At 36.6% G+C, this 141,520-nt stretch overlaps 2 protein-coding genes and 1 non-coding gene across 5 annotated transcripts; 1 reads left to right on the top strand and 2 right to left on the bottom strand.

Moving 5' to 3' along the window:
- Positions 1-563: 563 nt before the first annotated feature.
- On the top strand, positions 564-22,681 carry LOC138692585 (ankyrin-1-like). Its single transcript, XM_069815586.1, has 9 exons — positions 564-721; positions 6,151-6,603; positions 10,035-10,097; positions 11,804-11,866; positions 13,075-13,137; positions 16,137-16,199; positions 16,290-16,343; positions 18,949-20,340; positions 22,183-22,681. The coding sequence occupies exons 2-8, from the start codon at positions 6,151-6,153 to the stop codon at positions 20,335-20,337; spliced, it is 2,148 nt and encodes a 715-aa protein (XP_069671687.1). The 5' UTR covers positions 564-721; the 3' UTR covers positions 20,338-20,340; positions 22,183-22,681.
- A 7,696-nt stretch (positions 22,682-30,377) lies between these two features.
- Positions 30,378-69,790, bottom strand: cd (cardinal). 3 transcript variants are annotated; one of them, XM_069815584.1, is made up of 14 exons: positions 69,663-69,790; positions 65,193-65,322; positions 63,026-63,168; positions 60,034-60,271; positions 56,465-56,685; positions 54,859-55,029; positions 50,219-50,374; positions 48,970-49,191; positions 47,278-47,475; positions 44,275-44,411; positions 43,369-43,530; positions 40,537-40,760; positions 39,327-39,496; positions 30,378-34,971 (listed from the first exon to the last, which is right to left on the bottom strand). In XM_069815584.1, exons 2-14 carry the CDS (start codon positions 65,318-65,320, stop codon positions 33,539-33,541), a joined length of 3,603 nt encoding a protein of 1,200 aa, XP_069671685.1. In that variant the 5' UTR covers positions 65,321-65,322; positions 69,663-69,790; the 3' UTR covers positions 30,378-33,538. The 3 variants fall into 3 exon arrangements, with proteins under 3 accessions (XP_069671685.1, XP_069671686.1, XP_069671684.1); XM_069815585.1 differs by lacking the exon at positions 69,663-69,790 and adding an exon at positions 67,937-68,006; XM_069815583.1 differs by lacking the exon at positions 69,663-69,790 and adding an exon at positions 67,781-67,930.
- A 15,401-nt stretch (positions 69,791-85,191) lies between these two features.
- Positions 85,192-85,308, bottom strand: TRNAL-CAA (transfer RNA leucine (anticodon CAA)). The gene is made up of 2 exons: positions 85,271-85,308; positions 85,192-85,236 (listed from the first exon to the last, which is right to left on the bottom strand). It is a non-coding gene; the product is annotated as a tRNA-Leu (tRNA).
- Between the last annotated feature and the right edge of the window lie 56,212 nt (positions 85,309-141,520).

Genomic DNA, 141,520 nt, shown 5'->3' on the forward strand with positions numbered 1-141,520 from the left:
TGACGGAGATTCTGGCAACGGCGACTCTTGACGACGATTCTGACAGCGGCGACTCTTGACGACAATTCTGACAGAGGCGACTTTTGACGATTCTGGCAACGTCGACTCTTGACGAGATTCTGACAGCGGCGACTCTTGACGATTCTGGTAGCGGCGACTCTTGACAATTCTGACAGAGGCGACTCTTGACGATTCTGGCAGCGTCGATCTTGATTTTGACTGCGGCGACTCTTGAAAACGATTGCAGCGATGAGAGTGGCATTGGTGACCAGAGGTGGACTTGAAAAAGAGAACGAAGACGGCAAATAATGTTCTTTCCAGCACGATTGTTGATGGAAGAGACTATTAGAATTATTGCATTATTAAATTTGTTAAATGGCTTTATTAACAAGAAAAGATGAGTTATTTACTCATGTTTGTGAATCTAGAGGAAAGTATTAACTCGCAGATTAACTTTGAACGTCGCGTCGTTACATATTAAAAAAATATCAGGATGATCTGATTTTCCTCGTTCTATATTTACATCGCCTTAGCCTCTGACCTCTGAAAGACGGTTCATCCCAGACTTTCATGTATAAATACTGCCAGTGCTATAAACATTAGGTATATTGTGTCACATTCATACTCGCGGGAAGTCTAGACTAACAGTCACAATCTGCACAACAGTATTAAAGTTTTTGTAATTCTCTGATATTACCGGATTATAAGAGGGACTGTGGAGGTAAGTCTGATATAATCTCCAATAGCCGTTGTAGTGGCAATTTTAAGATGTATCACAAAATAGTCATTTTATTGATTTTCCAGTTTCCTTTCTGCTCTTAATATAATGTTGGTAACATTTAAATACATATTCCCACACGCGCGTTATTGTACCTGTTCCTTGATTTTGTCTTGTTTTTCGGAAACATAAAATAAGCTGTCATTTTTACTATTTCCTCAGAGTTTTTTTTTTTTTTTTGCGGCGTGTTTCCGTATTTCAGTAATATTGCTACCCTGTCTCCAAAAATAATTATATTTGATTATATTTGTCATATTCGATTGGTTACTTATACCTTGGGTTTCTTTTTTATTTATTAATCGTTGATACTAGTAGAATCTTATTTTTTTTCCGTTGACACTACTATGTATTTATGGCGATGAGTTACTGTTACTACACACTACTTGGCGTTGGCAGAACTATGCATTCCAAACTTTTCCTTTTCTGAAACAAATGATGGACTTGTCTTAGCCCTCGCAAATTAGCTGCTCTAGAATTTCATATTATATATCTGGGATCTTTTTGACCCCAAGAATATTTGTTGTTAATAATTAGGATATTTTACAGCTTAATGCATTTTTATATACTGCATAAGCAAATTGAAAGTTTTTATTGCACCTATAATTATTCACTATATGTTTAAACAATTAATGAATGAATTCATTAATTAAATTAGTTTAATGGCAAAATATTTATTCTGTATCTGTGCTTTTTTTTAAGTTATCATAGAACACATTCACTTTCCTTGAAATATAACAAAAAATGGAAATTGTTATTGCATCAAGTGTTAATTATTATGTTGATACAATTGATTAATTAATTTAGTCTCATCACCTGCTACAATAGAAAGAACACGAAGCTAATTTTACAAATACAAATAATTACTCTTGAACCTACAACATATTTTTACTCGTAGCCTACATGACAGTTTATATTATATATTTTTTATTTGTTCACTTTGTTTACAACAAAACACTATCACTGCAAAATAATTCTAACTATAAATGAAGACGTGTTCCATACCTGGGATAATCCAAAAACCTAAGCAATGAACATGAAAAAATAATCAAAATATAATTATGAAATAATAATTTTAATTGTAAAACAAACTAAAGTAATCAAACCTAAGCAATAAATATGAAAAAAATAATATATAATTATGAAATAATAATTTTAATTGCAAAACAAACCAAAGTAATCAAACCTAAGCAATAAATATGAAAAAAAAATATATATATATAATTATGAACTAATAATTTTAACTGTAAAACAAACTAAAGTAATCAAACCTAAGCAATAAATATGAAAAAAAATATATATAATTATGAAATAATAATTTTAATTGTAAATCAAACTAGAGCAATCAAACCTAAGCAATAAATATGAAAAAAATAATATATAATTATGAAATAATAATTTTAATTGTAAAACAAACAAAAGTAATCAAACCTAAGCAATAAATATGAAAAAATAATATATAATTATGAAATAATAATTTTAATTGTATAACAAACAAAAGTAATCAAACCTAAGCAATAAATATGAAAAAAATAATATATAATTATGAAATAATAATTTTAATTGTGAAACAAACAAAAGTAATCAAACCTAAGCAATAAATATGAAAAAAAATAATATATAATTATGAAATAATAATTTTAATTGTAAAACAAACTGAAGTAATCAAACCTAAGCAATAAATATGAAAAAAATAATATATAATTATGAAATAATAATTTCAATTGTAAAACAAACAAAAGTAATCAAACCTAAGCAATAAATATGAAAAAAATAATATATAATTATGAAATAATAATTTTAATTGTAAAACAAACAAAAGTAATCAAACCTAAGCAATAAATATGAAAAAATATATATATAATTATGAAATAATAATTTTAATTGTAAAACAAACTAAAGTAATCAAACCTAAGCAATAAATATGAAAAAAATAATATATAATTATGAAATAATAATTTTAATTATAAAACAAAATAAAGTAATCAAACCTAAGCAATAAATATGAAAAAAAATAATATATAATTATGAAATAATAATTTTAATTGTAAAACAAACTGAAGTAATCAAACCTAAGCAATAAATATGAAAAAAAATAATATATAATTATGAAATAATAATTTTAATTTTAAAACAAACTAAAGTAACCAAGGATAGCATAACTGAGTTACTGGAACGTTTCGGAGTATATGGATGTAGATATTAACAATAAAATATGGTGTGGGGTCAGAAAAGACCGCAAGTAAGTGTCGAGGGTTGAAGTAAATTTGTACATCTGGAACGATTTTCTCTCGTCTCCAGTCACATTTTTTTTACGTTTTATTTTCTTAGCCGTATCTTTAAATAAATAAATAAAATACGTCACTGATTCAAAGATATGGCGTATCCTTACGCATCGTACAAATATGCAATCTCAGTAAGACAAGGGGTGCACTAGCAACTTTTTCTGAGCAACTGAACAATTGACACACCGGTCCAGATGACAGCGCATACCGGCAACCTTAAAATCGCCGCAATTAAAAAGTTACCACATTCTCTATTTTCAAGGAAACGGAATTGTTGCCCGCCTGAATATAACATGTACGAGTATGTTAAAATTTATCATGATGCACTAGTAACAATTACTTACTTTCTTCTCATCCTCTCTCTCTTATCACTATTATCGTACTCCTTTTGGGCCGTATTCATAGACATTTTTAGCGCGGGTTTCCGGTGGATGATCAGCGTTTTTCGTATTCATAAACCAGTGTTAGCGATAGGATATGATTTGAATTCTGTACAAGTAACCAGTAGATAGCCGGGGCTAGCTTAGTACGCTCGTAGCGCGTGCTGCGAAATGTCTATGAATAGCATGAATGAATATTTTAAACTGCGCGTGGATAGTTGCGTTGAATAAACGGATAAACAACATGCCTCTCCATTGCTAGATGCATAAAATATTTGATCACTTTTATAAATCAAATCGAATTATTAAAAAAAAAAAAAATACGAGCAGTTTATTTTATTGGTATAATTTAATTTCTGTCAAAAATTTTATTTGATATCAGCATTTATTTTTAATGGTAGATGCTACTGTTATGTGCTCATGACTGGGAACGAAGTTTGGACACAAAAACATTGCCTAGAGGCAGCTACAGGTTTAAGGAACATGGCTATAGGGTGACTTTACTGATGTACCTTCAGATTCGTATACAAAATGAAACACGTCGCGTGAAGGGAGCTCTGTTCATTCGAAGTTTAATGGAACTTTCGACTCGCTGCCTAGCAGTGGTCTATGATTTATCTGATCATTAGCTCTGTATGGAGTGATAAGGTGTTGCCGAGTCCCAGCCGCGCTATCATTCAGAACCCCATCGATATTCATTTCAGAGTCAAACATAAAAGAGCATGCCGCAAGAGTATTATAAATTAGCGACCGAAAGTGCCGACAGTGCCGTTGTTATTTTTAACAATTATTTAGTTCACACCTGATTGAAAAGTACATATAAATATTAATTTAATTTTATGGACTTCCTTTACTAGGAGACTGCAAGACTGAAAAAGTGTACTAGGCTAAATATTTATGAACGTGTATAGATATAAATAAGAAACACACAATTTAAAAAAAATAAAAGAGAAAGTAGAGAAACCTATTTCATAAAATACATTAAACAAGTACAATAGAGTAAAAATACAGAAAATGAATATATAAATAAATTTCAAACGTTGTTACTATACTGGTGATTTTGTAAAATCCGAATTGACCTCTTTACTGTAGTAATGCTATTTTTCTCATAACATGCATGTTTTGGCAAAGCAGGAGGTTGTGATTCCCTTTGCTCCGACCCATCACACTGACAATGTCGATATTTGAAAGGTGGTAGTTTTCTTTATAATAATGGATTGTCGGCTCGTATAAGTTTATTTTTTCAGCATCCACCTCGGCCGGTTGTTCGGCATAGCCTACGTTTCGAATCTGATAGTGGGGTCAAGAATGAAAGCCGAGTATTTTTATAGTAATAATGTCGATATGTCTAACACTGCCTTGTGTGGCTAATCCTTGCACTTACCTCTTGGTATATGGTGAACCTTGTTCTTCAGCAAGCATACAGCGAATTGTGTGGTGTATATTGCGGAGGGCCTCATCGGAGGGGCAGAAACCGAGAATATGAGGGAGGGTTTCGATCTTGCTGAGACAGCGCCTACAGCTGTTATTATCTCGATTCCTGCCCGGGACGCTCGGACCGCAGAAACATAACCCACCATTACAGTTAATACCAAATTAAAACTATCCGGAACGGACAATAGCCATTTCTTAGAGATGAAACGGAAAAGTTCCTGAAATTCAGTAATCACAGTTCGTTTCTTTCTATTTCGAGCCCTGCGTGGAGTTGTTGACTAGTCTTTTTCCTTTGCTAATGAATAAGGAATTCATAATTTCCATTATTGGATCTACATTTGTTTTCAGATGAAGAAATAGTGTGAGAATGTATTCATCTCGTTGGGGTCGTTAGAAACAGTCAAATCTCTATCAAGCAGATTCAGCTGTTTATAATGACTCAAACGAGTACTGTAGGATACCGTTCTCACCATTTTTTTTTTTATTTGACGATTAAAGTAGAGCCAGTCCTCGAAACGTGAATTCATCAACAGCAAAAGTAAAATCCAATCTATAACTTTTCCTAAGAAATCTTTAAATTGTGTTCTGATTGTTACTTCTTTAAACTCTAGAGCATTAATATTCATTCAAAAAAATATATATCACTGTATGTTTTTTTTTTGTTCAAAATTGGACGTAGTTATGAAAAAGAGATCCAACCCTCAGAAACTAGGAACTGAGAATTTTAAGTTCAAAGTTTTCTTTTTGTTTCAAAATTAATTTGCCAAAATTTTGAAACAGATCTTTTCTACAGCGGTATCTTTTTTTATTTTATTGGGTTATTTTACGATGCTGTATCAACATCTAGGTTATTTAGCGTCTGAATGAAATGAAATGCCGGTGAAATGAGTCCGGGGTCCAGCACCGAAAGTTACCCAGCATTTGCTCGTATTGGGTTGAGGGAAAACCCCGGAAAAAACCTCAACCAGGTAACTTGCCCCGACCGGGATTCAAACCCGGGCCACCTGGTTTCGTACAGCTGTATCAGGAGATGGATTGTGTCATTTTTGTAATGTTTAATATCCTTCCCCTGCTTCCTAATAACATGTAAAAAATCACGATTTTGTGGGTTGGTTCCCTTTTGCATAACTACATCCAGTTAATATAATTCTTTGGGAGAGCTGCGTTCCAATGTTCTGTTTAAAAGGGCGTATTTCATTATTAATTCCAGAATGATTTTTATATATAATAAACCAAAACTGAACAATAACTGGAGAAATGGTATGTTTTTCTGCAGATGGACGCAAATTTCGTGCAGCACTCTGCGGTGGGACAGCCCTTCCACCTGCTGGTTTTGCAGCTGCTCAATCTGACGGCACTTGGCGCAGGATCCATTCCCCTGCACGCTCAAAATCAGGCTAAAGCTATAGAAGAACTGTACAACAAACAGGAAGAAGTAATCTCGAACCTTGAGAGGGAGCTGAAACGCAGCCAGGAGAAGAGAGACATGCTTTCAGACGTAAACAAGGAGATGCAGGAGAAGTTGATGAATTTGTTCATGATGCACAGCTCCATGACGACCAAGAATCAGGAAGTGCAGCGACAGTGCCTTGAGAAGCTCAGCAACCTCACGAGTCAGAATCACCAGCTGAAAGATCAGCTGCTGCAAGTGCACCGCAGTTCAGACAGCCAGATCTTGGAGCAAGTGGAGAAGATGGTGCGCCTCGAGGAGGAGAGGGACAAGTGTCAGGTGAGGTTTACCATCTGCATACTAGAGCTCTGTGGGCCGGGTTCGGATTACAATTTTTATGTGATGTGCTACTGAATTTTGTAATTTCTAATTTTCATTGGTCCGCCGAGTTAGCTCTGTGGTAGCGCGTCTGCCTCCAGACTAGCCGACCCGGGTTCCATCCCCGGCGAGGTCAAAGATTTTCGTGTAACATTTCTACCTCGGGACTAGGAGAGATGGCGGTGCACAACTTATCACTAGATTGTGCACCAATATGCCTGGATTAAATCCTAAATCTCTCTGCAGTGCAAAAAAAGAAGACATAGTCACTGTTGATAGTGATTCGACCGTCGGACGGGGACGTTAAGCCTGGCGGCCTCCTTGGTGCTATTCGACAGGAGTAGGTTGCGTGCCGGCACCAAGTTTCTCCTTTTCCCTTCATCATCATCATCATCCTCATCCTCATCCTCATCCTCATCCTCACCCATCCCCTACACTACACTTACACGAACACTTACACATACACTCACGCTAGCACACGACATAACTCTCCACAGATACACATCATGCACAGCGTGACCTGCCGAAGTCGTGTGCAATTTGAAATAGGTAACAGTCCTGCCATTTATCCGCAATATACGGAAGCCGAATCACGCAAGTGAAGTGGGTAAGTATTGTACACACACTATTTTCGTTGTATCTTTTGAAATTTTTACATCAATTAGATATTCCTAAAATGCATGTGCACATTTTTTCTTAATTTTTTTGTTGAAAAATGTGCCCAGAATCTTTATATATATATTTCATTTAAAATAATTTTTACTTTTAGTAAACATTTATCTGAGTCTCACATGAAAGTAATTCCCTAAAAGTTTAAATTGAAGCTAAGAGCTAAGACTCTCTATAATGAAATGGTGCATTGGTTTTTGTATTTAGTAAAAAAAAAAAAAAAAAAAAAAAATCGAACATTTGATTTTTTTTAACTTCAAAATTCGACTTTCTTATCAGTAATTACGGGTATACTTATATGTGTATATGAATGCAGCATTTTTCATGCATAGACATGCACATGTGTTCAAAGTTTCATTATTCTATAGTGCGTTCAGAGATTTAAAAATATCATTGAGGATATAAATACTGTAGGCGTCTTCTTAGAGGACTTTCCCCACTTTTTGTAATGTAACTCTAATAAGTTATTTACGTATTTGCTAACGTATGTAAAGTAATGGAAGTGAATCAATTGCATTTATTCGGTTACTGGAAATACAACAGACTTTATAGGCTCTTAATATTTGTAAATTTCCGAGACTGCACGGAGCCACCGTATGAATCGTTGACTGAATCAAAGTTGTATAACTATTACTGAATATCAGTGGCGTAGCGTCAATGTAAGCTAAAAAGCTTAGCTTCCCCAGTTAATAATAATTTCATAATAAACCTGCATTTTATGAAGAAAATTATTTATTAATTTTAATAGAATTTATATTTACGCGTTAAATATTGTGATGCGGCAGCTCAGGATGATTTGTGATGCAGCAGTAAACAAGAAGCCTGCACACACCAGCTTCCAAGCAGACTGGTTTCTTCTGTGTAATCCACCCCGCAGATTTTCCATTCCTTTCTAACTAAACTACCCTAGTCGCAAGGCTTTCAAGAAGCTAGCTTTAACATTTAAAATAAGTACCGTAGTTTCCAAGTTATCCCTTTTCGTCAGTTGTGTTCAGTTGAAGTGTTAGTGTGCATTGTGGCTGATATAATAAATAATGAGCGAAATAACAGTTCCTGACACTAATTTACTTGAATTTTTTAGGATAATTGTATTATCAAGACTAACTTATGAACAAAAGTGTGATTTAAAAAACAAATAACCGACTCCCTTGCTGTCAATGAAGGAAACAACCAAAAGACAGACGCATACTTACGTAATGATACTAATATTGTGATTTCTCGAAGTATGGCAGGGAGTGAGCTAATGTTATACGTATACGTGTCTACTTGTTAAGAGATATGTGTAAACCGTGAAATCATATTTTACTACGTATCATTTGAGGTCATGCCTTATTGGTGTTACTTACGATGTTCCAACCAATCTTCGACTGCTGACTTGAAATTTACTACTATTTATTTTAAGACTGTATTTTTGTAATACGTTTCTCATATTGCATGAAAGACAACTTGAGTTAGCTTCCCCTGCTCAAAATTTCATGCTACGCCACTGCTGAATATTTCTTTGTATTAGACATAAAACCACAATTTCCGTATAAGAAGGAAATTTTCCCCGTTTTGAAATCGTAATTTGCAGCCTACATTTTATTAGTGTTGTGGGATTTACTCGATTAATCGATCAATTTTTATTGTAAGATTAATCGATCAAATTATTTAGTCGACTAATCGAGTCGATTAAAATTAATCGGTTGTACTTGATATTAATTATTATTTTATTAATGCAAACTCAGAGTAAAAGTTTCGACAATATTCGTCTCTCAGAAATCGCTTATTCTAAACAGATAATACCGTTATTTTGTAACTGCAAAGCAGGTAGCAGGTATACCATAGGGCAAATCTTCCCACAAACACTTCAGAAAGAGATTAAGATATGAGGACAGTGACCTGGGCTAGCCCTTTTGAAAGTTGAAACACAATGCGAAACCTTATTAAATTTGTCAACTTGTCTTCCTAGCATATGACATACATACTTTTCTGGAATTCGCCCTCCCTCCCACATCCCTTAGCCATGGCTGCACTGTGTGCAAGTGAGAGAGTAACTATCTTTTTATCTTTCTAAAATTTTGTAACCCGATTACAATAGGGCCTAGTCTGCTGTTCTGTTGCTAGATGAAGCTTGTCTGTTTAGTTTGCTAAAGAAAAAAATCAGATTTCTGTGGTCTGTGAAAAAAAGTGAAAACTCCATTATGTCATAGACCTATGAGAATTTGAAAAGTAAACTCGGTGAAACATTTAAATTTAAATTGAACGATCGTGGAGAAGTGCTTGACAGAAAAAAAAATTGTGTTTAGTGATACAGGAAACGTAGAGCAGCACTTAATTCGGAACATGTGAATGCACTCACATGTTTAAAATCATGTTTTAACTAGGTGAGTCTTCATACTTTTTTTATTTGTGTTTGTCTCAAAAATCTCCGGAGAATTGACACAATAAATTATAAGCCTACATAATAAATATGTTAGTAAATAACTAAATAGTATTGTTTTGTAATACAACGATACATTACTACATTTTACACTTATGCCTATCACCAAACACAAATTAAGTTTAACAATAATTGTATACTACAATATATTAAAACTTTTTTTAGATCGATCAAAGCTCGATTAACCGATTAAATTCAAATCGTTAATCGATTAAATATTTTGATCGATCGAGAGCACTACATTTTATGGAGATAATATATCTACTGTCAAACTCAAATAGTGCTCCGGTTTCATTTTCAGTCTGCTCTGGAAGCTGCTGTTCGACAAGTGGAAAGTCTAAAGGACAAAGTAAACGAGAAAGATGTAAGTATCAGTTTGATAAACCATGTAGAGGTTATAGAAATAAACGTATTTTATACGAGTACATAAAGGGCGAAGGAAATTCAGCGGGCAAGCGCTCTATTGTGCGATTTTTGTTTTTGCGAAACTCGAAAACGTCTCTATTTACTTGAATAAATGAAGTTGACGCCGAAATGTACCATGAGATCCAATAATAATTATTTATTATTATTATTATTATTATTATTATTATTATTATTATTATTATTAGCCGTACCCGTGCGCTCCGCTGCACCTGTTAGAAATAAATATAAAGTAATTACATAATTAAAATAGGACGTTTGATTCAGGGAACATTCGTGTTTGATGAAATGAATGTGCACATAAACATTATTTTAAGAAATACAGGAAACGAATATACAGAATAGCCTATCAAGTTTTCTGTGCAAAAGACGCTATTTTTAATCTTACCTGTCCTCGATTCACTCAGAAGTTACTGTAATAACATTATAGCATTATGTCCGTCTAGAGAAACTACACTTTCCAATGGTGAAATGATAATTAATTATAAAAATCGGTTAATTTAGCTTCCGATATTACTTCATACAAACACAGAAACATTCTCTGTAGACTATGTTTCATAGCTCGATTGTTGTTGTCCAAGACCCCTTATAGACGAAGTCATTTGTTTTTTCATTTCATTACACCGCCTTAGATGGCATTGTATTTTAATTTTAAAACTCATTTATCTCATTAAATATCAGTCCTATCAAAATTTTGCAAAGAATAAAACTCATCGGAAATCATTTTCAAAGAAACTTTTGTTATGTAACACATTTCACAAAAATCAATAATAAGCGAGATATTTCGATTTATTTAATTCAGGCCCCCTTATAACCCCCCTTTTAAATAATGTATTTTGAATTTCATATAGCCTAAAATCTAAGTTATAACGAACTTAATTTATATTCCAATTTTCATCGAAATCCATTTAGCCATTATTGCGTGAAAAGGTAACAAACATCCAGACAGACAGACAGACAGACATAAAACAAAAATTTCAAAATAGCGATTTTCGGTTTCAGGATGATTAATTATACATGTTAACACCAATTATTTTTGGAAAATCGAAAATTACCAGAAAAATTTTGGCTACAGATTTATTATTATTATTATTATTATTATTATTATTATTATTATTATTATTATTATTATTAAATCAAGAGAAATGTAAATATTTCTGAGTTCAGTTTTGCTTAGTTTTATGTGATACATACTTAGATCTAATTAATTAACTGAAAATTAAACAAAAACTAAATATTTCATAAAAAAAAAAAAGAAAATATTTTAGAACCTGGATTAAAAAAAAAACTTCGTGTGATTGAAACCTAGATTATGTCCTTACAAACCAAAACACTTAATTGTTCCCTCAAACAGAATTGTTTCAGTGTTACATTTCTGGAAGAAGCATCACTAAAGAATATTAGGCCTACAGTGTTGCTATACTCCAACTTCAATACATATTTATGAGAAAAATACACAGAGTTGGTAATTTATGTAAATTGAGCCGCGTCTTCATTTTCGCTGAGTACTTGTCTGTCAATTTTTTTTTCACCCTGCATATAAAGTACACAAAATGTTTACCTTGTAACTGTGGTCTCCTAGCTAAGACAGATATTTCATATTCACCGTACCTAATCGGATTTAATTAATATGGTTTTCAATTCTAGGCTGAGTTAGACAGGACTGGAAGTGAACTGGACAACGCGACCATGGAACTAAAAGCAGCAAGAGTAAGTCCTTCATAATGCAGTTAATCTGATTGTGTTAAATATCGTACAATAAACTATGATCTGTTAGGTATCTGAAATGTCTATGTTTCTCTTCTCCTATACTTCCATTTTTGTTTCCCTTTCTTTCTTTCTTTCTTTCTTTCTTTCTTTCTTTCTTTCTTTCTTTCTTTCTTTCTTTCTTTCTTTCTTTCTTTCTTTACTTTTCTCCTCTGCTTTCCTTTCCTCCTTTCTGTCTTTCTTTTGTTTCGCTTTCCTTCTATTTCCTATGATTTCTTTTCCTTTTGTTTGCCCTCCTTCCTTTCCCTTTGCTTTTCTTTGCTCTGCTTGCCTTGCTTTCCTTAGCTTATCTTTCTTTTTTGCTTTGTTTTCCTTTCTTTTATTTTACTTTCTTTCCCGTTTATTGTCTTCCTTTCCTCTATTTTATCTTTCTTTCCTCTACTTTGTATTCTTTTTCTCTATTTTCCTTCATTTCCTCTATTTTATTTTCCTTTCCTCTTTTTGCATTTCTTTCCTTTATTTTCCCTTTTTATTACTTTATTCTGTTTTGATATTCTTTATTCTGCATCACTTTCCTTTTACCTTCTTTGCTTTCCTTTACTCTGCCTTGCTTTTCTTTGCTCTGACTTTCTTTCCTTCACTCTGTATAGCTTTCCGTCAACTCTACTTCTCTTTCCTTTCATTTCCTTTCTTTCCTTTTGTCTTCATTTCCTCTGGACTGAAACCATCCATCGTATAGGCGTACATTAATTTTAGATAGATAATTTTTTTATAATTTAATAGATTTATGAATTTATTGATGTCCATTAACAAGTAGACACATTCAAGTCACCATTTTCTTTTCTTAAGGAGATTGGAATAAGCTTTATAATGTAAAATAGATTAAAATAAAAAAATAATTATATTGAGAAATGTAATCTAATAACTCCCCTCCTTTGAATTGAGGGGCTATTGTTATGTAACTGGAAACCATATACGAGTACATTTTTTTTGGTTACTTCATTTATCATTATTTAATAATTTTATAAATTTATATTTCTTAAATAAGTGCATTTTTCATGTTTTTTAGTATGTCAGATGAAAACATAGTTTTCGTATTCCCTTATGGTTGGAATTGAACATTCGATGATTGAAATGGCATCTTTTTATTACTTCATTTGAATGTGATGTTTGCTCTGTATTTACTTGCTTATGTACTGTATTTATTTCAGTCTGAATTATTTGCTTCCAAATCTCAACTGGATCTGAGCGTAGAGCAAGAAATTGTTCTACAGGTGAGAATAATTTTTATTATTATTATTATTATTATTATTATTATTATTATTATTATTATTATTATTACAAAAGTCGTGCTACATAAATGGAAATATAAATAAAGTTAAATGGGGGTATCTAAAGATAAAAAAACACATGTTTGATCAATAATACAGTGTTCATTGATTTGATAATAGTACATTATGCAACGAGCCTATAATGATAGTAATTAAGAAGCGAGTATGGATGTTTATGAAGCGAGTTTCATAATTTTCATACGAGCTTCTGAATTACCATTATAGGCGAGTTTCATACTACTTTTTATGATCGACCATATTTCTAACTTGAAATTATTCAGATGTATACATTTTATTTGTATCTGACAAGGTCGAAAGTGACCTCGTTCTAGGTCGTGAATTGTGAGATGTGCGAAGACGCGAAAGTATTGATTTTTTCCGAGGAACAATAATGTCATTGACCTTGATGTAATCCCGTTAAACTTGATATAACCTTGATTATTGAATTCGACATTGAAAAACGAGATGACAAATTGAATTTATTTGAATATTATTTACAATTAACGCTAATTATTATAGTAACAGAACATAACCTTCTGCGACAGTATTGGATTTCCAGCCTCCGTGACTTTTCGCTAATTCTCTTTCGATTGCATATCCGAGAATAATCGATACTTGCGATTTTATGACGATACAAAGCTGACTTGCCATTGGCTGAACACTGTAAGCTGAGTTGTCATTGGCTGAACACCTGTACTTTAATGAGTAGGTGTACTTTACTGACATGCATTAAAGGACTGCTACCAGGTGTATAATTACTACATTTCGGCATGGTCGAGCATAAAATACATTAAAGGTGATACGCTTTTTTATCTTTAAATATGAAAAAAGCTAGTGAAGAAAAACTGGTTAATTTTTACTACGACGTGCGTCTTAAAATAGAACTTTTAAATAAAAAAATTTGGTTTAATAAAACTTGCTTAAAGGAAGGCTTGAAACCCAAATTCTCGAGGTTCTAGACATATTGTTAAACAATGTACAAAAATTTGGATCCAAAATGAGATTAAAACTATTCACATGCAGAAAGATAAACTTAACTTCAAATTGTCATTTAAATATAATCAACTTTGTACATCCTGTAAAATGGGAACTTCTTCAAAAAGAGATTTTTCAACGTATAAGTAAGAAAGTAAGATTTCGATTTCTCAAATTAAAAAAGAAAATCCAAAATTTACGTTCAACTCAAAAACTAAAAAAAAAAGAAAAAGCTAATAAAAGTTCTTTGACACATCACACCTTTCACGAAAGAATTATTAATTTGTCAAATACTGTCTTTAACGATAATGAAACGAATTTGTTAAAGAAGGGACAGTCCACACCTGTGGAGTAACGGTCAGCGCGTCTGGCTGCGAAACCAGGTGGCCCGGGTTCGATTCCCGGTCGGGGCAAGTTACCTGGTTGAGGTTTTTTCCGGGGTTTTCCCTCAACCCAGTATGAGCAAATGCTGGGTAACTTTCGGTGTTGGATCCCGGATTCATTTCACCGGCATTATCACTTTCATCTCATTCAGACGCTAAATAACCTTAGATGTTGATAAAGCGTCGTAAAATAACCTACTAAAGAAAAAGAATGGACAGAAGTACAATTTGGATGACGACAACAAAGTCAAATCAGCTCAACAACTTACAAAAAAAATTAGTGTTCATACAACTGAAACATATCACCTTTAATGTATTTTATTAAATGGGGGTAATATTCAGTGGCGTAGCATGAAATTTTGTGCAGGGGAAGCTAACTCAAGTTGTCTTTCATGCAATATGAGAAAATGCATTACAAAAATACAGTCTTAAAATAAATAGTAGTCAATTTCAAGTCAGCAGTCGAAGATTGGTTGGAACATCGTAAGTAACACCAATAAGGCATGTCCTCAAATGAGACGTAATAAATTCGATTTCACGGTTTACACATATCTCTTAACAAATAGACACGTATACGTATAACATTAGCTCACTCCCTGTCATACTTGGAGAAATCACAATATTAGTATCATTACGTAAGTATGCGTCTGTCTTTTGGTTGTGTCCTTCATTGACAGCAAGGGAGTCGGTCATTTGTTCGTAAGTCAGTCTTGATAATACAATTGTCCTAAAAAATTCAAGTAAATTAGTGTCAGGAACTGTTATTTCACTCATTATTTATTATATCAGCCACAATGCACACTAACACTTCACCTGAACACAACTGACGAAAAGGGATAACTCGGAAACTACTTATTTTAAATGTTAAAGCTAGCTTCTTTTCGAGCCTTGCGACTAGGGTAGTTTAAAAGGGATGGAAAATCTGCGGGGTGGATTACACAGAAGAAACCGGTCTGCTTGGAAGCTGGTGTGTGCAGGCTTCTTGTTTGCTGCTGCATCACATATAATCCTGAGCTGCCGCATCACAATATTTAACGCGTAAATATAAATTCTATTAAAATTAATAAATAGTTTTCTCCATAAACTGCAGGTTTATTATGAAATTATTATTAACTGGGGAAGCTAAGCTTTTTAGCTTACATTGACGCTACGCCACTGGTAATATTTTGTTACAGTATGACAAATAATGTACCACACGTTAGGGGTAATTTTCTTTGTCTACATGGGTGATTCAAATTTCCATTATGTGACGTATTTCACAGAAATTAAGCATGCTATTATATAGTATTATATTCGCTGTTTATGTATACAGTGTATCAATATTCGATATTCAGATATTTATACCGTCACAAAAACAGTTGAAATTCCTTCTCGAAGACACTTCTTGTCCATAAAACATGGTGGACAGCTGCATCTACTCGTATTTCATGCACGTTTTGGTGGAAATTAGGACGTCATAAACAAATACCTTCATCTTGGATGGGATATGAAGCCATAATTTTGACTTTAACATACCGTAAAGGCTACGCTTTAAATGTGACATTTTAATTGTGTGTGACAATATTGCTGTTTTTTGTTCACCAGACCACCGAGGCTCCTACCACTCAGAGACCCGAAAAGGAACAGCGAAGTTCCATCGTAAGACAGGTGGGTTATGGAATAACTATTACCTGAGAGAAGTACCTTATTGCTTTCGTGTTGAGTTTATACTTACTTAAATATTCTTTTTCATTTCAGGATACAGCTTCAAATAGCAGGCAAAGAATTACAGAAATTGAAAGCATTAAGAGAGTAAGTATATTAATTATGTATGACTAATATTAACGTTAGTTTTATTTCTTAAAATAGTTTGTTAAAAAATGCGCTTGGAGTAGTTTATTTTACTAATTTTCATGGGGATCTATGGGTAGATGGGCAAAATCTTACTAAAGTTTAGGGGCCCGATTTTTTGGTAAAATAAAACCCCTAATTTTGGAGCTACATCGACGTAGCCCAGGCGGTAACGCGTTTGCCTGCCGATCCGGAGTTGCCCTCGGACGTGGATTCGATTCCCGCTTGGACTGATTGCCTGGTTGAGTTTTTCCGAGCTTTTCCCCAACCGTAAGGCGAATGTCAGGTAATCTATGGCGAATCCTCGGCCTATCTCGCCAAATACCATCTCGCTATCATAATTCCATCGACGTTAAATAACCAAATAGTTGATACAGCGTCAGTTTTATGCATATTCCTCATTATTTTAATTACAGGCTATTAATGATGCTTATTTGCTTAAAATTTTATACGCATAATAAACACAGTACAACGTTCTCAGCATTCATATACATTCCCAAAACACACACCTAGCATAGTTTCAACATTATCTACACGAAAGGTTGTGCGATTGTCTGTAAGTAGTTTGATGTGTGCAGGTTGTAAAATGACAATGCCAAATATAGAGAACTTAGATAAGATATGAACGCTACCAAGCGGCAGAATAATTAACTATCATAATAGCCCGCAACATAACAAACACTTCTGAATGGAAATTAAAAAAAAAAAAAAAAAAAAAACATCTTGGGGGAGATAGAAACAGAAACAGAGACTAGAACCCTACTAAATCTCCTTTTCTAGGTAGGCTTATATTTCGTAATTTTAGTGATAAAAGTCTTATATCGCGACAACCGATATATTTCGAACAAACTGACACATTTCGCAACTTCATTTAGCTTAATTAGAAAATATTTAAATGTCTAAAAGACGGAATATCGCTAAAAATGATATTTGGAATGTTTCCGTGTTTTACGTTTTTACTAAAACGAGGCCCCTACTAATGTAAAAAATGTACAGTTTTCTGGAATCTTTGTTTCTCTGAGGTAGTTTTGCTCCCTGTAGTGTCTGTCGATGCATGTACCGGTAATAGTTTACACAACGTTATCTTTCTCCAAATATTTGTAGATAAAGTTATCAGACAGTCTGTTTTTATTTTCTGATTGACTATGAATCTTTAATAAAGCTCTTATAGTGTATACAGTATACGTCACTTAAAATCATAAACGAAGCATAATTAATAACAATTTAACTTAGGAATTAAAACACCAAAGAAAAACTGCAGTAATATAAATTAAATTCGCACGATATAAACAGTAAAATTATATCGCATAAATAATCACGAACAAAAAGATGTAGGCATACGTACTATAGGTATAAGTATAAGTTTTCTACTTCCAAGTACTAAATCTCTGCTCGAGAGGATGACAGAACTGGAAGTAACAAGTTCGCCTTTTCAACAGTGGACACTTTATTTTGAAATACCTTCGTATCAAGCCATAATATATTATTGAGTATCGGGGTATTATTTCAGTTTTTGCTTTGGGGGCAAGATATTTTAGGAAAGACCTCATAAGATTTATATCGTACTCCTTTCTAATTTCCTCTAAAATGAACTATTTCCCATGCCGTAAACTGAAGTAATCTAGTCCATAAACATTTAAATCATGATATCAGATATACGGAACATATTTTTGTAGTCCATTATTGTATCTGTATTTCTTAAGTAGGCCATTAATGATACAAAGGAGGAGAGTTCGGCCGGCACTGTGAATCGGGATTCGGCATAGCTCAGATGGTAAGAGCGCTCAGCGTGCAAAGCTGAGGGGTTCTGGGTTCGATTCTCGGTGCCGGAACGAATTTTTCTCCAATAATAGATATCTTCATGTATGACTACTTATAGTCATTGATTATTCAATGAAGACGGCGAGGTTCTTATATATGAATATAAAGTAGGCTATGTAATTTTTATTATTTTAAGTCACAAAGAGCTGATATCATGGTTTTTATAGTCAAGTTTAACCCACTTTACAGTACATTTCCAGTTTCCACACATAGGCCTAGTCTTAAACTTCTTATCCTTCTTATACGTTACGTAATTTACATGCACTTGTTAATATTACGTAAATGCAGACAAATAAACAAGTTTATCGATAAAGAAATTTTAATTCCATGTAAGAAAGAAAATTCCACTTTTATATAGGCATACAATAGGTAACAACCACTAATGTAGCATCATTGATTCATTTGAGCAAACTCGTTAAATAGGTCGTCTTTTATTTCTTAAGCGCTTGTAAAAATGGAATATTTTAATATTGAAAGTGCATTTCTCACATGTTTTGTTTAGTAGTACTACTAAATTATTGTTTTTATGATCTTAAACTTGGGGGGGGGGGAGGGGATTGCCCCCACCTCCACCCTAAATGGCGCCTATATTGAGTATCAAGCCCTTGAATGTTTGTACTATCACGGAACTACTTACAAAAATTCAGATTTGAGCTGGCTGTCACTTAAATGTGGATATTGTAATCGAATGCCATCTTATTTTGGAAGGTAAACGCAGTGTAACAAATAATTTTCTCTTCCACAGGAATTTTTAGGTAACGCCAGTAAAGAATGGGAAGCTGCTCTAATGGATGCTGCAAAAAAAGGAAGTCTCTCGCTCATTTACGCACTAATACAGCTCGGCACAAACATCTCAATAGTCGATGAAGACCTTAACACTCCACTCCACTGGGCAGTGACAAACGGACATCTTGATGTGGCAAAGGCACTGGTAGAAGCTGGGAGTAACTTGGAAGCAATGGACGAAGATGGAGACACTCCTCTGCACATGGCCGCGTGGAAGGGACACGTGGATATAGCGAAGATGTTAATTGATGCTGGCAGTAACCTCGAATCCAGGGACAAAAACCGCTTCACACCGCTTATCCGAGCTGCTTCAAGGAATCACGTCGAAGTGGCGAAGTTGCTTGTGGACTCCGGCAGCGACTTGGAAGCCAAGCAAATTAATAACATGACCCCATTGTTCATAGCATCTTTCTTTGGACACGTGGACGTGATTAAGTTCTTGATTGGCGCTGGAAGTAACATAGAGGCTCAACATGTTGACCGCTTTACACCCATTCACGCAAGCGCTTTCAACGGTCACGTAGAAGCCACACGCCTGTTGGCGCAGTCTGGCAGTAATCTTGAGGCCAGATCCATCAACCAGTCCACCCCTCTCCATGGTGCGGCCCAGAACAGCCACATGGAAGTAGCACGAGTGTTGCTACAAGCCGGAGCGAACTTGGAAGCGGTGGATAAGGATCGTTTCACTCCGTTAATCTATGCGGTGGTTAAAGATAATGTGGACGTTGCAAAGTTCCTGATCGAATCCGGAAGCAATTTGGAAGCGACTCAAGTTAATAATCTCACTCCTCTTCACTTAGCTGCGTTGCATGGATTTGAAGACATGGTGCGATTGTTGGTGAAGTCTGGCAGCAATCTGGAAGCGAAGGGCATCTTGTCTTTCACTCCCCTCCTTATTGCCGCCAACAAAGGACGCGTAGGGGCAGCTCGAGTGTTGATAAACGCGGGAAGCAACATTGAAGCTCGCAGCGTCAACCAGTCTACCCCACTCCACGAGGCTGCAACAGATGGGAATGTAGAGTTGGTACGCCTGTTGGTTGATGCTGGCGGCCGTCTGGAAGCGAAGGACTCCGTACAGGACACGCCGCTTCACAGGGCGGGTATGAAAGGTAACGAGGGCGTGTGCGAATACTTGCTGGATAAGGGCGCTTATGTGAACGCCCGCCGATATCAGGATGACACCGTATTGCATCTGGCTGCGTGGTCTGGCCATCTTCCTGTGGTGAAACTCCTCGTGAATCGCGGCGCTGACCTCCATGCGAGAAACTCCTGGGGACGCACACCGCAGCAGGACGCCGCTGTCAATGGGAAGAAGGAGGTCTCAGACTGGCTGGCTGCTCGGGGATAGAAGGTGGGTATACCGAATAGAAAGTGAGATTCTACGTCACCATCATACTTGGTTAGATGGCTTGAGATATTTCAGACAGAAAAGTTTAATACAATTTTGCTCGGTTTTTGATAATGTTTCGAGAAAAAAAAATGTTTTAAAGGAAACATTTAGTATTTCATGAAAACTGTTAACTAAATTCCCAATTTCCTCAATCGGTTATTTAAGAGTAATGCATTATGATAAATTATTCAACGAATTTTTAGTTTTGTTCCATACATGCAGAAATTTAATCCGAACAATACAAATGTTAGTTCCTCTGAGCAATTTTAAATTGTACGGAATCGTGACAACGCTGTAAAAGGTTATTGCCTGGAGTCAAAAGATATGTACAGCTCGCTTATATGTTTCGTTTTTCTTATGCACGATACAGAAGAAAAAAAGCACTTTTAATGTATGAGCATGTAGGGTCATTACGGCCCAGATTAGACAACTCACACTCAGCCGAACTCCACAATAATAATAATTGAACAATCCGATTTACCTACTTCTGTTTATCTACAGTAATCTCACTAGAGGTTTTGATTTATCTAGAGAAAATCAAAACTCGAGTGGGATTTAATTCACTATTACACGAGTCACGATTAGAAGAAATTATATAAAGATTTGAAGAAATAAAGTACTCTAATACAATAAAATATTAATTAATTGACTTACAAAACTACCTTGAAAATGTATGCATTATTGTACCATCTCATCATTACAAATATTCCGCTAGATGATAGTAGTGTGTTATGATGAACTGTTCTTTTGTTACTAGTTATGCCAACTATACAATCTTCATTGAACTCTATGGACGATTACTAGTCAAGAAGGCTTTATTGATTCACTTTCCTTTTTATTAAAACAGTTGCATTCCACTTCAATTATAAAATATATATATATATATATATATATATATTTAAAAAAGCAATCAACAATCTCTGATACGTGACTATCTATAAGCTCATGCAGCAGAAGCTATCACATAACCTAAATAATATAAACAAGATAAATCATAGAAACGTTTTAATTAAGGATGATCAAATAAACATGAATCATTTTAAAAGATACAATTATTCAAAGTACAATGTTTGCAAACAAAGAAACAAATGCTAGGAGGTGATAAAAATTGTAGGATAAGCAGCCATGATTGATTGAAACATGTTGTTCTATACCGTTTTATTGGTTAAAAGTAGTATGGCGTAGTAAAAATGTATACATGTTTTTTTTGAAAGATGGGTCATGACAGGAGCGTTGCGATCGAAAAAACAACTGAATGTCACATAGCGTGGTAGGCCTGTTGCTATGGTAACAACGGTTGAGTTGCCAAACTTACCGTTCCACGTGGCGAGTGCTTAATAGCTCTCTTGGCGACATTTATTGTGCACACAATGTTAGCATTGGTACGTTTCGTGTTTGATTCTCTGTCGATTTTTGTATTGTTTTCTTACCTTCGCGTCAATTGTCAATGAATGTTTTAACGTCAGCCATATTAACGTCAATTGGTAGCTTCCATCAGCTGGCAGCATGTGGCAACATAGTACTGTAGTTGCAAGCTCGGCCGCTTAACTGTCATGTCCCATCTTAAAAAAAAAAACAAGTATAATAGTCCAGGTAGCCTAAATAACGAAATTTTATTTCCTTTATCGTCATCAGACTATTTTAAGACAGGGATCGATGAACTGGAACCTTGTTTTCCCATGTGGTTAAATGCAGAATTTTTCTATCGCATTGATCAAGTTACGAACATATTTTTTCATTTTCTCACTCCTTCACAATTCGAAATTAGCCTAATAATTTCACAGCACTCGTATTTTGTTTCAGCTTGCCGGGCAAGAAGACCTTTGTGACATTACTGATTCATGACATTGAGGCGACTACGAACTGTCTGCATATCTCTCCTAATTAAAGAACATAATCATTTTTACAATACATGTTCTATATGAAGAGTTCGTGGGAAAAACGACGAATGTCACATTTCTCTTAAGGATTAGATAATGATCTACAGTTAATTGAGTCTATAACTGCAAGATGTAGTGCTGTTTCTATAGAAAATAAAGGAAAGGATTACTGTATTCTTGGTGATAATTCTCCTTTTTACCATTTTCATAAGAACAACATTAAATTTCGTAGTGATCCATTGAATTAGGTAATGACATCAACCTTAACAAAACTGTGACATTCATCGTTTTTCCCACGAATTCTCTTCATATGTATCGTCATTCTTGAAGTGTGACTTGGTGTTGATGTTATGTTTTTCAGCACTTATTCTGTAACTATATGTATTATTTTTATTATTTAAACACAGTATTCCACTATAAAATGTCACTATATTTATTCACATTTTCGTGGCTATGAATCCTTTCAGCAGCGGTTCCCATCCTGTTTTTCCGAGTATGATTCCCATGAAAAAAAATTGGAGGAAAATAGTGAAATTCATAAAAAATTATCTAATGTTATTTCAGTGTCCTTTAAGATTACACAATGTTGCCTTTAATTATAACAAATGATATTATGTAAGGTAATTCAGCAGGAAGATCAACTCTCTGGAGTCGAAATTGCGGCTGAAAATCTGAAAAAGTACAAGTCTCCAGGTATCGATCAAATTCCAGCGCAATTATTTAGCGAAATTTATAAGCTTGTACTTGCTAGTTGGGAAAAGGAAATTGTACCAGAACAATGGAAGGAGTCTATAATTGAAGAGATTTATTAAATCTACATACTTAGACTTCAACAAACAAAATTTGATAACTCAATCCCAAGGGAAAAAATGGAAAACTCTGCGTCAAAATCCACAGTTAATTCCCGATTTACCACGAAAATCGTCTGTAGCTGCATTTAGATTGGCAACAGGCCATGATTGTTTGGCTAAACACCTGCATAGAATTGGAATATATCAGTCCCCTAACTGCCCATTGTGCAACTCAAACCAAGAAATAGATTCGGAACACCTCAAAATCTGTGCTTCATTGGCTGGTCACGATAATATCTTTGAAAAATATTGGAGTGCAAGAGGTCAAATGACTTTATTGTCAAACGCCTGGAGTTAGAAAACAACATTTTTAAAAAGGGGACAAGATTAACTGTAATAACTTTCGAGAAATATCACTTTTGTTGACGTCGTACAAAATTTTGTCCAATATTCTTCTGAGAATATTAACTCCGAATGTAGATGAAATTATTAGGAATCATCAATGTAGTTTTAGGGGTAATATATCGACTATTGATTAGATTTTTTGTTTTCGACAGATATTGGAGAAAAATGGGAGTATAAGAGCACAGTGCATCAGTTATTTATAGATTTCAAAAAGGTATATGACTCACTTAAGAGAGAAGTTTTATATAATATTCTTATTGAATTTGGTATTTCCAAGAAACTAGTCCGATTAATTAAAATGTGTCTCGGTGAAAGGCACAGCAGAATCCATCTTAGGCCTGTTTCTGTTTGACGCTTTTGCTTTTCCAATTCACTGCGGGCTAAAGCAAGGAGATGCACTATCACCTTTACTTTTTAAATTTGCTCTAGAATATGCCATTAGGAAGTTAAAAAAATGGTCGCAGTTTGGATTTTTCTCGGGGTTTTCCCGTTTCCCCATATTAGGCATCTACGTCATTCAGTCAACATTTCATCATTTCATAGCATTCCCCGAACGCCGACTTGCGATACACGGAGGGGGCTGGTCTAGGGACGAGAGGGATTTCCTGCTCGAAACTGAGTACGCAGTGAACCTTAGTGTAGTCAGCCGGTGTGGGTTTGAGAATGCGCCTAGCTTGAGGGTTAGCACAACAGATCGTGAAAGGTCACAGTGCTGGGCTATAGTGCCCCCCTCCCGAAATTCCATTCCTCGCCTTGCGTTCGTATTCTGAATCCCTGGTTCAAGGGTCGACTGATATGACATTCTGTTACCCTTCCATTCCATATCCGTAAGTTGTACCGCTATTGTTTTAAATGGGTGTCGTAACTGACGTGTGTGAAAGATAATAGTACATTATGCAACGAGCCTATAATGATAGTAATTAAGACGCGAGTATGTTTGTTTATGAAATTAAGACGCGAGTATGTTTGTTTATGAAACGAGCGCAAGCGAGTTTAATAATTTTCATACGAGCGTCTTAATTACCATTATAGGCAAGTTTCATACGACTTTTTATGCTCGACCATATTTCTAACTTGAAATTATTCAGAAGTATTCATTTTATTTGTATCTAACTGAAGATCGGAAGTGACCTTGTGCATAGCTCGTGAATTGTGAGATGTGCGCAGACGCGAAAGTATTGATTTTTTTCCGAGGAACAATAATGTCATTGACCTTGATGTAATGTAGAGAATAACATGAACTAATTTTGATATAACCTGGAAATTGATTTAGAATTGAAAAACGAGATGACAAATTGAATTTATTTGAATATTATTTACAATTAACGCTAATTATTATAGTAACAGAACATAACCTTCTGCGACAGTATTGGATTTCCAGCCTCCGTGACGTTTCCCTCGTCTTTCAATTGCATATCCGAGAATAATCGAAAACCTGATCTTTAATGGATAGGTGTACTTTAATGACATGCATTAAAGGACTGCTACCAGGTGTATAATTACTACATTTCGGCATGGTCGAGCATAAAGTATGTAGCCTACATATGTATTTACATTTGGAATTCTAGAAACTATAACTTAATGGATATGGAATGGAATGGAATCGAATCGGGAAGAAAGTTTTACAAATATCGTGAATCAAACCAAATGTCTTATGTCACAGCAGCAGCAGCTATGTCAGCAGGGTAGGTAAAGCGCAATAACACTGCTGTTCAGTATTGCTGCAGGAGGTTTAGTGGATTGACATGACGTGCTCCATGCCCGGTGAAAAGGGGCAGCTGTTGCTTGGTGAAGACTACATGTTTCGATGCCGTAAAAACTCGCCGATGGAATTGAACGTTGGGTCTCTACTCTAAAAACATGTAAGTGTTTCATAAAACCTGATATCAGTGATTCAATAAGTAGAAAATTAAAAGAAGAACAGTAGATGATGTGTGTAGAAGTTTCGACGCTGTAAAATACTCGCCGTTGGGATAGAACATTGGGTCTCTACTTTAAAAACATGCTAGTGCTTTGTAAAGTCTGATAGGAATAATTTACTAAGAGGAAAATTAAAAGAATAGTAACATATTATATAATATACGTATATAAGTTTCAACTTGTATATAATACATAAGTACGTAAATGCTTTATAAAATCTGATAGCATTGTCTCAATAAATGTAAATTAAAAGAAAAACAGTAGATGCTGTTTCTGTAAGTTTCGATGCTTTAAAAACTTGCCGATGAAATAAAAACGTTGGGTATTGGCCTATATAATATAATTTATTTAAAAAAAAAAAACATTGTCTGCCCAGACATCCTGGGTTGCCAAGAACACAGAATAATTCACATACAAGAATAATAACACTGATTCCAGTAAGTAACCGAGTCAAATTTACGTGAACATAGAACACGAATTTTAGAAATCATATAAATTATAGATCTATATAAGCGTATATTTTTTACAATCACAAACTAAAGAAAGAAGGGAAACTATAACATTCGATCAAATAAATGGTTTTTCAGGATTGCCACAAACCCTTTAAAAGTTGAAGTTGTTATTTTAGTAATGATGTCATGAATTACAATTTTTTTTTAAGTATTAACAATTAATTGTCGGATAGTACCCCTCGCTCTTATCATTAAGCTATGCACTTCCCAGACGCCTTCCATCTGATATTTTTCTCTAAAATACGAAATAGTAGGTTCATAAATTTGTTGTTTTTCTTTGTTGACGTCAGATGGTTGGGTCTGACTCATCTCAAACCTAACAATTGCGTCCAGTATAAATCCTTTTCTAGCTTATTAGCCTTGCCTAGAGTCACGATGTCCACTCTTCTAATATCCCCGCCTTCAGACGCAACGTAGTGCACCTCTTCATGGACCTCAAAGGATCATTTTCTAGGAACCTGTGCATTTAACTTATTAAAAACTTCCGTTTCATAAAATCTGTTAGTAATTCAGGAAGTCGAAAATTAAAAGACAAGCAGTAGATGTGTGTACACTACTGACCACATTATTTTATACTGCAATATAGTACAAATAGTTATGAATATACTTCGGATAACTCTTGAAGTTGCGTGATGTCAAATTGTGTCGGAACATAATATGTTCTAATTACTATAATATATATCATACTGTAAAACCGCGCTGAATGATCAAATCTTCGCAGGCGATCCGGGTTCAAATTCTGTCAGGCGTGGGATTTTTCATCATCGTCACTTGTGGGGACAAGGTCGCAGTTGGCTTTCCTCGGGTTCTCCCATTTAGGAGGCATCTAGAATTCTAGACTATTCCATTCCCGAACGCCTACTGACGACGCACAGAGAGGGCCCGAATTTCGATTAAGTTTAGTTCATGCCTATCTTATGGTGGAGGTACATACTCTGTCATGTCATGTCACGTCATGTTATGCGTGTAGGGTGATTACTGAACTGATGACGACTGTTTTGAAGTTACGTTGAGGTGGTTAGCGACAGAGATCGAGGGATAGAACAGTGTGTTATGAAAAATTGATTGCCTTCGAAGGATCCAAATGTCAATAAATACGCAGAGTGCCCAGCGATTATCTATACGCTGGTGTGCCTTGTGGTAACGTGGTAACTGTTAGTCGACAAAAGAGATGCAGAAATCTTAATTTTTTACATTGTATGAAGCGCAGAGATTGTAATATAGAGACGTCACTTGTGAAAGACAGTCCTACTGGTTTTCAGTGTAGTAAATTGTTTTACGGAGTTAGTCACTATTTTATTTATGGCTGTTAGGAATAAATGCTGCTAGTGCTTGTGTTCCCTGCGGTGGCTGAGAGTTCAGACCCTCAGCCTCTTACGCCATGTCCAGGGTTAAGGCGGGCAAGGCGGTACGTGCGGTGCGATGCGGTTGACGTTCACAATCAAACTGTGTGTAATTAATGGAGTTGTCCAACGTGAACACGAGACGCGTGCGATTCATACGATGCTGTGAAGCCGCACCGCACGCATTGTTTGGAATTTAAAACGGTTTGATTTTCACCGCAGATGTCGTCCGACAAGCAATAGCAATTGAAGTGTTAATTTCCGAAGTATAAACAAGAAATGTATTGTGGAACAAAAGAAACCCTCAGTACAACGATCGTTTAGCTATTGACAAAGAATGGAACTCTGTAGCTGATAGTACGGAATATTCAATTAAATTTAAAATAAATAAATAAATATGTAATTATATACTGGGTGTTCAGTTCAAAATGTGTCATGGCTCGCTGTATGCCGTCATGTGGCTAGCCGATGAGCCTAGAGAATTCAATCTTCCTACACTTCCGCAGCTCAGGTGTATAACCTAAGAGGCAGAAAAGTTGCCTAGCAAGTACGGCGTTCATTCTGAAGAGTACGTACCGATACGTACGGTAACGCCGGTAGTGGCAGGAATGTGAACTGTTTGGAAATACGTACTGTCGGGATACGGGGAGAGGGTTAAGACGATTACTTACGTATTTGTTGACATTAACTTCGACGGTCAACATGGACACGGAGCATTTGATTTGTGTTGTGGAATGTTACCGTACGCAACCGATGATAACAAATACCCTGCGTACGACTTGCCGGCGCAAAACACAGTTCGAAAGAGGTTATGGTAGCACACAGACCGTACAGACCGCCATCTGTTGCTACGACTTTCAAGTTATACCGTACACGTTCTCAAGTTCAGATTGAAGAACGCCTTATATAATAGGCAACTTCTTTAACATATAAGCTGAAACTCGCTTCAAATCGGTGACCCAACAACAGTGACGTCATGACACACTTTGAAATAAACACCCAGTAGGTTTTAAGCAATGTTTATTGTTTTCAAAACCCGTGATAATGAGATTACTTAAACATTAAATTACTTTCAATTAAAATTATTGATAAAAGGTGTCTCGCACATTTTCTGCTGCTCTCGACGTACGATTGTTTGCCTTCGAGTGCTGCAAATTGTGATATCCTTGCGTCACATTATCTTCCGAGACATTGGTAGAAGTATCCTATTCCTTGTCAATTACAGCGCTATGGAAAATTATTTTACAATATGAAATGCATTTTCTACAATAATTTCAATAGATTTCAAAAACATTCCATCCTATAGTCATTCTTCAAAGTGATAAACGGTAATTGAAATATGAGGCCGTTATCTTGTTTTGAACTCTTCTAGTATAGGGTCTCATTATATATATTCTTAAAGGATAAGCTTTGTCTCCTATGAATAAAAATTAAGTCTTTTTTTTTCTTCCGAAGATAGGTACCTGCGCAACTTTTCGTAAAGGTAAAGAGTCATTTTTTATGTTTTGATAAATAGCTGAGTTATGAAATATTCATGCATTGTCTTTTCCATATGCGTCCACGTCGATCATTAAAAATCGATATTTTGCATTAAAAACTGCCGTGCGCAGTTACATTGGACACCTTCGCTTTTCCTCGCAGATATTTGCGATGCGTGTTTTAACGCGGTGCCCGCATCGCTCATGCTCGCATTTACTTAGGACACTGCGTTACGCTGGCGGTCTGGGTTCGAGTCTCGAAGAAAAATCCATAGTGACTTTATGGTGGGCAAGGTCGTAGTTGGGGCTTTATCGGGGTTTCTCCCGAGCCCCCATATTAGGCATCTAGATCATTCCGTCAACATTTCTCTATTTCGTCATTTCATAGCATTCCCCGAACGCCGGCTGGAGGAGGATGGTCCAGGGACGTGTGGGGGTTGCCTGCTCAAAACCTGGGTACGCAGCGAACCCTAGTTTAGTCAGCCGGTGTGGATTTGGGAAAGTGCCTAGCTTGAGGGTTAGAGCAATAGATCGTAAGAGGTTGCAGTGCTGGGTCATTGTGCCTCACCTTCCGATATTTCCATTCCATTCTTTGAGTTGAGGCAGAGGTCTCTCATGGTGCAATAGCATTATAATTTTTATAGAGAGATTTGTTACGTTATGGTTATGAACTTGAAACAACGCTATCACTAAAATAGGGTCAGATGTCTCAGTCCGGCATTGAGCCTCAGTTTTACTATAATCACATCCAAATTCGAATTATCTTTTTTGTTTCCATTGAACGGGTTACGTCAGCTTCTTGTCTATGCGGATGACGTGAATATGTTAGGAGAAAATCCACAAACGATTAGGAAAAACGCGGCAATTCTACTTGAAGCAAGTAAAACGATAGGGTTGGAAGTAAATCCCGAAAAGACAAAGTATACGATTATGTCTCGTGACCAAAATATTGTACGAAATGGAACTATAAAAATGGGCGATTTATTCTTTGAAGATGTGGAAAAATTCAAATATCTTGGAGCAACAGTAACAAATATAAATGTCACTCGGGAGGAAATTAAACGCAGAATAAATATGGGAAATGCCTGTTATTATTCGGTTGAGAAGCTTTTGTCATCTAGTCTGCTGTCAAAAAATCTGAAAGTTAGAATTTATAAAACAGTTATATTACCGGTTGTTCTGTATGGCTGTGAAACTTGGACTCTCACTTTGAGAGAGGAACAGAGATTAAGGGTGTTTGAAAATAACGTGCTTAGGAAAATATTTGGGGCTAAGAGGGATGAAGTTACAGGAGAATGGAGAAAGTTACACAACGCAGAGCTGCATGCATTGTATTCTTCACCTGACATAATTAGGAACATTAAATCCAGACGTTTGAGATGGGCAAGGCATGTAGCACGTATGGGCGAATCCAGAAATGCATATAGAGTGTTAGTTGGGAGGCCGGAGGGAAAAAGACCTTTGGGGAGGCCGAGACGTAGATGGGAGGATAATATTAAAATGGATTTGAGGGAGGTGGGATATGATGGTAGAGACTGGGTTAATCTTGCTCAGGATAGGGATCAATGGCGGGCTTATGTGAGGGCGGCAATGAACCTCCGGGTTCCTTAAAAGCCAGTAAGTTTCCATGGCCTACTATTGTTTCTTGTGACTAAAATATTCGACTCTCTTCGATGTTAATCTATGTTCTTTATTGTGTTTATATTTTACAGACATCGAATTGGAAAATATTACTGTATAAAATTAATAATGTTCACAAATTATATAGTATAGTAACTCCATACAATGTAGTAATCGCAATAGCTGTATTGATATTCATTTACACCAAAGTCCGCTACATATTGTCTATTATGTAATTATCAAATGTTTGGACTCTTATGCTTGTAAATACATTCGATACTGACCTGGATAAAATATTTGGTACCACTGAACATCCATGTTCTTCATTTTTGTTAATAATAAATCTCGTAACATAAATTCTCCCTTTCCTCTCTCACTTTTCTTCCCGATATACAATTTTATTGAAGTTTGTGGTGCAGGAATTTTAGCCGCCAAAACAGTGACTTCAGGATTTTAGATTACTCTCATTTCTATATTATGTAAGACTGCTTAAAGTTATTTAAATAGGCCTAAATAATAAAATTGTAATAAAATATAGGCCCGTGTTAAAATAGCATAGGCTGTAACAATTTGTTTTTAAAAATATATTCATTTTCATTATATTTGTAACAAGTGGATACAGATATTGAGTGTAATGTAACGCACCATGACTGACATTATCTATAATTATTGTCCAAAGTATCTTGTATTGGAGAGCCAAATATTTTGTCCAGGAGTAGGCTATTTCACCTTATTTACAATCATCACGTATAAGAAACTGTAAGAAAAACATTTAAATATAGCCTAAGTATATATATAAACATCTTAGCAATATTCACAAAATAGGGATGTTTAGACACTATTATCTTCATTTAATTAGCGCAGTTTGTAGTTAATTAAATGTTGTTTTAGCAGAGTAAGAAAAAACTTAATGCAGTATGATATCTATCCCCGCAATCCTTTTGAATATACTGTAGACGTCAAATACTTTAAATAGGCTATGTATTAATAAAAAGCATGATATATGATAGTCTCAATATCTACCATTTCCAATACAAGACAACTACACAGCCAAACTTGTGTATCGGTTTATGCAAAGGTACAGAGAGATACGTACTTGACCTCGGGCTAGGAGTGCCCCCCTCGGTGGCTGTCGCTTTGATTCCCGCTTGATTGTTACTTAGGCCTATATTACACTATCAAATTTCTGTGTCACAGAATATGATAACATTTTTGATCAAATATATATGATCAAATGTCTGATTTTGGGTATATTACACTATATCAAAGCTTTTATCACATCTTTCATCACAGTTCTAACAATCAATCCACGACAGTTGTATGCATGTTGTAACTGTATTGCAACTGGTTATTGCATTAGTACTGGAGAAGAAATAAAAGAAAAAACATATTTGGGTTAGAGATTAGGCAGGGAGATACAAAAGGAGTCCATCAAGCTCTATTGAGAGAACTTCAGTGTGAAGATGTAAAATCTATACTCCGTATTTAAGAGTGGATGACGTAACATTTCATGACTCATAATGTGACGTTAAAAGTCATGTCGTTTCACAGACCATATCTATGATATGATATGATATGATATGATATGATATGATCTATGATTTATTGTCATTAAGCACAGCATCCTAAGTGGCTGATGGCCCTTCACATTTGTCACACAGACCATATTATGTACTTAATGTCCGCCATTTTCTTTCTTCTTTGTCACAGATTTTATCAAAGGTATGATGATGACCATAACTTTTATCACAGAACTATGTCACAACTAGATGTGATCAAAGATGCTATATTACACTGTAAAAGATTTTATCATATATATATTTTATCAAACTTCTGTGACACAGAAATTTGATAGTGTAATATAGGCCATGCATTCGGCCTTTCATTCGCGTGAGAAAACAAGGAGGTGCACTCAACAAAATTATGTATACATGAATTGGGCTGTAAGATGTTCTGGGGATATTGGTTCACTCTATTAGCTTTTAGTAACTTTTTGGGTGTGTATCCGTTATTTCGTCTAGTTTTTCTTCTTTCAACAGACTACAACTTACCTGGAAATCATCTAATGCGCCTTATTAGCTTATATGCGTGGAATTTCGACACCAGAGAACTTCTGACGAAATTTTCTGCAGCTCTTCCTTGCTTTTAGGAGACGTTTAGATAATAATATTTTATAAAATACACCATTCAAGGAAATATCGAACTATGATATTTGAGATAATCACACTAATTAATACAACTAGGGTTGCCAACCTTCCCGTATTCCACGGGATCTGCCATATTTGTCCCAAATTTTTAATGGACTCCCTGTTCCCGTATTATTATTCTCTTCGAGCATTTTTCTCTCTTATTTTTCCATAATATGAAAATTTTTATTCTGAACATATCATTTTGTCATGAATGATGATCATTTTTTGTCTGATGAATTTTGTTATTCAAGACTGGCATTAAAATGTGCAGCATTTTTAGAAAATAATGCTTGCCAGAAATGGGTTTGTGCTCAAACCATGTTAATCCTATAAATTTTGAAAAACTGGTGAATATTGTTCTAAGTAGTAATGCTCATACAAAGAGGATGATTTATCTCGTGAATAATAATTGGACGGATGTTTGAAACAGGAGCACGACACATTTAATCAAACTAGAGCTGAAAACTGTAGTCTAATTCAACTATTACGCGAGACAAAATCTAATCTCAAAATACTCTTAATTTAAGCCTAGCTGCCGAAGTGTAGAATGAAGTTGTTTTTTAGTAACTGAATCGAATAATTTGTCTATTTTCTATGTGAAATTTTGTCGATTCCTTAGTCTCTCGCATTTTTTTTTAAATAAAAGTTGGCAACCCTAACCAAAACTAACAATAAAAACCACAAAGTACCACAATTATCGTAACTGACAATGAAACTGTCTTCTCTCATACAGAGTTATTAGACCAGAAAGTATTACTCGCACGCTTCTGCCAGAATTTGCATGATACATTTTGACGGTATTTCCGACAATACAAACGAGATCGCTTGCCCTGTCTAACGGTCAAGAAGGTAAATATTGTAATCTCTTTTAAATTTAAAGTAACATGTTTGTGGTAATACTATTGTAGCGATTTTTGTCTCTCCGTTTATAGGAACAAATTATAAATTGCAATGTTTTACGTAAAAATGCTGCAATATACCCGATCAGAACTGAACGACAATAAAGATGAATTATAATCTCTCAGTGGACAGACGATTCGTCACTCTTAGATTCATTGCTATCTGTAACTGTAACGGACTGCAGTTTTGTGTCAGGAATCGTGAAGGAGACACCTCCAGACCAAAGAAATACCGAATTATCCTCAGTAAATGTTCCCGATAGTGTAAAAGGTACTTCTATATATTTACTTTCGATACTACTGCTGGTTATTTTACCCAAATTAAGAGATGTTCCTTCTGTCGTCAGCAATTTCAGTCTCTCCATTTGCTGCGTCTGTTCGAAATAGATGGGAGATTTAAACATACCAGCCACTGGGTGTTCCAAGGGTGGTGATACTCTCATGTTAATAGAGAAGAATCCGTCTTGAATGCTTGCGAGTTCGGAACTGGTACTCTGAAACGAAAGTATGCCTTGCAAAGTAACAATGTCTGGAGAACTGCTAGACATTGAACCATTCCAGAAGATTTCAGCTAAATAGACTTCTATTAATGAATAATCAGAAGGTGGTCCGATGGCTATATAAAGCGGAAAAGTTTCGTTGCTCCACGCTATTGCATTTTCTCCATTTGATGTTACAGCTCCAGACAAAACGTCTCCTCTAAAAGTGTTACCAGATTCGATCGTATTCTCTTTGTTTGCGTTGTAATTCTCATCCCATGGAAAACTTAAGCTCGAACTCCGTAATGTTATGTTGTATCCTTCAGTTTTCTTTGGAGTAATTTTATCTGTGATTTCTGTCCAGATTTGTGTTGAGATTCCGTTATACTCAGAACTAGGAAGTGTTAATACGATCCCTCCTGCCCACCAAAACAGATTTCTATTACTGGAGTACATTCCTTCAAGTATTAAAGGAGCAGTTGGCAACTCTGGTCCAGCAATCACACTGGGCATTGGGGACAGTTCCCGAGACAAGTTGAAGACTGTCGTGGAAGATACTGGCACCTCGAACATATCCACTTCCTTGAAGTAAACTGGAGAGTTGAAAGTGCCCGACACTTGCTGAAGAGCCGTCTGGTTCCAGACGACGGACAAGAGGAAGGAGAATTTTCCGTTGAGCCACATGTTGGTACCTAACTGCAAGGAGAAGCTCCCCTCCAGGGAATCTGAAGTCATCTTCCCAGACCAGAGTGGTCTCAGGCTGGAGGTGCTAGGAAATGCCAGAGGGTATCTTCCCTCCCACAGCAAAGTCCCGGCGTCAGTGATCACCTGCCCGGCCGTCACTTGACCGCCAAAACGTGACGACATAACGCGCACCGCCGTAGTGAACTGTCCCAGCTGCAGACGCGGCAGCTCCTGCCACAGGGCCAGGTTCGGAGCAGGGAGCGAACTGCAGGGAACACGCTCGTTGTCCCGCCCCACACTGCGCATCACTTGAGGCTGTGCGTGGCGCACTGAGTCTGCGTTGTCACAAATTATGCGCGCCAGAGATGATTTGCGGAGTTCTTGTAGTTGCCCTGGCAGCAGAAGGAAGGAGTCTGTTAGACGTCAGTAACACTGCAAACTTAAATGTAAATACAGGGATATCATTTTATTTTTACTTCAATTTTTATTGTACCTGAGTTTTTTAATGTACTTCACTCCCACCCCTTCTACTAGAAAACTTCCAACCGTCCTCCACACAGAACCAAGGCCGCGTATGCAGTCAAAGTGCCTTACGGTGATACTAAACAGTGTAGTACAACAAACAAACAAAATGGCTTTTAAGGAACCCGAAGGTTCATTGCCGCCCTCACATAAGCCCGCCAGCGGTCCCTATCCTGTGCAAGATTAATCCAGTCTCTATCATCATACCCCACCTCCCTCAAATCCATTTTAACATTATCCTCCCATCTACGTCTCGGCCTCCCTAAAGGTCTTTTTCCCTCCGGTCTCCCAACTAACACTCTATATGCATTTCTGGATTCGCCCATACGTGCTACATGCCCTGCCCATCTCAAACGTCTGGATTTCAAGTTCCTAATTATGTCAGGTGAAGAATACAATGCGTGCAGTTCTGTGTTGTGTAACTTTCTCCATTCTCCTGTAACTTCATCCCGCTTAGCCCCAAATATTTTCCTAAGCACCTTATTCTCAAACACCCTTAACCTATGTTCCTCTCTCAGAGTGAGAGTCCAAGTTTCACAGCCATATAGAACAACCGGTAATATAACTGTTTTATAAATTCTAACTTTCAGATTTTTGGACAGCAGACTGGATGATAAGAGCTTCTCAACCGAATAATAACAGGCATTTCCCATATTTATTCTGCGTTTAATTTCCTCCCGAGTGTCATTTACATTTGTTACTGTTGCTCCAAGATATTTGAATTTTTCCACCTCTTCGAAGGATAAATCTCCAATATTTATATTTCCATTTCGTACAATATTCCCGTCACGAGACATAATCATATACTTTCTCTTTTCGGGATTTACTTCCAAACCGATCGCTTTACTTGCTTCAAGTAAAATTTCCGTGTTTTCCCTAACCGTTTGTGTGTTTTCTCCTAACATATTCACGTCATCTGCATAGACAAGAAGCTGATGTAGCCCGTTCAATTCCAAACCCTGCCTGTTATCCTGAACTTTCCTAATGGCATATTCTAAAGCGAAGTTAAAAAGTAAAGGTGATAGTGCATCTCCCTGCTTTAGCCCGCAGTGAATTGGAAAAGGATCAGATAGAAACTGACCTATACGGACTCTGCTGTATGTTTCACTGAGACACATTTTAATTAATCGAACTAGTTTCTTGGGAATACCAAATTCAATAAGAATATCATATAATACTTCCCTCTTAACCGAGTCATATGCCTTTTTGAAATCTATGAATAACTAAACAGTGTAGTACGTTCCATAAATATATTCGCGTTTTTCAATGACGAAAGAGTTTTCAATATTGAATTATATTTTCGTACAGGTACTGTCGTCCGTTTGCCTACGTCGCATCCCGATTTTCCCCACCTACTTCTGTTCACCCCTCTGTAAAGGCTAATGGCTGGACTGTCTTAGCTCTTTTCTGAAAACATTAATTTCTGTCAGTAATTGGGCGTCTACGTAATATTATACAACTGTTTAAAATAACTTAAATAAAAGGACCTCCTTCCTTTCCACGATACTGCGACGTAACTACTTGGTGGAAAATAGATAGCATGTCTAAGTAATTTTATCTTTTCGGATCGGGCAGAAGTGAAGAGTGAATTTACAGTACGTCAGGTAATCTTTTATAGATTAGGTGCAGAATTATTTCCACATGAGTTACTAGTACGAAGGACGAAACTGCTAATTGGAATTAGGTACAATAGTCTATAGTGCGATAATATGCACAAAAGAACTGAAGCCTGTGTCGAAATGAACGGCCACCATTTTCAAAAATGTGTTTAAATATCCATATTATGATTATTTTTCAATTTAACTTCATTCTCTAGATTGTACGCTAATGTGCTGTAGGCAGTACAATATACACTGCATAATGAATACGTTCGCATGAATAGCTCAGTTCGTGAGTAAAAACACTTATTGTTAACACTGTACTGTATTTTGATTAAACAAAAACCCAATGAAAATCATCAAACTCAAAATCGCGATATTTCCTAGTTTACGTAAATGGATGAACTACTTTTCTCCCCTCCTATACCTAGTAACGTGATTTGTTTGTATTTTACGCCAGTATCATCGAACGCCAGTCGTGGAAGGGGTAGCAAAGGTATAGCCAGGTTAATATTGGAAATGCTAGTAAAAATAAAATGATGTCTCTGTATAATGTTGATATGGAAACTAGGAACCTGCCAGCATTCATAATATGTTAACATGAACGTAACATCATCATCATCATACAAGGTTTGGATTTTAAAGTCCGTTCCGTCCCCACCAATCAAAGTCATCCATCCAACGTCTTCTGGATCGTCCAACAGACGCAACATTTTAAAACTAGAAATTAGACATACAGTATAGTGACTCCAAGTTTTTACCTCGAAGTCAATAATTTAATCACAAAATGGGAGTGGTAATAGAAGTCAAGTATGGAATTGAAGTATACGTGATGAAACTTATCACTGTACTTTTCCGGTGTGTTCTCTGCCCTTGGTAGTACAATACAAGGAGCCGAATAACACAACTAAAACTACAGCATTGACATTGCAACCTCCATGGTACATAATGTAAACAAAAACTTGTTGGCAGAAATGTCGATCACTAGTCTGTTGTATATACAGAGTGACTCAGGAGGAAAGGAACATACGTTGAGGGTTGATAGTATGGGCGATTCTAAAGGAAAAACATATGAGCATATGTCTTATTCTCAATGGTTTCCGAGCGAAAGATATTTGAAAATAACAAGCATGAGTCTCCTTTTTTTTTTTTTTTCCGAAAAATTGCTCACATTGATGCAGAAGCACATTCCAGCCGACCAGTGAACCACTACCACAATGAATCCTATCTTGGACGTGAATCGGTCTGCTTTTCCTGAGGACGATCACGCACACGGAGTGGAGAAGTTGTGAATTTGAAAATAGAAAAATATCTAGAAATTATATCCTCAAATACTTCAACTTATCTTAATTTGTCATATAAACATACTATATCTCTACGTCAGCATACAGTGTTCTACACTCTATATCAGATGTCTTTGGAGCAGACCATAACAAGGGTCTCGATGCATCTCACGTAATCACTGCGCTCCCATTGGTTGTCGAGTCATTACTTAGCTGAAAGCGTTGTAGACACTAGCGCGTGCATATCCTGGTTGCAGACGGTATTCAGAGACACGTCCACTACTACAGTTCTATTGCGTCTAGCATCTGTGCGGTGTATGAGCAGACGACAGCAGTACAACTAGTGACTGATGCAAGAAGGTATGTTCAAAGACACATTACTTCAATTTTCACTTTTCGTTATATGAACGTAGTCGGTCACTTAATTCATACACAGACATTTAATATCGTATGAACCGCGCTCTCTTGCATTTCATTCCGTTGTTTATATCTGCTCCAAAGACATCTGGTATAGAGTGTAGACGAAGAGTAACACCTCATTCATAAATTGGAATAAAATTCAAGAACCTCACTTCGTACGAACAGAGACACGTATAACTTCTCCATTCTGACATTATTGACTTATCATTCAATAAAACCAAGTCCCACACCTATAGCTGTGTGGTATAAAGCGTCATGCCTTTGACTAGCGGTACGGAATGACTGTTGTTCGAGTTCTCATGGGAGAAGAAACTTTCTCGTATAATTTCGGCCAGTGTGTGAAACCGATACCCATATAGAATAGTGATGAATTTGAGAAGCTACAGTACAATACGATTATTTAGTCCTGACAGTCGCCGGCGATCTGCGCCTAGGTCAGGCGAGTCCATTAAGTTACGCCAAGGGATGTTTGGGTTATTTACTCGCTTGCCTTGGGAGCGATCGGATGTCATGCGTGCGGTATAGCGGTATGTATCCAGTACAATTAAGTTCTACTGCATTCCTTTACCGACCGCTCGCCCTTATCTCTACTCCGGAACTCTCCCCACTCCTATTACTTCCCCTCTTTGCCGTCGCTGAGCTATCAGGACTAAATAATCGGTCTGTAAGTAGTGAAATTCGCTTTCGTAGCCCAGCTGTAACGGCTGGGGAAATCATCGAGCTGACAAAATGTTACCCCCGTACTGGTTGAATGATCATCTACCTCTGCTGTGGCATGTGAACTTGAGTCCAGAGGTCGACTGGTTGGCTTTGGCCCTTTATGAGCTGTCATGCGACGGATTATTATTATTATTATTATTATTATTATTATTATTATTATTATGAAGTGAAAGTAAAATGAATATTCAACTGTTGGCAACTTACCAGTCGTGAATGCTTGTGGTGCCTCTGGTGTTTCATACCAGAACCTGTCTCCTTTCTTAAGCCTGGTGAACTGATCTGTTAGCAGACATGTGATAGTGGGGCCCAGAAAACCTCCATTCAGTGGTTTTTCGGCTAGCGCTCCAGTGTACAGATCTATGTCCTCCACAGATCTGTAAAAATCTTGGCACTAAAGCTTCTATTGTCAGACATATGAAATAAACATCTTAACTCTTCTGTCATTCTAATAAAAATAAAAATGAGGCGGTGAGATCCTAAACTTCATAAGTAGAGTTGACATAATTTTTGAGAAAGAAAGAAAAACTTAAATTTTTTTTACCAAACTGCAATTGAAGGGTTCAGAACCATAGTGGGCCAAGCGCCATTTACTAAAACCGTAGAAAACAATGGTTAAAATGAAGTTATTACCATAATTCAATGGAAACATGTAACAAGTAATATAAAGTATACACATTAAAACTAAATGATATGTCAAACTTCATTAAACTATAGTATTCATTTAACTTTAACCTCTTTGTTATATTAAGAATTTTAGATAAGGGCGCAAATAGCCATAGTAGCTGACGCGTCCTTCTTAAACCCTACTACTACTACTACTACTACTACTACTACTACTACTACTACTACTACTACTACTACTAATACTACTACAACTACTACTACTACTACTACTACTACTACTACTACTACTACTACTACTAACTTTAATCCTTGCTTTCTCCGTTTATAATAAATGGCGCTTGGCCCACTATGGCTCTGAACCCTTCAATTGTTGGAAGAAGAAGTTGAGAAAAAGAGTAAAGTCAATAAGAACAACGAAAAAAAAGAGGAGGGGAGCAAAATGAACAAGAATAATGGGGAGAAAGTGAGCAAAGTGAACAAGAACGAAAAGTAGAAGAAACTGTGAACAACAAGGAAGAGGAGAAAGAAAGGAAAAGAAGAGCAAAATGTACAAGAGGTAGGAAAAGTATAAGAACTACATAGAGAAGAACGCGGAAGAAAGTGAGAAAAAAAGAAGGCGAAACGAATAAAATCGAGAAAATGTGAACAAGGAGACAACTGGAAGAAAAGACAGCAAAAAAAGAATAAGAAGGAGTGTAAGCTTAAAAATAAAGTAAACAAGAATATAAACGAGGAAGAGAAAAAAGATAACGTGTTTATTGCAGAGATGCACCAAGTTACGAGAGCTTACCTGTAGAGTTCGGCCATCCTCCATAGGGAGGCTCTATCGACGTAGTCGATCATATCGCTGAAATTTCTTGGACGAGACAGCCCGCACCGTTCTCTCCAGGCGGTGTATCCGGGCAGGCCGTGATCCCTGCCCCTCTGGATGTTCAGCGACACCAAGTCCAGTCCGCAGGGCGTCGTGCCGGTTGCAGCGGAGGAGGTTGCTTGTTCGAACAGATGCTCAGTTAGCTGCAAAACATGTCAGAACCTCTTTGTAGTTGGAGAGTATGATCCCAAAACTCGCTCACTCCATTTTGCCATCTTTATGGTTTATATCCTCTGATTGAGGTTCTGGCTGATATGCACATCTATTATCAGGCAGTACATCTCACTTGACGATATGTGTCAGAGGAAGAACAATTGTTTCTATGCATCTGAAGTCTGACTGGTCTAATATGTACTGTACTGTTCTCCAACCAGGAGATCAACCGTGAAAGGAATGTGCTTACTATTGCCTCATCTATTGGAACGAAGTAGATAAATAATATTACCGTTATAACGCCAGTTTAAAAACCATGCGCTCTCCTGCATATGTTATTTCCTGTATGAAGAGATTAAAAGACCAGGAGATTAAATGTGATCTAATTTTGTAACTAGGGTAGTATCAATATGTCTGTATCAATGTTATGGTTTGTGCTGTGAGAGCTAGCCAATAGAGATGAGAGTACCCACGTGTGTGACCTTATGACATCTTATGAAATCAACATTCATTCACAGCATTATCCCGCTTCGTCTCATCCGGCAGAGACTCCAACCAGGAGAAAGTCTCAGCGGGGTAATGCTATGTTGATGTCATAAGATGTCATAAGGTCACACACGTGGGTACACGCATCTCCATTGTCTAACTCTCAAAGCACAAACGATAACACTGACACACACATATTTATACTACCCTAGTTACAAAATTAGATCACGGTTAATTTCCTGGTCTTTTAATCCCTCCATACAGGAAATAACATATGCAGGAGAGCGCATGTTTTTTAAACGCTATAACGGTAATATTATCTATCTACTTCGCTCCAATAGATGATGCAATACTAAGCACATTCCTTTCACGGTTAATCTTCTGGTTCGAGAACAGTAGCTATTCGGCGATGTATGTAATGGAGGGGGAAAGGCAGTGGCGGCTCGTGATATGAGTGCTTAATATACGAGATTGAAATCAGTCTAATTTTATCATATTTTAGGGAGTAGAATCACTGAAGTTTTACAGTCTATTAAAGATAATTTTGGCAGAAGACCGTCACAACTCAAAAATAACCATTTTTTATTTTTCCATAAATTTTAACTGTCAAAGTTATAAATTTTTACGTGGAAAACCGTCACAAATTAAACTCTTTGACTGTCTGCAAAAAAAAAAAAAAAAAAAAAAAAAAAACACTCTACTAATGAAAGTTTTGTCTTTCATTCACCTAAAATGACCTCCCAATTACTGGAGAAAGACCATCCTAATACAAAAGATTTATTATTATCATAATACTCAAGGAATAAGGCCTAATGTGGTGCATAGTATCTTCATTTCCCACATAAAACCGTTTTCTAGTATTTACTTTTTGGACTGAGATATCAGTGTTTATGTAACGCCTAATTTTTAAAATGCTTCTTCTGAAAATCAACACATTTTGAAATGTAACGGTCTTCTTCCAAGGCGACGAGATCTTTCTACTTGCTAAATGTAAGTTACCGGAACATAGCCTAAATCTGTAATTTAAGTTACTCTAAGCTTGTAGTACATTACACTACATATTTCAGAGTGTAGGATAAAATATCGAAGATATTCAGGCCAATCAAAGCTATTGCCTTAAGAAGATGAGCGGCTAGATGGATACGAGCCGTAATCCATATGAATGGTCTTAATACGAAAGGTTGAAACTAATTTTATGCTCGACCATGCCGAAATGTAGTAATTATGCACCTGGTAGCAGTCCTTTAATGCATGTCATTAAAGTACACCTATTCATTAAAGTTTAGGTTTTCGATTATTCTCGGATATGCAATCGAAAGACAACTAGCAAAACGTCACGCAGGCTGGAAATCCAATACTGTCGCAGAAGGTTATGTTCTGTTACTATAATAATTAGCGTTAATTGTAAATAATATTCAAATAAATTCAATTTGTCGCTTTTCAATGTCGAATTCAACTTCAAGATTATATCAAGTTTAACGTTTATCTTACTCTCTAAATTATATTAAGATCGTCGACATTCGTTGCCCGGAAAAAAATCAATATTACGCGTCTGCGCACATCTCACAATTTACGAGATTGCACAAGGTCAGTTCGCTCCCCAGTCACATAAGAATAACATGAATACTTACGAATAATTTGCGCTCGTTTCATAAACATCCTCGCGTCTTAATTACTATCATTATAGGCTCGTTGCATAATGTACTATTATAGTGTAAATACCTTAATGGAAATCTATGTACTGTATGAATATTTATTTTTCAGCCATGAAACATTTATCATACAGTATTTTTATGTCTTTATAACCAAGAAACACAAATTTTTGTTTTATATGGTACTGATTGCACGATGTTATTGATTTATCCTTTCAATGATTTGTAACCGTTGGCAATACAAAATATTTAATTTTATAAAACGGTGTACGAGTATTTTTTGCGCACCTGCAGAATAGCAAAGATCTAACAAGAAACTTAGAGCAAGAACTAGATCGAAGATGTACGAATATAACTAGACATGCTCTGATTTATCAGTAATCTACCTATTTTCATAACTATTTCAGTAATTCTAGAATAATTGAACTAATAATTGTAAATAAAATGTCGTGTACACTACCTCCTTAGTGAAGTAGGGATCCACCTTTTCAACCTGAGTGTCCAACGCCCCTCTGAGTGTATCATCAAGGCGTCCAGGAGTGTACAAACTGTAAGGGTTGAACAGCATTCTATGTAGTTCCACATATTCTTCTGTACCATTTCCAAGCATCTTCATGAGGCCCTAAGAAAATCAAATTTGAAGCCATTCAATTTAATTACAGTTTGTTGAACATTTTACGAATCAAAATCACTCGTACTAATTTCGTTTCACGTTGTTGGTGTTCCTTCTGTTACCAAGGGAACGTAAATTTTTCCAATTCTTAATTTTTTTGGGTTTAATTTACTATTGCTACAGGGATGTAGTCGTGCCAGGGCGCCGGCCCGGTATTTTTTTATGTAACCTAGGAATGCCCTGCTTCTTTGTTTTTACTTTTTAAAATAATAACTATCTTATTTGCTTCTTACTCAACTTTGTCTTAAAATGAATTAGTATCATGTATAATAGCAGCGGCGTTACAAATAAGTAAAACTAAATATTATTATTATTATTATTATTATTATTATTATTATTATTATTATTATTATTATTATTATAAGCTTTTCGCTTTGTGCCCTGGTAGGGTAAAGGTGCCTAATTCCGTGATACTCCTAAGTCCGTGATACGTTTTTTTTTCACTGAATGTCACGGGGCTGGAAGTTCACCGATGACTCAAAAGTAGGCGAAAGATCCAATCTTTCGAGAAAGATGTCTGGCGCTATGGTCGAACGTCAAAGCTTTGACTGACATTCAATTTAAAAAAAGTATCACGGGATTAGAAGTGTCACGGAAATAGGCAACTTTACCTTACTACTTTATTTACGATTACGTTTACATAGGCCCTATATAATTTTGTGTTATATACTCGGTAAGGATATTTTTACTTACCGGTAACAGCGTATGCCCAAATCTGAAGGCAGACGATGCGAAGCTGTTGGCAATGGAGGCGTCCACTGATGAATTATATCCATGGAAGTATCCAGAAGCCTGCGGACTCAAGTCTAAATGGTCCATGATTTCGTCTCCTGTAATCAGTAGTCACATAGGCTATTATAAAATATGTCATGGATTAATATGTTTCAATATAAGCATTCGAAATGAAACTATTATGTCAATAACTGGATAAAAGTAGCCTACCTACCTCTACCGAATAGGAATTTTTACGTAATTGGATATACGTAACTTGAATAATCATGTAGAAGAATGGAAACAAGATTTAATTTTAACACATTCTATACGAGTGTGAGGAAAAACATCTAGCGAAACTACAATATTGTGAATTTTATTAGTAACAACAATGTAATTTATTCGCCACAATAATTCCTTTCTACAATCCACCTTAAACGCTCTCGTCAACAATTGGATCTTCACTCAACACAGTATTCGTTATAGCACTCCACCGACGACAATGACAACTTACTTGGACTGTTACGCACAACAATGAACTGTTAATCTTAACTAATATTTACACAGTACTATTTACAAATCAGAACTACCAGTTCTCAGTTCACAGTTCTTCTATCTCAGTCACTCGAGTTCACAGTATCTCGAACCACAGACCTTCAGAGACAGTTCACTGTACTCGAACTCGGGTCCCTCCAACTGCGGTCCACTGCACTCGAACTCAGGTCCCTCCAACTGCGGTCCACTGCACTCGAACTCAGGCCTTCGGATGCTGACGCAGATGCGGACGCACACTCGAGTCGAACTCCGGCACACAAGTCTGGCTTGCTTGCTCTGGCTTACTCACTGACTGAATAACTGAAAACTCTGCTCGAGTTCGCTGGCGCTTCTTCTTTTATAGCAAAATCATAGTTGCGAGAAATTTCTACAGGTGTGTAGAGAATTATCTCGATAACTCCACTTCGACGGACTTCTGGAATAGTCGGGAAGGTCGTTCCACATTCACTGCGTTAAGTAGCAGCTGCGCGCGCAGCCTCCCCTCGCGTGTAGGCCCCTTTCCCCTTTCCCCGTGAAGCCCGCGCGATATGCTCTCTCGCGGGACGCTGGTCGTGAGTTCGAATCTCACGTCGCTGTCACAATATTATTAAATTATAAATCTAAGGTACAAAGAGACATTGGACAATGTAAAATTAGATAGATTATTTCCAGTTTTCCTGGATAATAAATAAATTTCTAAATTATAGACATCAGCTCAAAGAATTTTGAGTGACCACAAGGGTTCTGAATACAATAAACATGTACAATAATGGGATGTGATACATTAAAGAAAAAAGAAAGTTAATTGTTGAAGGCAAATATAAGTTGATTAATTGAAATAGAGATTGATGGAATATTTGTTTTTCGTGATGACATTATTATTTTATTTATCATCATCCATGTTAGTGTAGGAACGTAGTATAATGCACTGTAGTGGCAAAGAAAACCAGACCGACCCTTGTAGCTGATTTCAGAGTCACAGATTCAAATTTTTCTAGTCACAAAACACATCCATCTTGCATAATTAATTGTAACAATTAAATTTATTGCATTTGTCCGATTCTTACCGTCTTTTTTTTCCTTCAGTGCCTCAAACTTACAGACGAAAAGACTTTGAGAGTTTTATTTTCATCTGGAATCAATATTACATATTTACCTCTATTCGGCAAATACAGGGACATCATTTTATTTTTACTTCAACTTTTATTGTACCTGAGTTTTTGAATGTACTTCACTCCCACCCCTTCCCACACACAGAACCAAGGCCGCAGTACTGAGTTAGAGATTATAGTACGTTTCAGAAATATGTTCGCATTTTCCAGTAACGAATATTGAATCATATTTTCGCACAGGTACTGTCGTCCGTTTGCCCACGTCGCATCCCGATTTCCCCACCTGCTTCTGCTAGCTCCACTGTAAAGACTAGTGGCTGGGCTTTCTTAGCTCTTTCCTGAAAACATTAATTTATGGTAGGAATTAATTGGAAGTCTACGTAATATTATGCAACTGTTTAAAATAACTTAAGTAAAAGGGCCTCGTTAAGTAATTAACTATCACGTGATCCCTCCCCTTTCTACGATCCTGCGACATAACCACTAGGACGGACAGTAGATAGCATGTCTGAGTAATTTTATCTGTGCGGGTCGGGCAGAAGTGAAGACTGAATTTACAGTACTAAGGTACTCTTTTATAGAGTAGGTACAGAATTATTTCAACATGAGTTACTAAGTATGAAGGACGAAACTGGTAATTGGAATTAGATGCAATAGTCTATAGTGCGATAATAGGCACAAAAGAACTGAAGCCTGTATCGAAATGAATGGCCACAATTTTCAAAAATGTGTTTAAATATCCATATTATGATTATTTTTCATTTTAACTTCATTCTCTATGTCGTACGCTAATGTGCTGTAGACAGTATAATATACTCTGCATAATGAATACGTTCGCATGGATAACTCAGTTCGTGAGTAAAAACATTTATTGTTAATACTGTACTGTATTTTGATTAAACAAAACCTAATGAAAATTATCACACTCAAAATCGCGATATTTCCTACTTTATATAAATGGATGAACTACTTTTCTTCCCTCCTGTACCTAGTAAAGTGATTTGTTTGTATTTAAGCCAATATCACTGAACTCTAGTCGTGGAAGGGGGTAGCAAACGGTGTTTCCGGGTCCGAATCATTAATCCGAAGGTATAGCCAGGTTAATATTAAAAATGTTAGTAAAAATAAAATGATGTCCCTGTATAACTGCGTATTTTTACATTAAATAGCAGTACATTCCTCTGGCTTCACTATTCATATTGAAATTACCACAGTTTGATACAATACACAGCACAGGATTCTTTTGTATCAGCTACAAGGGTCGGTCCGGTTTTTTTGCCACTACTGCATATTTCAAAAAAACAAGTTGTATATGCATACAAGAGCGAGTTTCACTAACCTAGCAGTACTGGCAGAAACTCTGAGTACGTGATATGCTGTAACTGCGCCACAACAATGCGCCTGGCCTCTTGGAAAACGCGTTCATCATCCCAAGATGGATTCAGTTCAGCCAGTCTATCCGCGATAAGATTGTGCTGTCTTGCCCACAGAAGATGCATGGTAGTCAAGTGGAGGTTCTCGTTAGCCCTTGGGTCACCTAGCAAACATAAACTAACTCAGGTATTCAAAATTCCCTTCATTATTACTTTATGGCACTGACAAGAAATTATAAATTATCTCATATGAACAAAAATAAAAAATTATCTAATTATATAGCCTATTTGAAAATTAACGTTATTTTATTAGCGATCCTTAGAGAAAATAACACAAAAAATTTTCTCGAAAAGGAATATGGTCTCTCATAAAAAAAACGTCCGAAATTCAGAATAATAATTAGGCTACTCATAATAAAAATTTAAAATTATGCTTTTCACTGTAAATTATAAATAGATAAGCTCTAGGACATAAAAATAACATAGGCCTAAGTGTTTTAAATTTATAAAGCCAACCTCTCTCTCTTCTTCTCGTGGTACTACAGCCGTTTGCCAGCCTTGACCGCCCCAATAAAGCCAACCTAATTAGGCCTACATTCGTTTAAGAAACAGGGAAAGAAACGACTGAAATGTATTAAAGTAGCTTCCGTAAATATACTGTTTTAAAAATAAATAATCAAACTATTCTGGTTGCGAGAGGAACTTTCATAACTTAACTGTGTAATTACTACATTATGCAACGAGCCTGTAATGGTAGTAATTAAGACGCGAGTATGTTCGTTTATGAAACGAGCGCAAGCGAGTTTCATAATTTTCATACGAGCGTCTTAATTACCATTATAGGCAAGTTTCATACGACTTTTTATGCTCGACCATATTTCTAACTTGAAATTATTCATAAGTATTCATGTTATGGTTATGTAAGTGAGGAGCGGAACTGACCTGAATTGTGAGATGTGCACAGGCGCGAAAGTATTGATTTTTTCCGAGGCACGAATATCATTGACCTTGATAGATTCTAGAGAATAACATGGAGATTAGTCTTGATATAACCTGGAAATTGATTTAGAATTGAAAAACGAGATGGCAAATTGAATTTATTTGAATATTATTTACAATTAACGCTAATTATTATAGTAACAGAACATAACCTTCTGCGACAGTATTAGATTTCCAGCCTCCGTGACTTTTCGCTAATTGTCTTTCGATTGCATATCCGAGAATAATCGATACTTGCGGTTTTATAATGGTACTCGTACAATGGTGAGTTCTCATTGTCTGAACAACTGAATTATAATGAATAGGTGTACTTTAATGAGGTGCATTAAAGGGCTACTACCAGGTGTATAATTACTACATTTCGGCATGTTCGAGCATAAAAATTATTATTTATCTATTTCTTATCATATTGTTACTTGTTAGTTACAAAAAGCACAGTAAACATAGACTACTAGAGCATTCTATGTTGTGCAGTGTTGCAGCATTGTACAATTGAAAATTCTTAGAACGAGATTTTGTCAATAAATTTTCGTCTCCATTTTCATCTAGAATTCTCACGATGCATCCCTGGTGCCCGAATTTCGGCAGACATTGTATAAAGAAACCATTATCATTTTGGGACAAAAACTGTCTAATCGTAAACTCTTTATGCCTTGTACCTGAAGCAAAGCAATATCTTCCTCGGGCGTTTTCTTGTTCCTGATTGCATCCATCGGACGGATCTGATGAATATGGAAGCAGGGTCCTTCCGTCGGGAGTGAGGGACATGCGCAGTCGTCCCCCCTGCATGCTGCGCAGCTCTGTTGTCATGTTGAGATTCGGTCCATATACCACAGATCCGTCCAGGAAAGCACTCACTTGATTCAGCTGCTCCCTAGGACCTATAATGAAAGAAATTGTGTTAAGAAGCATTTACATTTTACGTGTTTCGTAACAATTTATTTTTATACCTACTTTGCTGTTGCGAATAATAATAATAATAATAATCATAATAATAATAATCATAATAATAATAATGTTGATTTATAGTTTTTCTTAAGTTATTACTCGAAAGACATAAATTAAATCGCTTAATATGCAATCAAATAAAAATAATTAACTTTCGCGCTAAAATGGAGAATTAGGTACAGCAGCTTTCCACCGTGCCGTTACGATGAGAGCCAATTGCAACTAAGTGCAACTAAGTCGCTAACATATGGACATGGCGATTTATCATCACATCAGTGTGGAAGTGTGTTGCGAGCTTCATTGGCTCGCGGCCGCTAAGGAGTAAGATGCGCGTGGCAGAAAGTGATAGGTAATATTTTATCTTAAATGCAGTTGAGTTCAGATAGAAATGAACCCCGCAGTCGCTCGCTCCCTTCAAACAATGCTTTCCTCCAGAGAGTTTACTGGACTGGCCCCCCTCCACTCGCCACTTGTAGGACATGGTTCGGGCAAATCGCAATATAGCGAACGTAGAAGCTCCGCCCACGACCCCTTCCACTTTTCCCTTACTAGCTCACCAGACACTCTACGTGATAGGAGAGTGTTGTGTCGAATGCACATTTCATGTGGGTGGGGATAACTTCCCCTACTGGCGTTCGCTATATTGCGATTTATCCCATGGTTCGTATCCTATACTCTACAGATTCCAGAAACGGAGTTTAGATGGATGTTTATTGTGTTGTGCATGATGTTTGCGATCAGTGGAGTGGGGCGTAAAACCTTACGATTCGAAGGAAATTAGTACGTTAAACAGGGATAACCTTAGAGATCTTTGATGTGCCATAAATCTAGTTTCCAAGTAATATTAGGACATCGCCTTTGTAGTCTTGAATCGTCTTTGAACCCGCGGATCTCGGATTCATATTAAGTGAACTGTAAGAATATCAGAGTAAGTGGAAGTTGTGTGATCAGGCAACTGACCCAAATTGCAAGCTGGAGCCGATGCGGAGCGCACAAATTCCATGCAAGTCAAGTTGAACTGATGGAAGTAGGGGTCGCCGGCAGCCAGTTGCACAGGGAAGCATTCTGGATGACTTGCCCCACTCTCGCAGCATGAGATGGCACTGCCGTCACCTCCTGAAATTAAGAGCTTCGGACAATGAAGAATATCACTTCGAAACCAGTCAGTCAGGTAAATTCCTCATATTAACACAGTAAAGAAGTTACGAAGTTAATCAGTAATTATACAGGGCGGAAGTGAAATAGCTTTTAAAATTTTCAGAGAGAATTTCTCATGTTGTAGCCTATATGTAACAAAAAACTACAATATCATATTGGTGAAAAGTTAATAGTTTTTTCAGGCAAAAGTGTTTAACAACCTCTTATTCGGTGACTACTGCGAGTAGAATCGTGATTTTTGTCCATATCGATAGGAAAACTAATTAAGAATAATTTATCCCTCTGAGGTATTCCAATAGTGTGGACGGTTTTCGTGTAAATTTAATTTTAAAAACCTCTAATTTCAATCCTCTGCACGCTACAAGTTGGTTACAACACAGCGCCAGAGAACAGCTCATCTACTGTCCAAATTTCACGCGAGGATCCCTGCGAGGGGAGTACAGTCCTTGCGGGGTAAGAGGAGAGAGTAAACGAGTAACTCAGCGTTCTTGAAAAAGAAGGTGGATGGGGGTGATGTCATTGGCCGGCTGGGACAAACAAGATTCAGTCAATGCCCGGCCGGTTCCATGTTGGGGATAGGTTGTAAAAGTGGGGGGAAAACTTGCATTCCTTGCTCGGATCTTCTCGTGAAATGCGGACAGTAGCGAGACACACAGAGTTCGTTCACCTCTTACATCTGTATCATGAGAAAAGCGTGTTAGTGGCGATGTTGCGGGACTACTGAAACTTCAGACTTAATTTTCTAATTAACCGTGCGTTTAATCACAAAATGTAATAGGCTATTCATTTCAGAGTAGGCCTACTCTATCGCTCCTTTGAATCTCTAATGTTATTTCACTTTTATCCTGTATAAGTGTTAAAGTGTGACTTATATAGAACAATGAAGAAAATTTTGTGTTTGAATTCCCCTTCGCTAATGTAAGAGGCATTTTCTTCCCCGTGTCTTGTCCTCGGGCGCAACGATAAGAAACGAAAGATCGAGAATCTAAGTCCTTGTGTTGAGATACCAATGAACATTTTACGCTTAGTGATACAAGTAGACCTAATAATAATAATAATAATAATAATAATAATAATAATAATGTTTCTCTTTTTATTCGTAACGAATGAACAAATAATTATATTTATTCTTTGGCAAAAATAAATAAAAAATAGTAAAAATTCGTCCCTGTTCACCTCTGCTCCTATAAAACCTTGTATTACGGTAGCTACTTGCCATTACTATACAAATTTCATGAGAGAATCCCTCCGAGGGTACGCTAGTAACTCTGTGCCTTTGAAGGAGCAAGTGGATGGGGGTGGGGGTGGTGTCATTGGCGGTCTGGACAAACAAGCTTAGTCAATGACCGGTTGGTACAAACAAGGTTCAGTCATTGGTCGACTGGTTCCGTGTTGAATTTGGTTATAAGAGTGGGGGAAACACTCGCATTTCTTGCTCTGATCTTCTCCTGAAATATGAACAGTATTGTTCGCGTTTCAGGAGAAGATTCAATGAAGGAATGAGAGACTCTCCTTCCCCACTACTACAACAACCAATATCTGATATGGAACCGAATGGCCAATGACTGATCCTTATTTGTCCCAGGGCCAGTGACATCACCCCATCCACTTGCTCCATCAGAGGCGCTAGCTTACCTTCTCCTCTTATCCCGCAAGAACCCTATTCCCCTCGCAGTTTCGTCCCGTCAAATTTGTACAGTACATGACATAGCGAATGTAGAAGCTCCGCCCACGACCCCTTCCACTTTTCCCCTACTAGCTCACCAGACACTCTACGTCAGACGTCTCAATAAGGCCTTCTCGGAGCATTTCCTCCTCTTTCTCTTTTTCAATGTAAGAGTGGAACAAGATGCGGGACCAGTTCGTGTATTTCCGGATGATGTCATTGACCGAACGTTTGAATAGACATCTGCAACCGCTACGATGTTGTGTCCATCTCCGAGGAAAGAATGTCCTTATTACCGCAAATGTATGAAGAAATAAAAGCTTTCATAGGGAAAGCAAAATTGTGGGAGTCGCAAGTTTTAGTGGGTAACTGTTACCATTTTATTAATCTAAAATTGTTACCTAATTTGAATCAAGACCAGTGTAACAAATATAGTAAAGTAGTACTGAAGGACTTGAGGAAAGAATTTGAGACCAGATTTAAGATTTGAATAGTTCTAATTTAATATAATTGTTTGTGAATTTCTAAGATGTTTAGGTTATTTTTAATTATTGAAAAAATTACGAAACATATTATTTAACTATTATTGTAATTAATATATTAATATTAGCGTAACATAAGAATACTTACTTTAACAAACAACAAATTTAATTGTAATTTAATTATTATTATTTAATTGAATTTTATTTTATTAAATATAGTATAAACTTAAAAAAAGAGCGATATCAAAAACCATTTACTAGAAATAAAATATTGTTATTGTTTAGTCAACTGTCCGAAGACAGGTCTGAACCTCACAAGTGATACCAACAAGGCACCACTTATGAGACAACTTGGCCAGGAGATAATGGAGTAAGGTGGCCAGTTCCTTGTGCTTAAATAATTACGGAACATGTATGGTTCTTCATGCTTCAGATGTCTTCTCTTTACTCATTGATAGTATATAATTAAAAAATAAATGTATTATTATTATTATTATTATTATTATTATTATTATTACTGCAAACTACTTAAATTCCTTCCGAAAACAACCGTCTATTGTGACAGTACAATTCAAAAGTGCAGCTTTGTAGCATTTCTACCGCGACAGTTACAACTTAGTTCGCTCATGCTTGTAACATTAATCAACGATCGGCTATCTTCGGGTATTGCGCTTATCTCTTCAGCTGACTACGTTATTTACAGTTGCTCTCTGTAACAACTTTTATTCGTTTGCCTTGAGACGCCTGCTCTACGTGATAGGCGAGTGTTGTGTCGAATGCACATTTCATGTGGGTGGGGATAACTTCCCATACTGGCGTTCGCTATATTGCGATTTATCCCTCCTCACTATTAAAATAATTTTAAGCTTTCTGCTGCGGGACATGTTAACCTACTGTAGTTAGAACAAGGAGTAGGTGGAGTCTAAAGTAGTTCCTTCCTTAAGATTGACGCCTACTCGAAGTATTTTATATCTTATGCAAATCTAGTCTTTCAGGTGAAGCTCTCTGTAAAGCAGATTTGAATAATTTCAAGGGAAAAATTGTTCCGGGGCCGGGTATCGATCCCGGGACCTCTGGTTGAACGTACCAGCGCTCTACCACTGAGCTACCCGGGAACTCCACCCGACACCGTCTCAACTTTTCCCTTTATATGCACACAACTCGCGTGGGCTGACGAAACTCCAGAGACCCACAACGAGTGCACGCAATCTCTGTGTGACTTGGAATTGTGGTTTTCTGTTAACGTACACAGTAACGTATATATTATGCAAATCTAGTCTTTCAGGTGAAGCTCCCTGTAAAGCAGATTTGAATAATTTCAAGGGAAAAATTGTTCCGGGGCCGGGTATCAATCCCGGGACCTCTGGTTGAACGTACCAGCGCTCTACCACTGAGCTACCCGGGAACTCCACCCGACACCGTCTCAACTTTTCCCATATTTTATATCTGCATCCTGAGCCTTTCACTGCGGGAGTGTATTGCGGGCCGATCTGCTCACGGACGCTAAGGGGTAAGATGCTCGTGGTAGAAGGTGTGGCATTTTAGACGATCGTCTTCAAGCAATGCTTTCCCCCAGAGTGGTCATTGGACTACCCCCTCCATTCACTACTTGCGCAAAGGACTTATTTAGTCTCCTATACTCTTCAGACTTCGTCGCCCTGGTCGACGTAGTTATAGCGCTGGCCTTCTACGCCCGAGTTTGCGGGTTCGATCCCGGGCAAGGTCGATGATATTTAAGTGTGCTTAAATGCGACAGGCTCATGTCAGTAGATTTACTGGCATGTAAAAAAACTCCTGCGGGGCAAAATTCCGGTATATCGGCGACGCTGATATAACCTCTGCAGTTGCGAGCGTCGTTAAATAAAACATAACATTTAACATTTTAATTCTACAGATTTCAGAATCGGAGTATAGTTCACACGCTAAAAACGTAAGTGTGTCGCAGGGCCTATCCATAACTCTCTTAAATCTGAGTTTTGAGAGAATTTAACTTGACGGGTGAACTGAGCTGTGAATTTTCATCTAAAAATACACAAATCAAAAGATCGTAAAATCAAATTTATAGGATTCTGAATTTAACCAGTTATTCTTCCAAGTTAATTTATACAGAAAATGGATACGAAAGAATGTGGCTTTTTGTCAGGAGACCGAATGATCAGAATTCCGAGCTACACTACACCCAGTCTTGTAAATTATTGTTATTATTGTCTACAGCTGTGGCTCAGATATCCGGTTACAATTCCAGTTGTCTCAGATTCTCAAGAAAGAAATCCCTAGAGATACGTTTTCCTTGCCTTTGGTTAGGGCCGTGGCTGTGATGTCATGGTCGATGAACTGCCCCCAGACGGCCAGCATCACCGTGAAGTTTGGATCGTCTCTGTACATTGGCCTGTGGACTTTAATGCTAATTTCTCGTGCAGATGGTAGAGGATCGCCATTCGATGCTACTCGTGGTGCTGACACTCCTGAAATGCGTTTAAAATACTGATCAGTAGACTATCCTCCTGTAGGCTATTTGAGATAAATTCAATGACGCAATTTATGACGACGAATACAGTGTTTTTAGCTCAGATTAATGACTTTTTCAAATTTACTCATAAAAATAAATAGAAGAATGATTTGAATTAGGTTTTTCTCTTCCCAGAAAAATCAAGGATACAGTATTTTCTTGCACAAATTTGTTTGTTGACTGGCTTATTTAACTCGGAAAAATCAAGAATATGATGCCTACATTGTGCTGTCATTTATAAGCAAAATTCGTATATTGCATAAAGTTTATTTATTTTGTTTTGCATTATTAAATCAATTGCTGGTTCTATGTTAACTTACTAAAAATCGGCTAGCATTTTTAAAATTGTTATTTGTACTGTTTTTTGTAATAGTATGAAAGTTACAATACTTCTTGCATAAAATGTTTAATAAATAACCTGACTTACTTGAATGGTCAATATCTCGAAAACAGGTTTTTGTTAGTTGGTCTGCTATTGCATAACTCCGTCCAATTTCTGAGCCGATGAAAGACGGACAAGATTTGGAGTGAGAAAATTGAAGGGTTCAGAGCCATAGTGGGCCAAGCGCCATTTATTAAAAACGGAGAGTTAAAGGTTAAAGTTAAGAGAATATCATAGTTTAATGAAGATTGATATATCATTTAGTTTTAATATGTATACTTTATATTACTTGCTATATGTTTCCATTATGGTAATAACTTCATTTAAACTTTGTTTTCTACGGTTTTAGTAAATGGCGCTTGGCCCACTATGGTTCTGAACCCTTCATATCATTCAGACGCTAAATAACCATTGCAGTTGATAAAGCGTCGTAAAATAAACTACAAAAGAAGAGTGATGAAATTAAGGGAAAATCGGAAAGAACGATATTATTTTGACCTTCATCCATACAATTATTCTCGTTCGTATTTTTTTCACGCTGTAATTAAGTTTGTTAAAATCAGCATTGTGATGAACTGGAAAAATGACACTAAAAGAGGAAAATGTTGGTCGGAAGTTACGAGTGAGGAAAAAGTCATAGAAATGTCAAAATAAAGAGTGATATTTTTATAATAAAGATAAACATAGTTGAATGTAAGGAAATAGTCTGTTTTCATTAGTCGACTAACGCACAAGCTCGTTCGACTTATTTGTAGAGTTTATGAACTTTTAATACAATAAAAACAAATCCCCGATTCAAATCAATGAGGAAAAGGGGGAGTAAAAACAAAATGTACGCTGCGCACTTCCTTGCAAGGAAATTTTGGGTCTGTGAAAAGAATCTTATGTGAGCTCCAAGCCGGTTGGTCATTTGCCTCATTCTGTTGATGGGCATTAGATAAATTTTGAAGGTGGAGCCGAAAATGAACGTAACCTAATAGACATAAATCTCCTAATGGGTGCTTATTACCGTCTGCGTAGTCGGGTGGTGAAGTCCTCCTGAATGGACGCAGCGCTACGCCCCATGACGAGGGATGCAGGCGATTGTTGCACGATCCATCGGCAGACCTATATGGGGTCGGAGGACAAGATGTTACTATGTCTGCACATACATTCTGAGGGATCCAATCCGCTTCTATAGTGGGGCCTCTACCCACAGTTCCTCTACTTCCTTGTGGTCGACCCATTCCTCTGGAAAGAAAAAAAAGTCAGGATTTGTATAGTCATTCTGTATTTATTTATTTATTTATTTATTTATTTATTTGAAGTCTAAATATTTCAGAATTGACTATTCTAGTGCATGGTGGAACATCGCTCAAATACATGTTCAACCATAACTTTGGTCCAAATTGAGCGAATCAAGTAAATTTGGGCTCAATCGATAATACGTAACGTCCCGAGTGTTTTAAGCCCAAGTATGTTATCGTAGCTCCATTAGATCTCGAGATAGTTCAGTTTAAATAAAAGATGAACATAGACCTATTTACCAATTATTTTAATATACTGTATATGGTCAGTCCCAGGAATCTGTGAAGTAAGTTTGCACATGTGGGCGAAGTGAATGGGCGGAGTCTATCTGTGCCGGAGTGTATTGCGGGCAGTACCAGCTTGAGGCCACTAAGGAGCAAGATGCTCGTGGTAGCAGATGGTATTAACAAAAAGTATGGCCAGATTTCTTAATGTCTATAGATCCCCTCCCTTCAAGCTCGCTTCGTTCAAGCAATGCCTCCCCTAGAACTGTCATTGGTCCTAGTCTCCCCACACACCACATGCGCAGAGGTCTTTTTTCGTCTTTCTATTCTACAAATTCCTGTGACGGACCATTGATAGATTACCACCATAGGTGTTGTATTAGTACTGTCCAAATTTCACGAGAAGATCCCTGGGAGGGGAGTACAGTCCTTGTGGGGTAAGAGGAGAGGGTAAACCAGTAACTCGGCGTTCTTGAAGGAGCAGGTGGATGGAAGTGGTGTCATTGGTCGGCTGGGACAAACAAGGCTTAGTTAATGGCCGGCCGGTTCCATTTCGGAATAGGTTATAAGAGTGGGGGGAAAAACTCGCATTCCTTGCTCGGATCTTCTCGTGAAATGCGACAGTATTAGTAGTTGTAGTTGGAGTAGTAAGGGAAAGTATCGAAGGGTATCAAGATAAATTTATAATTTGATTTCTGCTGGTATCTCACTAGCAGGCCTCAAAATCGTTGGAGAAAGCCTACAGATACTCGAAATTCACAAGCGTATAGTCTAATCGTTTTCATAAAAAAAAACCATCCGCAGTAGGCCTACTTGCAAGTTCCTGAAACTCAAAAAATCCTAAAATAAAACCTCATTATTTTAGAACTAAGTCGATCATGAACAAATTACCATACTACCTAAATAATTATGAAGAGGTTATGAGCAACATTAACAATAGCAGCGTTGAAAAATTAGTAGAAGAAATATTAAGAGAGGTGATGGGTGAAATTTCTATTTTCTACATTTTTTTAAGCTATAACCTCGATCTTTTGTTCACATAGACCTAATCACGGTGTGACAGATTATGTTGTGGGGAAGTTTTATTTCTGTGAGTCGATTAGTTTCTAAGTCATTAACAAAAATATTTTGAAAAATTTGTGTATTTCAAAATAAAATATGTCGTTCAGTTTTTCAGTAAAATGTTTCAATTATTTTTCCAAGACCAGTAGCATATTTAGAAGAACGTCAGATATTAGTTTTCCTTTATATTTACTATAAAAGAGTGAAAAATTTGTATAACCGCTGCATACCTATAAAAAAAAGTCGTTGTCTTACGTTCTAAGCTAGCAACCTCACAAAATAATAGTAACAACAGCATCAATGTGATTTATAATATGATTAGTAGTCTTGCAACTACATACGTTTTGTATATGATGCAAACCCACATAACAAACTGTCTCTAGGTATGTCACAAGAGTGACATTTATTGGAACTATTTCGTGAATAAAATAAAAATGTAAATAATATATCCCTAATTGTTAATAATTGTATATTTATGAATACTTAACCAGAGTACGAATTAAAATTTTTGATGAGGTGGGGATAGAATCCTAGATAGAGAATACCACACATAAAATTATTGTTATCCTCATTCGATACGGCTCAACGCTTGGTTGCACTGAGTTGCTTGTCTTGCATCTTGTTCAAAATAATAATTATATCCAAATGCACGCTTAAGATAAGATGTGTAATTCTAAGTTTTTTATTGTCAGCTTGCCGGTAATGATAATACATCAATATTATTTTCTTTGCTTACTTTATACTATACTACTTTATAAAGTATACTTACATTAAAACAGTTATGTTTTGTGAGGGGGGGATAACTTAGAAGTTATCCCTGACAGGGATGTTAATATGAATTTATGAGAGAGGATAACGTTCCAACAGGGGGGAAATCCCCCCATCCCCTGTACTTAACATATTCAGACATTGTGAAGTGGAAATAGATGAATAACGATTATTGCAATAAAGAAATTGAATGTTATTCAGTAATGTGAATTGAGAAAAGAGAAATACAGGTTTAAAAATGGTAATTACATGTACTGCTCTTATCTCTTGTTATTATAACAGAAATACGTTTTCATTATGTGCTGAAATAATTTGATTTAAACATTTTATAGTATAATTGACAATAACCTGATTACTAAACTAATTAAATGAACAATTTTTTATGAAGGAGTGTCACTTTCTTTAGATACAATGAACATGGAATTAGAAGATGCAGGTGTGGAAGTAAGATTTCGCACTTTATTTAGTACAATGGATTCATGCTCATCGATTTACATGGAAACAGTTGGCGATACTGATTAAACAAAAGAACGACCATGCGATAAATTGATAGTGATAAATCGAGCTGCAGAAATTATCGCGATGTATGACTGTGATTGGTTGGAATTCAAGATTTCATTACACTTCATTGGCCGAAAATGGAATGGCGTCATATAAACGAAATAGTATAATAATGGAATATTTACAAATGTAATAATGGTCTTAACTTACACTTTTATGTTATTCGCCACGTTGCAGGTGAAATAGACACATTGTAACGTGACGCCATATGTGGCATTCATGATTTTAACGAAGTTAATTGATATGTCAAAATCAGGTTGGAACAAAAGAGTCGTTTCATCCCATTGAGCCCGTTTTTAAATTATGGCTGATCCGCGATCTCTGTACAATGCATGACAAATTCCACATTATAATTCACATATTCATATGGTTTGTGTTCTATAAAATTCATTATTACATATTTGTAATAACCCTGAAATATTTCTCTTTGACATAAATATACGGGTACTAGAAAATCGGAATGCAGAATTAATATCTATTACAATAGAAGACCATAGCTTCTGATGTAGCCTATATAGCAACACAGTAGGCATATTGTTAACACTGAAGTAAATTTTTGAATACGCAGTTCATAATTTCAATTCCTAAATAGTAATTTTCATGCACAGTCCTTTTGAAATACTTTTCAGATATATTAAATAGTCAAATCACAACAGTATATCAATATCAATATTACCTTCCGACAAGATGTCTAGTGGCGAGATCCAGCACATAACCCACTCTAGACAATTTTGTCGCCTCTGCGCTGGTTCTCACTGCCATTTGGTGCCTGTAGGACGGAGAGTTCGCATCCAGCTGAGGTCCGATGGCTTCAATTTTGTCGCGATCTCTCAGTCCGGACTGTCCGACGTCCAGTGCCTCCTCTAATTCGGCCGCAGAAGGAGCTTGCCCAAACCAAGACGAATTCTCGACTTCTGCAACATAAATTGTTAAAGGTAGTGACGCTGGAAATTGTAGCTGCAGCTGCATTAGGCCTAGATGTATTTGTGTTATGTTTATTTCATGAGCAATCGGAAAGTGTCTTCTTAAACTGTATCAAGTCTGCACACAATGACGTTGGTGAATACCAAGCTTTCCGATAACAATATTTATTTATGAATACTAGTCAAACGTTTCTGTAAAAGCTTTTCCGACAGTTTTGAACGGTAGCAAACTATCATAAAAATTTGTCCATTATATCATATCTTTTAACGTAGAATTATGTGTATGAACTAGGGTCAGTATAGGAATAGCACTTCGGGCTATACGACATAATATAATAGTATACTGAGCGCACCTTCCGCCTCTCCTCTGGACGACGCCACGCGACGTCCGAAAATTGTGTCATTTCCTGCCGCGCGTCAGCATTCCATTCGGTTTGTACCAGATTCTGGTAGACGTAACACATTCGCGGTTTGGTGTGGTTGTAAAGTGTTCGAAGAAATCTATCTAATAAACGGAGAATTTGCTTTATTCAACGCGGAATTTACGTGTGTAACTTTCTTATGTTTCTATGAAACATTTGGCAACATAACTGCTACTGCAATAACTATAGCAATCGCGGCCACCCATCACTTACCTTCCCCTCCCCTCTTTTGTACTCAGTCACAAGCACGCAACACTGTGCCACGTTACAAGATTTATTTGAACGATTTTCACAATTATTCAATTTAAGTGTGTGTGTGTGTGTATGTGTTTGTTTTCTTTTTTCAGTTAGTTGAACGCAACTGTATAAAAATGTATTTAATATCCATCTGTGATTGTCGTATTGTTTTCAATGTCTCCCAGAAAATACTCAAAAGCTGTTGTTTAGAATTGTGCAAACTTAATTGCATGCACAAACTCGGTATTTGTCATATAATAATAATAATAATAATAATAATAATAATAATAATAATAATAATAATAATAATAAAAGGTAAAGGTAAAGGTATCCCCGTAACATGCCATGAAGGCACTTGGGGGGGCATGGAGGTAGAGCCCCATGCTTTCCATGACCTCGGCACTAGAATGAGGTGGTGTGGTCGGCACCACGCTCTGACCGCCTTTTACCCCCGGGAAAGACCCGGTACTCAATTTTATAGGAGGCTGAGTGAACCTCGGGGCCGTTCTGAAAGTTTGGCAACGAGAAAAATTCCTGTCACCACCTGGGATCGAACCCCGGACCTTTCAGTCCGTAGCTAGCTGCTCTACCAACTGAGCTACCCGGCCGCCATAATAATAATAATAATAATAATAATAATAATAATAATAATAATAATAACAATAATAATAATAACAATAACAACAATGCTTTATTTTTTCTGGCAGAGTTAAGGCCGTGAGGCTTTCTCATCCACTCGACCAGATTATAAAAAGGAAAACATGATAATATATTACAATGTAAGGTAAAGGTATAGCTAAGACAAGATCTAAACAGAAAAAATATGCATAGCCTAAGCCAGAGGATTATCGAACTTAAATACCTACTTAAACTAAATGACAAATTAATCGTATCATACAAAGGTAAATTTTCCACGAGTTCTTTAATACACGACTGCATCACATTCCTTTTTGTCAAGTTATCTCGACCAGAAATCAAGTTTCTTCATAAATCCTTTGAATTTATCCCTAGTTGTTGTTATGTTAACATCTTGACCTTGCGAACTACTATTCAAAGTGTTGATGTATTAAAAAATATCAGCAAAGTAGGCTACTAAAAATGATGTTCATGTAATATTTTGTGTAAATTTTATACTATATTCTCCTAGTTCGATCATTCTTTGGACGGCATCCACTAATTTTGAGTAAAATTATCGTTGTTTTCGATTTTACAGGGATTTGTATTTTTTTCGAATGGGGTTAAATACCCAACCAATTTAATAGAGGGAGTCGCACACAGAAGTCTCACTCGAAAGTGGTTCGCCTTTTAAAAAAGCTTGGGAATCACTGTTCTAGAGCATGCTTAAACTGTGCACATACGGAAAAAAAACTTCAAATAATTGGTACCGACAAATTTTGTGTTTCTAAGGCATTGTTTTAGCCAGGAAAAATATGTGGAACATTAATTTCCAGGTAACCTATGTAAACACTGTTTCATTGTAATAAATACTGGCTGTTCAGTTCAAAGTGTGTCATGGCTTGCTGTATTCCGTCATGTGGCTAGCCGATGAGCCTAGAGAATTCAATCTTCCTACACTTCCGCAGAAGCGTATTACCTAAATGCGAGAGAAGTTGCCTAGCAAGTACGGCGTTCATTCTGAAGAGTACGTACCGATACGTACGCTAACGCCGGTAGTGGCAGGAATGTGAACTGTTTGGAAATACGTACTGTCGGGATATGGGGAGAGGGTTAAGACGATTACTTCCGTATTTGTTGACATTAACTTCGACTGTCAACATGGGCACGGAGCATTTGATTTGTGTTGTGGAATGTTACCGTACGCAACCGATGATAACAAATACCCTGCGTACGACTTGGCCGCGCAAAACACAGTTCGAAAGAGGTTATGGTAGCACACAGACCGTACAGACCGCCATCTGTTGCTACGACGTTCAAGTTATACCGTACACGTTCTCAAGTTCAGATTGAAGAACGCCTTGAATAATAGGCAACTTCTCTGACATATAAGCTGAAACTCGCTTCAAATCGGTGACTCAACAACAGTGACGTCATGACACACTTTGAAATGAACACCCAGTATAGTTACCCGGCAGAGGATAGGGAAGAGCGAGGAGTGATATGAGGACGTCGTCTGTAGAGCTGTTGTCTGGTTTACTGCTGTTCCTGGCTGCTTCTGCCTCGTCCACAGAGTACACCACGGTGGCTACCAGCGCTACCACGAAGCACGCTCTGTAAGAATAATTTAACAAGGCTTATTGTTATAGATTCTTGCTCAATGTAAGCATACCTTGAACAAGGAAAAAACTCTGAAAGTTTGTTGGATGAAGAATTAGAAAAAATTGGCGCACATACCCTGCGCTTCAATCAACAGATATAGGCCTACTTCTCAGACATCGGTATTTTCATTAATATAAATGTAGTTTTTCAAGACCTTTATTTACTTTAAGGTGACATTCCACTAAAAATGACAACTTTTTTCCTAATCTTTTTTTTTCAATCAAATTTTGAGAGCATTTTTACTATGTAAAGGAATAACAAAATAGAGATTTGATTTTTTTTATCTCTTCTTTTTAAGAATATTTTCAAACTCAAGTTTTTAGTAGAAGATCTCAATTTTTAAGCTTCTTTTTTATTACATTCACAAGATATAGGGGAACATTGCTATGCATTCATTTGATGAAATGTCTCATTTATTCACTTTGAAAAAATTGTTTGAAATTTTAAAAATGTTATTTTTCCTATAATTTATGAAAAAATATTAATGAAATAAACTAACAGCATTTCTCACAAAGTAAATGCATAGAAACATGCAGCTACCTTATAAATACTTGCAGTAAAAATTTCATCGAGATTGATTAATACAATTTGGCATTAAAAAAGATGATGTTGAATCAAGAAAAATAAACTTACGGAAAAATGGATTTGAAAGTAAAATGAATATTTATGTAAATTAAAACTATCCTCCGCTACATTCGTCTAGTAACTTCAGGGAGCCAGCTTTAGAAGAAAAAGATACTAGATTTATAATCAGAAATTTGTAAAAAATAATTCTTTGATGAAAAAATAATTTTGACAACTCCTTACAGCCTTATTAAAAAAATTAAACATATTTGTAATCAGATTTGAACTAAAGCCATTTGGGGTATGAAAATACACCTTCTAAAGAAGTGAAATAGCCAATAATTGTTTTTCTGACGCATGTAGAATTGCAGCGGGTCCTTCCTGTACAGCTCCAATACTACTTGTCCTTCTCCTGTTAGCCAAATGTAAATGATACATGAAACCATCATACACCAAAATTTGTTTCATCTCCTGTGAATTAATTTAAATATGCCATACTTTTACTTGTAAATTTCGATTGAATTTTAAAGACGACAAATTCCTAGCAACACTTCTAACTTATTACTAAAGTTAACTTAACAATTCATAAATTCTGACTTTGAAGAGAGTACCTATTGATTTGTTGACTTTGGACTATCTATCTATGGACTTTTTGACTTTTGAAAGTTACACAACGCAGAATTGCACGCATTGTATTCTTAACCTGACATAATTAGGAACATTAAATCCAGGCGTTTGAGATGGGCAGGGCATGTAGCACGTATGGGCGAATCCAGAAATGCATATAGAGTGTTAGTTGGGAGGCCGGAGGGAAAAACCCTTTGGGGAGGCCGAGACGTAGATAATATTAAAATGGATTTGAGGGAGGTGGGATATGATGGTAGAGACTGGATTAATCTTGCTCAGAATAGAGAGCGATGGCGACCTTATATGAGGACGGAAATGAACCTCCGGGTGTCTTAAAAGCCATAAGTAGGTAAGTATTGACCAAATTTCCATTGGACTTGAAAAGTTTTGGACATTTCTCCTTGGGCATTGTAACTCTGAATCTGTAATATAATAAGACTTTTTCACCACATGATTAGCCTATACACAATGCTTAGACTTTCTGACCTCTTAACTCAACCGATACTTACATAAAGACTAGGACATAAAGAGAGCTCCCATCACGAAGTGAAACTTTTATAGCTGATCGTTGCATGACGTCACTTCTTACTGTTACACATAAAATGTTACATTTTTCCCGTTTATACCTCCAACAAAAACGTAAGTTTTTAATCTCGTAAAAAAGTCTTCAGGAGGTTGGTAGGTTGTTATTTGGTTTGCAGAAACATAGATATTCATATCATCATAACACTGATTCTAATTTTCCACGTTCTAAGACATGTAGTAGGTATTCCTAGAGAACTTACAGAACTGTAGCGCAGACACAGCACTGGAACTGGCGAACTTTGTTCCTGTACACACGACCACTGTTGAAGACATATTGAGGGTCGTATGATGTCACAGGGGCAGCTCGTAGTGGCGTACGCTCCGTCATTTCTACGTAGTAAATATCAGAAACGATTTTAAAAAAATATTTGGTTTAAAAGAACAAGTAGAAACAAGTATTTTACCATAAATTCAAATCGTTGAGGCACTGCTTTCACGTTGCAGAACACTATGGTCATTCTACATGAGGGCTGAAACCGACGTATTAGTGTCACTAATGAGTCTTAAGACCCAGATTTGTATGTAATTACTAAGATTCGGATAAAGTAGCTGTATCGGGATAGGCTGTATAGCTGTATAGGATAGGGCAGTGATGTCAAAGCAAGCGCATTTTTCTGACCTTGACGTCATGCGCGGGCAGCAAGCGCTAAGTATGGAAAGAGGAAGGGTTGTGTATATGAATAAGCAACCTGTTGGATTAAGAAAACAGTGGTGCACAAACTTCAAACGGAACGTGAAATTTTATGTCATTATTTTTAAATGGCTTCTTTCTATTTAATATTAGGCTATCTATATTGTCTGTAAAACAAAAGTACTAACACTGATTTCTTAATATTTCACTTGTGTTTTAAATCTTAATAACACAATAGAGAGTTAAGAAGGAATATTCACTTAAATTCCATAGTAGTATAATATTATACTGTATTAAGTGGATGAAACACATCATTCATAAAGAAAGTGATATTCCAAAGAAAGAGATTGAGTATGACATGATAAGTTGGAATTGATATTGATGGTATCTTTAGCCTTACAAAAGTAATCAATAAACTAATCAAAACAATATTGCAGTACAAAGCAAAGTTACCTAGGTACTGTATCTGTTTTAAGTGTAACTAATATTACATAACAAAACTATTATCGCATTATGCTTTTAAGGTGATATTTGTGAGCAACTTCCTATCATCAGAATATTAAATTATTTTCTCGAAATCAGCTGAAGCTATAGAGCTGACATTTTTACAACACATGGACACGTATCTTTTGCTTATGATGTAACAGTAGTTGCTTTGTTAATTCATTTCCTTACAAACAATTTCCATGCGAATATTTTCAAAATTTTCAATAGACTATCTTCAGTAATAAGTATATACGGTATATTAGATTTACGAAAACATTCTGTAAGACTACTAAATAAATAGGCCTATACCTGAAAATTTCACTTTTCTATACGAAAAGTTGAGAAAATATTTCTTTTGAATAAAAAAATCAAGCTTGTGAAAAATGAGCATTAAAATTAAAACTTACATTCCTATAATGCATTTATAGTTCTCAGGCAAATCTAAAAATTAACATGGATACAGTTTTAATAAGTTATCTTCCCTTTATCTATTGAATCAGTGCTGGCCATCCCTGAATATAGCTCGACCAAGCGGCATATACCACCTCTTTCGTCTGTCTCTTTCCTTTCCGCTGTAAAGCGCTCAGGCTCTCCTGGGCTCTAAAGCGCGCGCTTGCTACTGTGGGCATCAATTGACATGCCTGGGATAGGACCTTTACTTCCACTAGCTTTAAATTATTTACACCATGTACACTATAATTAGCTATAGGCCTGTTTAATATTTACAACATAGTAAAGAATATAGACCTACATTGATCAGTCAAACTTGTCTAATTCGAATGTTTTTAATTAGAAATCATGACTAATTCGAACTTTTTCGCGACATTACTATACAACGTAATGTAAAAAAATATATCGTCTGCAATTTGATTTCAGCGAAATCCAGTTCCGAAATAACGAAAATCAGCCCGCAATATAGCACGAGCGTACTGTCTGTCTTCAGGTGAAGAAGAAGGCCAGAACATCCTGAGAAACCATTGCATACAATCACCCATCCTTAGGCCACACCAGGAATTAAGGTGCTACGTATGTTGAAGAACAACAAAATGTGAGTGAAACGACTTTTCAATCGCTCAATAAAAGAATTTTGCATGAATCAAAGATTGAAAAAAAAAAATAAAAAGTATAAAGCATTCTAAAAATCTTTGAATGTCCTGTATTTTGACAAATGTGCAAATTATTGAATAAATAATTTTGTTCTTACTGTATTGCATTGATTTTTATATAAGAGGTTCCGGGTACGGTTCCCATGGAGGCTCCATCAATTTAGTTGGTTAATTAGCACCGTTTCTTTAAAAAATCGTTGATATATTTCAATCAAAATATCTCTGCCGTAGAAAGTAAGAAAACAAATTAAAACTTCCGTATTTCGAAATCTTAAATAATTCGATTTTTTTAATGGTCCGTTCAACTTCGATTTAACCAGGTTCTGTTCTGTTATATTTACAGTACATGAGTCTGAGATGTTGGATTAATTTTTAAAACTATATCTGCCTAGTAAGTGATTTAACATTTCGAGTTCAGAAACTAGTTTGAGTTCTGAATTAGACAAAAACAATTAATACATTAAGTAATTAATTTTAAGAATTACTTTACTCTTAAGTTTTATCCAATCTAACTCGTTATTAATAGAACAATTAGATTTTCTATGTACATCAGTAAATAACTTACTTTATACGACATAGGTACCCAATTTCTATGTATAACACATTACAGTGAGTCGCTCCCTATTCTGTTGTAATCCCACAACACCGAAAGAACACACAATTCACACTACAGCGTTATCTGTCCTTTCCACAAAGCCTTCTTAAGCCAGAATCAACTTACTGTGACACCTCGTGATACTCTGCTGTTTGAGACTTGCTCAAGACTGGTGCAAGCCCGCCTGACCTGTTTCGTAGGGCTTCGGTTTCATCGAACATGCATACTCTCGCCCTTGCAAGCAACACAAAGGCAATAACAGAAGATCGATTTACACTCACAAAATACAATCAGTGTCATACACAATGTCGAAAACAGAGGAATTTTAGAGTATATTAGGAGAACTTGAACAAAACCCGATCTAGATATGTTTTTGACAATTATAAATGTGGCGAATTTCATAGTTGATTTAACGTCATTATATAAATAAAGAATATTTCGGATCAGTGATATCATTATACTGCAAGAGAATAATGCAACAGTTGTGAAATGAGCTAGGAGAGGAAACCGAATTACTGTTGTACACAGGGGAGTCAGTTGCAAATAGTAGTAGCGATCTTTACTTTTAATCAGACTCATGAAGCTATTAATGCAGGACATTATTATCTAGGTGTCAAGGTATCGATGTACACACAAGAGAAACAAAGAAGCAGCAGTTACAAAATGGCGGTACCCCTACACGAGTGTACCATTGTCGAGCAGCAGAAGGTCTGGCAGCAAAGGGTATTCATAAAAAAATGCTACCCATGTATGGTGAATACTAGTTGTCACGTCAAGCTGTCTACAATTGGGTGCAGGAGTTCTCTGAAGGGTGGACAAATATCAACCACAGAGTCTGTCGGCCAATGCAGATTATTATTACTCGCAAAGTAATTAGAACTCTGATTTTAGGCACTTAAAAACTAACTTTTACGCACCTAAAATAGGCCCTGAATTGATCAAGATAGGCACTAAAAACATGGATTTAGGCACCTAAAAATACAATTTCAAGCAGCATAAAAATACAATTTTATGCAGCTAAAACGTAATTTCTACCATACAAACTCTAGTAACTATAAAAATGCAATTAATTAGTGAGTATTACGCATTACGGTACACAGTGACAAAAACATTAAAAAAATGTTTGCGGTTATAAACTTTATTTTTGTTAAGTCTTAAATTATGAACTCTGCTACGTAATTTTTAATGAATTCATCGGTCTCATTGCTCTAAGGCTGCTAATACATAAGCGCTCACATTACAATTAAATTAATTAATTTACCAATGAATTTTAATTAACACATTATTCATAATTGACATTGTAATACATAACGTTTTTCTCTCATTTTCTACTTTGATACTTTGCCTTAGAACCATTCTATAAGCGAAAAAAAATTCTCCCCAATGATATCGAAGCAATGAATGCATATTTGAATCTAGCAATCTAACTTAATTAAATACTAATAATACATAATTATATTGCAATACTAGCGTTCGGCACGGATCTGGATCACTTCAAACTGCATGCACGCGCGTTACGTGACCTTGAAGTGGCGTGATATCAGCCGACAGCAATTCGGCCCGCTTTCTCGGCCCAGGCCCGAAGCAAACGCTCTGTATTTTGTTGTGTCTTAATGTATTATTTTGATTCTTGTGGTAGTGATGTCGTTTAGGGTAGGGTGCAGTGACGTGATATTGTATTATTAACAATTTAAACTGTTAATAATAGTTAAATTAATAATACGCACTGTATAACACAGTTTAAATTATCCTAAATATTTTGTGACACTATGTGCCAGTAAATTTGATGAACAAAGCACATGTATAAGAAAAAACGTAGGCTACTATACATATAAAAGTAGTTTGTACTTACCGTTAGAATGAACCTGAATAGTCACGTTTCAGAGAGGAAGCAGCTATATAGAACTTCGTTCGTCTTCGTTGGTATACGCCCCATTCGAAGCCTCACAACTCAGACGAAGCCAGACTTCTGACTTCCAACCCTATGCAAAGAGATCCTGTACAGCCACTGCGAAAACTTAGAAAATTTATAACAAAGAGTCTTCTGCTATCACTCGAGTTACAGATTCAGTAGACCAGAGTTAAATTATTGGCATTAAATCTCAAATTTATCTTCCTCGACCTGCAACTATGCAGTCTTTCTCGTCTAGATATGATCCTGCGTTGTGTCAAGCAGTGGTTTTGAGTCAAACAGTTTAAAAAAAGGTAAATCAGGAGGTTTCTCTGATTGAGAATATCTGATGTTGATTCAAAACTTTTATCTGGATAATGATGAAACGTGTCAAAGGACCTAATTCTTGAAGGTATTAACTGTGGATTTAATTGTAAAATAAGCTACTGTTATAGTTATGACTGTTACGAGTAAAGCAGTAAAATCATTGTTTATACACAAAACTAACCTTCTAAATAACACTTCTTTTGCAAGCAATAGATAAAATTGTTAGGCCTTATATAGCCAATGATAATCTCTCGAGTCTTCCTTTTGTCTGTCCCTGTTTTATTTGTTGTTTCTATTGCAGCATGTTGATTTTCATATCAGTATCTCTGTTGCATTGTCTAGTCCTTCGCCTGTTTGTGCTTGTTAGTATTGTTTTTACGTAGAACGAGAACTACATCTTTCTCCTCACTAAGTATGGGGAGGAGTAAGGGAATTGACCGTCACATAAAAATACAACCCCTCTTATTCTCATAGTATTTCCCTTGTTCTCATTGCCTTCCCCATTTTCTCCTTGTATTTCCCTTGTCCTCGTTGTATTCCCCTTATTCTTCTTATCTTTCCTTGTACTCCTTATATTCCCTTTGTTCTTCTTGTATTCCCCTTGTTCTTCTTGCATTTTCCTCGTTCTCCTTGCATTTCCGTTGTCCTCTTTGCATTTCCCTTGTTCTCTTTGCATCTAACTTGTTCTCCTTGCATTTCCTTTATTCTCTTTGCATTTGCCTTGTTCTCCTTGCATTTCCCTTGTTCTCCTTGCATCTAACTTGTTCTCCTTGCATTTCCTTTATTCTCCTTGCATTTGCCTTGTTCTCCTTGCATTTCCCTTGTTCTCTTTGCATCTAACTTGTTCTCCTTGCATTTCCTTTATTCTCCTTGCATTTGCCTTGTTCTCCTTGCATTTCCCTTGTTCTCCTTGTATTTCCCTTGTTCTCTTTGCATTTCCCTTGATTCCTGCTTGCATTGCATTTGTTTCCCTTGTATTTCCCTTGCTGTCCTTGCATTCTCCTTGTTCCCCTTGCATTTCTCTCGTTCTCCTTCCATTTTTCTTAGTATTCTTATTTTTCTTGTACTTTCCCTGTTCTTCTTGCATTTCACATGTTCTCTTTGCATTTCAACAGTTATCCTTGTATTCCCATTGTTTTCCTTCCATTCCCCATGTTTCATTGTGTTCGTCATGTTCTCCTTGTCTGTCTCATCTTTTCCTTGCCTTCCACATGTTATTGTATCCATCTTCTCCCCCTTGTATTCCACTTTTCCCCCTTGTATTCCACTTTTCCCCCTTGTATTCTACTTTCCGCCTTATATTTCACTTACCTGCTTTGTATTCAAATTTTCCCCTTGTGTTCTGCCTTTTCTCTTTGTATTCCCAGTTTCTCCTTATCCTCCCTTTTTCTCCTTGTCTTCCCATTTTCTCCTTGTCTTCTCCTTTTCTCCTTGTCTTCCCCTTTTCTCCTTGTCTTCCCCTTTAATCCTTGTCTTCCCCTTTCCTCCTTGTATTCCCCTTTCCTCCTTGTCTTCCCCTTTTCTCCTTGTCTTCCACTTTTCGCATTGTCTTCCCCTTTTCTCCTTGTCTTCTCCTTTTCTCCTTGTCTTCCCCATTTCTCCTTGTCTTCCCCTTTTCGCCTTGTCTTTCCCTTTTCTCCTTGTCTTCCCCTTTCCTCCTTGTCTTCCCCTTTTCTCCTTGTCTTCCCCTTTTCTCCTTGTCTTCTCCTTTTCTCCTTGTCTTCCCCTTTTCTCTTTGTCTTTCCCTTTTCTCCTTGTCTTTCCCTTTTCTCCTTGTCTTCCCCTTTCCTCCTTGTCTTCCCCTTTTCTCCTTGTCTTCCCCTCTTTTCCTTGTCTTCCCCTTTTCTCCTTGTCTTCCCATTTTCTCCTTGTCTTCCCCTTTTCTCCTTGTCTTCCACTTTTCGCCTTGTCTTCCCCTTTTCTCCTTGTCTTCCCCTTTTCTCCTTGTCTTCCCCTTTTCCCCTTGTCTTCCTCTTTTCTCCTTGTCTTCCCCTTTTCTCCTTGTCTTCCACTTTTCGCCTTGTCTTCCCCTTTTCTCCTTGTCTTCCCCTTTTCTACTTGTCTTCCCCTTTTCTCCTTGTCTTCCCCTTTTCGCCTTGTCTTCCCCTTTTCTCCTTGTCTTCCCCTTTTCTCCTTGTCTTCCCCTTTCCTCCTTGTCTTCCCCTTTTCTCCTTGTCTTCGCTTTTTCGCCTTGTCTTCCACTTTTCGCCTTGTCTTCCCCTTTTCTCCTTGTCTTCCTCTTTTCTCCTTGTCTTCTCCTTTTCTCTTTGTCTTCCCCTTTTCTCCTTGTCTTCCACTTTTCGCCTTGTCTTCCCCTTTTCTCCTTGTCTTCCCCTTTTCTCCTTGTCTTCTCCTTTTCTCCTTGTATTCCCCTTTTCTCCTTGTCTTTCCCTTTTCTCCTTGTCTTTCCCTTTTCTCCTTGTCTTCCCCTTTTCTCCTTGTCTTTCCCTTTTCTCCTTGTCTATCCCGTTTCTCCTTGTCTTTCCCTTTTCTCCTTGTCTTCCCCTTTTCTCCTTGTCTTTCCCTTTTCTCCTTGTCTTCCCCTTTTCTCCTTGTCTTCCCCTTTCCTCCTTGTCTTCCCCTTTTCTCCTTGTCTTCCCCTCTTTTCCTTGTCTTCCCCTTTTCTCCTTGTCTTCCCATTTTCTCCTTGTCTTCCCCTTTTCTCCTTGTCTTCCACTTTTCGCCTTGTCTTCCCCTTTTCTCCTTGTCTTCCCCTTTTCTCCTTGTCTTCCCCTTTTCCCCTTGTCTTCCTCTTTTCTCCTTGTCTTCCCCTTTTCTCCTTGTCTTCCACTTTTCGCCTTGTCTTCCCCTTTTCTCCTTGTCTTCCCCTTTTCTACTTGTCTTCCCCTTTTCTCCTTGTCTTCCCCTTTTCGCCTTGTCTTCCCCTTTTCTCCTTGTCTTCCCCTTTTCTCCTTGTCTTCCCCTTTCCTCCTTGTCTTCCCCTTTTCTCCTTGTCTTCGCTTTTTCGCCTTGTCTTCCACTTTTCGCCTTGTCTTCCCCTTTTCTCCTTGTCTTCCTCTTTTCTCCTTGTCTTCTCCTTTTCTCTTTGTCTTCCCCTTTTCTCCTTGTCTTCCACTTTTCGCCTTGTCTTCCCCTTTTCTCCTTGTCTTCCCCTTTTCTCCTTGTCTTCTCCTTTTCTCCTTGTATTCCCCTTTTCTCCTTGTCTTTCCCTTTTCTCCTTGTCTTTCCCTTTTCTCCTTGTCTTCCCCTTTTCTCCTTGTCTTTCCCTTTTCTCCTTGTCTATCCCGTTTCTCCTTGTCTTTCCCTTTTCTCCTTGTCTTCCCCTTTTCTCCTTGTCTTTCCCTTTTCTCCTTGTCTTTCCCTTTTCTCCTTGTCTTCCCCTTTTCTCCTTGTCTTCCCCTTTTCTCCTTGTCTTTCCCTTTTCTCCTTGTCTTTCCCTTTTCTCCTTGTCTTCCCCTTTTCTCCTTGTCTTCCCCTTTTCTCCTTGTCTTCCACTTTTCGCCTTGTCTTCCACTTTTCGCCTTGTCTTCCCCTTTTCTCCTTGTCTTCCACTTTTCTCATTGTCTTCCCCTTCTCCTTGCCTTCCCCTTTTGTCTCCTTCTCTTCTCCTTACATTTCCCTTGTTCTCCTTCTTTTCCCTCTGTTCTCCTTGTAACCCCATGTTCTCTTTGTATCCCACAAGTTCTTTTTTGTATTCCCTTTGCTTTCCTTGTAATCCCCTTGTTCTCCTTGTATTCCTGGCTATGCACCTATTAACAGATGATGACACCCAAATCTAGTTCTGTGTAGAGATATGCAGTTAGCATAGTCATGCACCTGTCAATTTTTTTATCAAGACAGTTCCCTTGTCAATAGGTCTGTGGTTGGTATGGCAGAAATCACTCTGTATATTCGAACTGATTCATTATTATCCATCTGTTTCCCCATAAAAAATACCTGACTTCAGTGAAATTTCATATAGAAGATGACATAAGAGATGCTGTGCTGGATATTTTTAGGCAACAAACACAATTCACTTTTATAACTGGGACAAAGCTTTTTATCATTTTATTAAGTACTCGTTTATGACCTTGCAACCCAACTACGTTACAAAATAAAATATAACAGTTTTAATTCAAACCTTTTTCTTAATTGAGCTGATAAGTTACCAGCCATCCTTTGTAATTGAGAAAGTTCAGTTTAGTTTTAAAATCTTATAGTCAGCAGTTACGAGATAAAGATTTTATTGCATACATTTAGCATCATGTACTTTTAAGTTCCAACTACATAGTCCCAAGATCTCTAGTTTCATTTTCAATAGTACAGCTTTCAGAAAAAATTTCAACATGTGGCATCTATGCTGGTAAATTTATAAATAAATAAGAGTTCCAAATAATATATTTACGGTACATAAAAGAACTTCGAGATTTCAGAGTTACAGTGTTTCAAAATTATTCTCACTTTCCAGTAGATTACACTATGGTTTGTGGACATGCCGGTAGATGGCAATAATTCAATATATTGTGAACTTTATTAGTAACAACAATGTAATTTATTCGTCACAACAATAATTCCTTTCTACAATTCACCTTAAACGCTCTCGTCAACAATTGGATCTTCACTCAACACAGTATTCGTTATAGCACTCCACTTGGACTGTTACGCACAACAATGAACTGTTAATCTTAACTAATATTTACAAAGCACTATTTACAAATCAGAACTATCAGTTCTCAGTTCACAGTTCTTCTATCTCAGTCACTCGAGTTCACAGTATCTCGAACCACAGACCTTCAGAGACAGTTCACTGTATTCGAACTCGGGTCCCTCCAACTGCGGTCCACTGCACTCGAACTCAGGTCCCTCCAACTGCGATCCACTGCACTCGAACTCAGGCCTTCGGATGCTGACGCAGATGCGGACGCACACTCGAGTCGAACTCCGGCACACAAGTCTGGCTTGCTTGCTCTGGCTTACCCACTGACTGAATAACTGAAAACTCTTAACTGCAAAACTGCTGTCGTTCCTTCGCGACCGTAATTTATAACCACAGCGACGTAGCCTCGAAAATTCGCGAGTCTTCCACTTCGACGGATTTCTGGAATAGTCGGGAAGGTCGTTCCACATTCGCTGCGTTAAGTAGCAGCTGCGCGCGCAGCCTCCCCTCGCGTGTAGGCCCCTTTCCCCGTGAAGCCCGCGCGATATGCTCTCTCGCGGGACGCTGGTCGTTAGTTCGAATCTCACGTCGCTGTCACATTGCTCCCTCCTTAGGACTGCTCGTCCCGGGCAGTCCCTTGGTAGGCTGCTAGTCGGTCCAACGTTTGGGGTCCTCCGGCTGCTCCCTCCTTATGGTGGCGCCACCCCATCCTTGGTTTGGCTGGGCAGCGATACTCGTACTGCGTGGGCGCCATCTTGCTTTTCCCCTTGGCCCTCCAAGGAGAGCTCGCTGGCCACGGGTTGGTCTTCGGCGTCCATCAGGAACACTTCATCCCGACCAAGACGGAGTATACGGCGCCGGACGTCCACCGTCGCATCGAGTAACCGCATGGCGTCGAGTCCCAGGACGACGTCCTCGGTGATGTTGGCGACGAACACCCACATCTCCAGTTTCCTCTTCCCCAAGGTCAGGTCCAGGAAGACCTCTCTCTGGATGGGCAAGCTCTCGCCTGAAGCAGTCCGTAGCTCGTATTGGCGCAGCGGCGTCCTCCCAGGTAGGCCCAGCACGACGTCTGGTCTAGCCATAGTGAGCATCGCCCCGGTATCCACCAGTACTCTGCATGGACGGCCTTTTATCCGTCCTTCAGCAATCAGCCCATCGTCGCATCTTCTGTCGACCGGTTTCAGGACGAGCCGAGGGGACGGTGATGATGGCGCCGACGTGCTCCTCCGAGCATCGGCCCCCTCTCTCTCCTGACTGTAGCCAGGTCGGTCGCAACTCCTCCGCAGGTGCCCAGGTTCACCGCAGGACCAGCAGGTGTGCACCCGTCGTCCCCGTTCCTCAGGCGACTGTTGACTCCTCTCGGTGTCAGCCACCTCTCTCTCCGGCCGGTGGCCAGAGCGGTCGCAGTCCCTCCTTAGGTGTCCCGGCCTACCGCAGGACCAGCAGATGGGCGCCCGTCGTCTCCGCCGCTCCGTTGACCGTTGGCGCTCCTCGACGTCGGCCAGCTCTCTCTCCTGCCTGTGACCGGATCGGTCACAGTCCCTTCTCAGGTGTCCCGGTCTGCCGCAGGACCAGCAGGTGGGCGCCCGTCGTCTCCGCCGCTCCGTTGACTGCTGGCGCTCCTCGACGTCGGCCACCTCTCTCTCCTGCCTGTGGCCGGATTGATCACAGTCCCTTCTCAAGTGTCCCGGTTTGCCACAGGACCAGCAGGTGGGCGCCCGTCGTCTCCGCCGCTCCGTTGACTGCCGCTCGGGTGGCTTCGGTTGGCGCCCCCCAGCATCCGTCGCCGTGACGCTCCTGATCCAGTGCGGTGTTGAGACTCCCGCCGCCGACTTGGCCGCCTCCATCCTGAGGGCCGACGCCAGAGCTGCGTTGATAGTGCGATGCTCTGCTAAGAGTAGCTGTTGTCTTATTTCCGGGTCTCGAACTCCGCTGCCGAAGGTGTAGGCCGCCTCTCCAGCGATGAAGTTAGGTGGTAGGCCCCTGAGGGCCTTATGGGCCAGTTGTTCCACCGCCATCGCGAATTCTTGTAGGGACTCGCCTGACTGTTGGACCCTCGTTTTTAGCTGGGTCCTAAATGCTGCAGCAAGTTGATGGTCACCATAACGTCCCTCCAGGGCCGCCATTATCTCAGTGGCTGTCCCATCTTCTGGAACGCTGTGAAGAATCTCCGACGCCTGTCCCTGAAGCGCGGCCAGCAGCTGAGTGGTTTTCTCTGCTGGCGTCCACCCATTGTGCTCTGCGATGGCCTCGAACTGGCGACGGAATATCGCCCAAGACGTCGTACCGTCGAACTTCGGCGTCTTGACGTGATGTCTGGCTGAAGCCGATGGTTCCGCAGGGGCACTATATGGACTCCTCAACTCTGTGGCCGCTTCTTGCATGGCACGTCGAACCTCCTCGGCAACTATCTGCTTATGTTCCCTAGCCTGGCGATCCACCAACGCGAGAATGTGCTTGTTTTCCTCAGCGTGTTTATCCATCATCTCACTCGTCTTGTCCAGCAACTCGGTCGTCTGCTCTTGACGACGCTCGAGATCACGGATTTTGCCATCGAAATGGTCTACTTCCTGTCTCAATTCGGTTACTGTCTCGTTTATAGTTGTAAAATTCTTGTTTAGGTTGTCAAGATCGGCTTTGAGTTCGTCTTTCACGATGGCGACAATTCCATCTACGTTGGCCGAAACGCTTTCAATTTGCGAAGTGACGTCATCTTTCACTCCGCTTATGTCGCCTTTCACTCCGCTTATGTCGCCTTTCACTCCGCTTATGTCGCCTTTCACTTCACTTATGTCACTTTTCACCTCCGTTTTCACTTCCCTTATGTCGTTCTTGACCTCACTGATATCGTTCTTCATTTCTGCTTTTACGTCACTTATGTCCTTTTTCATTTCAGCTTTCATTTCCGCGATGGCTTGCAGGATCTGCTGTAGGTTCTCCATTGTCGATAATATCCCACTCCTGACACCAATGTGAACTTTATTAGTAACAACAATGTAATTTATTCGTCACAACAATAATTCCTTTCTACAATTCACCTTAAACGCTCTCGTCAACAATTGGATCTTCACTCAACACAGTATTCGTTATAGCACTCCACCGACGACAATGACAATTTACTTGGACTATTACGCACAACAATGAACTGTTAATCTTAACTAATATTTACAAAGCACTATTTACAAATCAGAACTATCAGTTCTCAGTTCACAGTTCTTCTATCTCAGTCACTCGAGTTCACAGTATCTCGAACCACAGACCTTCAGAGACAGTTCACTGTATTCGAACTCGGGTCCCTCCAACTGCGGTCCACTGCACTCGAACTCAGGTCCCTCCAACTGCGATCCACTGCACTCGAACTCAGGCCTTCGGATGCTGACGCAGATGCGGACGCACACTCGAGTCGAACTCCGGCACACAAGTCTGGCTTGCTTGCTCTGGCTTACTCACTGACTGAATAACTGAAAACTCTTAACTGCAAAACTGCTGTCGTTCCTTCGCGACCGTAATTTATAACCACAGCGACGTAGCCTCGAAAATTCGCGAGTCTTCCAATTCGACGGATTTCTGGAATAGTCGGGAAGGTCGTTCCACATTCGCTGCGTTAAGTAGCAGCTGCGCGCGCAGCCTCCCCTCGCGTGTAGGCCCCTTTCCCCGTGAAGCCCGCGCGATATGCTCTCTCGCGGGACGCTGGTCGTTAGTTCGAATCTCACGTCGCTGTCACAATATTAACAACAATGTCGACAGACGTTCAATAACCTCGCAGTTAAAGCGACTCTAAACAAAACCAATTAAAGATTATATCAGCTAGGATTATAGACTAACAAGTAAAAAAATCATTGGATCAAGTCGCCCTTACTTCCGCTTTCTGAGTTCTTTATTTTGGTTTTACTGTTTAGTCCTTTTATATTAGGCCTATCATTATGTTTACATCGTTTTGTTGACCCATGTATGTTCAAACACACATCGACACTGTAGTCCCCTTTCATTGAATGGGTAGGTACTGTAGTGGCAAAAAAAACCGGACCGACCTTTATAGCTGATTTCAGAGCTTTGTTCACTCCAGAGCACGATAGACTGGTAACTAAGACTTTCGTGGTTCGAATCCTACCTGGGAAGGAAGCTTTTTTTTTTTTTTTTTGGTCCCTTATTCAAATTTATCCCCAATACTTTTCGATTGCAGCGATATTTTACTACTTAGTTAACTTATTATTCCCAGAACATGAATTTTACAAGCTATCAAAAGTATTGGGAATAAATTTGAATAAGGAACAAAAAAAAAAGTTTTCTTCCTAGGCAGGATTCGAACAACGAAAGTCTTAGTTATCAGTCTATCGTTCTCTGGAGTAAGTGCTGCTCATCGGAGTGACTACTACCGCGGAGGAATCGGAGATTACGAATAAAGCTCTCCACCGGTGATCTCCGATACTACCGTAGGTGGAACACGGACATACGGAGGGATGCGGGGGTTCGGAGAGAAGCGACAGTTAGCTCAAGGACGACCGGCGCTTACGGACTGACGGTAGTTGTGAGTGGAATAAAATGGCACCAAATCGATATCCGTCGGATGGAAATTCTTTAATTTAGTTGAAGATAATAATAAAGTCGCACACTGTAAACTTTGTGGGCGAATTTACTCTAAGGGTGGTGGAACTTCGAATTTGTTAGACCATTTGAAGCGATCGCACAATCGCGAACTCGATGAAAACAATTACGCAAAACATTTGACACGATTTATTTTTAAATTGTTTTAGTGCTATTGTTCCCAAAAGCTCACAGTCTAGGAAAGTCTTGTAATTTCTCTAAAACTTAACTTTCGAGGCAATAAAAACACATGAAATATTTACAAGACGACTTGAGTTATATTTTGTTGTTTAGATAACTTGAGTTATATTTACTGTTTGGATTAAAATACTTCTGAATGAAACTAAAGAAACATGTGGTAATTATATAATTACAATTATTCTAAAGTTGATATCCGCTTATATTTTTATTACAGAGAAAGAGTGGCGAGTTTTAGAAGAGGCAGTTCAAATACTAACACCCTTTAACACAATGATCACAATCCTGTCCGGTGAAGAATCTGAATAAATTATGTTGGACAGTAAACTTGAACTCATTGATAGCCCACGTTTCTTTTGTTCCATTCTGAAGCTCCCTTAATATATTTTACGTTAAACTAAACCGATTAGAATAATAATTGACAAACCTTGTTTGCGATTAAACGAGAGTTTTAAAGTATAAATGTTTACATTACCTACTGAAAAGCTTTACTTCTGCGTTAGTTTTGCAGTTAGATTGAATGTTATTAATTTGATCAATGACATAAAACTAATACGTCTTTCCACATATACTATGAATTTCAAAACTCGAAAAAAAATCTGTCAGCTAACGTAGCACTTCAAGCAACACAAAAAAAGAGCCGAAGAAAGAGAGATTAGCATAAAAGAGAGAATATACAACAACAAATTAGAACTTATTTTAAAAGATACGCGGACGTCAGCGGACTCGAATCACTACCTTATCCGATTAAAGGAATGCTCAGCGGAAAGTGTATGTCTGCGCCACAGCACATATACAACCTGCGCGGCATCAATCGGAGGTAATCCGGAGGTCTCCGATTGAAAGCGCGCAAACAACCGCTCCGGAGAAAACGTAATCATAAGCAGCACTATCTGGAGTGAACAAGGCTCTGAAATCAGCTACAAGAGTCGGTCCGGTTTTTTTTGCCACTGCTGTACATAATATTATCTTTTATTTTATAATTGTAAAATTCAAGCCGTCTGTCATATTCAGAATAAATCTCTCACACTACAGTCACATTACTTGCCATTACTCATTCACCAACCCAACAGTTTCATGTATCCAGACGTTAAAATAAGCTTGCACGTTGTCACTTGTACAGAGAATCACCAGTGATTCAGTGCCTATTTTGAAAAAAAAAACGCGTTTGTCGATACGAGGCCACGATGTCTGTCAGCAGTGTTTTGCGGTTTGGAATTTGTAACCTGAGCTTTTTCGGTGTTCATGCTGGTACATTCCCTTCCAAATAAACTGAAAGCAGTGCTGATTTAACGGCAGATTCCTATATTAACTTTTCAAATGAATTAAAATTCTGGAGATTACATCCATATTTGAGTCGCTTGTGTGTAGTCGAGACTGAAGTTCTCGAGTAAAGCACCAAAACCACTTCTGTAACAGACCGTTGTGATGTTACACAGAACTGTTTCTCAAACCTAGATTCCTGTCAAAATGCTACCCACTTCACGAAATTGTGTAATAAAATTACTATTTTCTACGATAATGCAGGCTACAGGCGTAACTCTGTCGGCTCAGGCGCTTGCCTACCGATCCGGAGTTGCGCTCGGGCGCGGATTCGATTTCCGCTTGGGCTGATTACCTGGTTGAGTTTTTTCCGAGGTTTTCCCTAACCATAAGGCAAATGTCAGGTAATCTATAGCGAATCCTCGGCCTCATCTCGCCAAATATCATCTCCCTATCACCAATCTCATCGACGCTAAATAACCTCGTCAGCGTCATTAAATAAACAACTAAAAAAATATAAAAACGATAATGCAAATGTAACATTTTAAAATTCCTTTTCAGAACGGAAAGTTACATTTGTTCAGATCAAATTTTTGCACATTTAAAGGACACAAATAAAATTCTCGCAATAATTTATTATCATAGTACAGTACAGTGGAAGCTCTTAAGTTCGACAGAAAACAAGTTTGATTGCTTACGTAGGAGAATTCGACACGCCCCTATACGGGCACTAAAAAATGGGTTTGCCATTTGAATGGGAATTGGTCCTGTGTCTTGTAGTGATAATTTTGTTAAAGGAAAACAGAATATTTTATTGATTAGGACATCCATATTTAATCATTGGTTTTAAATTAATGAACTCTTTTTTTTCTCTCTTTAAGAATTGTGCCGTTTGTGAGACGGAACTGTCGAAACCCACTATGGTACTAGAAGCGCATACACAAGTCTCGAGGCGGGCAAGAAATGCAAGTACAGTACTATATTCGTTGATGGATAACAAATAAGAATCTGTATTCATTTCACCTGCCACACCCACTACCCTCATTGGACTGAATTTTCAATTCTGTTCAGTCGAACTTAGGAGAGTCTACTGTACACAGCTCTCTTAAATTGACTGAGCACATTGGGAATGAAATCAGTGGCTTTCTCAAACACACATTATGATATGTTTCACATAAGACAACTCTTATCTCGAAAAGGAAGCAAAAACGAGCAAAATTGTATTAAACTTTTTTGCTTGAAACGTCTCACAGAATAATCCCCTTGAAATTAATGACATTACTTATGGTTCACTCTGTAGGTATAAATTACCCAGTGGTATTTCCTAAACTCTGAACGCTCTATTGAAAAATCCGGGTCACGGAACAGGGTAATGAAATAAGAAACTAAAGAACTTTAAAGTGGTATACTGTATTTATTTACATTTACGATATTATAACAATTATTAGCGTTGTTTATTACTCATTACAGCAAATATTTAAAACGAAGTTCCGCTAAGGGCGAATAACTTCTATTATACTGAAGATGACTCCAAAGCATATAGACATTCTGTTTATGAAAGACCTACGTAAAAAATGTCCAAGCTTTCTAAATACGATTTCAGATTTGAAGATTTGCCTTTAAAAGTAAAACAAAAATATGCTACAATAAAGTGGCAGTTATTTAGAAAACACCATAATGTTATGTCTTTTATAGACCTATTTTAAATATAGCTGATTCAAATTAAAGTGAAATTTTGAATTGTAAAGGGTATGTTATAACTCTATAAGTATTGAAAGGGTAATTCATATTAAAGTTTTACAGGCTATTATATTTCAATATCTGAAATTAATTTTAATAGAGGACGTGTTTACGTCAAACACTTCGGAGCGAGGGCTCCACTATACGTTTTTTGGTGCTTTTCAACATACACAGATCCGCGATATATATGCAGAAATTTCACGGCTTCATAATAATAAAAATTGCAATTCTCAATAAAAAATTGACGGCAAACAAGAATATTCTCAGAGGCTTATTGCATTGTATGATATTGTTTTTCGCTTTCTTCACATTGACGAGGTTCACCATCTTACACAGAGGGAACGTAAGCAACGGTACTGTTGGACATATGGCAAAGCTGTCGCTTCAGATGACACTATTTGTAATAATAATAATAATAATAATAATAATAATAATAATAATAATGATAATAATAATAATATTTTATGTTTACTATTTTCTTATGTACTACTTTATTTGTTTTTATTTAGTGCCTATGTTAGGGTAGATACTTTTTTCCGAAATATACAAGTAAAAAATACGGGTGTACGGCTTATTCGAAATGAAGTTGGCAGCATTGACCGATTTTTCTCCCGCGCAACTGCGCAGAATGAAGTGAATAGTGAAAGCAGGTAGTTATTATAGCAAACCACGTAGTATCATATCATACAAAATAAAGATAGCTAATTTACTGACGAGTGGTAAATGTTGCAGGATATCGTGTAAAAGATTGATTAAGCAATACAACACTGACATGCGTGCAGTGCGTGCGCATAGAATGAATTTGAAATACGTCCCGTTCCAGGATAAAATGTGTTGTTAACTGATCTATATTTTATTATTTTTATTTTATGAATATAATATTATTTTTCGATATCGCCCCACACCACACACAGGACTAACGTCTGATGTAAGTTCCTTTATAGGTTAGATGCATTAATAAGGGAATAGATAGGCCTAAGTGAAATTAAGCCAAGGTATGAGAGAAAGTTAGTGGGTTAGTTGAGGGGATCCATTTAAGTGTTTTGAGGTCGAGGAATGTGAAAATTATTTAAGTACGCGTTCTCTCCCGTGTGTAGTGTGGGGGAATACCGAAGTTTCACCCATTATTTGTTGAAAGTTTTAGTTTTGTATTTTTTTTTTTATTTTTTTCAAAAGTGGAGTGCACGCGATTTATTCGAGGGCGCGGGGTAATCGAGAAAATACGGTATAATACGGTACAGATATTTGTTATTACATAAAATGTAGTGATGTCACAAATTGTTTAAAATTAACACATAAGTTATATCCCACATTATAAAGCAAGCTGCCATCTTTTCGTGAACATCTTCCAAAGCCCTCTGTCTTGTGCATCTTGAATATACAGTATGAAATATATATATATATATATATATATATATATATATATATTCGATTTTCTTTAGTCTGTCTTTCGTCTATTTATTTATTTATTTATCTATTTATTTATTTATTTATTCTTGCGTTTATTTATATATTTTTATTTATTTTTTATTCACTTATTTTTATTTGTTTATTTTTATTTATTTATTTATTTACTTATTTATTTACGTATTTATTTACTTATTTATTTCCTTACTTATTTACTTATTTATTTCCTTACTTATTTACTTATTTATTTATTTATTTATTTATTTATTTACTTGCTTATTTATTTAATTACTTACTTAGTTATTTATTTATTTATTTACTTGCTTATTTATTTAATTACTTACTTAGTTATTTATTTATTTATTTATTTATTTATTTATTTATTTATTTATTTATTTATTTATTTCCTCCTTTCACTGACAGTTTCAACTCATACTATATAGACTATATAAAATTTGGCTGTCTTTGCTCTGACTTTCTCAAAAGGTCTTCAAACCAATTTAACTGTTTTCATTCAATTATAGATGTCTACTACTTGGTTTGGCTTTTGGAGGCTAGATCTGAAACGGGTCCTTGCACTAAGGCTTGTTGTGATCCATTGTGCGCCCTATACATATACACATTATAATTTGTTTTTCTGGTTTTGTGTTTTCAAGTATCACAGCATTTTACATACTGTGTTTCGTAAATTTAATCATAACGAAGTAAAGTATTAGGCGTATTGAAAATCATTTCAAAGTTTAGAGATATCACAGAAACTCAGAACAGAGCCAAATTGCGAGTTTGAACGACCGCATTGGATAAGAGGCTGTAGGTAACATGTCTTAATTAACATTAATAGCAATTTGCATACATACATAACAAAAGAGAAAGATATGCACGTGCGACTTCCACAGAAGTCGTGTAATCACACGTGATTAGCCTTCGCCATGTGATCGTCCCCTGAGAGTTGTCTGCTGGTTTGGGAAATATCGACAAGTCTGGTGACTGTTATCGAAATATTTATGCCAACGAGAAAATGAACTTCAATGTGCCAGACTGTATTTTAGGAGAAAAACTGTTTATGTTTGAGCCGAGGAAAGCACACTGCTTGCTTTGTACAGGAAGCTGAAGACATTGATAGTATGAAATCAAATTTGAGTTTTCTCATATTGATAAAGAAAAAAATTATGTACCCGCAGATAGAACGCTCTCCAATTGTATTAGGTATTATAAAAGTTATGATTTAAAACACGTTTTGTTACGTTGACATGAGGAACATGTAGTACTTTATATGTAAAAAGAAATATTGAAGGATTGTGTTATTGAAATTTTCTCTTAAATAACTTCTCTACATTACCGTTTCAATTTAGTTTGTCCGAGTAAAAATTTTGTCAGAAGTGGGATTCGAACCCACGCCCTCAGAGAGGACCAGAATGCTTCGTCACCTACTGGGTAGGCAAGGATGAACCTTGAGTCTGGCGCCTTAGACCGCTCGGCCATTCTGACAACTTGCATAGAACGTTCTTAAACTGAGTATATAAAGTCCAATGGTCTTTACCTGCTTATTGTAAGTGGTATGAAGAAAGGAATATGACTTTTATTCGCTTGAAAAGTCAAGATAGTTAGAAACTAAAATAAAAACCATTTTATATGCATATCTATTCAAATATAAATGTGTATAATAACGTGATAGCTACAGAGTTCCAGCTACGAACCTCAAAATGACACCAAACAAATTAGAGCAGTGCGTACATGCGTAGTATACGTGGGTTGTGAAGTAATACGCCATAACACCGCGTTGTTGTGTATATTGTTAAAAGGTGCTCGGGATTTGACTAAAGTAATTGATTTTATTCGGAATTTCGACTCAACAGTTACCACATTTAGCTTTAACTACTGTATAGGCCTACAGCAAGTGTACGGCATAGGGTTCATTTACATTGCCATTAACATAGTACACTGTATTGTACCTTAGAAAATGTTAAAGTAGTAGGAGGGACTGAAATGTAATACGTCTTTCGTTATCTTCAATTAATATTTCAAATCTGAAACCACATTTTATTTATATATTTCTCTCTCTATGTGTTTGTGTGTGTATGTCTTTATTGGTTTTCCTCTCTTTCTCATTCTTTCTTTAACTTTTTTGTCTTTGCTTTTTAAACTATCTATGTTGTTTCCTCTTCCTTTTCCTTCCTCCTTTCTCTGCTTGTCTGAGTCATCATATTCTCTCCGTTTGGCTCCCTCTTCACCTAAGTACACAAAATGGGTGCTAGATGGCGGTAAATGTACTTACGCTCGACAGCCAACTATGAAACTTGACACAGATGGCAGTGTAATAGGCATATATGCCCTAATCAAAGATTATATTGTTTCAATCAGCGTTGCCAACCATGCAATAAATTATCGCGTTATGCGATATTTTTATCCCGTATGGTCCTATGCAATTTGCGATAACTAATTCACGGAACTTTATCCACTAAATGAACCTAAAAATATGCATGCAAATATGCAGTAAAAACTATTGAAATATGCGATAAAAATTGAAATACATGGAGTAAAATTTACATTTTGTAGAGTTATTTGGCTTAATAATGAGATAATAATTTGAAGTAATAATTGTCATCATGCCATTATAATTTTTATTAAATCTATTTTTCTATAAATGTATTATTAATTACTCTTTTTATGATACATACTGTACATATTGGAATTGGCACATTTTTTATTTTCCAGCTTTGCAATTTTTTTGAACTTTCTATGTCTTTGAAGTAATTATTATGGCAGCAAACAACCAATGATTTCTGCAGATTCTCTATTGTGAAACTTCTTTTGTTATCTGTCGGTATTAGTTTAAATGCTGAGTACGATCTCTCGACATCACATTCTTCATTCTTTAGAAAATGAGGAAGATCCAGCTTCGAAGCCGTTAGCCCTGTAAGTTCACAGGGCTAACGGCTTCGAAGCTGGGTACCTGGTTCTAATGAAGTGCACTGGAAGCAATTTAAAACATGGGGGCATGAGATAGTTACTCTGCCTACCATAAAAATTCACTTCAATTAAATCCCCAAGTTAAAAAAAAAATTCGACATCACATGATGGGTCTGGTACATACTTGCAAACATAAATGTTTCAAATTGTAGTTATTGTTTCACAATTTTCACTGAGAATGTCAGCAATTTGGAGCATTTCTTGGTAGCCAGGATTTGTCTCTAGCACACGCACAAATTTTGCAGCCACTGCTTTATCTTGTGATCCAGGAACTCTGTCCAGTGAGTCTTTTACCTTTTGCACACTGCAAGAAATTCTGTTAGGGGAGCACCCATGGTGATGCTGCTCTCTATTACGGAGAAGTTAGCAACGGTTTCATGTCCTCAACAATAATTACTTATAAGTAAAGTATAAATTATTGGTTTTATTTCTCACATAGGCTAATTTTTATATTTCTTGGATATTACTTTATGTTTATTCGAGAGAAATGTTTAAATAAGCCATAAATCGGGAAAAGCAAGGAAAGTTGTTAATATATGCCTTTAATTATTATGCAAAATAAAAATATATATGCATTTAAAAGAGAAAAGCCTCAAAATATGCATTTATGCAAAATAAAGTTAGCTTCATTCAAACGTAAAAACCATGATAAGTAAAGATTCATTTTTACTTTTTCAATATGCCAAATCAATAAAAACAATGCAATTGCATGAAGTTCCGCGGTTTAGCGATAACACTTATAATGTTAATGTGATAATTTTCGTTAATTGTATCATTACAAATAACTCATTCTACTTCGCTTTGCATAGGAAGAAATTATCGTATTAATGGAACACTTTTGAGTTTGTTCTATTCTTTTGGTACTCCCTTAATAAACATTTCAAGTATGTCCCACTTTCCATCAATATTCTCAGGGAACAGCTTAGATTTCTCCCCAATCATTAGTAAGCTTGCGTCATAGTTTGCTAATTAATTAATCAATCAATCACAATAGTCTGTTCGTAGCTGCCGTTGGTGCTTTTTCTGTGCGAGAAGTAATTTGAAGTTTATTTAGCAGTATTATGTAGGCCTAAATCTGTCATAGTATGATAGGTTGTTATTATTATTATTATTATTATTATTATTATTATTATTATTATTATTATTATTATTATTATTATTATTAAGGAAAATTGTCAGCAGCTACTGAAGTGTAGGAATTGGGAAGTAAGAGCCCGGGATAGAGAAGATTGGAGGCAGAGAATCAAGAAGGCTAGGGCCCGTTTTGGGCTGTAGCGCCAATGATGATGATGATGATGATTATTATTATTATTATCATTATTATTGTTGTTGTTGTTTGTTTAGTCAACTGTCCGAAGACAGGTTTGAACCTCATAAGTAACACCAATAAGACATCACTTATGAGACAAACTAGGCCAGGGGATAATGGCGTAGGGTGGCCAGTTCCTTTCCCCCTCCAATGCATACATCGCCGATTAGCTACATATTCCACTAATCAGATTTCGGATGCATACAAACAATTGTTCTTCCTCTGGCCTATAGTCAAGTGAGATGTACTGCCTGATAATAGATATAGGCTACATTTCACTCAGAAACCTCAATTAGAGGTATTTATTATTATTATTATTATTATTATTATTATTATTATTATTATTATTATTATTATTATTATTATCAGGGAACGGATTTATATGGACTAAAAATATATGAAATATGTAAATATATATGTAGTTATTTTTACCAAAATATGGAATTAAATATGGATTTTTACCAAAATATGGAATTAAATATGGACTTAAAATTATAAAAAAAATGACTATGTACGTTAAATATTGGTACATTTTAATCAAACTAAACAAAAAATATAATGGACGTACCTTATCTTCCAATGTAGTTTCAACAAAACACAATTTTTATTGTCTGTTACCATAACAATAGGTTACAAACATTTCTTTCAAGTGCTGAAAAGTGAATCTTCTTCTATTGTCTCTGAGGATAGATTTATACTGACTAAAAGAGCGTTCGACGTCACAAGAAGTAACTGGTACATAATTCAATTTCACAATGTCTGCTGGGGATAAGTCCAAGTTAATCTTCACTGTTGATTCACCACTCATCACAGCAACAACCTTTTGTAGTTCTTCATATCCAGGGTTTTTTGAAAGTACAGTGTCCACCTTAGCTCTTACTGCATCTGCAACTTTACCTCTACCACGATTCAGTTGTTCCACAGTACTATTTATAATTTCAAAACTTTCAGATAGTGAAAGGTGCCTATTTTGGAGACTTTTGAGCGTTTTTATGATGCATGAAAATGTATGCTGAATGTGAGCTAATTCATTCTTCACACTTATGTCACAGGTAACTGTTTTCGCAGTATCAATTGAGACTGCATCTTCAGAGTCCAATGCAAGGAGAACATTGTTAATAGAGTCTATATGTTCGGCATAATATTCAACTGCTTCTAGCCATGTACCCCATCTAGTTAAAATTGGCTTTGGTGGCAATGGAATTTCAGGGTACATTTCTTTCAACACGTTAACTCTACTGGGAGCTTTGAGAAATACTTTTTTCACTGATGAAATCAACAAATCTACTTTAGGGAAATTGTCTCTGACCACTTCTGCCACACGATGAAATGCATGCGCCACACAAGTAAAATGAGTCAATTTAGGATATACAACAGATAATGCTTGTCCAGCTTTGACCATATAAGGGGCAGCATCGCTAATAAAGAATAACACATTATCGTACATAATACCCTTTGGCCACAGGATACCCATAGCTTCGTTGAACAGTTTAACTATAGTTTTGTTATTGCACTTTTCTAGAACATCACAATGTAAAAGAATTCGTTCAGAATATTGTTCACTTAACAAACCGATAACTACATTACCAACAAGTCTACCTTCTTTGTCGGGAGTCTCATCAATGGAAACCCAAATTGAACTATCTTTAATTTCATCTCTTATCTTCTGTATTGTCTCATCGTAGATGGATGGAGCATACGTCTTCCTAAGTGTTGACTCATCCGGGATTGTATGTTGAGTATATTTTTCAAGGAATTCCCTGAAGACCTTATTCTTTAGTTTGTAGAGAGGAATATCAGCAGAGATGAGAGAACGGCACAGGTCGATGTTAAACTCAGATCTTACATTCGATGTTGTTGGTTGTGTTAAAAACAATTGTCTCTGCTTGGAATTTAGTTGTTTGTTGGCCTGATGTTTACTAGTTGTAATGTGTTGTTGCACCAGGAACTTTTGTGTAGATGATACTGCACACTGACACAAATTACAAAATAATATTTTATTGTCAGTTGATAAACCATCTTCTTTAAATTCTGAAATGTAACTTGTTAGTTTTGATTTTAAATTGACTGAATGACGTACTTTTGGCATATTTACCGTCTTTATAGTATGATTTACAAAACTGAACCTATGTGTACTCTGACTGGCATTTAACTGTTGAGCTGCACAACTGAAGTCTGTTAAAAATTTTAAATTAAATTAATACAGTTTTGTAACTTACTTTCCCATTGTTGATAGGACTGCTAATTTTCAAATAACTCTGATGTTAAAGGGATTACTGAACATGTGTCTAAATCTCTATTGTTGAAATGTATTTTTAAAAGTTAATGGAATTTTGTTTTGTTTTATTGTTAAACCTAATATAATATGGACTGTTTTATATGAAATATGGAAAATATATGGAAATTAACGAAAATATGTACTAAACTCTAAAATATGGAAAAATATGGAAAATAAAAGTAGGATTTTTCAACCCTACACATTGTGAAACATAAAGATAATGCAAAATATAAATTATATTAGCTTTATAAGTAAATATGTATTTACATATAAATCCTTTCCCTGATTATTATTATTATTATTATTATTATTATTATTATTATTATTATTATTATTATTGCATGTGTCCGATGGCTTTGTGGAAAATTCGGTAATTTTTAGACTGTAATTACATAATTTTGTTTTTGAAGGTTGGCAACAATGATTCCAATGTTTGCACTGCATAATTATGCGTAGCTCCAATGACTATTTATTGTGTTCCATCTGCCATCTGTTCAAATATGAGCAAATTTATTGTCATGGTAATTGGTTAAATGCTGAATATGAAGAGTATTGTGGGGTTTTTCTTGCTCTAGCATTTACTTAGAAAAGTAAAATATGAGTTCTTAGTTGAAAATATGATATTTTATTGCTAGGTACATTAATGAATATTTAAGAATCATTTTTCAGATGTGTGGGACAAACTTGTATATCGGATATTCCTGCACATCGTACCATGTTTCGTTCGGTCCACATTTTTGTCACCTTGTGATTCGCATACCATTCATTCATAGTTTTCTGCCCAAGGGCAGATTTTTCATTGCAAACCCAGCTTTCTCCAATCTTTCCTATTTTCTGCCTTCCTCTTAGTCACCGCATATGAACCATATATCTTAATGTTTTGTATCATCTGATATCTTCTGCACCAAACTCTTCTCCCGCTCACCATTCCTTTCAGTGCATCCTTCAGTAGGCAGTTTCTTCTCAACCAGTGACCCAACCAATTCCTTTTTCTCTTCCTGATCAGTTTCAGCATCATTCTTTCTTCATTCACTTTTCCAACACAGCTTCATTTCTTATTCTGTCTCCACTTCACACGTTTCATTCTTCTCCATATCCACATTTGAAATGCTTCTAGTCGCTTCTCTTCACTTCGTCGTAATGTCCATATTTCTGCCCCATACAATTCCACACTCCCACATTCATATTGTATAAATAATTGTAACAATGAAAATTACTGCATTTGTTCTATTGTTACCGTCTTTTGTTTCCTTCAGTGTCTCAAACTTAGACGAAGAATTTTGACAGTTTTATTTTCATCTGGCACCAATATTACATTCATATCTCGATTCATTAAAAAAATATAATCCTCTGAAACACCACCATGACTTTTGGGACACTGTGTGTGTGTGTGTGTTTGTGTGTGTGTGTGTATGTGTGTGTGTGTGTGAGCGCGCGCGCGCGTTTTTTCTGCCCAAGGGCAGGCTTTTACTGCAAGCTCAGCATTCTTCAATCTTTTCTATTTCCGCCTTCTTCTTAGTCTGCGTATAATTATGATCCATATATATTAGAATATGCCATTAGAAAGTTCAGGATAACATACAGGGTTTGGAATTGAACGGGTTACATCAGCTTGTCTATGCGGATGACGTGAATATGTTAGCAGAGAATTTACAAACGATTAGGGAAAACACGGGAATTTTATTTGAAGCAAGTAAAGCGGTGGATTTGGAAGTAAATCCCGAAAAGACAAAGTATATGATTATGTCTCGTGACCAGAATATTGTACAAAATGGAGACATAAAAATTTGGAGATTTATCCTTCGAAGAGGTGGAAAAATTCAAGTATTTTGCAACAACAGTAACAAATATAAATGACACTCGGGAGGAAATTAAACACAGAATAAATATGGGAAATGCCTGCTATTATTCGGTTGAGAAGCTTTTGTCATCCAGTCTGCTGTCAAAAAATCTGAATGTTAGAATTTATAAAACAGTTATATTACCGGTTGTTCTGTATGGTTGTAAAACTTGGACCCTCACTTTGAGAGAGGAACAGAGATTAAGGGTTATTAGGAAAATATTTGGGGCTAAGAGGAATGAAGTTACAGGAGAATGGAGAAAGTTACAAAACGCTGAACTGCACGCATTGTATTCTTCACCCGACATAATTAGGAATATTAAATGCAGACGTTTGAGATGGGCACGTATGGGTGAATCCAGAAATGCATATAGAGTGTTGGTTGGGAGATCGGAGGGAAAAAGACCTTTGGGGAGACCGAGACGTAGATGGGAAGATAATAAGTTTTAAAATGGATTTGAAGGAGGTGGGATATGATGATAGAGACTGCATTAATCTTGCACAGGATAGGGACCGATGGCGGGCTTATGTTAGGGCGGCAATGAACCTGCGGGTTCCTTAAAATCCTTTTGTGACAGCGATAAGTTAGTTAATAGAAATGGCGAAGTAGGAGCCCTTTTTCATGTCACAGCTGGTACGACACTGTCCTGCAGTTCCTACTTTTTGGCTCGCTTCCTAGTCAAGCTGTGTTCATTGAAGAGCCGCCATCATGTGTGGGTTGTCGACGTCGATAACTAGGAATTCCACGCAGCTAGTCTGGATTTCAGTTCTGGACTCCAGCCACCGGGAAATTGTGTGAGGCATTGTTATCAGAAAACCAAGTTGCTGGCCAGCCTCTGCTGCGTATAAGGGAAATACAAGATTCAGTTAGCAGCGTACAGTGTGTATAACATAATTACAGTGTAATGCACCATACAGTAATTCCAGGACTTGGAAATGTTCTGCGAAAAAAAGACAGGGGATTTGTGGAAATACCAATGATTGCGAGAAATATTTTTATGGTCTCACTTATGCACCTTACACCTACTATACATGCATCCCTAGTAATAATAATAATAATAATAATAATAATAATAATAATAATAATAATAATAATAGGCCTAATAATAATAATAATAATAATAATAATAATAATAATAATATTAATAATATTAGTAATAGTAATAACTACAGCAGTGCAAAGGGAGCAGTTTTTCGACACAACGGCAACAGGGCAAGGGTTGTAAATTCACCTTGTGTACCCGCAGAGGTCTGACGCTGCGGTACACAGGATAGCTGCAAGCAGTAGGTACAGCTTAGTAAAGCAAACGTCAGTACTGAAGAAACATGAGAACAGTTCGGTTCTAGTATAACGATTCCTAAGGGGGAGAAAATTCGTTCGGCGAAGTTTAAGAGACTTATTTCCGAATATGGTGATATTTTTTTTGTTGCAGCGAAGATAAACTATTCTGCAAATTGTGTAAAATATCAGTTTCAGTAAATAGAGCATGTAATATTCTAAGACATGTGAATAGGGATGTACACAAACGTGCCCTCATGAAGTTGAAAAAAAAAAGGCGAAAAATGTGAGCAGGGTCATAGTTCTTCATTCGTGTTCCATGAAGAAATGTGTGATGCGTTTTGTTAAGCATTCAAGAAGATATGTCCTGGTGTATCTCTTCCTCCTTCTTCTATACTTGGGGTTCCTGATTGAAGGCCTGCATTTATTACTGTAAATATTTCGACCAGGTCCAGAATGTTATTCCATCATTTGATGTGAAAGAAGCATTTGCAATACCAATAGCCCAACGCCTGTTGGTTGATTCAAGCATAAAACAACAATTGGAATACATTGAATCGAATTACGGGTTTATTCCTGATTGCATAACAGCTTTAGAAAAGTCTAGTACAAAACTGGTTGATCGGTTTTTCCTATTGCGAAACATCTGTAAGAAAGTGACTCAAGTAGACGATAAAATTGCTAAAATAATATCTGCGAAAATAATAAATATGTTGAAAAAAATGGTGGATATTATAAACTTTGCAAGATTAGTGACAGTATTTCTGGAGATAAGGATACCTTTGAAGAACTAACAGAAGTTGAAAAAAATGTTGTACAGGATTTTACGTATTCCCCAGTTGTTGCAACAGACGTAGAAAGAAGCTTCTCCACATATAAGACCATGCTATCAGATAGTCGATAATCGTTTTCTGTTAATAACTTACAAATGTCACTTGTTGTGCACTGTAACAATATTTGGAAGAAAAGTGATAACGTATAACATGTGCATTAATAACTCACACTCATTGTAAGGAAAAGAAAAAGACAAAAAACAATAGTTCAAGTGCTTTTGAGAATAGAATATCATGAACCCGTTACAAATAAACAGTGATTTTGTTTGCGTTCTGTATGAAATCATACATGTAAAGTATATATTATTTGTTTATGATGAAATGGTTAATTAGTTTTTCAATTTTGATATCTTATTAAAGTATCTGTAGCAAATTAATTGCAGAAACGTTAGGGAACTGTGTCATTTCTATTGTGTCGTCTGTACGTCAACACATCGTGTACCTGACCGTCGCTTGTACACAGGGAACACGCCGAGTAACGTCGGAACCTTTGCTATGATGCCATTCTGTCTGTCATGTGCTCCGTCTGCACCGCTCTAGTAATAACAATAATAATATGATACGATATGACATAGGCTATTTATTATAGTTCACAGATAAAAAAAATAAAAATATACATAAATATAATCACTGAAGCCTTACATTACATACTTTATAATTTACATATAGATATATAATTTTAATATTATTTCTAAACTTAACTATTTAATGTAAGATGTTTTATCTTGCACTTGCGACTAGTTTTGTGCAAGACTCAACTCATTTTAATATGTTGATACAATTCATTCAATTATAGTTATTTAATTCATTTTTTCCATTCTAATTTTTTTGACCAAAAAGATATAGATGTATTTGTCTGTGTAATTTTATATTATTATTATTATTATTATTATTATTATTATTATTATTATTATTATTATTATTATCATTATTATTATCATTATTATTCATGAGTTTTCTTAAGTTTATGGCCATTTCTTTATTCATATGTAGGAACTTTTCATTTATGAATTTCATCCGTATTTCTTTCGTATATTGACTTTCAAAACAATATGAATGTTATCTTCTCTATGTCCACATAATGGGCACGTGCCTTGAGGTATATTACCTCTATTATTTCTTAATCTCCAAATCCCCAGTCTGAACCAGGCTAGTCCAAATCTTTCTTTCATTTTCATATTATCTGTATATGTACTCCGACTCCATATATTTTTATATTCATTAAAAATATTAGGGAGCGCATTTCATTGATACTACTAAAATCATTTTGTCTAGTGATATTTTTACATCTTGATTTAATTAAACAACAATAATAATAGTCACAGTTATTATTATTATTATTATTACTATTATCATTATCATTTATGTGCTTTAAGTATTGGGACTGTGGCTGATCCACATTATTTCCTTACTGGCCATATGTAGAGATGGTAGATTTTAGCAACTTAAAATTTTCCATATTCAAGGAATACGAAATATGTATTTTATAGGTTTTTTACTATTTGTGATACTATGAAAATATATAATTCATAATCTAATAAACAATTTTGGAATTATGTAATAATGTGTTTCTTCTATACAACCAAAGCATTTCTGTATGTATTGATTCATATTGTGCTTATGCACATTGCAGTGAAATCTTTATTTATAAAATGTTGACTCTCGAAGTTCCACGTACTTTTCGAACTTCATGTGTTTTATTTTGTCTCTTCCAGTATTGCGGTCTCACAAAATAGTAAAAACGATTATTATTATTATTATTATTATTATTATTATTATTATTATTATTATTATTAGGGATGCATGTATATGCCAATCGTTTTTACGTATATACTATGTAACACTTCTCGTTTGTCAGTTTATTCTTTGCAGTAATAGACAAATATCGAAGGAAAGTGTTGATTTTGTTTCGGATATCGTTTTGTGTTTTCATTTCAAGTACAGATCTCTTAAGTTTTTATTAAAGTTGCATTTCATGTGCATTTTTCGTGGATAAACTTAAAAATTTGTTCGTATTTGTAATAGGCCTACATTATAGGTAACATGACAGAGAACAGTTTGTGTTGTATTCATGATACAGATATTTTGCTTTTGTAATGTTAAATGTGGAATTGTATGAGGAACTCTTAGGTAAATTTGGTGCTTCGGTTGATAGTTTTTTTTTTTTTATTAATCTTTTTATATAGGGAAGATACTCAGTCGATATAGCAATTGTGGAGAGATAACAGAATAATTGAAGTAGAACTTACTCGAAGAAAGTCTTTCCCAAAGTCGTATTCTCCCACGAAAATTTCCCACCCAGGGAGTCGAACACTGGTCACCTTTGTCATAAACTGTCTCATTTTATGGATTAAGGTAGAACTCGTGGGGAAGAGGGAAAATAATGCACAAATGTTTTTTGCTTCAGTTATTTTTAGTCGGTCCTTTAACGGCGCTGTATCAACTATTAGGCTATTTAGCGTCGATAGAATTGGTGATAGCGAGATGATATTTGGCGAGAAGTGGTCAAGGATTTGTCATGTGGTCACCTGACGTTCGCTTTACAGTTAGGAAAAACCTCGGGTAAAACCCATCTAGGAAACCAGCCGAAGCGAGTATCGAATCCAGGACCGAGCGGAGCTGCGAATCAGTAGCCAGTGATAGATTTTTTTTTTATTCATGAAACTCTGAGGAAAGTTAAATAAAGATGACCTATTTTTTACCGTAGCATTGGTCTGATTTTAACAACGACGCTTTTTATAAATTGTTTCTTTCACGAAACAGATGACTGTGAAGAGAAATCACATGACAGGACATTGAATTATACTGTTATATATATCAGGACCTTAGAAGTAAAGAGGAAGGACATTAGAAAGGATTTACTGTATGAAAACAGTGTTGTAGCACTGACTTGGCATACGCGACTGAAGCCAAAAGACAGTGAAAAATTAAATTATAGATTATTACAAGGTGCAAAGTCCAATATGTTATGTGACATCCTTGATTGCTCATTTATTCTGTGTTAAAATGTACAATGAACTGATTTCCTACTAACCTACATTCTTAAGGTCTTACATTTATGTCTGAAAATTGGATGTTGCAGTGGCAGTGTGTGTTGACCCGCAGCCAAAATCAGAAATAATGATCGTTTGTAATTATAACGTGCTTCATTGTCCTCCATAGTTGAGTGGTTAAGATACTGTACTATCCATTAGATCCGAGTTATGCTGGTTCAAATCTGGCGGAGGGCAGTGCAATTTTAAAGACGATAAAAGTGCTTAAGTAAAGACTTCGAGTCCATTGATCGTAACATTTTAATAGATAAGCCTTATTTTTTACGTTATTAAACGGAAGGAATTAAAACTTTTGAAGTTTTATTTTACAGATCATAAAGAAATGGTTAATGTAAATGGTGAATTTTCTTCAGTGCGTAATATAAATAGAGGAATTCCTCATGGATCATTACTGGGTCCCTTATTAATTCTTTTTGTTGTTAATGATTTATCAGGCACTATTCTGACTCACATTATATTGTTTGCAGACGATATTACTTTTCTTAATTACTGTTAGCAATGACAAGCGTTATGAAATAAGCTAGTGAATCAATAATGATAAATGGTTTGGAGTCAGTAGAATTATTCTAAATAAAGATGAAACTGCTAGTCTTTTGTTTACTTTGAAACGTTTATCTTGTTTACCTTTTGTCATACTGATATTACATTTTTAAATGTTAATATTGAGGGTCAACTAACTTGCGTAAAACAATATGTTGGTTATTTGAAGAATATGTAGATGAAATTATTGGGGATCATCAGTGTGGTTTCAGGCGTAGTAGATCGACTATTGATCAGATTTTTTTTATTCGACAGATATTGGTCTATATATTTGTTACTGTTGCTCTAAGATATTTGAATTTTTCCACCTTTTCAAAAGATAAATTTCCTATTTTTATATATCTATTTCGTGATATGTTCTGGTCACGAGATATTAATATATACTTCGTATTTTCGCGATTTACTATCAAACCTATCCCATTACTTGCTTCAAGTAAAATTCCCGCGTTTTCCCTAATAGTATGTGCATTTTCTCCTAACATATTCACGTCATCCGCATAAACAAGCAGCTGATGTAACCAGTTCAATTCCAAACCTTCTCTGTTTTCCTGGACTTCCCTAATCGCATAGTGTAAAGTAAAGTTAAAAAGTCAAGGTGTTAGTTCATCTCCTTCCTTTAGTCCATATTCTAAAAATTTATGAATAGTTGTAGGTTACTTATCTAACAATCGTGTTAGAAGAGCAACTCGCTAGAAGACAAAATTGGGTTTGTAAAATAAATTGAGGCAAATTCCAATTAAAGAAAAGCTGAAATTGCAAGAGGTTTGTATGTCTAATTAAGATATCTTAACTTCTGATTCATGACTGAATATAAAGTTTCGTAGTAAATGTATGTACTATATTTTTTATTGAATATTAAAATTCTAGTCACTTTCTATTGATTGAAATACGTTTGGATATGTGCAAGTTAAAAAAAATCCTGAAGTGCCCCAGCTCTGTGTTCTGTTAAACTGATTACTTGTCATTAAAAATTATCTCATATTCAGACCTTTTTTATACGGAGTTCTCAGTTGTGTGTAATTAAAATCATTCCCCTTCAGTTACGCAATACCCAGATTCTGTATTCTACTTATTTTATTGACCTAAGTTCTTGTTTCTGTATTTAATATGTATGTTATTTAAATGTGCACGAAACTTACTCTGCTTGCCCCAAATTCCTATCAACAGATGATGATGATGATGATGGCAAAATTTGGTGGGATAACAGTGGCGTGTCGCCCTCGATAGTGTAGTTGGCATAGCGCTGGCCTTCTATGCTCGAGGTTGCGAGTACGATCCCGGCCGAGGTCGACGGCATTTAGGTGTGTTTAAATGCGACAGGCTCATGTCAGTCGATTTACTGGCATGTAAAAGAACTCCTGTGGGACAAAATTCTGACACACCGGCGACACTGATATAACCTCTGCAGTTGCGAGCGGTGTATGTATGTATTTATTAACACTACAATTGGGTATACACCCGGTGGCAGTGATATATAATATACAATAATTACAATTACATGAAATAAAATAAATAATCGTAAATGAAATAAAATAAAATAAAATAAACGTAAATCTTTAAATAGTAAATGCAATAAACCTAGGACTATAAATAAAAACTATTCTATAATAACGCTTACTATAAGCAAAAGTAAATCTAACTTATAAGTACTTCTATTTCACCCAACTATTACCAATTTAAATAATTACATATAATTTTAATTAATTACATACCAACTTAATTACATATCATCTTAATTAATTACATATCACCTTAATTTATTTACACATCAACTAAATTACATATCATCTTAATTAATTACATATCAACCTAATTAATTATATATCAACTCAATTAGTTACATGACACAACTTAAATAATTACACTGCACCTCCAATTACATTTTCAGTCTAATCTTCTCAACCTTTCCTTAAATGTATTGATTTTAAGAGGACCACCCTGAAAGATTGTCGCAGGTAAGCTGTTCCAGTCTACTATTGTGCGGTTAACAAAGGAAAATTTTGCCACGTCCGTTCTTTGTTTTCTACATTTAAACTTCCTAATATGATCAGCCCTTCCTAAGTATGATGGTGTTGCTAATCTAGCATTGATATCGGTCTTGTTAAATAAACCATAATTTATTGATTTATTTATTTAACATTGGTGTACCGATTAGGGATTTAGAGTTAAACTTTCTTCCCAGATGCTAAAAAAGGAAAGGGAACAGAAACATAAAGATTGAATGATATTAAGTTCAGCAGTCTTCATCACAGGTAAATGAATAGGCCTACTTGAAATTACGATTACCTCAATCTACATTTGTGCTATTCTCTCTGTCTTATATTTAGTTATTGATTTACAATTAATAATAACTTTTTCTCATATACGAGTATCATTGGCCTGTCATCAGTGGTGTTAATATATAGGCTATCGGATATGACGGTAGCAATGTGTTACATAAACTCATAAAGGAATTAGCATTATTTTGTGTAACGTATTCGAAAGAAAATACATAAACAGCCTTCATGAAGAGGAATGCTAATTTTGTTATTGTTTTTATACAAAAATAATGGCTTTCATAAATCCTGTTAACAAGGCAATATGAATTACGTCCAGTAGGGATGCAAATACCATAGTAAGAAGTTTGTCTTACAAAGTTGTGGTTCAAGTGCATCGAGAACTTATATAATTAACATACAATTTTATGATAAGCACAAAATCAGATTACCTGGGATAGTATTAAAACTAAGAGAAAAGTACGAGGAAACGTACCAAATAGCCTGCTGTATTTGTTGTTGTTGTTTAGTAAACTGTCCGAAGTCATGCTTGAAACTCATGACATCAATAAGGCATCACTCATGAGACAACTAAGCCAGGAAGTAACGGGGTACGGTGGCCAGTTCCTTTCTCCCTCCACTTCATACATCGCTGACTAGGAACATCATCATTAATCAGACTTCAGATGCATACAAACAATTGTTCTTCCTCTGACACATATCGTCAAGTGAGATGTACTGCCTGATAATAGATGTACAGTCTTAGAAAACAATTTCGTCACACACATAATTTATCAGTCCCAGAAAAGAGGCAGTGAGCATGATCAACGAAACAAAGCTAATTTTATTACTTCAACTAGTCCTTCAAATGTAGGAAACAGAAAACGGATGTAGGTAAATTCTCATTTTTAAATCGAACTATAAATGATTGGAATGACCTACCTGCAGCGGTCTTTGAGGGCTGTCCTTCCATAAGGATATTCAAGAATAACTTAATACGTTGTGTATAAAGTGTAAATTAAAATTAAGGTGACATTTATTTTTTAAGGTGACATGTATTTATTTAGACTGACGATTTAATCTCTTGGTTTGAATTGTAAATTATTCAAAAATAGCTTGTAAGAGGATCTTAGACTAGAAATGATTAGTTCAAATGTAGTTCTGTTTATATGAATAAGGGTGTAATTGTTTGTCTTATTTGAACTGTTGTATCAGTGAAGTGTTGTGAGTCAGTGAAGTTATGGTTTTACAGTGCAATGAATAGTTCCGATCAGTGATAATTTATAGTGTCAATGAAATGTGTTATATAGTGTCAGTGAAATGTGTTCTAAAGTATCAGTGAAATGTGTCATAGTGCCAGTACAGTGAGTGAGATGACAGTAAAGTGAAAGATTATTATCAGTACCAATGTGAAATTTGTGTAGGGCCTAAATATATATAGGTTGAAATGTAAAATTAGGTTCACTTATTAATTAGGTTATTTTATATATTATTATTAATTCTAACTATTGTGTATAATTATATTGTGTATTGTAATTGCATTGCATATTGTATAATTGTATTGTGTATTGTAATTTTTTGTGTATTGTTATTGTATAATTGTATTGTGTATTGTAATTTTTTGTGTATTGTTTATATTGTTTGTACCACCGGGTGCTTGCCCACTTGCAGTGTAAATAAATACATACATACATTCTCTTGTGAACCAGGTCGCTCGTCCTTGCCTCCTATCTGTGGACTTGCGAAGTATATGTGCGACAAAATTTTTTTCTGAGACTGTACATATCAGCCAGAACCTCAATCAGAAATCACTGTTGTATTTAGTCACGTAAATACTATTTTTAATTATCGAGGATGTGAACCCATGTCTCCAGTATGGTATGCAAAGCTTTAACCTTTTAATTAATTTCAAATTAATTGATCTGTTTATTTACGGAGTAATAATAATGAAAGAGATTGCGTGAATTCATTGTCGGCTGACAACTAGGATAGAATGCAGGAAATGTAACGGGGACGAATACAATAAATTACTGGGAGAAAATGCGAAATGAGAACGAAGAAGTAATTGCGTTCTATTCCATTCCGTGTTGATTTCAGTTTTAGTGAGACGAATCAATATCTGTTATTGCACGATGCTCCTGGAAGTGAAATACAGAGCAATTCTGCAAAGATTTACGTCACTAACCACCCGCATTTCAATTGTTTTCTCTTTATCATCGGAATGCGGGAAAACATCATGACAACAATAGTGGTTTCGTAATGAGGAACTGAAAATCCACCTACGTATATGCATGTTTCACTAGGCTATTTTTATGTTCCTATATAATATTATTGCATTTTAAATTAAATTTTATGAAAAAGTGAAGTTTTCACTTCAGAATTAACGTGCATACCACCACCACCACCACCACCACCACCACGGTAAGAGCAAATACATGGTCCCTTGTGCTCCCTATAAACTAGAAATTAACCCAGGAGACCGCAGCGAGTGACCAATTCACAATTCTGCCGGGTTTATTTCCTGAATATCCCGCTGTATCGACGCCTGATGTCGCCTAAAACATAGACAATCTAGCAGAATGTGAGGTGATGATTTAACATCCACCCCACATTTCCCACAAGTTAGGTCATCTGCCAGAATCTCAAATTGAAAATAAGGAACAAAGTTATGACTATTGTGGACTAGGAACTGAAGTAGAATATGGATAGTGGAATATAATGTAGAAATATATTTACTTTAAATAAAACTGCAGTAATATTTATTAATTAAAAATGCATTATTCAAACTTTTGAGATATTATTTGCCAATTAGGCATACTTATGCTCACACCACAGCTTGCAATAAATTTAAAGTGATCAATTTTCATAATTACTGTTCTTTTTAGTGCTTGAACAAAGCACTGTTGAATACAATACTATCAAAAAATTAAGTTTTCCTGTACCAATCAAATGAATAGCAAGATCCTTCTTTCAACAACGGACATGCTCATAACTATACCTCTTCCCATAATGTGTGACAGGATATGTAAACATTGCCGGCAGAGGAGGAGAGAAGTATAATTGCTATTGAACCAATGGTAGAAGTCTCATTCCATGCTTAATTTGAAATTGAGCGGTCTGAAGCATTCTACCCCCACCCGATTTCAAGACAAGCATGGAATGAGACCTCTGCCATCGGTTGAATAACAGTTATACTTCTCGCCTACTCTGCCGCCAATGTTTACATCTTCCATCAGACATTATGGAACGAAGTAGGCTCTAGAGTTCTGCGTTTGGTTATTCTAGAGCAGCGGTGACCAAAGCGGGTGTCGTGATTACATCGTGTAATCACAGACATTCAAACGGGCACGAAGAGTTTCCTGTACAATGCTGTGTGTTTCATTCACGTACTGAAGGCAAGTAGTGGCGGTATCATGTCGCTCTACAAACTCTGTCTCTACAAGCAATAAGAGATGGTTTCGTAAAGAATGAGAAGGAAAACTTTTCTGTTGTTCTGTCGGACAAAATGCAATATGTTTACTTTGCTCAACTGTTCAATTAGAAGTATATAGAAACATTAATTGCCACGCTGAATAATGTATTATTATTGTCACGAGTATTATTATTATTATTATTATTATTATTATTATTATTATTTTACGACGCTATATCAACATCTCAGGTTTTAGCGTCTGAATGAAATGAAGGTGATAATGCCGGTGAAATGAGTCCGGGCTCCAGCACCGATAGTTACCCAGCATTTGCTCGTATTGGGTTGAAGGAAAACCCTGGAAAAACCTCAACCAGGTAACTTGCCCCGACCGGGAATCGAACCCGGGCCACCTGGTTTCGCGACCAGACGCGCTGACCGTTACTCCACAGGTGTGGACAATGTATTCTATTGCCCCCTTCAGCTTGCACAATTACATCACTTCCACCCTGTATAGTCTAACACTAATGTCATTTTCACATTTTCATTTTCTTAAATAGAAAAATATTATAAATGATTACAGTACACATACAGCTATTAATAAAAATTTGGAGGGAGGAAATATTTCGTCGAGGTAGCAGAGAATATTGTGAAAGCAGTATGCGAACTTTACCAAGAGATATTTCATACAATCCACCATCTTGGTGAGTAAATTCAGGCGAACTGGCTCAGTCGTATATCAAAACAAGGAAGAAGTAGAAGGGGGAAAAACAGCTGCGGACAATGCGCATGCGGGTATGATGTTTGGAAAAAAAATGCGTTCTCCTAAAAATTTATTTCTTTGGTTAGCCGTTGCTGGCTTCTCTTTTCAATATTCTGCAACTTCTGCTTTGTCCACCACGACCTGGACGGGATTCGAAACAAGGTCCCATCTGGTTGGAAGACCAGTCGCTAGCACTTAAGACGCTGTATGGTAAATACGACGCGCCGAGCCTTTATCTTGTCCTAAGTAAAATTCGAACTCATGACCGTGGTTTCAACACAATATAAAAGCTGCATCTTAACTGTTACGTCCACTACGAGGTGTAAATGTTGTTTTATGTGTTCTTGGGGACCTGGGCGGGCCGCCCACTCGCACGTACGTTTTCGCCTTCGATTTGTACCGTAGAACGAGTAGGAGAGCAGCACTTTGATTTCAGAAGGTTACGCTATGATCTGGCTGTGACGTTCACCTCGAGAACCTTGGCCGCCTTCACGATATCGTGGGCCGTAGAGTGGGCAGCGCACGTAACTCGGCTGTACCACGGCTCTTTGAGGGGCTAATGTCAGCTTCACCCACTACCACTAGTGGGGAGGCCGTCAACAAAACGAGAAAAAGTTCATGGAATTTATACTGTGGGTGGAAGAAGCGGTTGATGGATATTTAACTTTTGGCTTTTTAATGCAAAATTATGTTTTAATGGAAATAGTAAACAGTCTGAGCCAAACTCACTATTTGCTCAAAAAGAAGAGTGATAAGCTCCGTATGAAGTTGTGCTGTAGTATATTGGTGCAACAACGTCATTTATTATTATTATTATTATTATTATTATTATTATTTATTGATACTGTTATATTCATTCATAGTTTTCTGCCCAAGGGTAGAACTTTCATTGCAATCCCAATCTTCTCTCTTCACCGCCATACGATCCATGTACCGTATCTTAAGGGGTTAGATACAGTTTACAGCAGTAAAATTTTTCGAAATATTCAACATTTTTTTTCTCCATTACTGTACCTTGTACAAAAATCAAAATTTGTATGTGTAAAAACACTGTCCTTCTGTTATATGAAAAAATATTTTTACGATTTAAAAAAAATATATATCTATTTTTTTTTTTCAAAATTCAATTCACTGTGCAATGATGAAGCGTTTCCCTCATAACTCATGAATTTGTTAACTTTTTCATGTTCTCTCTCTTTTATTTTATTGATGAAACTCATGTTTACAATATCATGCTCTTTCAACTATTACTTAATAAATAATATTTCTTTTCGTTTTGTGTTAGAAGAAAATACTGATATTTGACCTTTTTTAAATGAATTTATTTTTTACTAGACAACCTATTAAAGGTAGAGAAGTGATCTTGCACCATATTGTAGATATGACATGCATAAATACACACAAAAATTCCATTACAGAATGTTTGATAGTTTTTGAGTTATGTGGGAAAAACTTCATCACTGCACAGTAAACTGAATTTTGAAAAAAAAAAAAAAGTAAATAATTTTTTTAAATCGTAAAAAAATATATATTTTTTTCGTATAGCAGAAGGACAATGTTTTATACATAGTCTACTAATTTTCATTATTGTACAAGATACAGTAATAGAGGAAGAAAATGTTGAATATTTCCAAAATTTTACTGCTGTAAGCTGTACCCTTAGTGTTCTCTATCATCTGATTTCTTCTGCCCCGAACTTTTCTCCCGTTCACCATTCCTTCCAGTGCGTACTTCATCAGGATAGCTATAACGGACTCAATAGACCTGGCAGTCCTTGAAATCTTTGGCTTTTATGATCCTAATATAGAACTGCATTACTGTATATCTTAACAAACTTTTTTTTTTCACAAAATATACACAAATTATTTAAGATGCTTATGCTACCAGCTCCAAACAAAAGAAAAAGTCATACAAATGCAGAAAAAAACTTTTTCTTCATATTTTCTAGCAATATCATGTATGAAAAAAGAAATGTCAGATACTTTGCAATTGTTAATTGTGTATTCTTTAAACATTTTTATGATTCATTTATGTATAAATTACAAGTTTTTACAAACTAATATTTTAATTCTGTAATATAGTACATGATTTCAATAATTAGACATTTTCAGGAGTTTCCGAAAACCTTATAATTTCTAAAAAGAAATGGACGTGATGAAACAAAACTATTTGTCCACACCTGTGGAGTAACGGCTAGCGCGTGTGGCCACGAAACCAGATGGCCCGAGTTCGATTCCCGGTCGGGGCAAGTTACCTGGTTGAGCAAATGCTGGGTAACTTTCGATGCTGGACCTCGGACTCATTTCACCGGCATTATCACCATCTCATTAGACGCTAAATAACCTAAGATGTTGAGAAAGCGTCGTAAAATAACCTACTAAAAAATAAACAAAACTAAATAATGGTTTTGTGACTACCTATAGCGGGAAACCAAAGAAGTGTACGCACTTTTTCTGAAGCAAAATGTAATAGAATACTAAAACTTGCTAACAGCTCCCTCACCAACCCATGGGGTGGAGGGCATGTAATCCATGTTTGACGAAGACCCTAGTTGCGGCCCTGGTCCACGTCACTAGCGAGTAATGTGTCGCGCATTATGATTTAAGTGGACGACCGTGATTAGCTTGTGACTCACAGAGCTGATCAATGCCGCTGCTTCAGACGGGTGTTCCCTAACTTTGAAGAGCGGCTCTGTGGTGGGGCGGAAGTGTTTTATCATGAGACTGTCGTTAATAATAACTTCTTAATGAACACATCATTCATGGTAGCACTACTGATTTGACAGTTATTCATAGAAGTTGAGGCAAATGTGCAATGTTTTCTTGCTTTTCTTAGTAGACCCTAAATTATCACGGAACAACAAAATTTTACTTTTTGTCTTGCTCCGAAATAAAAATGGGTCAATATTACTAATATATGTTCCCTAATTTCCCCCCCCCACTCTACTAATGCCTGGTTTCTGGAAAGACAGTTACCTGTACATACAGAGTTATCTACGATTTAACGCGCTGATATGTTTGAAACGAGTTTCCGAAACAACAGTTATCGTCATCTTTACAGTTATCTGTGCTTCAACTGGTAACTGTGTCTCGGCCTGTAGTTACCTGGCTGATAATACTGATTCGAACAAATACTGACATGCGGCACTACTGCATTACTGTTTCGTAAACTATAATAACTGATATTAAATAATAATATAAACCGGAATTAATTAATTTACTATATTATCGGTATAATTAAAAAAAATTGGCGTTTTATTTACGTAACTTACGGTAAATGTTCTACTTTATATGACATATTAGAATAATAATGTGTGTTTGTAAAAACAATTTCGAATATCTTAAGTTTAATTTTCGTCAAGGGATATTTTATTCTTGGGTGTTCTACCAATGCCAATGGTATTTCGGTCTCCGAAAAGTCCATTTGAACACATGAAAGCATTCATATGTATCATATTTTACAATACCAATATGGCTGCCACAACTAACTGCGGTTGCAGTTTTGTAGCAGAAATTGCATCTTAGCCCTCTCTTCACTAGTATTATTTACCTCGATGATCACGCCAAATAACAACAATTATTGCCTTTTTAATCGTATTACGATTGAGATGGAAGTGTACATGTACACTATCGTTTATCATATGGTTCCTTAATTAAAAAGCCTTGCTGTTAATATTACAGATCTCACTGGCATATTACTACTGAAAACTTCTGCAAATAAAAATAACTATAAATAACTAAAAAAAAAAAACACTAACAAAATACTAGTGGAGACATCTATGGACAACAAGAGATACTGAACTTGAAGTTACCTCAGCTGTTAGTTAAAAGATCTGATAAATCTACATTTAACTTTTCGAAAACTCATGAAAGTTATCAGTGCAGTTAAATTTATAAGCGCAGTTAAGTAACTGACAGTTAACTGAGGTGTACCAGAAACCAGGCATAAGGATTCAAAATGCCTCATAATACTTGAAAAATGTGTATTGGATACAAAAATGATGTTACATAGTTTAAAACACAACAATATAAATATTTCATGAGTATGATGGGAAAAATTTCGGAATTTGAACTTACATTTAAAAGAATTTTCTGAATGACTTCTGTTTTTAACTAGACCCGGGACTGTCTTTTACAAGGAACCACCAATAGTCTGCATGCATGCTGGATGATGATCTTCCTTTATATCGCCTTTCCTTTTCAGATATTTCTTTATGAAATTTAATCTTTCCCCATGTTCGTTAGGAGGAAAGAAACCCAAATGAGAATTTAAAAAGTGTATTTCGAGAGACATATTACATCCCATTTTCTTATATGCACTTGACATGGTTTTCACAACAAGTTCTATGTAGTTGTCTGCCTTAGAATTTCCAAGGAAATTTGAGCAAACATCTTTGAAAGCACGCCATGACATTTTTTCTATAACGGAAAGTCTTTCCTCAAACAAAGAGTCAGCCATAACTTTGTGAATTTGTGGACCGATGAAAATGCCCTCTTTTAATTCGCCTTCACTAAAAATGTTTGTTCATTGATAGATCCCCCTTTGAACTGTTACGAAATTTACTGAATAGAAGGGACCAATGTTTGTTTATTTATTAGAAGTACAAAAGAACATACCAACAACCATAAGAAACCGCAAATAAGTCATAAACTCATCAAATGCATTAGCTTTTGTTTTGGTTTACAACCCCAACCCGCGCCAGATGTTTCCTGGGAGAGCGCTTATCGAAAAGTGAAATCATATTATATCTTAAAAACTTTACGTGATACGAAGAAAAGAGATGCATTTTCGGATTTAACGCACACCAAACCATAAAGGACACATTGTTTTAAGTCGGAGCAAAATTTTTGTTGTTGTGCAGTGTTGTTGTTGTTGTTATTATTATTATTATTATTATTATTATTATTATTATTATTATTATTATCGGTATTATTGTAGCAAGGCTGACATCTCATATGCAGTTGGGATAGACAGAATTCCAGAACTTGACCTTCCTATTCCGTTACAAGGTTTGTCTTTACGTTACCTTGACAACCGCCCAGCGTTGTCTCTACGTAAAAGAATTGTCTAGTTCACGGTCAATATGAAACAAGCCAAACTTGCATCCGTGTCTTTGTTTGTTCAGAATTTTATTGTATGTTTTGTTTAATTTGATATGATACAATAATAAATTACAAATAACAATTTAGTTCGCGAAAATCTCTCGTAATAAAATGTAAGTAACATCATCTAATTCGCGAAAATTCCACATACTTCTCAGGTAAAAAGCTGGACATGTACAGAAAGAAAATAGAATGAAAACCTGAATTATGAAGGAGATAGAAGTATAAAGCAAGCATACAGGAGTATTAGTGGTTATGGGAACTGTAAAAGAAACATAAAGTTCACAGCTGTGGCATAACAGTTAGCATGCCAGACCGTAGAGCGAGCAAACCCGGTTTCTAATCCTTTACCTGATTGAGTTTTTCCGGGGTTTTTCCTCAATTCATAAAGAGCAAATGTTAGGTGACTTTCAGCTCTGGAACCTGGACTCATTTCGTCGGCATTGTCACCATTTCACTCAGGCGCTTGATAACCAAAATTAGCACTTGATAAAGTGTTGTAAAATAACCAGTTAAAAAAAGAAACATAAATTAGAGAAATGCTTGAAATATACGAAACAAAAGAGAAAACGAAATACTACACAGGCGAATGAGCATTCGAAGTGAATGACCAATTTTAGATTACCGTAGGTACAAAAGCAAGGTTCAATTTTAATTAGCAATAAACGTGACATGCGATTGAGAGATGCACCAAGAAGTATATGTAGATTTTATTATAAACATCACTTATTTATGGCAGCAAATTTCTGGCGAATTTTCGCGACAGTTGGCCATTTTTTACTAAAAATCTTCATTACCGTGATAAAAACGAAAAAGGACATTTTTTAAAAAATGATTTTAATGAAATAGAGTATAATAGTTTTGAAGATGTTAGCTCCAAAATAGCAGAGAGACAAGCTATTTGGTAATTCTATTATTTTCTTTAATGGCCTACAGGACCATTGTTTAATGAATTTTTGTATAAAACTGAGTTAGGTAACAGTAAGTCTGATTTTAAGCACGGTTTATTATTATTATTATTATTATTATTATTATTATTATTATTATTATTATTATTTTCATTATTATTATTATTATTTTCATTACTTACAAATGGCTTTTGAGCAACCCGGAGGTTCGTTGCTGCCCTAACATAAGCCCGCCATCGGTCCCTATTCTGAGCAAGATTAATCCAGTCTCTACCATCATATCCCACCTCTCTTAAATCCATTTTAATATTATCTTCCCACCTACGTCTCGGCCTCCCCAAAGGTCTTTTTCCCTCCGGCCCCCCAACCAACACACTATATGTATTTCTGGATTCGCCCATACGTGCTACATGTCCTGCCCATCTCAAACGTCTGGATTTTATGTTCCTAATTATGTCAGGTGAAGAATACAATGTGTAGAGTTCTGCGTTGTGTAACTTTCTCCATTCTCCTGTAACTTCATCCCTCTTAGCCCCAAATATTTTTTAAAATCTTATTCTCAAACACCCTTAATCTCTATTCCTCTCTCAAAGTGAGAGTCCAAGTTCATTATTATTATTATTATTATTATTATTATTATTATTTTCATTATTATTATTTTCATTATTATTATTTTCATTATTATTATTATTTTCATTATTATTATTATTATTATTATTATTTTCATTATTATTATTATTATTATTATTATTATTTTCATTATTATTATTATTATTAACAGTTTTATTTCGTCAAGAATTTATTATATTGCAGATACAATGGCGTGTGTATTATGATTGCAAATTAAGATTGTGTGTGAGTGCATGATATTACATGGAGGGGAGGGGAAGAATCACAAAGTTTTCCCGAAATTATTGTTACTTTTTTAACATAAGTACGATATTTATCTCTTTTTTACGAAGAATTTTAAATATCCCTGCATATAAGTTTTGGAAATATCACCCAACGGCAAGAGAAACTTAAAAAGGCTAGAACGATCAAATGCGTTTACTACAGACAGAAATACCAGTGCATCGATGATGATGATGATGATGATGATGATTCTGACGTAAATGTAAATCTGTTATTAGCGACGCTATCAGCTGCTCGTTTATCTAGCGTCGATAGGATAGATGTTAGCAAGATGGTATTTCGGCGAAATGAGTCCGAGGCTTCATCATGGAATTATCTAACATTTGCCTTACTGTTTGGAAAAACCTTCGAAAAGCTAAGCAGATAGTCACACCAAGCAAGATTCGAATCCACGTACGAATACAGTAGCCTTGAAGTAGTGGTTTGATTTTATTGATCTATTGAAGGACTAAGACACGTAAGCAATTCTTGAGTTACGATCATGGACACGCCCACTTCATCAGGTCAGTTGCGAATTGCTTCAGAAAAATGTAGGTCTGTAGGTGCTGTAACAGTTCAACATTAAATAAAAAATATTAATCTCTTAAAATCACTTATTATAGATATTTTCTAGCAGCAGACTATATTAATTAAGTCTAAAATATTTTATTTGACCATTGAACACTACTGATGCAAGTAGTTCCACCTCTTTTCACGGACGGATTTAGCAATAGGCTTAGTATGCTACAGCATAGAGCAACGTTTTGAATGAAATGGACCGGTCCAAAATCATTGATTAGTTCGTCCAGCAGAAGACACGGAGAAAGATGTACAACAATTAATGACTTGTAAGTATAAAGTTACAATTATTTTCTTAAAATAAATTATTCAAAATTCAGAAAGCTTGCTTCTTTATTCCAATGTCGATGTATGAATATGTAAGGGTGAAAATTAGGAAAGAAATGGGCTGCAAATTTTTGGGTGCCTGCGAGTATGAGCTACGAAATTGTAAATCCGCCACTGTCTCTTCTGACATCAAACCTTTGAATGACAAACAAATAATAATATAATTGAAACTTTCAGTGCCGATATCATCGACAACAAGGGGTTAGGTGTGCATACTGAAGCGTTCCATCCCTTTCCACCATTATGATTGGTCTGTCACTAAAAAAATTCCATGTCAGAAGACGTGAGACATTTTTCATTAGCAGCATTTCGTGATTGATATAACATTTCTTCGAACCGATGAATGTAGTTTGTTGCTAGAACATAAAATACTAGACGGTAATGAGTTAAATTTTTGTTCCGGAAGTAGAACTGTTGAAAACACTCCACAGATCTATCTCTATAAGACAATCTCCATTGATGAGAATGGCGTGTCTAGAATTGTTGACGTGTCTTAAACTTTCAAAAGATCAATAGGATCAAACAACTACTTCAAGTATTGAACGCATTCCATAATTTTCAACGAGACTGGGTGGATTTCCATTGTTTCTTGTCGTACAACTACGCCTTTCTCCTGTTAAGGTATAGGGTCAGGGAGGTAACTTGGGAATTGAACTTCCTCTCGCTGCTATTGCTCGCAAATGAAAAATAAAAAAAAAATGTTTTATTTAACGACGCTCGTAACTGCCGAGGTTATATCAGCGTCACCGGTGGAATTTTGCCCCACAGAAGTTCTTTTACATGCCAGTAAATCTACTTAAATGTCATCAGCCTGGCGGGATCGAACCCGCAACCTCGGGCACAGAATATGTTCTCTCAGAGATTCCAGGAGTAGTCTGAATGATTTCCGCTGCAGCCATTATGCCCTGTACTTTATTTCTTCATCTTTAGTTTTTGTGCTGTAAACTGCGTCCTTCATGGCACCCCTAAGGAAAAATTGGAGCGATGTCAATTGAGGTGAACGTGGAGGCCATCCGTCTGGTTCACGTCTCGCCAAATGTTGCATTCAAACTATCTCTGCCGGAGTTTTCTTTCCACTTGACTAGCCTAAACGCAAAATTACGGCTTTGAAATTGAGGCGTTAAATGTAGCGCCTTAATGAAACATCTGGGACACCTCGTGCCCATTCTTAAAATGTCTAGTTTGGTATTCTCTTTTTACTCTGAAAGTTTCTGCATAGTTTTTAGCACCCTTCATACTGTTGGATACAGTTAGAATGGGTAACTACATTTGGCCTATATATTTTTCTGTCTACTGTGGAAATCCATGTGCCATTTCGATTAAAGGTTTGGACAAGATCTCATTAAGTTTCCTTGTCAGATGGTACACCAATCCTCTATGTAGCGCAAGGAGTGCCGAATCTGACTTGCCTTCGCCAACGACAAGTAGAGATATTACTCAAATACTAATAGAACGGATCATTTTACATACATACCTATTTTACCAAAGCATTTTTTTTTTTTTGTGTATTAAATTCTTATTAGCAACTATGGGCCCTAATTATTTCTATACACTATTTAACCTCGTTCAATCTTTCAAAAAGAGCTTCGACCTAATGTGTGATAAAATGTGACGGTAAAGTCATCCCCATTACAACCCATGGAGCCCACAAGATGGTGGGAAGTTAGGGCTCCAACCTTCACAGTCGGTATTAATGGTAGTACAGATGTCAGTCATATGTGTCGGCCGTCTTTACCACTGAGAAAATAACGATGGTACTCATTTCTGTTAGAGACTGAGTAAACCCCAGCGCCGTTGTGCAGCCGAAAGGATTAGATCAATGAAGAAAATTCATATGACTCCATCGGGAATCGAATCGGTTGGTAGCGTTACTTGTCAACCACAACGTTATCGCGCACTTCCAGAATTGTGATATGTTTCGTTTATTAAATTATTTTTAATGGTCAAAAAGAAGAAAGTAATTATTATGACAAGTAAAATATGGAAATTATCGATAAGCATTAGTGCACGAACATAGCCTTCAGTCACGGATACGTGCAATGGCCATCTGTATCGGCATCATCCCTTATATTTAACGAGACTTGCTGAATTTCAACGTGGGCGAGAATGTCTGAAGTCCCGTATAAGGAACAGAGTTGTTTTCGTACTGTAGAACTAAGACACGGATCTTCCAGATTTACTTTCCTCCAGAAAGAAGCCATTGTAAAGATTCTATCTCTATTTAAAATTTGTCACCCTCGACAGGGTTAGAAACCGAGAGCCTTGGATCCAGTGACCACCGAGAACAGCATGTAGTTGTGTTAACAGTAAAGTTAGGTGTGAAGCATCATTGAATTATATTTATAGCCTACTATATGGAGCAACATTGATGTAGGTGTGATTGAAACTCAACGACATTGTATCTCGTTCAGTTCAGAGCCCACGCTTCAAACCTCCTGCGCACCAATATTGACTTTGCGTTATTGACTTCGTTACAAGTTGCATGTAACTCTGTTATATCACACAATATCCTTGATTTCCTTGAAGATTTGCGGTTACTTCTAGTTACATCACACACCACTTTTAATTCAATTCGCGATTTATTATTTGAGTGCTTGTCCTTGCAGGTAGGCGAATGCAGTTTGTGTGGAAGTTAAAGTGAGCAAAAAAAAATTAGGTATGTCCTTTGGGCGTCCACTGCTCTTGGGTTCCTCCAGAATCTTAAGATTGATCAGTTACTTTCTTCTTCTTTGGCTTTAAGGTTCTTGTACTTTAGCCTTAGCCTCCCTTAAAATACCTGTCCACTCTTTCCTTCTTCTTGTTTTTTTACTGCAAGAATTTGGTCGTTTGGCCTGTTCCGACATCAAAGGAAGTTTTCATTCCCTTTGGTACAGGGTCCACCCATCACTCATTTCCACCTTGTGTTTATATTCTCCACCTCTTCACACCTAGAGTCTTCAAATCATTTTCTGCAAATTATCCAACTATCGCAGGTTTTATCTTCCGATATTACATATATTATTATTTATTTTAATGTTCCGAAGTACATATGATGTTTCCATGCAGATATTCTGCGTCATCGTATGATAAAGAGTAGTGGAACGGAGAAAAATTCTCTCCGGCACCGGGATTTGAACCCGGGTTTTCAGCTCTACGTGCTGATGCTTTATCCACTAAGCCACACCGGATTCCCATCCCGGTGTCGGATCTAATCATCTCAGTTTAAGTTCCACCTCTTGGGTTCCCTCTGGTGGCCGCCCTCTGCACTACGTCATAGTTGTCTATGAACGTAGGACTAATGTCCACATATGTGCGGAGGTGCATTCGTTATGCCGGAGCCGGAGAGAATTTTTCTTCGTTCCTATACTATTTCATCGTACGATTACACAGAATATCTGCATGGAAACATCATATGTACTTCGGTACATTAAAATAATATATGATAAGCGTAAATCACTCGTGATTTAAGACGGCGCTTATTCCGTCGGATCCCGACCAACCAGTCACTCATAATGAGTGCACCTCCGCATATGTGTGGACATTAGTCCTACGTTCATAGACAACTATGACGTAGTGCAGAGGGCGGCCACCAGAGGGAACCCAAGAGGTGGAACTTAAACTGAGATGATTCGATCCGACACCGGGATGGGAATCCGGTGTGGCTTGTGGATAAAGCATCAGCACGTAGAGCTGAAAACCCGGGTTCAAATCCCGGTGCCGGAGAGAATTTTTCTCCGTTCCACTACTCTTTCATCGTTCCGATATTACGTTTACCTCCGAGTTTTAAGTTCAGTACCTTCCTTGAAACACAACGTTCCTCCATCCTAATGCTATATACTAACCATTCTAATCGGCGTGTGTCTAATTTCTCCTACATTTATATTGAGTTTTAATTCCAGATTGCACAGTAGGCCTACCAAAAAAAAATGAGCCCTGTTTTGATGGCAGTCCTCCTAGACGTAGGCAGCAAGTTACGCAAGATTGTCCACAAGTAGCATATATACAAACGCTCTTGTTTACTGCACATGCGCAATTCGTTGTGTCTGGAACTTAGTAAAATTAGGCTGACCATTTCCCTTTTCTGAAATTGTATATTATTCTCTTGTTTCAATTCTTATCTTTTAAGTCAAAAAATCTTCCTCAATATCTTCTTCCCTTTCCAGTGACTTTCGCTTTGTATAAATTAATATCCATGCGATTATTTTAATGTAACAATCGTGAAACTATAATGTTCCGACAGAGAATGTATGAACGTATTCTTTGCGTTGTATTAATAATGTTATTATTATTAATATTAATATTACTGACCATCATCTACATTTTCATCACCACCAGCCACCGACGTAGCTAGGTCTGCTAAGACGCTTCCCTGCCGATCCGGACGTTCGCTCGGACACGGATTTGATCCCTGCTTGGGCTGATTACCTGGTTGGGTTTTTCCTAGGTTTTCTCCAATCTTAAGGCGAATGTCAGGTAATCTATTGCGAATCATCGGCCTCACCTCACCAAATAGACACCATCTAGCTATCACCAATCCCATCGACGCTAAGTAACCTAGTAGTTGGTACAACGTCGTTAAATAACCAACTAAAAATCATCACCACTGTTTTCTCACACTTTCTTAAAAATTCAGATCTTTAGCGGCTGTCAGGCTATACTACTTCTCTACTAGGGGCAATGAATAAGTTGACGGACTGCCCTGAATATAGGCAACACACAGGACATAGGAAACGGAGAAATTATATAAAACCAAGGAAACGCCTGGATCCTATACTAAAAACATAACTTGAAAGGCAGAGAAGAAGACTAACCGTTAGGTGTATATGGAGAGATTCCAGGAAAAATCGAAATACGTAGGACCTTGACATGTTTGCATAAAATCACGCGCAGAAGCTCAGTTCTTAAAGACAATCTGACGCTGTTTGATAGACGAACTTAACAGGAATAGAAATGCGCAATGATCTTCAGTGACACGCGCATGTATGTTTAACGGTACAATACATGTGCATTTCGAAAATACTGTATATTGACTCCAGTGCAAACAATATACAACTAAATGTTAATAATATTCGCACATGACAAATACATTGAATTGTAGCAAAATCCAAAAGACATACGAAGAATAGAAAGTATGCACGACCTTATGACTTTTTCTTCCGTTCATATGGCCGGTTATGGCTTCTACAGACTCCAGTGTAGCCTATAGTACAATTGAGTGGAGAATGTACTGGTAAGAAATAAAAAAGTGGTAATTGTTACATAGGCCTATACATAGTAGTATTCTGCCAAATAGCAGGTCTTTCACTGCAAATTCAGAATTCTCCAATATTTCCTATTTTCTGCCTTCCTCTCAGTCTCCCCATATGATCCATATATCTTAATATCGTCTGTCATCTGATATCTTATTCTGCCCTGAACTCTTCTCCCGTTCACCATTCCTTCCAGTGCATCCTTAAGTAGGCAGTTTCTACTCAGCCAGTGACCCAACCAATTCCTTTTTCTCTTTCTGATCAGCTTCAGCATAATTTTTTCTTCACCCACTCTTTCCAACACAGCTTCATTTCTTATTCTATATGTCCATTCCACACGCCCCGTTCTTCTCCATATCCACATTTCACATGCTTCTAGTCATTTCTTTTCACTCCGTCGTAATGTCCATGTTTCTGTCCCCATACAATGCTACACTTCACACAAAGCAATTTACTAGTCTCTTTCTTAGTTCCTTTTCCAGGGACCCGCAGAAGATGCTCTTTTTTCTGTTAAAAGCTTCCTTTGCCATTGCTTTCCTTCTTTTGACTTTCTGGCAGCAGCTCATGTTACTGCTTATAGTACACCCCAAGTATTTAACGCTGTTCACTTGGTCTACTACCTCATTTAGAATTCGCACGTTTAACTTCTTCATTTTTCTTCTGACAACGATGATCTTCGTCTTGTTTGCATTTATTTTCTTTCCATACTGCTCACAGCTGTCATTTAACTCCACTAGCATATCCGTTAGTATCATCTCTTCTTCTGCTAGGAACGGCAGATCATCAGCAAATCTGATGCAATTTATTCTTTTTCTTCCTACTATGACCCCTCTTATTTTCTGAAAGCAGTTTTTCACTAAATTCTCCAAGTAGATGTAGAACAGGTTAGATGATAAAAGGCATCTTCTTACCCTATTTCACTTCCTTTTGACATTTCTTCTCCTATCCTGACTTTGACTCGTTTCATGTGAAGATTACTAAACAGTCTTCTCTCTTTTCAATACACACCAATTTTCTTCAGGATTCCCATGTTTATTACAATACACTCTGTCAAACTCCTTTTGTAGGTATCTTCTTTGTTATTCTCTAGGTATCTTTCGCCGATTGTTCGTAACAGTCCAATTGCATCTCTCGTACCTTTTCCCTTCCTGAAGCCAAACTGCTCTTCTTCCAACTGTTTTTCCATCTTAAAATTTAAACGTTGATTCAGTATTCGCAGGAGAATATGGGATATTTTTCGTTGCTGAGGTTGTAGTATTCCACCAGATGGAACAATAACTTAGTGCAAACTAGGTAACTCTTCCCCTTCCATCCTGTCAAATCGTGTAAATGTTACAGTTTCAAGGAAATTTTCACTCAGTTTGATGTTATGAGACAAAAGTATTTTTTATTGTTTTCTTCTGTTTCTGTGGAATAATAATTTTTTTTGTTTTATTCCTGTCCTTTTTTTCACTCAATTACAAGTTTTTAAACAAAACGCAAAGAATGCAAGCGAATCTAACAACTGTATCCTCACCAGTTACATCAAAGAGATAGCACGATAAACTATAATTATGTGAGAGGTATTTAATATTAGTATTTTTTTTTCGCCGTTAAGTGTTTTAGGGCAAAGGCAAGCAAAATGTGGTTCCTTGTAGTTCAGGAAAAGAAACCACCTCCCAAATTACCAAAGTATAATAAACTCCCACTTCATGACAAGACATCTCAAACTGCGTGGTAGACGTGTGAACGGTTCGTTTACATCCCATAAAAAGTGACAAGAGTATTGTGAAGCTTGTAACGTTAAATTAAATTTATGGAAAAGTAAATTGGAGAAATATGCAGGTCGGTTATCAAACTGTATTAGCTTGTAAACGAAGCCTGTTATTTGCATACACATTTATTTCCTCATTATATTAGGCAAGAAGAGAAAGTATTGTGATTATGCAAAATATATAGACCAGAGAATATGACAACGTTACAAAACAAACATCCAGAGATAACTTCTGGAAACTGCACACATATTAAGTAACAAGAGAAAGTTATGATAATGCAAAAATATATAGGCCATAGACTATGACAGCAACTGCAAGCAAACATCCAAAGATCAGTTACGAAAACTGCAGAATGATAAGGTGGCTGTAAGCATGATTGTCTCTGGCTAGGTACCTACAACTAGATGATGATGATGATTATGATGGTGATGGTAATAAAATAATGACACTAATAATAACTATAATGATGATGATAATAATAATAATAATCATCCATCATCATCATCATCATCATCATCCTCATCCAATTCAAGCACTAGACCTAATGGTCTGTTGCTGTCTCAATGGTCACGTGCCCTCTTTTTAATAGTCTTCCAACAGATCGTTGTCCAGAAGGGCGATAATATAGTACTGCCTTTAGCCATCTTTCTTTTGGAATTCTCTCGACATGCTGTTTCCAATTAATTCTATAGTTTTGAAGAAAATGTAATATAGGTTAGACGTTCAATTCTTAAAAAATTTCTGTATTTCGTTTTCTACACCAAAGTGTGTATCGCGTCCTTTTCCTCATGAATCTAATTTCGTTGATACGATATACGTTGAACATCTTGTTTTGTCAGAGTACAGGCTTTTGATCATATACGGAGACTAATAGGAAGACAGAAAATAGGAAAGATTGGAGAATGTTGGGTTTACAGTGAAAGACCTGCCCTGGGGGAGAACACTTATGTAATGTAATGTGTGTGTATGTATGTATGTATGTATGTATGTATGTATGTATGTATGTATGTATGTATGTACATTGTTACTTACTTACAAATGACTTTTAAGGAACCCGGTGTTTCATTGCCGCCCTTACATAAGCCCACCATCGGTCCCTATCCTGTGCAAGATTAATCCAGTCTCTATTATCATATTCCACTCCCTCAAATTCATTTTAGTATTATCCTCTCATTTACGTCTCGGCCTCCCCAAAGCATGTAGGTCTTTTTCCCTCCGGTCTCTCAACTAACACTCTATATGCAATTCGCTCATACGTGCTACATGCCCTGCCCATCTCAAACGTCTGGATTTAATGTTCCTAATTATGTCAGGTGAAGAATAGAATGCGTGCAGTTCTTTGTTGTGTAACTTTCTCCATTCTCCTGTAACTTCATCCTTCTTAGCCCCAAATATTTTCCTAAGCACTTTATTCTCAAACACCCTTAATCTCTGTTCCTCTCTCAAAGTGAGAGTCCAAGTTTCACAACCATACAGAACAACCGGTAATATAACTGTTTTATAAATTCTAACTTTCAGATTTTTTGACAGCAGACTACATGACAAAAGCTTCTCAACCGAATAGTAACAGGCATTTCTCATATTTATTCTGCGTTTAATTTCCTCCCGAGTGTCATTTATATTTGTTGCTGTTGCTCCAAGATATTTTAATTTTTCCACCTCTTCGAAGGATAAATCTCCAATTTTTATGTTTCCATTTCGTACAATATTTTGGTCACGAGACAATCATATACTTTGTCTTTTCGGGATTTACTTGTACATTGTTAGGCCTACATATTTTAATACGCATAATTCCCGGATAAATTGACTCGTAGGTAACTGAATAAAAAAAATATGACCAATAGTGCAGGAAAAATGGCTTTCCACAATCGATCACGCAGATAATATGTCCAAATCACATTTTTTTTCAGGAATTCCAGAAATGTGTATTTCCGTGAAATTCTTGAAATCCATTTTTTAAACATGACAGAATTTTTTATAAAGACGAAGTGAAATGCATCCTCTCGACTTATACATAGCTGTAAATGTTGTCACTTGAGCAACATACGGTATATATATGACCTCTTAATGAGCCTAATTAAAACTACAATTACATTAGTAATAAGTCAGCTGTCGCCAAACGGAATGCAAGTAGAATTCGGTAAGTCCGAATCTTGGAAACCACGCCCCCACGGGTTGATTGACATGTGTCAATCCTGTGTGCCCAGTAGCTTCTTGTAGGAGGACATGTGAAGTTTAAGAGTGGAAGTGTAAAATTTTGACTTATTAAATTAATTCTTAATATTGGCCTATGTTACATCACCCCAACAACGAATATACTTCGTCTTTTTAAAACAATGCAAAATAAACTAGATATAAAAGAAAGAAAAAAGAAAGATCTAGATCAGTGGTCGTCAGCACTCGCTGAAATGTGCAACAGGTAAGCGGTGCTGTCCCGCGTGCACCGTCGTGCAGCAGCAAGAGATAGAGAGCATACCCGCTAGCAGCTACGAGCGCACCATGGTGCACTGCGTTTTCCGCGGGTAAGAAAGGCTAGCCCCAGGGTGCTCTGCGCTGACGACCTCTGATCTAGATGATCAAACGTCATAATACATCACCATGCTTCGCGGGTTATCGCAAACTCGGCGAAAGACGTAACTGCTGAGCACGACTTGTGTAAGTTATTTTATTTATTTATTTATTTATTTATTTATTTATTTATTTATTTATTTATTTAACCTGGTAGAGATAAGGCCATCAGGCCTTCTCTTCTCCTCTACCAGGGGAATAAAACTACAATATTAAGAATACAATTACAATTACAGTATAATTACAATTAATATTATTTTACAAATAAATAAAGATCAAAGTACTAAAAGATTAACTGATTAATAAAAGCTAGACAGTTTATTGTAAAAGTTAAGAAGAGAGAAGCATATCTTTTATTGATTAAGTACAATTAAACCTACTCTACGCAGTAAGAAAATGCTTAATAAACTTGCTTTTGAACGCCACTAAATTCCGACAGTCTCTGATGTCACTGGGCAGGGTATTCCACAAGCGCGAGAGCGAGATTGTGTATGATGATGAATACAATGATGTCTTATGTGTTGGTATGGCTAGTATGCGGCTATTTTGCGTGCGTGTGAAGAGATTATGATATGATGACAGGTAACTGAAACGGGAGGCAAGGTAGGTAGGTGTAGAAGTGTGAAGGACTTGGAAAAGGAGAACAAGAGAATGAAAATTTCTACGTTCGTTAAGCCGTAGCAAGTTTAGAGTTTGGAAGGATGGGGTAATGTGGTCAGCGCGAAGGACATCGCAGACGAAGCGAACACAAGAATTATGAACACGTTGTAATTTTGACATTGAGGTCAGTTAATAGAAAATCACAATAATCGAAGTGGGGCATTACTAGTGTTTCCACTAGTATTTTCTTAGTGATAGCGGAAGGAATTTTCGAATGCTGTTTAAGGAATGTTGGGCACCAGAAGCATGATAACATCACAGTCTAGTATATACAGTCACGAAGCTCAATACGTAATAAATATGCAAACATTAGATAGTTGCTCACTACTAGGATCGCTAATATCGCCTCATTACAGGCAATGCAAAATAGTACCGGCACAATCTATTGTTTCTAGCACCCTCAAAACTCAAGCTTCGTGACTGTATATAGTAGACTGTGATAACATGTTGTTTAGTCAACTGTCCGAAGACAGGTCTGACCCTCACAAATGATACCAAAAAGCATCACTCATGAGGCAACTAGGCCAGGAGATAATGGTGTAAGGTGGCCAGTTTCTTTCCCCTCCATTGCATACATCGCCGATGATAACAGGCGAATTTTAATAGCCATTTTCCGTATCATAACATGTCCCGGCTTGAACACATCTCTGCTGAACTCTCATTGTAGAATTGACCCGCACCCGGACCTCCCGATGCGTCTGCTTGCGGTCCGAGTGGGTGGGTGACGTCACGGACAGCGCTGCCTCCTATTTTAGGCGTTGTGAGTGTCTGCGCGTGGGCTCACGGCGCTTATAGGGTGGCTCAAAATGCATTCCTTTCTACCTCTAAAGTGTTTATGCATATTGTAGTGTTCGTGTGCTAATGTAGGTGATGGTATACTGACAAAGACACACTCACGAGTTCGAATAAACTGCTATTTTATGTCTAACAGGAAGTCTACTGGAGAGGTGACTGACATCTAATCCCCGATTTCGGTACACCGTTAGTCAAACGGCTAGAGCGTCGGCTTTCCGTGCAACAGATGCGAATACAAGCTCCAGAAATTTGTGATGGACAAAGCGATGTCAGGAAATTTTGTCGGCTTCGTCTGCCGTATCATAAGTACATCGCCATAATCACCATATCGTTATTATTATTATTATTATTATTATTATTATTATTATTATTATTATTGTTATATTTACTTCTCTTATCTTCTCTCCATTTCCCTTCAAAATCTTCTTCATTCCTCTTTAACGTTTATTTGTTATCTTCTTTTTCTTTGCCCTCTCTTCATAACAATTGTAGACATTTTCTTGTTTTTATTTATATTTGTCTTTCTTCATTTTTCTCATCATAATCTCATCCTTTATCTATAATTTCTTCATAGTTCTTCTTTACTTCGTACACTTCTCCTCTTCTTAATAATTCCCTTTTTTCTCTTTCCTACATTTTATTTCCTTCTTTCCTTTTATTTCTTATTTCCTTTTTATTGCTCTTTTTATTATTTTATTCCTGCTCTTTCTTTCCCATTTCCTTTTGTACTATCTTTTTTATTTTTTTCATCTTGCTCTGTCTTCATTTTCTCCTTCTTGCCCTTTCCTTCTTAATTGCTTGTTTTTGTCCATTGCTTCTTATTTCCTTCTTCTTGTCTTTTCACTTTTATATCTTCATTCTTGTCCTTTTTCTATATTTTTTCTTGCCCTGTCTTTCTTATTTCTTGCTTCTTGCCCATTTTTATTTCCTTCTTACATCTTTCTTCTTGCCCTTTCCTTCTTAATCCCTTCTTTTTGTCCTGGCCTTATTTCCCTCTTCTTGTCTTTTCTTTTTATTTCTCCCTTCTTGCCATTTGTCTTGTCCTATTTTTCTTATTTCTTTCTTCTTGCCCTTTCTTTTTTGTTTCCTTCTCCTTGTCCTTTTCTTCTTCATTTTTCTTGCCTTTTTTTTCTTAATTCCTTACGCTAGCCCTTTTCTTATTTCCTTCATCTTGTCATTTCTTTTTATTTCTTCCTTGCTCTTTCTTTTTCTTTCCTTTTCTTTGTCTTATCTTTCTTATTTATTTCTTGTCCTTTCTTTTCTATTTCCCTCTTCCCATTCCTTCCTAATGTTTTCTTTTTGCCCTTTGTTTCTTATGTCCTTTTTCTTGTTTTTCTTTTTTTATTTATTCCTTCTTGCCCTTCCTTTTTCTACTCTTTACCTTACTCTATCTTTTTTATTTCTTTCTCTTTTACCCTTTTTTCTTAGTCCTTTCTTCTTGCCCTTTCCTTCTTTTTGTCGTTTGCTTCTTTTATCCGCCTTCTCGACTTTTATTATTTCCTTTTTCTTGCCCTATCTTTCTTATTCCTTTCTTCTTGCTCTTCCTTCCTTATTTCTTTCTTCTTGTTTTTTCTCTCTTATTTCCTTCTTTGTTATTTCATTTTCCTTCCTCTATCTTTCTTATTTCTTTCTTCTGGCTCTTTATTTTTTATTACCTTCTTCTTACCCTTGTTTTCTCATTTCCTTCTCCTTCCCCTATCTTTCTTATTTTCTTCTTCTTGTTCTACTTTCTTATTTTTTCCCTTCCTATTTTCTGTTATTTGCCTCTTGCTTTTTCTTTCGAATTTCCCTCTTCGTTCTCTTTCTTCATTATTTCTTTTAGCCTTTCCTTTTATATCCTCCTTCCATATTGTCCCTTTCTCGTTTTTATGCTTTGATTTCTGTCATTACCGAGATTCGCAACAAATTGGTCTTACGTAGAGCGTCTGTGCACTCATTACAAGTGACAATGTTGTACATTGTGCCATTGTCACATATTCTGTGATACAGTATAAGAGGGTAGGCCACCAAAGGGGAACAGAGAGGTAGAACTTAATCGGCATCTGAATTTGAATCCGGCGTGGCTTAAAGGATAAAGCGTCAGCACGTAGAGCTGAAAACCCGGGTTCGAATCCCTGTGGCGGAGAGAATTTTTCTCCGTTCTACCCATTCTTCACCATATAATTAGATAAACTAAAGAAAGAATGAAGTAAATAATCCTAAATATACAAATATTTAGTTGTAATATGCAACATTACAGTATTATTTGAAATTAATATCTGATAACATTTATTAAGAAGTCAAGTATTCATTGGAATTATCGTAAATAATTATTTTTATTGTGTTTAAATTTATAAACTTCTGTGTTTTCAAATTAAACCGTTTCAGTGTGATACTATTACGGGAGAGTTGGATAGTATCGGACATCGGGTAATATCGGACAGTGAGTTTCTTTCATCTACCACCAGATGATAGTACCTGAATGACATGGTTACGTTTCTGAAACATAACCATGTTATTCAGGTACTACCATCTGGTGGTAGATGAAAGAAACATACTGTCCGATATTACCTGATGTCCGATACTACCCAACTCTCCCCTATACAGTTTTGGGCGAAAATAATCGCCATGTCTATGTCTTGTAGTTGTGATACTCCTTGGCTCTGTGAAGTGTATTAGCACGTCTAGTATGACAGTTATGTAAAAATATTACTGAAGTTTTGTGTATGTAGTTCATTAATATGTTACAATAGATTTTGTATGCTAATTACTTTAAACTTAAGCAATACAGTGCAATTCTTTCATTTGGGGAGAAATTTAATAAAGCACTACTATACATTTTTAGGTTCATGGGGAATGATATAGAAAGCAGCTTAGTAGTTTATTGCAGTCCGTTGTAATTTTAAATTAATTAAAGTGGCCCTTATTATAATAAGATTTTGTAAAGCATATTTAGGGAAGGTAGTGACTAAGGAACATAATTAATGAAATTCCAGGCAATGATCAGACAAAGCTAATAAATATTCTTCAGTACCATCACATCTATCGGTAGACCGTATTGGGATATTAATCTAGCCAGCACATTAATTCATTCTCCGTAAATCTTCATTCCCTGTTGTAACTCACGACTAACAAAAACGTTGTTCAATATCTAACTCCCACAACATGTGAATGAACTTTAATTAAAAATAGGATGGTCATTTGAACTTCAGGTTAGCGTGCACAAAGACAAAAGCACTGCGAACGTGTACGTTAAATGTTAACACGTTCGGGTCACAACGCTTTAAGTGACCTACGCCTGGAGATTTAAACTTTAAATGTCAGTCCAAGTCCAGCGCCTCGTGGTCCAGCCGTCTCCCTGTCAACGCCCACCCACGCGCATTGCGCACGCACTCCACCGCTCTGTGGTGAGCCTCGCCGCGCTAGACATGAGACCTTCCAGCGCGGTTTAATTCGGGAGACGAAATGAGACGCTAACGCACTGTACCGATGCCATGCCGTTGACTTCCCAAGACTAGGCCTATGTTACCGGTCCCTGTACTAGCTAGGTAGGCCCGATTTTAGGCGCACAGATGTACTTACACATCTACAGTAAAGTAACTTATTGTGCTAGTTACAAGAAAATTTCTGAATCCGCCGGGAACCGAACCCGGGCCGACTAGTCTGGAGGCAGACACGCTACCACAGAATATTGTGTTAAAAGGATTTACAAATAGAGAGAAATAATTTTCCATTTGTTTAAAAACATAAAACCTTCTATCTCTAAATTCTGAAAGTAATTTTTCCTGGATGTCGCGCTATTTATCTATCTATTCTTGAATCAGAAACAGCTGAAAGTCACTTCAGACAAAAATTATGAAACTCATTTTCTTTCGATTGCACTTTCCAAACATTTATCATAATGGAAAAATATTTCACCGCGTCATACATGTCACCTTTGTTCTGATTACGTCCTTGAAGTCGGCAGTTTCGGTCGTTCAGCTGTTCAGAAATATGTTATGAACGCCAAATCACTATTCAGATAGTACTGGATGACAGAATGAGCCACTGCTGACAGTACAGACAACGCTAGAGGAAGGGGTTCAGCGCGGAAAGGGGTGTTGTTATGTGGAACTTACGTCAGAGTTAAGGCGCTATTTCACGAAATACAATTTTGCGATGCCTGATCTACTCGTATATCAATAATGTCCAAAATTCTACTCGCCAATACGCCTCTGAAGTAAAGGAACTGAATCCAAGACGTCATATAAATCTATTCCATTAATGGGGTAATGTTTTGAAGTTTGTTTACAAGCAGTACTTCATCCTCTTCCCACTGTTATGGTAGTAAGTTGTATACAACAGACACAGACAGCCATTCCTAGGAGCAGTGACGTGCAGCACTTCTGAAATGTTGGCATACATCGCAAACCAGTTCTAATTGTATAGCTACTACTCTAGTATGAACACCACTGAAAACCGGAATACAAAATACAGGCGAGTCACCCCGCACGTGGATAGGAGGGATGAAGGCAGAATGCACAGTTTTCGTTGTCAGTAAGACTACCTGTTTTTCGATAGATGAGGCAGTTACGCGATCGTACTTGAAACTGCAGCGCTACGTTGCCAATTTGGGCGACTACTCGATCAGCTGATGCGAGATACCAGCTGACGTTGGATGCCTGACGTTAAAACATTCATTGACAATTGACGCGAAGGTAGCCCATAACAAAAATACAAAAATTGACAGAGAATGAAACACGAAACGTATTAATAGCCGATATTGTGTGCACAATAAATGGCGTCAAGAGAGCTGTTGAGCACTCATCTCGTGGGAACTGTAACTTTGGCAACTTAGCCGTTGTTACCTTAGCAACAGGCCTTCCACGCTATGTCATATTCAGTTGTTTTTCCGATCGCAGCGCTAATGTCATGTCCAATCTTAAAAAAAAAAAAAAACAGGTATTAGAAACAAGACAGTATTAATGGAATCCATTGTAGCTAATAAGCGCACTCTATCTCACCCACTCCCATCTGCACCGTGTTCAATGTTGTTACGCAAAGGAAGAGGAGCGGTGAAAACCTTCGAAGGTTTACAATGTCTGCCACGCATGAAAATAGTATTAGAAAGTGTAGCTTTAACGATGAATGGGAAGAAGAATGTTCTAAATTAATTTATTTTGAAGAAATGTATATGTGATTGCTAGGTCCTATTTCCTAAGGTCGTCGTCGTCGTTATCATCATCATCATCATGATCATCATCATCATCATCATCATAATCACCACCATCATTATAAATAGTAGCAGCAATCACAGATTAAGTCTATAAGGCCCCTTCCGGCCAAATGAAGAATGAAATCGTGTAACCCAGAGTTACCGGTTGTTCCGGTATTGTGAAGTGTAAAACCGATCAATACAGCGCTTCTTTGGTAGTTTGGACCTCATAAAAGTTGAAACCGTTCAATCCAGAGGTTCGGTCGTTCCGGTATCATGAAGAATGAACTGCTTCAACGCTTCCTCGTTTGTTCAAGTAGGCTACATCTTCGATCTCTCAATTGTCCTTCTACATAGGCCTGTGAGTTTGCATTCAAGTCTTATTTTGATATCGTATCACAACGTCTTCCATTCTATATGAGTATAAGTTTTAGTCAATACAGTTTTATTAGAACATATTTATTTTGCTTTGAAATGTTGTCATTATGGTGTCTTCACTGTCGAATGCATTGGAAAATTAGGCTGGGAGATTCTGCCACATTCCCCTTACAGCCCAGATCTCGAAACACGAGACTATCAAATGTTTGGGCGCATGCAAGGAATCTTTACAGGAATAAATTCCATTATTAAGATTAACTTAAAAAGTGAAATTGCAAGTCTGGTTACGACATCAGGAGGGACAGAATTATGGGACAAATGTACGTATAGCCTACTTCAAGGGGAAGTTAGGGAGGATAGGATGAAAATTGACAAAAGTTATAGGTTTTAAAATTCAATATCTACGTAGTGAATAATCCTTGTTAGTATCCCAATTCATTGAATGACATAGTATATTTCAGTTTTTTAGGCTTTCCAAAAATAATAGATCCAACTGAATAGATGAACCTCTTAGGTTTCAAGAAATTTAGACTGTGAATACTTGTAAAAAGTTGAAAGGTGATATATTGCAACACGTCGTTGAAACAATCAACAAACCTACTTATGGTGGATGTCAGAGATCGCATAATTTTGTTCAACACTAAGTATTCTGGTCATGAAAGAATTGAGTTATAGTATTGACATGCATGAAGCATTTTAGCACGCATCCTTGCTACCCACGCAATAACTTACAAAATCAATACACAGAAGTAAGAGCACGCACATCTATATTTATTAGAGCCGACTGTCAGTTGCCTCGAAACGGGTCGCTTGTAGACAGTAGTACTCCTCCTTCCTCCTTTTTAGAAGATTGAGCGTAAACTTGAAGCTGAGTTCTATTGTAGATGGATGAAACTGCTTTTATGTCCTCATGTGGTTTCTGAAAGTGAACTTCTTGTTCCATGTTTACCGCATGTCCAAGGAGTCCCGCCATATCGTATCTTCTTCTTCTTCTTCTTCTTCTTCCCTTCAAGTATTAGGCCAAATGGTCTGTTACGATCTCACAGTTGAATTTTCAATCCAGCGCTTCTTTGGACGACCGAGAGATCTCTTCCCGTTTGGACGATAGTGGAGCATGACTTTTGGGATTCTATCTCTATGCATGCGATGCAGATGATTTATCCAGTTGTTCTGATAATGTTTTACGTGATTAATTACAGGATCTAGTTGTAATTCTTCCATTACACCTTCATTCCATTTGTGATCCCATTTCGCATATCCCGCTGTATATCTCATAAATTTCATTTCATTAGCCGTTATTCTGCTTTCGTCTTTCTTCCTCAATGTCCATGACTCACTGCCGTAACAAAGTCAAGTCTCGCCAAGGTCTTGTAAAGGCGAATTCGAGTATGCCTTTGTACTAGGGAAGGTTTCATAATGGTGTTAATTATTCCCATTGTTTTGGTGTATTTAGAAATGTTCTGTGAAATGTCTACTTCATCGAAAAAAGATAATGTGTATCCGAGATATGTAAAATAATTTATCCTTTCTAATATTTTTTAATCTAAACATATTTTGCTAGGCACAGGGTATTTTCCGCAGAAGGCCATAATTTCATATCGTATCTAATTAGCCTATTTACATAATTACCATTAATTTATGACTAGAATTCTTTAAATAATACGTTGTATGACTAAATTATCACCTCGCACTCAAGCAGTGCAGTGACTAGAGATTGGAATGAAGGCAATCAGATATAATTTATTTTGCTTTTTAGTACTCCGACGCCTACGACCAAGATAAGCCACTTCAAACTCAACGGTCAGTTACCGGCAGAGATAGAACAAATTATTTGTAAACAAACACTGCTTGCTGCACTCTCCACAACGCAGAACGATACAGGATTCAGCTCACCGGCCTTGTGAAGAATGCAAAAGGAATGTACTAACCAACTCTAACTCCAAAGCTACGACGCCTCTATTCACCAGCTTCCGAACTGATAACGCCCAGAGTAGGCCTACAAGCTACGTACTGTACTCCAACCACGAGAAAGTCTCAGGGAAATGAAACGAAGCGGGGTGATGCTGTGAATGAATGTTAATGTCATAAGGTCACACACGTGGGTACTCGTATCTCTATTGGCTATCTCTCAAAGCACAAACCATAACACTGATATACACATTTTTATACTACTCTAGTTACAAAATTAGATCACTGTTAATCTCCTGGTCTTTTAATTCCTCCATACAGGAAATAACATATGCAGGAGAGCGCATGATTTTTAAACTGACGTTATAACTCTACTGTTAGCTATCTACTTCGCTCCAATAGATGACGCAATAGTAAGCACATTCCTTTCACGGTTTATCTCCTGGTTGGAGAACAGTACAAACATTTACTCATCACGACGATCTCTAGTGCTATTTGAAAAATTGATGACGTCACGTGCATCTTGTACCATAATGTAGTTACATGTACCAAATCTCTACATTCATCTTAGCCCCTCGTTCTAACATAGCTCTCAAAAACAAAATTTTCAATACCTATTCAAACAAAAAAGTTATATTGGGTGTACAAGATAAATGGAACACCCTGTATGTGTGTATATACATAAAACCACTGACGATAGACAAGCCTCTAGATACAATAGATACAAATCAGTTATATTACAGATCTATTCCATGACAAGAAAATACGTAACTGGTATAGATTTGGTATTGTATTGACTTGCCAATCGTGGCCGCAAAACTATTAACTGTCAAAATGCTAAAACATGTTGGAAGGTAATGATGGTGGTAATTTGATGATGATGATGATAAATGGTAATAATAAAATAATGCAGTAATAGTAACGGTAGTGGTGGTTAGTAGTGATTTGAAGAAGTGTACAAGTTTTAACTTACGAAACATCATACATTTTATAAATTATTTTAAAGTTTCTACTGAAGTTTAAAACCTGCTCAGAACTCACGCACTACCAAAGTACAATACGGAATGTAAAAGATGGTCGTAGGGGGTCACGTCATAGTGATGATAGACGAGCGCGGAAACATCACTGGAATTGTAAGTGACGAGGAAAATTCAAAGCCCCTGTGTCACTCCCCAACCACCGGACTTTCTGAACCGCAGTGGTATTGATCTCAGGACTTCAAGATGAGAGAGCAACGTCTAACCGACTGAAGTACTATTCAGTCCTTCCTAAAAGTAAAACAAACCTCCAAATTTCTCATTTTTATACCCATCGATGAATATGAGGGAAATAGCTATTCTCGACCCCATCTCACCAATTCTATCGATTCTAAATAACCTAGTAGTTGATACAGTTTTGTCAAATAACCGACTTCACCAGTTAAGTTTAGCTACTCTGCATCGTACGACCAAGAGAAAGATGTAGACCAAAAAATAAATAGCCTATATTCCAATGTCTAGACTATATATGTGAGGGCGGCGATGTACTTCCGGGTTCCTTAAAAGCCGTAAGTAAGTAATATGTGTAACTATACCAGCCGTGGCGAAAATGTAACTCGCGAGCACATTGTGGCTCGCAATGATAGCTGTGCATGTCTCTTGCTTCCCCAACTCCCACCCTCTCACTCACTGGAGTCAAACTCCGTTGCAATTGTATTTGTCTCTAACCTGCGAGTGGCGTATCGTCGCAATGTCTCTCTCGAAACCATGTACCTCTACAAAAACGAAAGTTTCAAGTAGGATGGGAGGACGCATTTTTTTGCTGCCAATATGGTGAGAATATTAAATGTATGATTTGTTCACAAGTATTACGAGGAAAACGGTTGTATAACATAAAACGGCTTTGTACTACATGTTACTGATGAAACATTAAAAGTTTAAGCATTATTATTATTATTATTATTATTATTATTATTATTAATATTGTTGTTATTATTATTATTATTATTATTATTATTATTATTATTATTATTATTATTTCGATCCTTTTTCAGCAGATGTACGAATAATGCGGTTAGGTCTTCAATTTAAACTCTCAGATTTACATTGTAATGTTACAATGAAAGCTAGAAGTAAGGATTTGCCAAATGTTGAACTTTTCAAATCTTTGCCAAAAAATAAATATCCGAAGCTTCGTTCTTTCGCTTGCTCTGTTGAAGCCATGTTCGCTACAACTTACGTTTGTGAAAAATTATTTTCAACAATGAAAATAGTAAAAACCTAATTTAGATTATGACTGATAGACAAATACCTTCGTGATCAACTACGACTGGCAGTAAGTGACATAATTCCTGATTTTGAAACTCTGTCACAGAGACATTCTGAAGACAGTTAACTTTAGATTGTGATAATGTGTCCTATGTTTTCCTGTTCATTTCTTTCTTCGTTACACGTACTAAACATTAGTTTGTAACCTTATACTCTATAAAATTATATTTAAGTACTTGACGTAAGGAAAATGAAAATCCGTTAATGTCAGACAGTTGCTTTACTTCCCCTTCGGGTGTCCGCCTCCCTCCATGCTATGCACGTTGTAGGTTACACAGTGGCTTGGCGCACGATTACATTTTCGCCACGGCTGAACTATACAGAGAAAACTGAACAACAAAGTAAGAAAACATACAAATATTAGATTCTGTAAATTATCACCAGTTTCACTATTAACATTATGGCAGCGGGAACTGGGCTGTCAATAGAGGAGATAGAAGAATACAAACAGCTAAGTGTGTTTTCTTAAGACAGATTTCAGGATTGCCTTAAAAGATCATGAAACCAGTTCTGCAATGTAAGAAGAATAATTAAACATATACCAGTTACGGGAAAAACTCCATAGCTTTAGAGAAAACTGGTTTCAGCATATAGGAAGTATGGACTGTACCAGAATGACAAAATTTTCTGGAATATCGACAAAGACGACGACGATGAACAATGGGACGATCTAGAACTCACTGGGAAGACTGAGTTGGAATAGATCTTGAAGCCTAATTCATATAGCAGAAGGAGAAGAAGAAGAAACCTGACTGAAGAAGTCATGCGAGTTGTGTTTGCACAAGTTTCAATGGCGTTTTTAGGGGCTACACAGTCCCTGCAACAGTGTGTTTAAGTATTGAATAAGTGGCGAGAAACAAGGTTCCGTTCTCAATAAGAACAACATTCTGGTGTATAAACGATAGAAGATAGAGAACAGCATGTGCAAATAATTCATGCGGCTTCAGGAGTATACGACAGAGCAGGTTGTGTGAAAAATTGCAATATATATTTGCGCGAGAGATAACATTTTGAACACATGCTCCATAAAGCTGTCAAGCACTTTGAAATAATGGCTATGTATTGTATGCTTGTACGTCAGCAGTGCATAAATATGATTACCTTACAAATAAAGCACTGTATTTACTGAATCATAGCGAATACAAGATAGGTTTATATACATAGTTTATTTTATTCAGGTTCTTCTTTCATCTGCTGCTTGGTTGACCTTACATTTTGAAACATTGTATATCATAATTTCTCGTAACATTTTTCCGAAAATACTGACTTCACCTTCTTATATTTCAGGTTTTACGAAGTAAATTGTCATATGACTGCAGGGCTGGATATCCATTGCTTTGTTTTATTTCAAATAAAATCTTTAATTTTGGATTAAAATCATGTTTAATGTGAATCGTTACTGAAAAAACTGACACGTAGGTACTGGATATGAATAAAATTCGTTCCAGTGGTGTGGAGAAATCTCTGTACACAGACAATCAAATGAAATATTCAAAAATATTTATTTAGATGCAAGGGATTTTGAAAATACATATTTCTTTGAAAATGTTGAATAAATATTCGGCTATTTCGAAAGTAGAAAGCATGCAACGATAATTTGACCAAGTATCATAGTGGCGTTATAAAAAACCACAATGTTTTTAAAAATATGCTTAAGGACTTTACTAGTAGATATGTGCTCGCTATTTGGTAGATTTATACGACAGTGAAAATGAATGAGTTATAGTGAGAGCGTAGTGCGTAATATTCAAATCAATTCAATTTATTAGGCCATTAAACATACAAGTAATAGGCTTCGTCACATATGATACACTTGAAAAACACGAAATACAAATACAATTAATTGCAATAATAAAAATGAATTAAAACAATTCACGCGCGATATATTAATACTAACAAAATGTAACTAAATTTATTTGCAGTAGAGCATGGATTATCCGAAACAATTGGGGACAGAGGATGTTCGGATAACTGATTTCTCGGATAACCGATCATTTACGAAAACACTTTGTACCGGTGTCATAGGAATAGTATGAAACAAATAAACACTGATATTATACACAAAACTGTACATACAGTAGGCTATATACGTATTTTGTATCACACGTCTTACAAATAACACAGAGAACTGACTGGCTTAGTTTGACAAATTCAAAATGGTCATTAAAATAGGCCTTCAGTTTAGAAAAGGAAGTCCTTTTTTTTTTTTTTTTTTTTTTTTTGCTTCAGAGCTGAAACTTTATTTTTTCTTTTTTGCCTCTAAATCTCGCAAACAGCGTTAGCGAAACTTCTACATGGCGCGCGCGCAAATTTGAATTTGACGACTGGAACGCTTTCGGTTAATCGATGTGTTAGTCTTACGTAATACAGTATGGAATATTAATTTACTCACTATTTGTAATTTCATGATCATGTATATTGGCCACTAAAGACTAATTGAGGGGCTTGAAGAAAAAAGCAGGCAGTTCCAATTCAGTACTTTTCGAGATAATGAAGAAAAACTTACCGCCAAACAATAAGCATATACAGAAAGAGGCAGTCCAAAATGCATTATAACTGTGAATGTAATTCTTGGAACTACCTGGTTCTTCGACCAAACAATAGAGCGTATTTTTTTCTTCCTTTATGCATAAAAGGTAAAAAATTTAAAAAAAAATGGAGCTGCCTGGTTTTTCCCCCAAACCTCTCAATTGTCGATATTATGTCGAGTGTACAGGACTAGATCATATAATATAGTATTTATCTGAACTATTGAAAGCACAATAATCAGTATTCTTAGTGATTATTGTGCTTTTCAGTGGTTCAAATAGAATGTATAAATAATATACAGTTTTATGTCTCTCCTGAAAAGTTTGGAAAAATCACATACGTGGTATTAGATCTAGGCCATCGACTTCGGAGAATGACGCACGCCACGTCGAAACTAGTCAGCCTGGTAATTTACCATAATATTAACACAATAAAGCAATTGTTACTTATTCCGTGATTATACAAGTGTTAAAGAAGTGTATCCAAGAATGAAAAATAATTTTATTTTTAACATATTTATTCACCTTCACCTCCTTCTGCTCTTCTATGTTTTAAGCTTTTTATAAGTGAGAAATTATAAAACACTATGTCGAGGTAATGTCCAATCTCTTGTCATTTAAGTAAGATCAAAAGTAGTGATGGTCACAGAATGGCCTTATAAACAAAGCCCTCCTTGTTGTGGAAGAAGTAGGTTAATAAAATAGAAGTGTACACAGAATGCAATCAGCAGACATCGTCTGTGTTTGTTTATGAAGCGGCGATAGACGTAAATCTGTGAGGTCATTATTAGCTGAAACCGCCCTTCACTGGGGCCGGGTCAGGCAGGTAGAGTTGTTCGTCAGCTGGGCCGCAGGAGTCTGTTGGGTTGCGGCCAGGCGCTAATTCCGTCCGCCGAACCTTCAAAATCTTCATCATCGTTGCAAAATATCTCCCGTCCTCGGAATCGACCCATTTTCGCGCCATCAATTAACGCCACTGTGTCCTATATATCCGCTCCAGAAAAAAGGATTTTGCTTTTTAATAACGTTCTCAGCACGGGTCAAGCGTCTTCTTGCCAAACTGGAGCAATTCCCTGTAAACAAACCGCAGAGAAAACACGGTTTAGATTACACGAAGGCAGGTTTCAGTTCGGAATTACGGAAGCTTTCTTCTTACGACCTACAGACGGGCTGAAAAATAAACCTTTTAATTTGTATACTTGCTAACATATATTTATCATCCAGTCTGTTGTCAAAAAATCTGAAAGTTAGAATTTATAAAACAGTTATATTACTGGTTGTCCTTTATGGTTGTGAAACTTGGACTCTCGCTTTGAGAGAGGAACATAGGTTAATGGTTGAATAATTTCAAGGAAAAATTGTTCCGGAGCCGGGTATCGATCCCGGGGCCCTTCGCATTGCGCGCGAACGCTCTACCGACTGAGCTACCCTAGGAACCATACACGACACCGTCACAATTTTTCCTTTTATATCAACACAACTCAAATGAGCTGACAAGACGCCAGAACTCAACTATGAGTGCACAGAATACTGTGTGACTTAATTTGTGGCTTTCTGTTAACGTACCTCCAGTAACGAATGTATTATATAACTCTGGCTTTCAGGTAGTAGCTCCCTGTAAAGCAGGTTTGCATAATTTCAAGGAAAAATTGTTCCGTCGTGTATGGTTCCTGGGGTAGCTCAGTCGGTAGAGCGTTCGCGCGCTAAGCGAAGGGATCGATACCCGGCTCCGGAACAATTTTTCCTTGAAATTATTCAAACCTGCTTTACAGGGAGCTACTATCTGAAAGCCAGATTTGCATAGATTAAGGGTGTTTGAGAATAAGGTGCTTAGGAAAATATTTGGGGCTAAGAGGGATAAAGTTACAGGAAAATGGAGACAGTTACACAAGACAGAACTGCACGCATTGTATTCTTCACCTGACATAATTAGGAACATTAAATCCAGACGTTTGAGATGGGCAGGGCATGTAGCACGTATGGGCGAATCCAGAAATGCATATAGTGTGTTAGTTGGGAGGCCGGAGGGAAAAACACCTTTGGGGAGGTCGAGACGTAGATGGGAAGATAATATTAAAATGGATTTGGGGAGGTGGGATATGATGATAGAGACTGGATTAATCTTGCTCAGGATAGGGACCAATGTATGGCGGGCTTATGTGAGGGCGGCAATGAACCTCCGGGTTCCTTAAAAGCCAGCCAGTAAGTATTTACTTGATTTATTTAGTCACTCACTCACTCACTCATTAAGCAAAGTGAGTAGGCTACAATTAAAAAGTATACAACAAGAAATATTTCTAGTCACTACAGTAAGAGCCAAGCTGTGTACGGTATGGTCTTAGCCAGTAATATAACATAGGCTAAAATGTATAAAGGCAGTTTACTAAATACACTAATTGACTTAATTCATACCTACAACTAACACAAGAGTGAAAAGGAAGAGAAAAAGAGAAGAAAACACATTTAATATAAATTGACAATCAGACACAAACCAGTGACATTCAATAAAAACGTGAACATAGTCGACAGAAATAAAAAGCTGAAAAGTGCACACATTTGTTACTACATTAAGAATAATTTTTTTTTAATTTCTTTGTACAAGGCTCAATTTTAAAGTAATTCAAATTTGGAAAATGATTTGTAATTTTTACCACCATGTTTTAGTGCTGCACTTGTATGACATTTAGGCTCAATCAGTGGGAAAGTAGACTTTTGTCTTCGAGTATGATATTCATTTCGAATAGATTTATGCTTTATTTGATTTCTGTGGTAGTAAGTTAAAGTTATAAACTTCTTCAATAGTTAATACTTTAAAATCTGTATATATAAAAATGTATTTAACTTACAGTGCTTATAACTGAAAATATATAAATAATGTCAAAAATGAACATCCTGCAGACAAAATACTTAGGTTATTATTTATCCTGTGCACTCTGTAGTTTGGAACTCTATTAAAAATATTGATTCGGCAAAACTGGAAAATATTCAAAGCCAATTTATATCATTATGTTCTTACAGATTTCTGCGTAATAACTCCGGGTATAACTACGAGCAAAATTGCGAGCACTTTAAATGTCGAAGTTTGTATGACAGACGTCATGATCTCGATTACTTATTCTTATGTAAGGTCCTTAAAGGTGACATTAATTGTCAATCTTTCTTAAACAGTGTCAGCTTTCGTATTCCTATGAAGGATATGAGACGTCACAAACTCTTCTATATTAGAAATTCTAAATCTTTCTCCCGTATGGGTGAATCCAGAAATGCATATAGAGTGTTAGTTGGGAGGCCGGAGGAAAAAGACCTTTAGAGAGGCCAAGACGTAGATGGGAAGATAATGTTAAAATGGATTTGAGGGAGGTGGGATATGATGATAGAGACTGGATTAATCTTGATCAGGATAGGGACCAATGGCGGGCTTATGTGAGGGCGGCAATGAACCTCCGAGTTCCATAAAAGCCAGTAAGTAAGTAAGTAAGTAAATCTTTCTCTGCGGTCTCCAGATGTATTAAAAATGCTAACTTGCTTGTAGACATGTACTGTATATCCTTTCAATGTATACAGAGTGTTTAAAAAATATGGGGCATAATTTCAGGTATGTATTTCCCACATGTAGACAATCAAAATAGTTCATTACAACATGTGTCCGGAAATGCTTCATTTCCGAGTTATGGCATTCACAACATTGAAATTCACCGGAACGTTTTTATTTCCGCAGGTCGTTGTTATTACAGAAGATGTTCAAAATGTCCACCTCCTGCTTGAATACAGACCTCACATCGATGTCTCATTGATCTGCGAACACGATCCCAAACTCCAGGAGTATTGCGTATGTCCTCAGAACATGCCACAATTCGATTCCGAAGGGAATCCAAATCAGGCACCGGAGACGAATAAACCAATGATTTTAAATGGCCCCACAAGTAGAAATCGAGAGGGTTCAGATCAGATGAGCGTGGAGGCCAAGCAATTGGGCCACCTTTACCTATCCATCGATCAGGAAACCTTCGATCCAAGTACCGGCGAGCCGTACGACTGAAGTGTGCAGGAGCGCCATCATGCAAGAAGTGAATGTGTTGACGATTGATCAGTGGAGTGTCTTCTAAAACATGAGGTATGGTTCCGGTGAATTTCAATGTTGTGAAGGCCATAACTCGGAAATAAAGCAATTTCCGGACACATGTTGTAATGAACTATTTTGATTGTCTACATGTGGGAAATACATACCTGAAATTATGCCCCGTATTTTTTAAACAACCTGTATAAGTATAACATGGCTTAATATTATTTGCGTAATCTTTCTGCACAAACTGGTAATGCTTTTTGTAAGAATCAACTCCTTTCCATAAAATAATAAAATATACTATTAATTCTTGTAAATTAATCATTGTAATCTATGTTCTTCATTTTGTTGTTAGAGCCTATTATCTCAATTATTTAATTTGTACCATAGTTGTTCATTTTATTGTATGTATCAGCGTGCTGTACTTTTATTGGCCAATGGCTGTTGTCCAGCACATAAATATCAATAAATAAATAAATAATAATAATAATAATAATAATAATAATAATTATTATTATTATTATTATTATTATTATTATTATTATTATACGATTAAAATGTACAAACATAATCTACGAACAATCCACGTGTATGCAAGGATTTTTAAAATAACATTCTCGAACCGTCTGGCAATATAAATACTTTTAACTATGTTCAGTTAACTAAATTTCCGAGTTATCTTTTCAATATAAAATTATCTCGTTATGCCTTCTTGTAATGTGTATAGCTATAAATCTTTATAATACGTAATCAAACTTCTGGGTAGACCATTCAGAAGAACGATAATCGATAAACAATCCGAGAATTCCATTGCATTATCAGAACTTTGTTTCTGTTGCTTAATTAATGGTAGGAAAATTCTCGAAAGCGAGATATATTAATGCTGTGGAGCGAATCAAAGGTTACTGAGCTCTACAGTACGCGGTGCAAAGTATAATACTTGTTAAACATTGACTCACTTCTATAGCCTTTGTTACTGTAAAGAGTAGACTGCAAAGTTCGTGAAATTGCATACTGCACTATTCGTATTTAATCAATGTGTTTAGGAAAAGTCTGTAGGTCTATAGTTATGCAAAGTATCTTATTCCGAGATTGCATTCGGACGTTGGTTCGAATGCATCTTGAGCTGGTAACCTGCTTGGACTTTTTCTTGGGTTTACCCCAACTCCAAAGTCAATGTCAGGCGATTCCAAGGCCAGTCATCTAACTCATTTCGTCAAAATAACATCGTCATTGCCAATTCCTTTAACGCTAGACAACCGTGCAGCTGATACTGCGACGTTAAATAACACTGTCAACAAAATTAAACATACTTTTTGTTAAAAGATAAAGAATGGGTGATTCGTATTGAATTCTTCGTGCTAATTTCAGGTCTGCTTTCAGAATTTTTCTATCACCCAGGGTTTTCGAGTAATTGTATGAAATGTAGGCTACTTCAGACTTTTTTTAGTATTGATCCCTTGTAACATTTTATCAAAAATCATGTTTATTTGCCTAAAATGTGTGTGAAATAGATTTTAGCCTATACTTCGCTTGAGAAACATCTCTTTTGAGTGTCCAGCAGCAGTATGACAATATTTGGACTCCATTTTTCCTGGTAGAGCCTTTCCATTTCAGAAAAATCCTGATGGAAATGCTCCCCATGTTCGTCGATCAATGTCCGAAGGTTTTGAGGAAAGAAACAATAGATGAGAATCCAAGACGTTATTCTGAGAGATACATGACACCCCATCACGCTATTGTTCTGAATCAGCTCTCTGACAAGTTCTCTGTAATCTCCTGATCTGTAGTTCCTGAGAGTAACAGTCTGTTGAATGATCCTTAGGTTCCCGGCATATCATTGGAACTGGAAAAGGCATATGACTGCATGATTTTAGCCAACCAGATAGGCTAACAGAATTACATGGAGCACAACAGATTTCAGGGGCATACTTCCTGTCCTCATCTATTTTGCAATAAAAATAACGCTCGTAAGCTCTTTTACCTAGTGTAATAAAATTCAC

This window comes from Periplaneta americana, chromosome 17 (assembly GCF_040183065.1).
Source record: "Periplaneta americana isolate PAMFEO1 chromosome 17, P.americana_PAMFEO1_priV1, whole genome shotgun sequence".
NCBI lineage: Eukaryota > Metazoa > Arthropoda > Insecta > Blattodea > Blattidae > Periplaneta > Periplaneta americana.

What these genes read in the sequence shown, in the direction of transcription:
- LOC138692585 (XM_069815586.1), top strand. Translation starts at nt 6,151, where the DNA reads ATGGACGCAAATTTCGTGCAGCACTCTGCGGTGGGACAGCCCTTCCAC. An exon ending in TGGAACTAAAAGCAGCAAGA is followed by an intron (nt 11,867 to 13,074) that starts GTAAGTCCTTCA and finishes TATTTATTTCAG; the next exon opens with TCTGAATTATTTGCTTCCAA. An exon ending in AGCAAGAAATTGTTCTACAG is followed by an intron (nt 13,138 to 16,136) that starts GTGAGAATAATT and finishes TTTGTTCACCAG; the next exon opens with ACCACCGAGGCTCCTACCAC.
- cd (XM_069815584.1), bottom strand. Translation starts at nt 65,320, where the DNA reads ATGACGGAGCGTACGCCACTACGAGCTGCCCCTGTGACATCATACGAC. An exon ending in ACCACCCGACTACGCAGACG is followed by an intron (nt 55,030 to 56,464) that starts GTAATAAGCACC and finishes AACGCATTTCAG; the next exon opens with GAGTGTCAGCACCACGAGTA. An exon ending in ATCCCTACTTCACTAAGGAG is followed by an intron (nt 40,761 to 43,368) that starts GTAGTGTACACG and finishes CATGTTTTGCAG; the next exon opens with CTAACTGAGCATCTGTTCGA.